At 37.3% G+C, this 144179-nt stretch overlaps 1 long non-coding RNA gene across 7 annotated transcripts; it reads left to right on the top strand.

The window, feature by feature from the left end:
- The first annotated feature begins 55142 nt into the window (after positions 1 to 55142).
- LOC131856115 (uncharacterized) lies at positions 55143 to 112404 on the top strand. 7 transcript variants are annotated; one of them, XR_009358261.1, is made up of 8 exons: positions 55144 to 55802; positions 56043 to 57046; positions 57186 to 57286; positions 110344 to 110873; positions 111196 to 111265; positions 111349 to 111449; positions 111576 to 111667; positions 111779 to 112404. It is a non-coding gene; the product is annotated as an uncharacterized LOC131856115 (long non-coding RNA). The 7 variants fall into 7 exon arrangements; XR_009358250.1 differs by lacking the exon at positions 111349 to 111449 and having other exon boundaries at positions 55146 to 55802; positions 111196 to 111295; positions 111779 to 111828; positions 111967 to 112404; XR_009358258.1 differs by lacking the exon at positions 111349 to 111449 and having other exon boundaries at positions 55147 to 55802; positions 111196 to 111295; positions 111779 to 111814; positions 111967 to 112404.
- The last annotated feature ends 31775 nt before the right edge of the window (positions 112405 to 144179 follow it).

The following is a 144179-nucleotide window of genomic DNA, read 5'->3' on the forward strand; positions in this document are numbered from 1 at the left end:
ACTCTATTTCCCTCTTTTCCCATATTGAGGAGGTATAAGTAAACCAAACCATTCTTTCTTGATTTTACTATCCCATATAGAGAATATACAATCCTTTAAGTTCCCATTTCTAAGTTTGTTATTGGCCATTTCTACTATGACTGCTTTAGTTTTATCGATTAGGTTTTTTACATCCATTTTCTTTCCTTGGAAGATTATCCTATTCCTTTCTTTACAAACCTCCCATACCAAAATTGAGGGAGCTACTCTCCATAATACTTTATAAAGACTATTTTTATAGATGTCTGGCCAACTCTTTAGATTATCCATAAGGTTATTAGATAATGTTGTCTTCCAATCTAACTTTTTGCATAACCATTCCCAACATTCCGAGGTAACGAAACAACTCGTTAATACATGATTTACTGTTTCTTCATTTGCTTCACATAATGTGCATCTAGGTGGTCTTTCAAACCCAAGTTTCCTAAACCAATCTGTTGTCAATATTCTATTTTGCATAGTTGCCCATAAAAATATTCCTACTTTAGGTAAACAATCTTTGTCCCAACAAAAATGTAAGGGAATTTATGTCCTTTCCCATTGTTGTAACTTAATTAATTTCAAGTAGCCATCTTTAACTTTAATATCACAGTTTTTAGATCCTGTCCAAATTAGTCTATCCTCTCCTTTTTTAATAGAGATATGTCTAGAGGCCAAGATGTCATCGAGTTCTTTTTTTCTGCCTCTGTTAAAGGTGTATTAACCAAGACCTTCCACCTCTAGCCGAGTGCAAGATCTCCATAAGGACATTCTATATAATCCTTTAGACAACTACCCCAAAGATCTTTTAAGACCTCTTTTATTCTCAAAGTAATAGAGATATTATCTAAAGTTGTATACCCACCCCAAGAGTTGCTCCAGAAGAGGGCCCTATTACCCTCCGCTATATCCCAAGTTAAGTTATCTATAATCAGCTTCCTACAATAGAAAATGAAGTTCCACACCCTAGATCCTTTCAGGGGGTTTTCCATTTTGAAGATATTACTGGGATCTAATCCATTTAAATACTTTTTTTGCAGTATCTTAACCCAATTTCTATTAGGTTCTCTATATATCTTCCATACTAATTTTTCCCCTAATGCCTTGCTCCGCTAGCTCAAATTTTTAAGTCTTATACCTCCTACGTCAATATGTTTGCATATTTTATCCTAGCTGATGAGTGCTAATTTCATGTCTTTCGATACCCCTTTCCAGTAGAAAGCCCTCATTTTCTTTTCCAATTTTGCTCTAGCACCTTGTGTTAATGGTAGATAGGACATTTGATATATGATAAAAATATAATTTTATTAACTAAGATAATATTATAAAATAAAATAATATGATATAAACATGCTACATTTTAAAAAATAAATCTTGTTATATTATAAAGTTAAATGTTATATATTTAATTTTTATATAAAATTATTATTCAACTATATTTATTTCATTTTTAAATGTATAATATAATTTATACTTACTATTATATACATTATTTTAATATTATAAATTATTATATATTATACTATATTATATACCATTTCCTATATATTTATCCCTTCTCTTTATATACATGTTTCTTCCTCTTCCTGTAATGTCCCTACTAGGTTTAGGACTGTTTTAACCATAATTAATCTATTTCAACAGACTTATGACTTAAACTGAATTTATTAGGAGACAATTCTATCTTAACATGACTAAAATCACGGATAACGTAATCTTCTTTCTTATGTTGAATTGATGATAATCCAATCTGATTTATTTTCTCAGTCTTACTTGTTCATTCAGATTATTGTTTCTATATATGTATGTATATGTATATGTATATGTATACGTATACGTATACATATATGCATATGCATATAATCTTATTGATAATACAATATTATTATATATATAAATATATTATCCATATTCTGATTTGAAAATATAAATAAACAAATAAATGAATTATATTATATTATAAATCATTTATATATTTATTAGTTACTTGTTTATTAACTACCTATTAGATGATATATTATATATTACTACAGAATAGTTTCCAGAAATTATTATATTATTATTAGTATTAATATAATTACTAGAATTCTGCATAAGAATATTATCAGTTGCATAAATTAAGCATACATATCAAGCACATCTCATGCATACCACTATGGACAAGGATGTTACTGCCTGTAACTGAATAAGAGTTCTGATCTGATCTGATCAATGGCTGCTAGATAATATATATACCCTTTTTCCTTCCCTTCCTGCCTAATGGTGTTCCACGTAATTTAGTCTTCCCACAATCCTCGGTGGGTGGCAGCACCAGCTTCGATAAATTTGAAGTCAGAATCCCAATTTACACGCAATATAGTTTTCTTTCTCTTATTTTTTGTATATATGTCCAATATCTATTCTTCATTGCTACTTTGACGATTAATTGTAATCTGTATTGCCCATTAACAAACCGTTGTTATGTGATTGCTGCATATCGTACCATATTGGATATCTTCTTAGACTAATCGAGATTTAGTCTTATCGATTGTGTATGGAGGGTAGTCTGTTAATATTGATGGATATAACTAACCGATTGTTTGATGCTTAAGTCTTTGTCTCATTATTTAGTCAGTGCTTCAAACCCCTTATGTAAGATGTGTCTTATAACCGCTCGTTCTTCTTTGTTGATATCAATTTGGCATATCGTTCATGTATCCTAGTTATCTTTATTCGTATACACTCACTGGGCATTATTATTATTTAATATTAAGCAATATAAATTTTATATTAAATTTTATTTGTTATTAATAAATAATGATCATATATAACATAAATAATAATCATAACAAATAATAAACATTAATAATTATATATTAGAGGAAAATCGTGAAGTCTCATAAATGAGACGATTTTCCAATATTATTAAATATTAATTAATAAATGTTTTAATTCGTATTTATTTAATCACAATAATCCAAATGTCCAAAAGGGGTTATGACACTTCCCCTCTCTCCCTATCACAAACATAACATGTTTGTTTTGGCAATGGATCCTTATGTACTCTCTATCACTCAATATCACCATGTAGATCTATCTTTCCTTCTCCATCTTGCCATCTATTTTTCTTTATATCTCCCTCTCTATCTTCCCACCTCTTTATATCTGTTTCTCTCCCTTTTTGTCTTGCTAGATATCTTCCTCCTATCTCTAGACATGTGTCCCTCTATTCATTTATGCCTCTCCCTTTCTACCTTCTCTTCCTCTACATGTTGCCATCTCTTCTTCTTTATGTCTCCCTCTCTAACTTCCTACCTCTCTCTATTTATTTGTCTCCCTTTTTGTCTCACTCTATCTTCCTCTACTCCCTCTATCTCTAGACATGTGCCCCTCTATTTATTTATGTCTCTCCCTCTTTGTGCCTCTCACTATTCTTAGGCCTCTATATCTATATCTCATTGTCTCTTTATCTCTATCTCTCCATACTTCTTGTCCTGAATCTCCCTTCATCTCAAACTCTCTCTCTCTCTCTCTCTCTCTCTCTCTCTCTCTCTCTCTCTCTCTCTTCTCTCTCTCTCTCTCTCTCTCTCTCTCTCTCTCTCTCTCTCTCTCTCTCTCTCTCTCTCTCTCTCTCTCTCTCTCTCTCTCTCTCTCTCTCTCTCTCTCTCTCTCTCTCTCTCTCTCTCTCTCTCTCTCTCTCTCTCTCTCTCTCTCTCTCTCTCTCTCTCTCTCTCTCTCTCTCCCTATTATGAACATAACATGAGCTCAATTATCTTCTCAATACATACATTTTATTTCACTCCTAATTGGATCTTTCTAAGTGGATGCATAGTTGATTTGAAGATATCATTTCTTCATTAAGACCTTTGTTTCATAAACAACATCACTTGCTAAATGACCTATCAATTGACCTCATTTTTTACACAAGAGTATGCAAGTAATAGACCAAAAAATTCTCTAATTGACCTTCCACACCTCTTCGACATACTTGTTGCACACTAAAGTGTAGTTGTTAGTTTTAGGCTAATTTTAGATTACTCCATCAATTGTCTTATTTCACTTTCACTACTAAAATATATGTATGTTTACATTTTCAACATCAAAACAAAAATGGTAGCAAACAAAAAGATAATTGGCTTGAGGTACTAGACAAGCCAAAAACCACATAACATCAATCACCAAGGGCATGTCCCCATGTTGTTGCTTATCTTATTTTGGCTAGCAGCAACTAGTCAACTTTTTGAGGAGCAATTTCTGGAGCAAGTGGCCCCATGGAAGGTAAAATTGTTGCTTATTTTAATGCAATCCTCTTAAATTATTTTTGTAAATGAAATTATTAGTAATTTTCTTGCAAATAAATTTTGTAAGAAAAATTGTAGGCAAATAAAAAGGAGAGACAAAAAATATGGTATAGCCACATGTTAGTTTTTTTAATAAGTAGACGCTACTTATTTCTAGTCCCCCCTTTTTTCAAAGCTTATTTTCAATTTTTATGTAGCTACTGCTCCACTAAAATAGGGGAAGATTCCAATTTATCCCTTTCTCCTAATTAATTTTTTACATGGGAACACTTTGGTTGCTTAAAATCAAGCAGAAAATCACATCAATCACATAACATAAATCACTAAGCTCCTTATGAAATCTAAACAACAAGCAATCCTTTTATTATTTTCACACAAAAACAATAACTCATCAATTTTTAGCAAATAGGCAAGGACTCCAATTGTATGACAACTCTTGTTCAAATTAGACACAAGAATAATAAAAGATGGATAAAAATAAATTTATAATATCATATTATTTATTTAATAGTTAAACATTACCAATTCAAGTTTAAGTTTGAAAGCATCCTTTTGGAAAGTGGGTGGGAGAGAGGTTTCATTTTGAATAAGGTACGATTATTTAATACCTATAAAATAAGTACACAATTTATTTGGTCATGAAGATTGCTCTTTATATAAATAATAATGTCATGCTAATTGAAATATATTTATATAATTTATGTTAAATATATATTTGTATAATATATAAAACATAATTATAGATTGATCGATAATAATAATATTATAACTTAATCTATAATAAAATAGCAAATTTATAATGATTCGTGGGGTTTGATTATTGTGTAGTAATAATCCCAATGACAATTAGTTGATATTTGATTATATATTTTTACATGAACATATGCAAATATTTGAGTAACATCTTATCACCAATATCCTTACTATGAGGATTTAAAATATTCTTTACACATATAATTAAAATATCTCATTTAATTAGTCCTAAAGGTAATTAAGAAATCTCTCCATTATCACAATTATTTAAATGCTTTATTTCTTTGTTCTTGATGCTGTAAGAATCTACCAATAGCAACCAAGATCAAGAGGCCATTGAATAGCACAAACATAAGAGAGATGAAGATAGATAAGAACAAACTATATTCTCATCAAGATGCAAAAAATTATCAACTATGCAATATACATGAGCTTGGTTATAAAGACAAGGTCATAGGGAAAATGAGAGCACACTACCATGATATGTGCCCAATGAGATACAACGGTAGGTAGGAGAAATAACAGATAATTCCACTAAAGGTGGATCACCTACCAAAGGTAGAATTATCATTCCACTATAAGTGGTATAAAAATGTGATTAACAAGATAGCACCACCAAAGGTGGGATTTCTCCTTATTTTGATAATAATGTATCAAGAGTATAAATTATATTTGTAGCACAAAAAATAATTTATATTGCTAATCATAACAAAATATAGGGAATTCTCCAACCCTATAGTAATCTCACCTAGAAGAGATGAGAATTACTTAGGATACATGTGACATAATAAAAAATTCTTACCCTAAACAAGTATATATATTTTAGAAATGGATCATGATCATGTGGTTTGCTATACTAGCTATTAGTAAAGAAATGTTGTTTAAAACCATTAAGAAAAGATAAAGTAATAATAAACTTGCAATTAAAAAATAAAAGTTGTCTGCATTTGCTTAGTCAAAATATAGGCATTACAATGGCCATCTCAATCAAAATGCTAATGTCAATTAAACTTAAAATTATGTTATTTACGAAACTTCCAATTCTAATAAATTTTAAAAATTATCTTGGCGATTTCTAACTGATTATGTGCTTGACACAATGGCAATACTAGTGGCATGAATTGAATGGGATACAAATTAGTTTCAATGTATATATTTGTAGAAATAAAATATTTTTTAAATAAATTATTTTAAATCTGAAGAAGATCCAAATAAATAAAATAGTCTTTAGAATAAATATTAATTATAAATTTTTATATATAATTATTTATTTTTAATCACATTTTATCAAAATAAACCTAGGTGCAATCAAAGAAAACACAACCTTATAATAATATTGCTTCTTTGAATTTAAAAATATAATTAGTTTGATTAATGTATATTATAATGATATAATGTTGATTTGCATTGTCTTAGGTCATCTTCATATGTTATGGTGGATCTTTGTTGTTGTTAGGCTAGGGTTTTGTGGTTGAATTCATTTTGGCACACTCGGTGGGACATGAATTTTTGCTAGATCTATGTTTTTTGTAGGTTTTTCTAACCATATATTGTTGTTTTGTAAAACAATTTGGAGAATAACCTTGTGCAGCTAGGGTTTTGGATACAAGATTAAGATCTTGGAGAGATTTGATCTGATCTCGCAAAAGACTTATAAATTTTGCACAAAATTATTTTTACAGGTCAAGGAAATTATCAAGAGATCTCAATCCAAAATTCAAATTTTTTGGAGCATATTTGAATTTATTATGAATTTTTTTATGATTTTTCATAAAAAATAAATTTTGAGAGCAAATGAGTGGATTTTTCGGATTTTTTACAGTTTTGGAAAGTTATCAAAATTCTACAGAGGGTCTATTTTTTGTGATTTAAATTTTGATGCAAAATATTTCATAACAAATTGGATTTTTAAAATTAGGGTTTTTTCATTATTTTGATCAAATCTCATAAACAACTTGGAATTTTTGCATAAATTTTGTTTTCCAAGTCAAGAATGGTATCGGAAGTGCTCAACAAAAAAAAAGATTTTTTGGAGAATATTTGAATTTTCTATGAATTTTTCAATCAACCTGTCTTGGTCACACAGTCAATCATTTTCCTTCACTTGCATTTCCCTCATACATAATTTCCAAATTTGAGTCAAAAGGTTACTTTGCTTGTCCTCATCAAACTTTGCAAACATACGACAACACAACACTAGGCGAGTCTCGCATCAAGATCCATCATCTTAGGGTCTCATTTAGTCTTCTTGAGTCAAGGTCAACTTACCTCATCAAGAGATCCATCATCTCTTTGGAAGCCACACCTTACTCTCATACTTTGGTCTTACACTCTTGGACATTGCAAGTTTACCCTAGATTCATCTACATTTCATACATCTCTTGGTCTTCCATAGTCTTTGTATTTTCATACTACCTTTCATTTTGGTCAAGACTTTAGTCCATGGTTGAAACCCATTCACAAAGTTATAGAAGGGAAGCCAAAGAATTTTTAAGGTCTTCAAATGTGAGTACTTATGAGTTTGATGGAGACAAATTCTACAATCCATTTAAAAACTGCAGTAATATACCAGACAATGACAACAACGACAATAACAATGGAAATGATAATGCATCTGTGGTTTCTACAGAAGTTGAGGAAACTATCATGGATCCCCACTTTAATAGATTGGTTCAAGAAATCATGAAAAGGGATAGACAATATTTCCTACAAGTCATGACACAAAGTGGGACAAAAATACCTCATGAATATGATATGTCACAGGTTTTGGAGGATGATCCAAATCAAATAAATCAAGTTAATACAAGACAAAGGAGGCCCAATAGTGGTGGTAAGATCGAGCATCTCGTGCTTGAGTCACCTTCATTCCAGTTTCAAAGACCTGAGATTCCAAACACATACACTCATTCTCATGCTAGTTATGATAGAACCTCTCATGAACAACCCCGCAACCATCCTTTCCCATGGAGAAGAACTACCACCATGCATTACCATGATGATACCCAAGATAATACCAATGCATACAATTACACACAATTGAACATTCAAAATCATGACACGAGGAGACCTCATGTCAGATTTGGGGGCAATATCCAAGGTCATTCTTATGACACGTCCTATCCCCATGATCATGATATGTATCTACCTATACCTAGTGCTCCTCACTATAATACCATACCAAGTGGTCCATATCCAAGCTATAATTATATCCCTCCTCTATATGAACACATCTATGATCAATACCATCCATATATGCATTATATCCCTCTTCCTTCATCTGGTTGCTCAGGCATGGGACTAGCTCAAAGAGAAAAGACACCACCCAAGAATGACTTGCAACAGCAGATAAAGGACTTACAAAAACAAATGGTAGACATGAATACACCAAAGAAACAGTACACAATGAAGGACATATGTCCTTACCCATTTGATAGAAGCATTCCAATGCCTCCATTCCCTCCACATTTTGTAACACCAAAGTTTGATAAATACAAAGGCAAAGGGGGATCTTAAGGCACACATAAGATATTTTTTCATAGCTTGCATTGAGGTAGTGGTAGAAGAAACATACTTGATTAGATTGTTCCCACAAAGCTTAGGTGAACAAGCTATGGAATGGTTCTTGCAATTTCCACCTGGAATTAAGTCATGGGGTGATCTAGCAGAGGGTTTCATACAACACTTCTCATACAACATTGAAATAGATGTGTCAGTAGCCACCTTATGCAATACTAAGAAAAAACATGGAGAATCTTTATCTTCATTTTTACAGCGATGGAGAGGTCTTTCTAGTTGATGCTCTTGTGATATACCACAAAAATAAATGGTAGAAATGTTCACTCAAAACGTCAACAAGGATATCGGATATGAGCTAAGAAAAGCATGTTTGTCTACCTTAAAAGAGGTCATTGAGAAAGGAATGGCAATAGAAAAATTCCTTATTGAACAAGGTATCATCAATATTTTCTTTGAAAACAAAGAGGAATCAAATGGGAAAGACAAACCCCTCTTTTGGAACAAGAATAAGAATACAATCAATGACAGGGTAGTAGATGCAAATGTTGTGAAACCTAAGATAACTTTCCCTGGTGAAAGTTCTTCTAACTCAAACAATCAAGTGAACAATCAAAGGCCATCAAAACCTTAAAAAATACACCCCATTGGGAGAACCAATTGAAACAACATTCAAGAAGTTAGTGGAAAACAAGCTCATAACACTACCAGACAATCCACCATATGAGCCAAAAGTGAAACCAAATTGGTGGAATGATGATGAATATTGTGAATATCACAAGAGCAAAGGATATCTTACTAGCGACAACCATAGATTGAAGAATATCATACATGATCCCATTGACATAGGTGACATAGAAGTTGATGGACATACCTCCAATGAAGAGCATGCGATGTTCAAGGAGCCATTTCCTAAACATGACAAGGGAAAATCCAAAACTGTCGATAATCAAGCCAATTATACCAAGATTCCCTATGAATATGATTCTACCATTAATCTTATTTTAATAGACAACCATGTTTCAACCATCATCATCAAGGATAAAACTCCTGAAGGTTCTACCCAAAGGAGTAAGGTTGTCTTAAAAGGCATTTGACCATCTTCCTCATCTTCTAAAAATGAAACCTTCAAATGTAATGTCACAACCCATCAAGGTAAAGTCACCTTGCAAGGCATTCCATCCAAGCCCATAGCCTCTTCATCCATAAAGAATGAGTATGATCTTGTAGATAAGCTACGAAAGACATCTGCCCTCATCTCCTTCCTTGAGATTTTACGCATATCCCCCACACATAAGGCCATCCTTGATAATACTTCAAGAAAAACTTATGTACCCACTGATCTAAATGCGAACCAGTTTCAAGCCATGGTGGGATACATTTCTGTTCCACATACCCTTATATTTATAGAAGTTGATGACACATCTATCACCTAGCTTCATAATGCACCTCTACATATTGAAGCCTTTATCTATAAAAACCGCATCAAATGAGTCTTGATAGATGGAGGAGCGGGTTTGAATATTTTTACATTAAGCACCATTAAACAATTGGGATATTTTGAAAAAGTTGTGAATTCTACACATGCTATCACCATCAAGGCATATGATGACGAAGAGTGCTCATCCAAGGGCATAGTCACCTTACCTTTGAGAGTTGGGCCAGTTACTAAGGATGTGATTTGTCAAGTCCTAGACCTAGATCTCACATGCAACATATTGCTAGGACGTCCATGGATTCATGAGATGAAAGCAATCACATATACATACCATCAATGTATTAAATTTCCTTACAATAGAGTTGAAGTGACCATCAAAGACGATTTGAATCCATTCATATATTGCAATAACCTGTGAGAAAGATCAAAAATAACAATCCTAATCAATCGAGAAGCTATTCCTTCACCAACATATGTGGATCCAGAATCCTTGAAAGCTTCTACATCAAAGCAAACAGAGATAAAAGAAAAGTTCAAGGTTAAAGACATGGGATGTGGTGAGTATATATTTCATGTTGATCAACTCCCACTATCTCCTAACACATTTAGTTTACAAGAACAACCTACAAACAATTTGCAATGCCAAGGAATTGGGTACGAAGCACCAAGTGTTGTGGCTACTAAGTTTGAATGCAAATCTCCTCTAGTGGTGCAAGCAACTCTTGATATCAATAGTCCTAAGAGTGGTTCTAGTGAATAATCTATTGATATCGCCAATCCTCTTGAGAACTCATATAGCCTTACCATTTCATCCACTCATTCCTTTTCCACTCCTCTCCCAGACTTGGATCAACAAGAATTACAAAAGACCTTCCTCATTGGGGATCACAAATCAAGATTTGAAAAGAAAAATCTAAAATTCAAAAATAAAGAGAAGTCCTTCAGTCCAAATCAAAATCAAAAGCTATTGGACTCTTCATAAATCAAAGTCAAGGATAAAAATCCTATGAAAGAAAAAGAGCAAGTGACGATCTTCCCTAATACCAAAATAACTCGGGGCAAAAGTTCTAAAATTTCAAGTCAAAAAGCATACTTGTTGATCCTTAGTCTCCATCATGTCATGATACTTTCACTTCTTTTTGCAATCATAAGCCTTCATCACTCATCCACTTGTTCCACACATCCTTTCCCTTCTAGTGATACATCATGGACCTTTAATGGAACTTCCTTGAAGGACTTTTTTATTAGGGATGCCCAAACTTCTTTAGGTGACACGCATATGGGCCTACGTAGTTCACACATTAGTAATTCTACCTTAGTTCCTTCATCAAGGAAGACAATTAAGGGAGAAACACATCATTCAATCAAGGAACAAAAAAAAAAAACATAAGGTAAAGCATCATACATTTGAGGTGGGTGACTTAGTTCTCAAGGAAAATCCTAAAAATCAGCAAGACGGAGAAAAGAAGGGCGAGTTCGAATCAAGTTGGCTTGGTCCTTATGTCATCACAATAGTCTATGGGTCAGGTGCATATCAGCGCTCAACACTAGATGGAGAAGCTTTAGAAGATTCGATCAACAACATGCACCTTCGTAGGTTTTACACAACTCTTCAGAATATCCTAATTCAAAAATACAAAAAATATCATAAAATATAAAAAATATAAAAAAAATCATAAAATATAAAAAAATCGTTACTTGGTGAAAACTTGGAAAATAGGTGCCTTGTGACACAAAAAATTTGAAAAAATTGAAAAACAGTAAATAGAAATAAATTCGTCCAACAGTGAAAACCACTTTGGTGGCACCCTGGGCAAGTACCATGGTGAAAATTGGGTTACCGATGCCATGTGTAGAGACATTGCTCCTCCCTCCTTTAAGATTCAATCTCATCCTTTCACCTTGCACACACTCATAGCCTATCCATCCATAATAAACTTACCCATTCCCATCATGGCTTGTTATTGATCTAAATAAGATTAGTTAGCCATTCATAATAACCCTTCCCTTTTCACCCTTTCTTTCCATAATAAGTCAAGTCCAATCTGTAATTGGGGAAAAATCTTAAATCTAGTGATGGAAGTGGTACCCTGAGCATCGCATGTTTTGAGGAGTATCATCTTTTCATTCCTCCTTCTTTTCACACATAGTCCGTAATAAAAAGATCATTTGCATTGCCAATCTGCAATAAGGTTTCGTTCTTCTTCACAATAAAGTATCAGTTTCATGGATTCAATCAGTTTCAGATGAGACACAAGCAATAGTGGGCTTTCAACAAATAATATCTTTCAACAGACTTTGGCAGCAACATGGTTTTTTAGCATGATCTGTCCTTTATTAGGATAACAACATGGTGACCAAATCAAACATGTTAACATATGTGGCAAGAAACACAAAATACTTGAACATTTCATTGTGTGTTGGTGTCAAGTCTTGGTTTTCTTTTGATTTTATCTTTTGGTGACATGTCTTTTAGCTTTTCCGGGATGTCTTTGACTAGAGATTCTATCTCCAGGATGTCTTTGACTAGAAAGGCGAGGATGGGATATGTTCACCTATTGTTTTGATATATGTGGATTGTCTCTTAGTAATGCTATGACTTGTCCAGGGATATGAGGACACAGTGAGTCTAGTATGAACTGGGGCATTCCTTGTTTGTGACTGTCCGATCTCCATGCAAACAGGTACAATGACTTTTTGGGTCGAACCTATACCTCGATTGTCATAGCCTATTTGCCATAATAAAGCTCAATGATGATAAAGCACAAGAAGCTCTTTCACTTCCATATCTTCTATCTTCCATCCCCCTTTCTTGATTGGCCTCCATTGTTCTTCCTTGAGTCCATGTAGCCCACTATCACATGACTGAGTATAATGACATGCCAAAAATATATGCATTTCATGTAGTTTCCACCTGCATCATCACATGATAGCATATCTCATTTCATACATACATATATATATCGCAATCGCATCACATCTTACATATATCATTGGTTAGTATCAACATCTACATATAAACCCAAAAAAAGAAGAAAAAAATATTGTGTTTCATCATGTACATATTTGCATCCATATCATACGCATAATAAACTACATCGTCATTAGCAAATAGAAGCATCAAATAGGAAAACATGCATATAGCTGCCACAAGGATAAATCATCTCATATATATATATATATATATATATATATATATATATATATAAAATAAAGTGTCATGATACAATGATGTCAAAAACTCATATGGCTGCAAAATTACCCAAAGGTGTCTACATCATCATACAAAAATTGATACAACTTGGATTATCTCATTTGTCCCCTCCTGTAGACCCGTCGAGACCACCTTTTCACCAAAGCAGTTAACAGTCTTGTGTTTGCCCAAATCTCAAGCATATACATAATGTATCTCAATCCCATCGCCTTGATCGTGGCATGGTCCTCGATAGTCAAATCTATTCGTAACTGTTGCATCACAGGGAATCACTCTCTAGACTTAATCTGGGGTAAGTATGGTGAATAAAGATGAACAACAGATACCCCAACTGGTACTAAGAGGGGGGGGGGGTGTGAATCAGTATAGATAAAAACTTTCTCAACAACTTGTCTAGTTAAAATAATACCAACTAGTTATCACCATTACTGAACTTAACCATGGCAATACCAATTAAACATAGGAAGACACCATACACCATAAACTGATAAGTCTGAACACTTCACATACAATCAATACTTGACATCAACTTCACCCATAAACATATGCATGTGGTATACTAGAAATACCATAACCTATTAACTCTGCATGCATAATCTTTCAACCAAATACTTCATAAACATCACATGAAAAATGCATAACACATAACACACAAATTTTTCACGTGGAAAATCAAATGGGAAAAACCACGGTGGGGATGAATACCCTCAAGCTTGTTTTGAACTCTTTTGAAGCTCGCCCTGTTAGGAGCCTAGTCCAGTTAAAGACTTTACAATAAGGTTCTGTTAGGAAACGATCCTGTTAGAGATCACCCGATTAAGGGATGGCTATATACCCTGTTAAAGGTTGAAACCTTGTTAAAGGTTACCTCGCTAGAGGATTTGAAAAACTCAATGATCTTGAGTCACCTGGTTACAAGTTTTACAATAAGCCTGTTAAAGCTACCTGATAAAGGGGTTCCTCAACTATTGAAATGATTAGAAGACAATAGGTAAAACTCTGATCTGATAACAACACTACATGTCAAGGCAGATCCTTTTCATTTCCTCTACTCTACAATCACACTTTGCAGTTTCCCTCTTATTGGTCTTGCAAGTATCAAGTATCTCATCACTTGGATACACACACACACAACATTTGCCAACAAATTTACATTAACAAACATCATCAACCTTATAGGCAACTGTTAGGTCGGTAGCATAAACCCTAAACCCTAAGCATCTTAGGTTTACAACACAGGCGGTCCAATCCTGACCGTCCAAATACTTTGCATAAAGTATTACAATTTGAAACAGATAACAAGACAATTTGCATCATTCATTCTTCACCGCACATGGGAATTAGTAACCCATCACGCTCTCTTCTCATTCCACTAAGAAGAATGATCATTCCTGAGGTAGACTTCAAATGCAGTCGATCTTCTCATGCAAGATCCTCAAGAAAATCCTTTATGTGCACAAGGCTGACGTGGCACCTCGATCTCATTCACATCTCTTAGCTAACTCATCACAGAGTATCGTCGGTTGCATCGCACAAGCTGGATCACCAAACCGATAACCCTAGAGCTGAGACTATCAATCAATAGTCACACTTAGTGAAACCCTGACATTGGTTTACCACATCTCCTCATATCTCTTCATACCGGTTCACTTGAACTTATTGACATCAATGACAACATACATTATCATCATATCAACATGCCGGTTCATCATATGCTAATGATATCCAACAATCTCCCCCTTTGGCATTGATGGCAATACCCAGTGTAGCATTGCAACTGAAAACCTCATAGACCAGTGTATCTGCATTATGAGATATCTTCTCCTCCATACATTAGATATCTTCTCCCCCATACATTAGATATCTTCTCCCTCTTTGACAACAATGCCAAAGTGGAGGCACAAGCTTCCAAAATCTACTATGCTGCTCCTCCTAAGGAGTAGAATCCTTCAACACATCAATCCTAAAAGATTTGTCACTGTAGTACTTGACTGATGCGGAGCACACAACTTTAGTTGACTTCATGAAGGGGTAGAACCCCTAATTCACCTCTCAAATAGGTAAATGTAGCCTTTGGTAAGGGCTTAGTGAATATATCTACTAGCTGCTCCTTACTGGAAACATGTTGTAGTACAACCTCCTTATTTTGGACTTTCTCTCTTAAAAAGTGATATTTAAGCTCAATGTGCTTATTTATAGCATGCAATATCGGATTCTTGGAAATATTTATTGCACTTGTGTTATCATAAAATATGTTCACCTGTTCAGATACAGGTACCTTGAAACCTTCCAATACATGCTTCATCCAAATTGCTTGAGTGCAGTTCATAAATGCTGCCACATATTCTGCTTCAACTGTAGATTGGGAAATACAGCTCTGCTTCTTACTAGTCCATGATACTAATCTTCCACCAAGAAAGAATGCTCCACTAGTTGTGCTCTTTCGGTCGTCCACATTACCTGCCCAATCGACATCAATATATACTTTGAGATTATAGTCACCATTATATGGATACCACAATCCATAATCAACTATTCCTTTCAGATATATAAGAATCCATTTCACAGCTACCAAGTGGGATTCTCTTGGACATTTATGAAAATGAGCTACTATGCCCATTGCATGAGCAATATCTGGTCTGTTATGCACCACATAGTGCAGTTTACCGATCATTGACCAGTACTCCTTTTCATTCACTAGTGCTAAATCATCTTCCTTAGTCATCTTACAACCAGTCACCATCGATGTGCCAATTGGTTTTCTTTCCTCCATGCCAAAAGTCTTTAATACCTCTTTGACATACTTGGACTGGGTAATAAAGATACCCTCTTTCATTTCCTGAATCTGTAAACTAATGAAGAATTTTATCTCTCCTATTAAAGACATCTCAAATTCTTTCTTCATTTCATCTGCAAACGCATGACTCATTTTGTCATCTCCTCCAAAGATTATGTCATCCACAAACACTTCACAGATTAAAATCTAATCACCTTCTGATTTCAAGTAGATGTTGCTATCTTCACTTGTTCTCTGAAATCCAATCTTCATAAGATGAGAGTGTAGTCTTTCATACCATGCCCTAGGTGCCTATTTTAGTCCATACAGGGCTTTGTGTAATCTACACACCATGTCACTATCTTCTGATAAGGTAAACCCTTTTGGTTGCTCTATATACACTTCGTCTTCTAGGATTTCATTTAGAAAAGTAGACTTCACATCCATCTGATAAACCTTAAATCCCTTAAATGCTGCAAATGCAAGTAGCATTCAAACACCTTCTAGTCTAGCCACAAGAGCAAAAGTTTCTCCATAGTCTTCTCCCTCCTCATGAGCGTATCCCTTGCATACAAGCCTACCCTTGTTTCTTACAACTGTGCCTTCTTCATTTAGCTTATTCCTGAAGACCCATTTGGTACCTATGACATTTTTATATTCCGGTCTGGGCACCAAAGACCATGTTGCATTCTTTTCTATCTGATCTGGCTCCTCTTTCATTGCTTTAATCCAGTCTTCATCTGTAAGAGCTTCTCTTGAAGTCTTGGGTTCAAATCTAGAAATCATGCAAGAGTTTTCTTTCACTTTTCTTCTAGTGAGTATCCTTGCATCTTTATCTCCTAAGATTTGCTTTGGATCATGATGCATCTTCACATATCTAGGAATGATTCTAGCCTGATCTGCTAGCTTTTCTTCTTCTTCATCACTAACTTCTTCTTCTTCTCTCACTGCAGCTTCTACCGATATAGGAACACTAAGATCTTTACAAGTTTCTTTCTTAACCGGTTCCCAGAAGGCTATACCCGGTTCATCTTCCACTTCTTCGCTGCATGTTTCCTCAGGTTCCTCAGGGGATTCATCAACCCTGACATTGATACTTTCAACAATTTTTTGAGTTCTATTGTTGTAGCACTTGAGAGCTTTGCTCTTAGTGGAATATCCCAGAAATATTCCTTCATCACATTTAGCATCAAATTTGCTCAAATACTCACCTCTCTTGATATAGCACTTACTACCAAACACTTTAAAGTAACTCACATTGGGAGTTTTCCCGGTCCAATACACATAAGGGGTTTTATCTTTGCCTTTCTTGATGAGTACCCGGTTCATAGTGTAGACTGTAGTGCTCACCACTTCTCTCCAAAAAGTGTGAGCAACCTTTCCTTGGATCAACATTGTTCTAGCCGCTTCAACTACAGTCCTGTTATTTCTTTCTGCTATGCCATTCTGTTGTGGTGTCCTTGGGGAAAACAATTGCCTCTTGAGACCATTATATTCATAATACTTATTAAATTTTGTAGCATCCTAAAATTGTGACACTTGCAATTTCGACTGCATTTCGGTCTTCACGATGGCGACGCAACACGAAACCTGAATGGAGACCCCGAAACTTGTCCACGACACCAAAAACTGCATTTTTCCAGCACCCTGGCCTGATCCTCCTTGCACCCTGCTGTCTCGGGAGGTGGGACCAGAGCGCCCAGCGCCCTGGTCCCCCAGGACCATGGCGCCCAGCGCCCTGGTCCCTGGCCCTATTTTGGGCCCGGTCTCCTATGGGACTTCGGGTCTTTTTGTTTGCAAAATGGAAAATATCATTTCCTGGTCGGCCTAAGGTCGAGAAAATCAGTCTATCAGCCCTAATTGACAAGTATATAAACTACATTTTCCTCTCCCATTTGGGTAAGAAGGACATATGTGTACAAGCGTGGAAACGATACTCAAGCATTCAAGCATTCAAGCATTCAAACATTCCTTCAAGCAATTGATCATTCTAAGTCTCCATTCGAGGCTAAGTGTTGCATTCAAGACAAAGATTCAACCATTGAAGAGGAGATCACATACTACAACATACAACAATACAACAAACAACAACATCTATACCTTCGCACATAAGGATACAAACATCCTTACAACAAGGTATTAGTACTTGTTTTACATTACAATCATTTACATTTACAACACTTCTCATTTCTTGGTTAATTCCAAAACCGGGGTTTGACCTAAGGGCAAACCCCTAATCCCTAACCCCCCAATCGTCTTCGCTTTTCTGTGTGTAGGTTGCAGGTACGCGACTGAAATTGAAGATCTAGAATCCTTGTGCAGAGACGAACAGATCCCCCTTCGTTTCGCGGATTTTTCGGAGGACCATGTGCACGCCGGGCGCCATCGTCCCGTCAACTTTTGCTCAAATTTGTAGGACAGCGCCGTATCGACATTTTATTGCTAATTCTAGGTTCGTAGCTTCATCCTATATCCCTATCTCAGTTTATAAGCGAATCTTTCTCACTTTCTATGCATTCCTAGCTTAATCATTCTATCTACATTCTTTACAAAAGAGGGTAGCCTTGCTGTCTTAACCCTTGAAACTCATTTAGAATCCAATCTTGCATTGTGTGGGATTGGATCTTGTGGGTTTCAACCCCTCTTTTGAATGTAAAGTCTCCCTAAGTGAAAACCATCAACCCTAGCAACCTCCCTTCTCTCTCCTTCGAGTTAGAAGAGGGGAGAGCAACTAGGGTTCGATTATTTTCTGCTTTACATTTTGGTGAACCCGACGTGAACATCCTTTCTGATTATTCATGGTTAGATTTGAAAATTTGATTCCTTGATTACATTTCCATGTTTGATCTTTTGCAAATTTTAGAGGTTGATTGCATAAAAACCCTAAATTTTCTTTTTAGTAATTAAGCTTGCGAAATGTTTAATTGTTAATGCTTGTTTCAGATCTACCTTTCTATTACAAATTATCAATTCATATCTGTGCTTTAATTTTGAAAATTAAGTGGTTAAATGTCAAAACCCTAATTTTTGAAACCCTCTTGATTCAACCTTTGTCCGACAATTTCACTGATCAAAACATCTCCAAATCGACTGTAACTTTGGATTCTGCAACAAAATCATAAAATCTTTCATCCCTGAAAATTTGGAAAAAAGTTGCGAGGACCGTGTGCACTCCGAGCGCCATCGTCCCCAACATTTTTTTCAAAATTTCGGGAGCTAGATCTTACTGTATTTTTCTGCTAAAATCCAGAATTTTGGCTGATTTTATCAAATCTAACACTTTCAAAATTACAGTCAAAGTTGGTCTTGTGATTGCTTGGTTTAGGGCTCCTAATCATTCAAAAATTGGTGAAATCGAAATTTTGTGTCAAAATTGTGTTCTTACTGTCCTAAATCTGAAAAGTGTGTTTGTATTCATTCAAAATTTTAGTGCTTTATTCAAAATTCTTGCAATTTGTGACTTTTGAAATTAAGTGCTTAATTACAACAACTTTGATTTCCGCTTTCAAAACTGAATTTCGCGTGAAATTGAGTCAACTTTTAAAATTCAAAACTTGCATTGCTTTTGGTATTCCCTCTAAAATCATAAAATTCAAAATTTCAGTTTCCCTCTCTTTTTCAAAATTCAAATTTTGCATTTTTCGACAATCTTGGTAGGGTTCAATTTTGAGATTGCAACTTTAATTTGGCCTATCTACAGATCGTAAAATCCCTCAATTTTTTCAGATTAGCTCTAAAATCATCATACCTTTCATCCCTGCAAATTTTGAAAAAAGTTGCGAGGACCGTGTGCACTCCGAGTGCCACGATCCCTGACATTTTTTTTCTGAAATTTCGGGAGATTGTCGTGATTGCATTTAACAGCTTAAATCTAGAAGATTGGCTAATTTTACTGAAATTTGCTACCTCTAAAATTCAAAATCTTCTCTCCCTTTCTAGTGCATGAGTTTTACAACAATAAGCCCTACTTACACCATTCCCATTAGACGAAGCCGTAGAATTAAGTCATTCCAAGGTTTAGTTACTGAGGAGATGGAACCTAATTTGAATAGCCCCTTTAACGAGGACATGGGTAATTCCTCTAATCCTCCTAATGATGAAGAAGCTCTCCATGAGGTTTCTGTAGAACAACTTGCGAAATTGGATAACCAATTTGACGATTTTCGACAATGGATGTCTCAAGAATACCCCGATAGTCAAGCTCTTCCTTTAATTGAGGGTCTAAAACATATGCTTCAAAGTGATAAGAATGGAATTGATATTTTGCGTGGTATTGCACACATTGTGGATTCGAATGTGATGCCTATAAAGAGTTGTGCCAAAACTTTAGGTTATACACAACCTCCCACTCAAGTCAATCATTCTATTTCTTTGACAACTTCTATTGCTAGCATACCTACTTTTACATCAAACATAATGGCTACTTCAATACAAGACATTCCGCCTATGATTACCAGTCATGGGGGCAATCCTTCCTCTTCAATTAACCCTCTTCCTTCATTCAATCCGACTTCTTCATTCATTCCTTCAATGAGTGTTCCTATTACATCTCCACAAATGAACATGACGCAAGGGGGCAATTCATTCAACCATTCCATTCCTCCTTGTAGTGTTCCTCCTTTCCAATCCTCTCCTATGATTAACTATCATAGTGTCCCGCCACCTTACTCTTTACCTTCTTTCAATAACATAACACCTCCATCCCAATCTAACACATCTAATATGAATTCTTCGACTGAAGTGACCATTAACAATCTTGCACAAACTGTCTCTTCTTTACAGCAACAAATTGCCTCTATGAATCAATCTAAGTTTAGTGTGCCCACATTTGATGTTGCGAGCCCACTTTCTCTTGACATTGTTCGAGCTATCCCTCCTAAACATGTTGAAATCCCGCATTTGGAGCTTTATAATGGTAAAGGAGATCCTCTAACACATGTTAAGACTTTTCAAACAATATGTACCGATTTTGCTTATGACCAAAGGTTGCTTGCAAAACTGTTTACTAGAACATTAAGAGACAAAGCCCTACAATGGTATTGCTTGTTGCCTTCTTATTCTATTACTTCTTTCGAACAACTTGCAAATGCTTTCATTCAACAATTTCAAAACAATATAAGTCCTAAAGTTACTTTGATTGATTTAATGCATTGTAAACAAGGTGTTAAAGAAAAAGTGACTGATTTCATTGGTAGATATAAGCATTTGTATGCTCAAATTTCTTTTCCAGTGCCTGTCAATGATATTCAAAGAATCTTTATTTCTAATTTACAAAAAGATATTCGAGACAAACTTCTATTTTCTGAGTTTACTTCTTTCCAACAATTGTGCGCAACTCTTCACAATTATCAACTGAGTGTGAGTCAAATGGAACAATCACATCCTATGGCTCCGAGTGATAAGGGTGATAGCAGTCAACAACCATTTGGAAAGTTTAAACCGAACAGAGATTCCATCAAATTCAATGAAAACATCATCAACAACAATGTGAATGCAGCATCAGGTGTGCCTCCTATTTCTAAATTTTTCAAGAAAGAAAGAAAGTATACTCCTTTGAATGAATCATTGCATAGTATTATGAATAAGTTATTGGAACAAAATGTGCTTACTCTTCCTCCTATAAGGCAAATTGATCCTGCAAAGATTAATTCACCTTATTTTGATAACAAATCTTTTTGTCAATTTCATCGTCAACCTGGGCATGATACTGAAAAATGTTTTGCTTTAAAGGGTAAAATTCAAGACTTGATTGATAATAATACTATCTCTGTTTCTGGAGTGAATGATAAAGGCAACACATCTGTAGCTCCTCCTAACCAAAATCTTCAGATTTTTATTGATCCATTACCTTCTCATACCTCTAATGCGATTGAGACTAATGATTCCTCTCTCTCATCTAATGGTCTTGTGTCTATGACTCCGAATGTGATTAACTTTGTAGAGCAGCAAGAAAACCCTAAAGAACCTTCCATCACATTTGATTCTAGTGAAACTATCAGGGCACCTGATGGTCCTTTATACATAGTTGCAAAAGTTAAGAATACACCTTGCCGTGGAGTGCTTATTGATCCTTCGTGCATGGTTAATGTAATTACTGAAGAATTTCTTTTTACTTTGCAATTGAATCAAGTGATCTATGACAAAACAGATGTGATTGTGAAATTACTTGATACATTTTCTTCTCCTGCAATCGGTTCTATTACATTACCTATTGAGGTCCATAATAAATCTCTTGATGTAAACTTTGCTATTATTCCTTCATCTGAACAATTTCGTGTGAAGCTTGGCTATCCTTGGCTATCTTCCATGAAAGCTATTGCTTCTCCTATTCATAAATGTTTGAAATTTCCCCATAATGGTGAAGTTGTTACTGTCAATCATAGTCTCTTTAAACCAGCTGAAAGAACTTCTAGCGTTCCTATTGATTATTTTTGGCCTAAACAATTCCAATCTCTTCCTCCGCGAAGTGATCATCTTTTCAAATCTTATCAAAAGTGGAAAACAGATATGATCCTATCTTTAAGTGAACCTAGAACACCTAAACTTGATATTCTTATCGTTCTTGAGAAGGAAGTTCTTCCTTTGAAAGATAAAACTAATGTCTTTCCTCAAGAAGATTCCCAACCCATTCCTATGGATGTGACTATGTCTATGCCGAATAAACCTCCTAAAAGTAGACCTATACCTCCTCGTCATGATGGACTTGGTCTTCTTCCTAAGCCAAAAATTCCTCCTTTATATGGAGCGGTTCCTCCTCCTTCCTTTTATAGAGAGAAGAGACCTTCCTCTTCTCCTATTATCCAGCCTAAGAGACCACAACCTAAACACCCAAGTGATAAGGATGAGAACATTCCTCCTCCTCAATCTTCTCCACTTCCTACTAAGACTAGACGAAATCATTCTGCACGTGAATGCCGATGAAAACGTCGTCTTAGAGCTCAAGCAGCTGCTTCTCAAACTTTACAAACTCCAAAAACACCTTCAACAAGCATTATTCCATTTTCTCCAAAAGCTCCTAAACATAAAATGCATGATGATCTTGATCCTGTGCGAGTTAAAGATCCTATTTTTATAAATCTTGATGATGATATAGATGAAAATGGTATTCATGATGAACATGTTACTCCTCTTGCTTCTGATAGTGAATATGAACTTGTTGATATTGTAAAGCGGAAAAATCGCGATCGAACCCTAGTTGTTCTCCCCTCTTCCGACTCCGAGGAGAGAGAAGGGAGGTTCGCTAGGATTCGATGGTTTTTCACTTAGGGGAGAGACTTTACATTCAAAAGAGGGGTTGAAACTCATAAGATCCAATCCCACGCAATGCAAGATTGGATGCTAAATGAATTTCAAGGGTTAGGAAAGCAAGGCTACCCTCTTTTGTAAAGAATGTTGTTAAGGAAATTAAGCTAAGCATGCATAGAAAGTCATAAAGATTCGCTTATAAACTGAGTTCGGGTTATAGGATGAAGCTGTGGACCTGGAATTAGCAGTAAAATGTTGATACGGCGTTGTCCTGCAAATTTGAGCAAAAGTTGTCGGGACGATGGCGCCCGACGCCACGGTCCTCCGAAAAATCCGCGAAACGAAGGGGGATCTGTTCGTCTCTGCACAAGGATTCCAGATCTTCAATTTCAGCCGCGTACCTGCAACCTACACACAGAAAAGCGAAGACGATTGGGGGGTTAGGGATTGGGGGTTTGCCTTTAGGTCAAACCCCGGTTTTGGAATTAACCAAGAAATGAGCAAGAGCTGTAAATGTAAATGACTGTAAAACAAGTACTAATACCTTGTTCTAAGGATGTTTGTATCCTTATGTGCGAAGGTTTAGATGTTGTATGTTGTATGTTGTATGTTGTAGCATGTAGTATGTGATCTCCTCTTCAATGGTTGAATCCTTGTCTTGAATGCAACACTTTGCCTTGAATGGAGACTTGAAATGATCAATTGCTTGAAGGAATGCTTGAATGCTTGAATGCTTGAGTATAGTTTCCACGCCTTTTCCATCATATCGAATGAAAGAGGAAAATGTCATTTATATACTTGTCAATTAGGGCTGATAGACTGATTTTCCCGACCTTAGGCCGACCAGGGAAAGTTAATTTCCAAATTGCAAACAAAAAGACCCGAGCCCCTTAGGAGACCGGGCCCAAAATAGGACCCAGGGACCAGGGCGCTGGGCGCCATGGTCCTGGGGACCAGGGTGCTGGGCGCCCTGGTCCTGAGGGGCCATGGCGCTGGGCGCCCTGGTCCTGAGGGACCATGGCGCTGGGCGCTCTGGTCCCACCTCCCGGGACAGCAGGGTGCAAGGAGGTTCAGGCCAGGGTGCTTGAAAAATGCAGTTTTCAGTGTCGTGAGCAAGTTTTAGGGTCTCCATTCAGGTTGCGTGTTGCGTCGCCATCGTGAAGACCGAAATGCAGTCGAAATTGCAAGTGTCACAATTTTAGGACGCTACAGATATTGATAACCATTTATCTAACGAATTTTCTAAAGCACTTATCCTAGCTCCTAGACAAGAACAATGTGGCTTGGAACATGAACATAGCCCTTGTTTGGATCTTGTGATAGCTCCATCTGTTGTGTTGGATGTTCCTCCTCTAGCGTGTTCCCTGCCTTCCCGAAACATTGATCAGCAAGATCGGGGGGTAGATGACGTGCTAGACTAGTTACATTAGCATAGCAGATTCTCTCCTCCTTTCTTTTGTTACTTCTTCTATGTGTTATTCTCATTCTTCTATTTGTTGTCCTTAGTGTGGTCTACTTGAGGACGATGCAAAGCATTGAGATCTCTTTTGGTCTCTCTCATGTTGACTCAAAAGACACATGTGTTCCCTTCTTCTAGGTGACCTTCCTTGATTGGGGAATGAAGAACAATTATGCATACATACATATGATATATATACATGAATTATCATACAACATACTGACCTCGAGGAAAGCGAAGTCACCTTGTGCTTTGTGTTTTGTGTCTATTATCCTTGGGTTTATCTCACACTTGGGGGCTAAATCTTTGTGATAACGTGCTCCTTTCCCTTCTCATTTCTTATGTGTATCACTACATTAAAGCAATCACCCCCATTGAGGCGTGTGCGATCGCTTTAACGTAGGGGGGCATACACCTCGTCTATCCCTTCAGGATACTTGAAAATTTCTTGGCAAACTTAGCTCTGCCTTGAAAATTTTTGGTATTTTTCTTGCATGAATCATAGTGAGGGAACCTTACTACTGACAGTCATGGTTCTCCCTCGTGATCTTCCCTTTTACTTTGTCAATCGAAGTCGTAAGATCCTTAGTCCACTGGGGGCTTGGTGTGTCTTGCCTCCTTGACGTGGTGAAAGTCTTTCAATGTTGTTTCCTTGTACTTTACCGGAAGTATGAGCGTACGCCTATACTCCCGCTAAAGTGGGGGCTAAATGTAGCGTCCTAAAATTGCGACACTTGCAATTTCGACTGCATTTCGGTCTTCACGATGGCGACGCAACACGGAACCTGAATGGAGACCCCGAAACTTGTCCACGACACCAAAAACTGCATTTTTCCAGCACCCTGGCCTGATCCTCCTTGCACCCTGCTATCTCGGGAGGTGGGACCACAGCACCCAGCGCCCTGGTTCCCCAGGACCATGGCGCCCAGCTCCCTGGTTCCCCAGGACCATGGTGCCCAGCGCACTGGTCCCTGGCCCTATTTTAGGCCCGCTCTCCTATGGGACTTCAGGTCTTTTTGTTTGCAAAATGGAAAATATCATTTCCTGGTCGGGCTAAGGTCGGGAAAATCAGTCTATCAGCCCTAATTGACAAGTATATAAACTACATTTTCCTCTCCCATTTGGGTAAGAAGGACATATGTGTACAAGCGTGGAAACGATACTCAAGCATTCAAGCATTCAAGCATTCAAACATTCCTTCAAGCAATTGATCATTCTAAGTCTCCATTCAAGGCTAAGTGTTGCATTCAAGACAAGGATTCAACCATTGAAGAGGAGATCACATACTACAACATACAACAATACAACAAACAACAACATCTATACCTTCGCACATAAGGGTACAAACATCCTTACAACAAGGTATTAGTACTTGTTTTACATTACAATCATTTACATTTACAGCACTTCTCATTTCTTGGTTAATTCCAAAACTGGGGTTTGACCTAAGGGCAAACCCCTAATCCCTAACCCCCCAATCGTCTTCGCTTTTCTGTGTGTAGGTTGCAGGTACGCGACTGAAATTGAAGATCTGGAATCCTTGTGCAGAGACGAACAGATCCCCCTTCGTTTCGCGGATTTTTCGGAGGACCGTGTGCACGCCGGGCGCCATCGTCCCATCAACTTTTGCTCAAATTTGCAGGACAGTGTCGTATCGACATTTTACTGCTAATTCTAGGTCCGCAGCTTCATCCTATATCCCTATCTCAGTTTATAAGCGAATCTTTCTCACTTTCTATGCATTCCTAGCTTAATCATTCTATCTACATTCTTTACAAAAGAGGGTAGCCTTGCTGTCTTAACCCTTGAAACTCATTTAGAATCCAATCTTGCATTGTGTGGGATTGGATCTTGTGGGTTTCAACCCCTCTTTTGAATGTAAAGTCTCCCTAAGTGAAAACCATCAACCCTAGCAACCTCCCTTCTCTCTCCTTCGAGTTAGAAGAGGGGAGAGCAACTAGGGTTTGATTATTTTCCGCTTTACAAATTCATCAGAAGTGAATTCTCCTCCTTGATCAGTTCTCAGACATTTTATCTTTTTACCACTTTCTTTCTCTACTAATGCTTTGAAAGCTTTGAACTTTCCAAATGCTTCAGACTTATCTTTCAAGAATGTGACCCACATCATTCTTGAGAAGTCATCAATAAGAATCATAAAATGCCTATCTCCCTGAATACTTATAGTTTTCATAGGACCACACAAATCAGTATGCACAGGATCAAGTAAATTTTCTGCTAAGAAAGACTTACCTTTAAAAGTTGAGGAATGCATCTTCCCAAGTTGACATTCTTTGTACAAAGAATTCTCAAGTTTGTTCAGCAAAGGTAATCCTCTTACCGACTTTAACAAAGTTGTCAAAGTTCATATGACAAAGTCTCCTATGCCATATCCAACTATCATCAAAATTATCCATTAGACACCGACTTATCTTGGCATTCAACTGAAATAGGTTACCTCTGGTCTGCTTATCGGTCGCAATAACTTCACCACTCTTCCCAACTATACTGCAAATTCCACCTTTGAATTCCAGAATTAATCCTTTGTCATTCAGCTGAGCAAGACTCAACAGGTTATTCTTAAGACCTTCTACCCAGTAGACATCATCTGCACTGCTCTTTCCATTCAGTGAGATGGATCTTTTACCTTTCACCAAGCATGGTGCATCGTTTCCAAATATGACAACACCTCCATCATATTCTTCCAAAGACAAAAAATTTCTTCGGTCACCAGTCATGTGGTGAGAACAACCACTATCAATTATCCACTCATTAGAGTTGTCAATGCGAGAGAAAAGTGCTTTCTTGTCATACACTTCTTCCTTTACTGCTACAAACATTATGTCCTCATTTTCTTCATCCTTTGATTCTTCATCAGTGACACCTTCATCCACAACAACTAGACAATTTCTTCTGTTTCCTCCTTTATATTTTCTAAACCTCTCTGGTTTATCCTTATTGTCATTGTTCGGATAATTAATAGCTATATGTCATATCTTGTTGCAGGAAAAACATTTCAAAGGAAGTTTACCTCTATATTTTCTAGTTCCCTTCGGAAGTCTTTTAGCAAGAAGAGCTTTGAACTCCATTACAATCTCTTCATCATCCATATCTCTGCATTGTTTGGACTCATAACTGGTACTTGTTTCTTTTCCTTTTCTGAATGGTACAATAGATGCTTTAAAGGCTAACTCAATCTTTTGAACACTACCATCATAGTTATTCAACTCATATGTAGTTAACTTTGCAATGATAGAATCTAAGGATACCTTGGTTTTATCAATAGACCTTAGTTCCTAGATAGCAGCAACTCTGATTTCATATATTGGTAACAATGATCTAAGAACTTTACTAACAATAGTGGTATCATCAATAGTTCCACCAATGCTTTTGATATCTCCAACCACAGTCTTAATCCTAATGCCATGTTGTTGAATGGTCTCACCTTCAACCATCCTCATATCCTCAAATTTACCTCTAAGGCTTTCTTCCTTAGCTTTCTTTACACGCTATCACCACCATAGATGTTTTCCAGGGCATCCCATACATCCTTAGGTGTGTCCTTGTCTTGTAAATCAATAAACTCAATATTTGACAGGCTGCTGATAAGGGCTTCCATGACGTGCCCATTTTCCTGAATCTCTCTCTTCTGATCATCAGTCAGAGTGCCAATGAGAGTCACATAGGCATTCTCAACATAGCTCCAGTGTTGAGCACCCATACTCTTGATGTAAATCTTCATTATGTCCTTCCATATCTTAAAGTTATCTCTGTTGAACTTAGGACCTTCCCTCTTCATCATTACAATATGACCTTTTACCTCAAGCAATTAAGCTTATATCACCGAGGACCTAGAGGTGCTCTGATACCAATTGATGAATAATGAGGAACAACAGATACCCCAACTGATACTGAGAGGGGGGGGGGGGGGGGGGTGAATCAGTACATATAAAAACTTTCTCAACAACTTATCTAGTTAAAACAATACCAACTGGTTATCACCATTACTGAACTTAACCATGGCAATACCGGTTAAACACAATAAGACATCGGACACCATGAATTGATAATTATGAACACTTCCCATACAATCAATACTTGACATCAACTTCACCCATAAACATATGCATGTGGTATACTAGAAATACCATAACCTATTAACTCTGCATGCATAATCTTTCAACCAAATACTTCATAAACATCACATGAAAAATGCATAGCACATAACACACAAATTTTTCACGTGGAAACCCAAATGGGAAAAACCATGGTGGGGATGAATACCCTCAAGCTTGTTTTGAACTCTTTTGAAGCTCACCCTGTTAGGAGCCTAGTCTGGTTAAAGACTTTATAATAAGGTTCTGTTAGGAACCGATCCTGTTAGAGATCACCCGGTTAAGGGATGGCTATATACCCTGTTAAAGGTTGAAACCTTGTTAAAGGTTACCTCGCTAGAGGATTTGAAGAACTCAATGATCTTGAGCCACCTGGTTATAGGTTTTACAATAATCCTGTTAAAGCTACTTGATAAAGGGGTTTTCCAACTGTTGAAATGATTAGAAGACAATAGGTAAAACTCTAATCTGATAACAACACTACATGCCAAGGCAGATCCTTTTCATTTCCTCTACTCTGCAATCACACTCTGCAGTTTCCCTCTTATTGGTCTTGCAAGTATCAAGTATCTCATCACTCAGATACACACACACACAACATTTTTCAACAACTTTACAATAACAAACATCATCGACCTTATAGGCAACAATTAGGTCGGTAGCATAAACCCTAAACCCTAAGCATCTTAGGTTTACAACACAGGCGGTCCAATCCTGACCGTCCAAACACTTTGCATAGAGTATTACAATTTCAAATAGATCACAAGACAATTTGCATCATACATTCTTCACTGCACATGGGAATCAGTAACCCATCACACTCTCTTCTCATTCCACTAAGAAGAATGATCATTCTCGAGGTAGACTTCAAACGCGGTCGATCTTCTCATGCAAGATCCTCAAGAAAATCCTTCATGTGCACAAGGCTGACGTGGCACCTCGATCTCATTCACATCTCTTAGCTAACTCATCACAGAGTATCATCGGTTATATCGCACAAGATGGATTGCCAAACCGATAACCCTAGAGCTAAGACTATCAATCGGTAGTCACACTTAGTGAAACCTCGACACCAATTCACTGCATCTCCTTGTATCTCTTCATACCGGTTCACTTGAACTTATTGACATCAATGACAACATACATTATCATCATATCAACATGTCAGTTCATCATATGCCAATGATATCCAATAAAGTACTCCTGCATTCAATCAAATCAATTGTGTCAATCCTAGTGGTACTCATGTTCATCACATAGTGCTGCTTATCTTATCCTATCCTAGCCTAGTGGTTTGTATGTCCATCACATGGTGTTTCTCATCAAGCTCTATCCTAGTGCTTATGTCTATCACATGGCGTTGCATCCTAGTGTATATGTTTATCACATTGCACTATATCCTATCTTGCTAGAGAAATTGCCCGATTTTATCAATTTGACGACTTATTCTATACTCAGCTTAGCAAACCTACCTATTTTAGGGCACCTGTTGAGTGAATACTCTTAGTAGCTTATCCAATTGGCAACGTATGTTTATCATAGAATTGTCAATTCTAGCCTTGTTTTCAGATTGTCTTCTCTAGGGCACTTGTTTGAGTGAATCCTCTAAGTAACTTATCTAATTGATAGCGTATGTTCATCCAAAAACTATCAATTTTGGCCTTTTAAGACATAGACACGATTTTGTTAATTTCTCTTGAGTTAGTCTTTTTCCTGTGTGACCTTGTCATCCTATCTTGTCAGTCCTTTCTAGCCTTCCTTTCTTATTGAGAGATTGTCTCCAATCTTTTTTCAAACATTTTCATCCAATCTCTCAAGGGGGCATACCATTCCCATCTTGGGGCAACTTTGTATCAGTTTATCTTATCTTCTTTGAAACAACGCGACAAGTTGCATTGTCTCAAAGAGGGGCAAAATGTAGACACCTAAAATTGTCATGTCTAATTAAATAAATATTTTTATTTATTTAATTATTTTATCCTAATTCTTCTATTAATTAAATAAATCTTTATTTATTTAATTAATTCATTAATCCTCTTCTAAGCCTTTCCTCATTTAAATAAATACTTTTATTTATTTAAATTGTTCTTCCCCTAAATTAAATAAATATTTTATTTATTTAATTGATCCCACTTCCTCTATTAATTAAATGAATATTTATTTATTTAATTAATTCATTACTCTTTTCTAGCCATGACACATGTCATTCATCTCTTAATTCCTCCACTACCTACCCTCTCATTATGTTCTTATTTCCTCTACCTACCCTTTAATCCTAGCCAACCATCTATCTTTTACACCTCTTAATCTTATCCCTCCATTTCCTACAATGTCTTCTATATTATAGGATACTCTCCTTCATTATCAATCATAATCATTCTAATTCAGCTAATCAACATTCTAATCAGTCTTATTCAATCAAGCATTTTTGTGATCAAGCTATCAACCACATTTCTGTTCTTTGTTGAGCTCTTGTGCACACATAAAATCTGAGAGCAAATATATCAAGCAAGATCAATGGAGATAGTAAGGATGAAGATTAAAACCCTAGTGGACATGTGATGGTATAATATTTTTGATTTTGTTGATTTGCATTGTCTTAGGTAATCTTCATATGTTATGGTGGATCTTTGTTGTTGTTAGGCTAGGGTTTTGTGGTTCAATTCATTTAGTCTTTCAATATTGTTGTTTCCATTATCCACTTTTCACCATACACATTTACTATTGATGATAATTTAATTTATTTATTTTAATCATAAATTCTTATTTCACTCCTCATTTAACAAACAAATAATATCTACTTCAAAATTAAAATAATTTTTTGAAATTAATTTAACATTAATTACAAAAGTTAATTAAACTGTTTATTATTCTAACATTAAATTTTAAAATAAATTGTTATGCCAAAACTTAATTAATATCATTACATTGCTCTTTAAATACTATATGTATATATATAATAAAACAAATGTGTCTTCGGATGTGTAGTGTCACAATTAAAACTCTTTGTTGGTGAAGTGGCCACTAAGGTTCAAATCCCTATTGGGCCACTGTGCTTGCATGTCTTGTGCTTTCGCTAGGTCATTGAGTTCGCGGGTTTGATCAACTGAAGTGTGGGGATGAGGTCCCCTATTTGTGGCTTCACTAGTTCATAGCTCCAGGTCAAAAGTGTTTCACGTGGAGCCAGAGGGCGTGTCATGCCAACATCACTGGTCACATTAAAAAGTTTACCAGGCATAGTTATAAGAAAGAAAGAAAATAAATGTAATAATTTTGATCTAGGGGTGTAGGCCGGTTGGTTGAGGCATTGAAAGACACAGACAATCAATGTAGGCTCAAACCTTTGAGATAAAAGTAATTTAAAATTTAAAATTTCTTATACATACATTGCTTATGGCCATGCTCGATGATGAATGAATTGCTTGACCAAAAGATGGATCTTTGCAGTTGGATTGAGTGGCAGCCTATCGAGTTGGGGGACAATATAAAAAGGAAAAAAAAACTTATGATTGAGGTGTTTAAGGAATGATTTTTTACCATGCTAAACCACTGAGTGACACCTTCATTATGACCCAAGCTATGAATTTTCTAGTTAGAGGTGTGTAAGAGCTTTTATATATTGAACTCCACTTTATGCGATGCATATGTTTTTCTTTTTCTTTCTTTGCCCGATAAATATGGAAGTGTGGTGTGATAGTGAGATGGATATGCTTGTCCATTTGGTGTCCAATAAAAGAAAAATGTATCATTTACCTTGCAATTGTTGGAAAAACTAGGGTTTCACCAATTAAGGTAATAGAACCATTGATTTCACCTTAGGGACCACTACATTGAAAGAGGGGTGAATCCAATAGACCTAGCCACAATCCAAATATCGAAAGGGTTGAAATTCTAATTAGATTCATAGGTTATTCATTTTTTACCCTCCTTGTTAGTCGAAATTGAAATATATTTGTGAAATTAGGGTAAAACAATGAATAATTGAAGTAGATTGACAAAAATAGACTGTTGCAGATATCTCATGGAGACACAAACTAAGATTTAGGAAAAATAATATATTTAGAACTTGTTCCTAGAAGTTCAGCCCAATATTTCAAGACCAGTAGTATAGATTCACCCTGGTCCTCTGAATTTTGCTTCGTCGAAAGTTAAACTTGGTTGTCATCGTCAACTTTATTGAATTTTTTTAGTATAACTCCTAAGCCCATTCCTGCACACATAAAGAAATAAGAGAGTGTTGTGGATAGGGGTTTGCTTAGGTCAAATCCCGGTTTAGTCTATTAACCTTGAATTGAATAATGTAAATATTGAAGTAAATGCTAGGAGATATACCTCAGATCTGCAATTGTTGATGGAAGGATTGATGATGCAATTCTCTTTGAATGTAATCACAAATGTTTAATGTAATGGCATGGAAAACACATGGACATGAGAAACCCTAATAAAACATGCATACTTGCATGAAGATTGATGTAATTTTTCTCCATAAAGCTTAGAAGATGAAATGTTGCCTTGAATGTCTAAAAATACTTGAATGATGCACAACTATTATGGATAGATTGTGGATGTCAAAATGAATTGATAGGATGTCTTTATATAGGGTTCCCTAGGTAAATTACTGAATAGCTTGACCTCTAATGGTCAAGTGTATCCATGGGGACTAGAATCCATCAGAGAGAGAAAGGGCCTACCCCATTTCAAATTGAGGCATGTTTAAGGGGGACTAGGGCATTTTGGGGCACCCTAGTCTAGGACTAAGGTGCTTTCATGCCCAGGTCCTCCCAAAAATAGGACCAACCAATTAGGAAATAAGAGAGGATAGCCTCTAGGATGGGGCCCACCCAGTGGTTTCAATAGGTGACATCAAAAGTTGGAAAAGAAGGCCAAAATAGACATAGGGGATGGGAATGGGACACAATTTACGTAAATACAAGCTAAAGAGATAGGACTCTTAGAAGAAAGGAAAAGATAATTGTAAAAGAGATATCTTGCAACAAGTGTAAAGGAATCCTTCGGGGAGAAGGAAGAAGAGATATTTGCTCAAAGACACCTACCTCCAAGCGAAGATTTTAAACAAAAATAACATCATTGACCAAAGGAAGGAGAACAAGAATTTATACATCCCTCCCATTGCAAGGAAAAAGTGATTCTTGATGAAAGATAACACATTTTGACCCAAAGTGAGGGGTTTGTTTATAACAAACATAGATAGCCAAGTGAAAAAAAGGTTGTACACAAGGATACACACCTCTTGCATAAGAGACAATCCTTAAGCAAACAAGAATTTCTTGCAAGAAATAATATCGTATCATAAGAAAACATCACTTAACAAAGGAAAAGTGGATCCTTAAAAAGGATAGGAGATAGAATATAGAATCAATTCACCCCAAGCATAGGTACAAGGATATTGAAGTAGATTAACTAAAACAGACTGTTATAAATATCTCATGGAGCCACAAACTAAGATTTAGGTAAAAAAATATATTTAGAACTTGTTCCCAGATGTTCAACCCAATTTTTCAAGACCAAGTAGTATAGATTCACCCTGGTCCTCCGAATTTCGCTCTATCAAAAGTTAAACCTGATCGTCATTGTCAAATTTATTGAAATTTTTGTGTACGACTCTTAAGCATGTTCCCTGCACACAAAAAGAAATAAGAAAGTGTTGTGGATAGGGGTTTTCTTAGGTCAAACCCCAGTTTAGCCCAATTAACTTTTAATTAAATAATGTAAATATTGAAGTAAATGATAAGAGATATACCTCAGATTTGCAATTGTTGATGGAAGGATTGATGATGCAATTCTCTTTGAATGTAATCATAAATGTTGAATGTAATGGCATGGCAAACACATGGACACAAGAAAGCCTAATAAAACACACACACTTGCATGAAGATTGATGTAACTTTGCTCCATAATGCTTAAAGGATGAAATGTTGCCTTGAATGTCTAAAAATGCTTGATAACGAATGATTTAATGATTCACAACTGTTATGGATAGATTGTGGATGTCAAAATGAATTGATAGGATATCTTTATATAGGGTTCCCTAGGTAAATTACTGATTAGGTTGACCTCTAATGGTAAAGTGTAGCCATGGGGACTAGAATCCATCAGAGAGAGAAAGGGCCTTCCCCATTTCAAATTGAGGCTTTTTTAAGGGGGACTAGGGCATTTTAGGGCACCCTAGTCTAGGACCAAGGTGCTCCATGCCCTAGTCCTCCCAAAAATAGGACCAACCAATCAGGAAATAAGAGAGGATAACCTCTAGGGTGGGGCCCACCCAATGGTGTCAATAGGTGACATCAAAAGTTGAAAAAGAAGGCCAAAATAGACCTAGGGGGTGGAAATGGAACACAATGTACTTAAATCCAAGCTAAAGAGATAGGATTCTTAGAAGCAAGGAAAAGATAGTTGTAAAAGAGATATCTTGCAACAAGTGTAAAGGAAACCTTTGGAGGATAAGGAAGAAGAGATCTTTGCTCAAAGACACCTACCTCCAAGAGGAGATTTTGAACAAAAATAACATCATTGACCAAAGGAAGGAGAACAAGAATTTATACCTTCCTCCTATTGCTAGGAAAAAGTTATTCTTGATGAAGAAAAACACACTTTGACCCAAAGTGAGGGGTTTGTTTATGATAGACATAGACAACGAAGTGAAAAAAAGGTTGTACACAAGGATACACATCTTTTGCATAAGAGATAATCCTTAAGCAAATGAGAACTTCTCGCAAGAAATAATATCATATCATAAGCAAACATCACTTGACAAAGGAAAAGTGGATCCTTAAAAAGGATAGGAGATAGAATATAGAATCAATTCACCCCAAGCATAGGGACAAGGAGAAGGATTTCACAACCTCTAAAAAGAGAATATACATAAAATATGTACCACTTCAAGTAAATAATAGTTCCTAACCAAGGAACATGCATGTAATCACTTGAAGAACTATTCAATGTGAGAAAAAATATCAAGATATTCAAAATACAACTCAAAATAAGAGGCAATATTTGAAAGGAGAGAGGATTGAATATACCATCCTTTCCCCCCAGGAAAGGAGACAAGGATGAATTACATTGCTGCCCAATTATGATTTAAAAATGAAGATTAATCACCACTCATGGTAAAGATCCCTTAATAAAATTAAACTACTATTGTCATAGGGTGAGGAGTAACATAATAAGGTGAATAGAGTGCTAAGGTACTACCTCTTCACCAAAAAAATTCGCAAGATCAGTTGTAAGAGCTATGCGAGCTTGATCATATTGGTCTTGAACAAATTCTTTAAAAGCTTTATAATATCCAAGAGAATGAGAATAAAAATAACAAAAAAGACAATACTCATCACCTTATCTATTCTTATTGTCATATCTTATGAAAGAAAAAACAACATTCTTATCATATACTTCAATCTCCAAAAAATTCTTGTAACTAATTTTTCTTGATTGTCAATAGGAGTAGGTCTTGTCTCTTGAGATATAGGACAAGGTGTGCTAGAAGGAGAAGGATTGTTTTCTATTATTTTGATATTTTCATTATCAATAAGTCATTTTATTCTATTTTGAAAATCAAGACATTCATTTGCATGGTGATCATTAGTTTGATGATATGAGCAAAAAGGATTATTTGAGGAAGAAGCATGTTTAGATGGATGATAGAGTTTGGGTTTTGAAAAATAATCCTTAAGCCTTTGAACTTCAAGGAGATCATCCATAGGTGAATGATGAGGATGGCCTAAACATTTTTTACTAGCTTGTGAAGGAGGGTTTGTAGGGACTTTAATTCCTTGTTCATATTTTCCAAGTCGTTGTCCACTGTAGCCTTGTTTTGAGATTATATTATAGCCACTCCTATAAGAATTTCTAAATTGTGGGGAAGAAGGACTATCATCGTGAATTTATTTAAAATTTGTAGTGTAAGGACACATAGAAGGGTCAAAGGGATAAATAGATGAGGAAGAGATATCCTTTGTAGGGAGATTCTCCTTTTTATCGTCATTCATGTCCTCTTTGCTAGGTTTGGAAGGAGGGTCCTTATCATCTAGAGCTTCATCTTTTTTTAATGTCATGTGAGGAGATAGGTCATGAATAAAATGCATAAAATTATCTTCCCTACAAATATTTTGATGACTAAGATAAGCTCTAGGAGAATAAGGAGGATCCAAATAGATTGGTATACCAACATGTTGATCTTATCCCCCTTGCACTAGAGTATGCACGTGAGAAGAAGATGGTGTCATGTTTCTCTTCAGTGCTTTCTCTCCATTAGAGAGATCATTGGTAAGACTATTGACTATTTCCTCTTTCACGTACAAGTGTTAGCTTTTTCAATGTCATCTCTAGGATTATCATTATCTACGAAAGCTTTTATGTGATCTACATATGTAATGCATTTTCTTAAAAATATCATCATAAAATGACATAAAATATGAATAAAAGCTTTGAGAGATGATTTTCAAGTAGGCAATACCTTTGAAATTCTAAAGATACAATATGCTAGAGTAGTATGAATGAAAAGGAGTAATGTAGAGTGAAAGAAACGATTATCGAACACATGATTTTGATACATATAACTAAAAATAAATAAAAATTATTAAATATAAATTATAGAACCAATCGGATTTAGTTTATTCCATTATAAGACACCCAAAAAAAATCTGAAGATACAAGTGAAGAATTATGCAAACCCACAAGTCAATTTTTAGAATAATAAATTAGGGTTTTTATGAATTTAACCACTAAATTTATGTATTTTGATTGCAAATATGATATATGAGTGCAAAATTTATTGTTTAAATTCCTAACAATTAGATCTAAGACTATAAATAAAAACTAAGCATGCAGGAAGTAGGGTTCAACAAAATTTAATGGTTGAAAAAACTAGGGTTTCACCAATTAAGATAATAGAACCACTAATTTTACCTTAGGGACCACTACATTAAAAGAGAGGTGAATCCTATCCAAGGGTTGAGCTTAACTGGTTAAAACACTAGGTTCTCACTATGGAGACCCAAGTTCAATTCCCAATAGGGACATTTGAAGTGGAATTCTAAGTTGTGGCTCTTGGCCTTCCATAGGATGGGGAAGGTCTTGGGGTCAATCTAATCAAACATAATAATAATAATAATAATAATAATAATAATAATAATTCAAAGATATGTAATGGGGATGGGGCCCCCTACTGTGTCCCCACTGGTTCATAGCTCCGGTCAAAAGCTATTCAGGCTTCGGCCAATTACTGATAACAAAAAGAGAGAGGTGAATCCAATAGATAAAGCCACAATCCAAATATGGAAAGGGCTTAAATTCTGATTAGATTCATCGGTTATTCATTTGTTACCCTTTTTCTTAGTCGTAATTGAAATGTATTTGTCAAATTAGGGTAAAATAATGAATAATTGAAGTAGATTGACGAAAATAGACTGTTACAGATATCTTATGGAGATATAAACTAAGATCTAGGAAAAAGAACATGTTTAGAACCTATTCCCAAAAGTTCAACTTGATTTATTAGGACTAGGTAGTACAAATTTGCCTTGGTCCTCTGAATTTTGCTCCATCGAAAGCTGAACTTGTTTATCACCGTCAACTTTGTCAAAATTCCTAAGTGTAGCTCCCGAGCCTATTCCTTGCACACAGAAAGAAAGAAGAAAGTGTTGTGGATAGGGATTTGTCTTAGGTCAAACCCTAGTTTAATAATTAACCTTGAATTGAATAATAAAAATATTGAAGTAAATGCTACGAGATATGCCTCAAATCTACAATTGTTGATGGAAGGGTTGATGATGCAATGCTCTTTGAATTTAATCACAAATGTTGAATGTAATGGCATGAAAAACACATGGACATTAAAAACCCTAATCAAACACACATGCTTACATGAAGATTGATGTAACTTTTCTCCATAATTCTTGAAGGATGAAATGTTGCCTTGAATGTCTAAAAATGCTTGATAATGAATGCTTGACCGATGCATAACTATCATGGATAGATTGTGGATGTCAAAATGAATTGAGAGGATGTCTTTATATAGGGTTCCCTAGGTAACTTACTGATTAGGTTGACCTTGAATGATCAAGTATAGCCACGAGGACCAAAATCCATTGAGGAGAGAAATGGATTGCCCCATTTCAAATTGGGGCATGTTTAAGGGAGACTAGGGCATTCTGGGGCACCCTAGTCCAAGACCATGGTGCTCCACTTCCTAGTCCTTTGAAAAATAGGACCAACCAATCAAGAAATAGGAGAGGGCAACCTCTAGGATGGGGCCCACCTATTCGTGTCAACAGGTGACATCAAAAGTTGGAAAAGATGGCTAACATGGACCTACAGGAATGAAAATGGGACACGCTAAAGTAGGAGCCCAGATATGAGGTGTGAATTATATAAGTTACAATTTAAGATGCTACATACCTATACAAAATCAAAGATCCATTCCTACTTGTAGTTTGATATATAGTTTGCTATAGAATAACTGGAATCTTTTCCTAAAAAATAGTAGCCCCTACTTTTGGAGCTACAAATTTCAGCAGGTGAAATCTGGGTGGGGCTAGAAATTGCCCTACTAGCTTAGGAATTTGTTCTACCAATTTAGATTACCACCCAAAAGATATGGAGGAAAAAGAAGAAAGCATGGAAGGAGTTTATTAAGTTTTTATTTACAATATTTTTCATTTCATTGACAATGCACATAACAACTTACAAGAGGAGCAACAACACTGCATAGATGAAAAAGAGTAGCAATAGAAGGTACCATAATTTATTTTCTACACATTTTAATTAAAAATATGTTTCCTTGAGTGATATATTTTTGAACTCTTATCTATATAAAAAAGAAATGTTAGTTTATCATTTTTGGTATATCCCTAATCAGAAATGATGGGTTTGGTTGGATAGTATTTTGTAAAATAAATAGAGAAAAAAATAGAGTTTTAAGACCATTGGCATACTTATTCAATCAGTTGGAGTGAAATAAATGCAAATATGGTGCGAGTGGAATTGGGGGAAAATAAACATCTGTGTCACAACCCTCCTTTATCACTTTTGGATTTAAAGTACAATTCTATTATATCTTTTGGATAAGCTATTTAAATGATTGAATAAACGTTATAAAAAGAATGAAAATAATAATACATACACACACACATGGAAAATATACATTATTTTTATTTACCTATTTTCCACATCCAATTATGGCACATGTTGTAGGAAGAATAAGAAGCTTCTAGAGGATTCTCCACCACCTTGCATGTAACTCCCCCACCAAGTCTAATCAATTTGCATGAAGTCCAAAATTGGGAAAGAATCTCCTTTTTAATTAAATTTTCTAGATAGTGGAATAGAGGGATTTTTCTTATAAAATTACATGCAAGTTTCAAAAAGGGAGTTGATTATGTTTTGAAGGAAATTTCCCAAGTTTTAGAAATAGATCTTTTGGTAGTCTCATTTTCGTTGTAGAAATTTTGAAGTTGTTGTTTGAAGGATTTCTCTCAAGTTGCAAGGAAGGATCATAAGGGTAGCTAGTGGATTCAACATCAAGCTTGATAAACTAGGTGCTCTCCTTGTTGTTTATCTTTACATTTACTTATGAGGAATTCACATTATCAATAGTTATAGATCTTCCTTTATATAAAAAAATTCTTTTATTTTAAATCTTTTATTGAGGATAAATAATAATGATGATGCTTTCATATAGTGCATGTAAAAAATAGTTATTTAAATTATTTTATTTCGCTCAAGAAAATATGCACATGATCTTGCTTTTGTTTTTCTTCCAAAAATTTTAGCAAAAGAAAATCATATTCCTTTATTTGTTTAAAATCTCTTTTTCTGAAATCAAAATTCTTCCTGTGTGATTTGAATCTTTATTCCTCCCTCTGATTCATTTCTCTGGTCCTTCGAATGGAAATCTGAATCTCATTCTTTAATCTTTATGTGATTATTTTTAAAATCTCTCAGTGATTATTTAAATCCCTTTGTGATTATTTTTAAAATCTCTCTGTGATTATTTTTAAAAATCTCTCTGTGATTATTTTTAAAATCTCTCTGTGATTATTTTAAATCTCTCTGTGATTTTTAGTTAAATAAATTTCTCTGTGAATATTAGTTAAATGAGTTGAATAAAATTTCTCTGTGAATATTAGCTGAATCTCTGTCAATATCAGTTGAACGAACTCTCTCCCTGTGAAATCTGAAAATAAATAATCTTCCTGTAAATAACTCTCTATCCCCCTCTCTGGACATTGGTTGAGAAATAGAATATAATCCCTCTATGTTAACTTGTATTTCTTAGTTTAAACACCTACCTACTTCTGGATAATCTGTGCATCACTGGAGCAAATTACTTCTCTGGTTATTTTTATTTCGTCCTTGGGATTAATATGATATTCTCTCTTACATCAATATCTTCTTATGTATTCATACCTGTTTATGTATTCTCTTTTTATTCAATTTAATATCCTGGAATGAACTATAATATATATATATATATATATATATATATATATATATATATATATTATGTATTAATAAAATTTATGCGAAGTGATTAATGTTTATATTGCACGATATAGTGCCTGTGCATACCGGCTCGCGGGTGGAGGACGGAGTTAATACTCCATAGGGAGTGGTACCGTAATGTACCCCCCACTAGCCTGCGGTCATTGCTGCGGTAGTGGCCGCAGGGTAGTGGAGGGGACCCGTGGGGGTCCCACTCCCATTAACCCTTATTAATGCCAATCAAACATAGTTCAAAGGCAATGTTAGCTTTTAAAAAGAAATTCTTTTTTTTTCATATATGTTTAAAATTTTAGTTTATGTTCATTCCTTCTTTTTTTGTATATATATAAATCTTAATTAATAAAAATTTTAAACTTAGGTAATTATTAGATTTATAACTAGTTTTAAAAAATTTACATTAAATGATACTTAGATAACCTCTTATGATCCACTTAATGATTAATCCATATTAAATGACTCGAAGCTAAATTCTATGTTGGGATTTATGGTTTATAAGCGATATTCTCGCATGTAACTTACCCTACCTTCGCTTCATGCAAATGTCTTTACATTGATTTGAATTATTGGTGTTCCCATCTTCATGCAAATTACACGTTTAATTGTTATTATGCAAGTTACATAACTGTCATTATTATGAAAGTTATATTCAAGTTTTGAAAAAAAAATAAAAAATCTAGTTATGGTTTTTATTCCATGTCATTCATCAAGTAGTTATTTCAAGTAATTGAGCTTTGCAATATCTAAATATACGCGTTCAATTCATAATTATTTTTCAAGCTTGATGTTTATTATAAGTTAGAAAATTAAATAAAGGAAGTTGGAAAACCAAAACCTAGTAGCGTTCGGTATATACAGTGCCTCTGGGTCATGCTTATGGGTAATGCCATCGTGTTGAACTACTGCACTTAATGCCTAATAAAGCTACATCAACGACATCTGTGGCATCGTCCCTATAAATCGTCGGGGAGTAATAAGGGACATTTGGAAGTTAAAATCCCAGGGGCGGATAATCCCCCTTGGATCGATAATTTAATAAGATAACTCTAAAACGATCTTTCATCCCCTGAGTTAAACTATAGTAAACCCCTATAGGGATGATGAGTGAAATACTTTTATGAAATTGATTTAATCTCGAAGAATTGTTGTCGATTGGCAATTTGGTCATGGGAGATGCTTATGATAAGAATTTAGGATCTAGTGTTTTAGGCCACAAGCAATAGGCCATCTTGATCCTTTGCTTAAGTGCTACCACCGTGGGTAGCAACCACAGAGAAACTGTCTGGGACATTGACCCTAGAAAGGGTTGCGTACCCACTAATCAGTTTACATCAAACCATAGAGTAGAAAATAGAACTACATACTTTACGCCTGGATCCCGCGTCGAAGCAGGTATGTAGGCAGTCTTGGGACGGAGTTGTCCCTCGTACTCAGGCATTCGTGGGTGGGGTCTAGGCTTGGTAAAATAAAGATTGAGTAAGAATCCTATTTTGAAAGATAAGATAATTAAATTGGAAAAAGTAATTCAATGCATACTTGGAAGGAATCCCGTATGGATTCGCTTGACTTCCCGAGGCTTTAAGCCAAATTCCGAGGCGGAATTCAAGCTTGTATTATGTTATTTAATTACTCCTAAGGACGGCGACCTTGGTGCACTCCCGTTAGAAGAGTGTAGTACTTAGTGAGTGGCTCAGGACCTGAATGGTCCCGATGAGTCTAAGTCTCTGGCCAGAGCACCTCCTATCCCGATTGGATAGATGCCTACCCCATATGGGTAGATGCCTATCCCATATTGGATAGATGAAATCTTATGTCCCGTATGGACAAATGCCTAACCCGTATGGTTAGATGCTCATCCCGGATGGATGAATGCCTAATCCAAATGGATGGATGCCCAGAGTATGCAATTGAATCGAACATAATGATTAAATTAATCACAAAAAAAAAGAATGGTCAATTTTGTTGAGTTAATTATGGTGGGTTATTACAATCTGAAGGGAACTGACAAGAATTGAAGGGATGGTGTTAGGGTTTTATGAGCAATTACAAGAAACAACTTGCTTAGTCCAAGAAATATAAAGGCAATCGTAGTTGGTCTTCCAGTATAAATCCAATTAGCTCTCGAGCTTTCTCCATGAGAATTTTCTCCTCCCCCCTCCTCATTTTCTTGCCATGCCACTCTTTCTTTATCTTTGTTCCTAAAATGTGATGAATCAAACATCCAAAAAGCCCATAATAGGAATAACCAACAAGTCATTAAAAAGAAAGGGTCATCCTCAAAATAATTTTCATTATGATTTCTTATCATAAAAAATAATTGGCATAAGGACCACTCTAACCTTAGGATAAAGAACATCCTCCAATTTGCCAACCCATTCTTGATCACAAGAGTGGCATCTTTCTTAGCTATAAAGCATGCTACCTTGTTAGCTTCATGAGGGGGTAAATTTAATGTTACACTCCCAAATGTTTCAAGAAGACATCTAGGATATCAATGATCACCTCTTTTACCTTCCATATTCTTTGATTCTTTCTAGAGAGATGGGAAGTGGCTAAGATTTGAAACTCCAATTTAAATTACCTTTCAGAGATTTTGAAACATGACTAAAGATACCCCTCACAAAATGGCTAGTGCCTTTCAACCACATTGTTAGTATTTTCAACAAGACCCCATAAAAAATAATTAATAAGATTGTCGTTTGTGTCCCAACACACAACTCTGGCCCATGCAATATTAGGTTTGCACTAAAGGCTTGATTAGTATTAATTTTAATTTTAACCTAAGGATTATCATAGGGGCACCATCTAATTTAACTCACATTCTTCTTAGAAACTTCTCTATTGAGGATTTAAAGAAGCTAAATTGTAATTATAAACTATTTTTTATTATTTTTAACAAATTTGATAGACAACCTTCTTATATCTTGCAACAAAACATTAGAATGAGAAATTATTTTTGTCTGGTTATCACCTGATGACACAATATACTTGGACAATAATAGAAGTTCAACTATAAGTTGTTGACCCTTCTTCCTTCTCAAATCTTGTAATAAATATTTGTGAGAGTAACTATTTTCTACATATTGAAAAATTCTATGAGCTTAATTTTTTTAAATATCTAGTAATGGTTGTTATGGGGCAACCCCAACACTTTTTCTCTCTTTCATACTTCTTTTATCATTCTAATTTTTTCCCTTGTCTTGTTTTCTCCTACTTATTTCCACACTATTAGCTTATAATAACTTGTTAGTTCCAATCTATATCCTTTTTAGTAAGGTGAATCTTACTGCCTTGTAATATTTAGTTGCTCCACCACAATCTGTTTTCCTTAATTCTAGATTTGTTGCCTGATTTTTTTCAATGATGATTTATTTTAAGGGAAGGATGTATTTAAAGAAATTCTATTTTTCCTTGAAGGTTAATCTAACACGATTCTCATTAGTTTCCTCAATTTTTCCTAGAGAAATATATGGTTACATTAGTTCCCTCCTCCAAGACTTCCATTTTTTAGGGCAAGATTTATGACCATCTCTATTGGTTGGGACTTTAAAGGCATCTAATATGATATTTCAAGTTGTCAATAAAATACACCCTTGATGAGTAATTGTCATGTTTGAGATTTGATTTATTCCACTTATTTGGTCTTGCTTCCATTTCACATTAGCCTACTAATTTAACTTATTTTCCCAAACATTTGACTTCAATCTCAAGCATATTATTGCCCATTCTTCTTATATATGTTATCTCCTAAATATACCCATAAGAAATTATTGCTACATGAGGTCCCAAATTTAAAAGTAATCAATATTTAGTCATGTTATAACTTTGTAATTTGATTCTTAATAAAAAAACATTTGCTAACTTCCTTTTCTTATGTAAAGGTTATCCACATGCTATCATGGGATAGTTGTAAATTCTTATACTCATATCTTGTATTTGTCAATTTGACTTTGACTAAGACTTTAACACCTTGATTAGTACCATAAATTAACCTTTATGCCTATTATATGTCCTTAATCCTAAGTCATAACCAAGACCGCAAACAAGGGAATTTGATTAAGAAGCATTGAATGGACCTAAATCCTTATTTTTCCAACTCTTGAACTTATATACAATTAAAGCATTAGAGCTAACAAGAGCCCTTTAATTAACAACTCTCATGCAATGAGACAATCTAATGTGCGTGATTTATAATTATGTGTGGTGTAAATGGACTAGTTTTCCATGACACTAAATAATTAATAGAATATATAAGTAATAGAATATAGTATTGGCAATATAAAGACAACCTAGAGTTAATGCACATCTAATATATATCCCATATTTATTTTTCAATGTTAATTCTATGGAGGTGAGCCACTTTTGTTATTGATAATAAGTAATTTACACTAATATATTTCTTTCTTTCACATGTATACCCTTCTCACTTTCTTATAGATCCATTCATTGGACTAAAAGACTAGTTTGAATTTAAAGTTGTACACACAAAAGAAAACATGGTTAAGCAAGATATATCCAAGCAATGTCATATGATTGAACATGCAGTCAAATGTATTTATCTCTAGAACACTTACTACACTTACACCCATAATGTTCAAGATTGGATTTGCTCCCAGAATTAGAATAAAAGCCTTCAGAATGTTGAGAGCTCCACTAGTTACCAATGTTGAGGAAACTGATGGGAGAATTATCTTTTCAATACTTGATTCAATTACAAGATGCATGTGCATGATATGTTAAATAGAAATTATAATGACCATCAGTTTGTATATGTCTTAAATGCTATTATGTCATTTAATCATTGATTTATAATATGATGCATTCTTTTCAATTTTTTAAAATGGATTCTCATTGTAGTCTCACCACAAAGGATTATGGCATATGCTAGTGGAATGTGTTGTATGATGTATTCATTTTTCTAATCGCTAATAGGTCATCATAGTAATGTGTTAGTAATTTGGACTTGTGGTTTATGTATGAGATTTACAAACCATTCCTCTACAAGTAGCAAACATTTTACTATGATTTTCCTAATCTTAAACACACGAAGCATCACAATAATATGTCTATTATCTTGATTAATAGTTTACATGCAAGAGTTATAAACCATTTTTCTATAGTTGGTGAATATTTCAGTAGGATTTTACCTAAAATATGTAGATATGGTTCATGTGTATAAAATCATTAATTTGAAGAGGAAAAATTAATCAATTATCATATTTTTTTTTATTGTTTTTTTCTTATATCTTATAAATGAAGGGCATAAAATATATTGAGATGGGGGGATAAGACAATATATACCAATTTCAACTTGATTAAACAATAATTATCATAAAGAACTTCTCCATACATATTGAATATGGATTTATCATTAAACTCAACTACTAGTTGCAGTACAATTAAAGAGCATAAACACACATTCACACATATGAACACTTGGTTTACGTAGAAACCTAAAAAGAAAAAAACCATAGTGATAAAAGCTACTTGGATCTATTGGCCAAATCTAGTCTCACAAAATAATGAATCACTTACAATATGACGTAGGCGCCAACCTACCAGAGACACCATTCCCTAATTATGTTGCAAGCACCAACCTACTAGAGACACTAATCCCATTCTGATAATTACATTGAAGACCTAATTACATATCACTCCTCCAACTACCCTAGACAAATCCTAGATCACTATATATATGCATTACAATTACAATTACATTCATATGTCGACCTAAAATATATTATAATATCCATAAGTTGTCCACAACAAAATCCTAACTCAAATGTGTAATAGGCTAGGTCCAATAGCCCACTCGCTACTCTAGAAGAAAGAACATACTATGTGTTTCCCAACATAACCCTATCTAATTCCAATGGTCATTCACACACTATTTGTGGTGAGCACACACTACAATCCTCTATTGGATGAAACTGAAACAACAATCCACCTGATTAATTAACACAATGACCCTTCAGCCACTTCAAACTTTTTGTTTGCTAAACACCAACTTCAAAATCTCTAGAATATGGTGAAACGTTTGTAAAACACTCTCCTTTCAAACTGTATAACATAACACTCAACTATGAATAAATGTGGAACATATCAAGTTGTCAGAACAAGTTCACTAGATCTAGGTAACTTATCTTAGGCACTCTGGATCACACTTATATATCACCTCCACTGATAGGAACAAATGCAAGATGATATATATAGTATATATCTCAACTAGTTCCACCGTCTTAGCTATTTATTGTAAATCTCTAAAAAACAATAAAGAATGCATAATATTGGCATCCAAAAAATTAAAGAATGTATAATATTGGCATGTCATATCACAACATTTTGATCTTTCACAATGTATCATCTCATGTTGTGGGGCCGATCTACACCTTTCATCGTTCCTTGGGTTTTGAGACCCTTGAGGCTGACACAATATTTGCTAGAGTTGAAGAAACATATGTAAGATCATTTTGTAATCAATCTATAGGCAATGAGACAAAAATCAACAACATAGTAATATTACATAACACAAGATTTATGTGGAGAAACCCTTGTGAGAAACAAACTCCACAAAGAAGCCAGGGTAAGTATGCATTATCAATTATAAATATGCTTACAATACAATAATTTATATTTTCCCCTTTGCCTCCAACATAGTGCAACATCTATGTACCTCTGAACAACCTCCTTATGTCTCCCATGTATCCTTGTTCCTATAGAGAAACTCTAGATTCAACTATTTCACAATAATTCTACATCCAAAATAAATTTATATAATGGCAGGAGCTCCAAAACCACCAATAAAGATGTTGAAAGAAGGTGCTTCATTCCTCATGACAAGCATCCACTTGACTTAAGCCCTTGGTCACAAGGGATTTTTAGTCTCTCTTTTTCTCCCTCTAAATTTGTAAAAGAAAAAAAAAAATAAAAATTTTTGCTAGACATTTAACTTTTTTAATGCATTTTATTGTAACTCGAGAAAACTCAAAAATTTCATAGCTTTCATTTGAAAACTCCAATTTGAATGTCATTGTTTTGAAAGTGGTTTTTTTTTTAGCTCGATCCAATGGGGATGATTCCACACTCTCGTTATAAAGTACTTTTTCTCACTCCAATTTATGTTGTCTATGCACTACACTCATAAAGTGCCAATTGTAAAGGGGGTCTCTAAAAATGAATTAGGAGGGGCGCAATGTATGTTGTATATTGTATGCTTATACACTCTATCTTAAATTTCTTTAGTTTGAGACAAACTGAGACATTATGGGGATTATGTATTTAATCATGAACTGAGATAAAGCTCTTCTTTTTGGGGGTTCCATCATCTGAACTAAACAACAATTTCATCAATCTATTGTCACACTTAATTCAAAAAACAATATTTATTAGAAACAAGGGATTCTGAATCACTACCATGAGTGTGGTCTTCTATCCTATCTCCTTGGACTCATTCTTGAGCCACATGACAAATATAAAAAATCAAGTGGTTTAACAAAAATTACAAGGTTTATGGACTAACAAGCATTACAATTTATGAGGGATAAATGTAGAAGTTGATGATACAACCACATGAGCCAAGAATCATTTGCATGCAAAACACTTGTCACACAAAAGAGATCAAGCAAAGATAATATGCTCAATAATAACCTAATGATTTTGTATTGATTGCACACAATAATATGATTACAATGGATGAAAGCTTTCTTTATAGAAAGAAAGAGATGCCCTAATCCTAAAATTAGGATAACTAGAGAAAATCAAAGAGGAGCTAAATAAATCTCAACTACAACTAAACTAAAGTTCCACTAAGTGAACTTAAGCTAGAAACACATAACTCTAGATAAAAAGGTATCTAAGTTTAGCTTAAGTGATAAAGTAATTAAAGGACTTAATTAATCAAATAACTAGATAAATGTCCTTATTATTCCAACATCCCCCCTTCGATTAACTTAGGGAGTAGCTAGAAAGCTAATAATGAATGCAAAAATGCATGCATGAATGAGTCTTGACAACAAAAGGCCTGATCACGTACTCATGTACAAACCAATACAAAGTAATGCAACTCTCACAAATGGAGAAAAGGGGAAAATCCAGTGGGAGAAAAATCCTCTCCAAAAGAGAAAAAAATAAAATAATTATACTAGTGAAAGAAAGAAAGAAAGAAAGAGGACTCAATGTGAACCCCTAAGGGCTGATTTTGTCATAATATTACAATGAATATTCCCCATAAGAGAGAGAAAATGAGGATAAGAATCTCCCCAATGAAGAAATATCTCTTATGTTAATGATGAATGTCGAAAGACAAAACATAAGCCACTACTTGCAAACAACATTTTTTGCCTTAGGAAGAAACAAACCCATTAGAGATATGAGAAGCCACTCCCATAAAAAGGAAGATGTAGGAATCCAAATCCAAATTGTGCGTGCCTTTGATAAACTACTCAAATGTTGTGTCCATGAAAGATGATGATGCCAAAAACAATCAACTACATGCCCAATCAATGCAGGAGGTGAAAAATCAAGACTTTGTACAGATTGATGAAGAATAAGCTCCATGGGTGATGAAGATGGGCTGACAACACTGATGTGGCTATCCACAAAGAGGAGATGAATGTTCTCAAAATAATCCTCTAGAGATCTACAATATGAGACTCCATAAACAATGATGATATGTATGCAAGCTACAAATCCCAAGTAGCCGTGTCTGGAAGAACAATTTTCTATTGTACTAAATCAATAGGGGCATGCATGAGCCAATGCCAATTTGATCAAGAACAATATAAGATGATTAAGATTGAGATGAGATCTCAATGCGAGGATTAGAAAAATGAAGATAGGCCTTTGATCGATTAGAACATGCAGGACCTATGATATATTCAAGATCCTTTAAAGTATCATTATCAAAGGGTATGCAATTTGCATGTGCAAGGGGAAGAAGACAATTTGCTGCAAGATCCTCTAGGAACAGAGAGATATGAGGATATTCATACATCTCCCAAAGTCTAGTCCAAAGTGCACGAGGACACTCAAGGTCCAATATAACAAACATAGTATCATGATCAACACTAGACAAAATCAATCCTACAACATGCCCTATGGTATTAAACCAAGCTAATCTACCTCTTGATGTGGCTAGTTAGGGTATGAGTCCATACAAATAAGGAAAAAGATCTAACCACTTGATATGTGTTAGGATGTCATGTCACCAAGACTCATAATTTCCCTTTGCCAGGTTGATAATAGAAGGGATCTCAAAATAACCCATGTTACCTCCTCAAATGAAATAATCAAATGCAAAAATCTCAACATTTATAAAGCACATCATTTATACAACCCTCTCCAACAAACAAATCCATTCTAGGTGCCAAAAACATCCAATTAATTTACCAAATAGTGAAAAAATATATATATCTAAATAAAATGTAATCGGGTCAAAATCTAGAAAAAATAAAAGTAGATTTGGATAGAGGACTCCACTAGCTTCCTAACGATGTTTGGTTTTCAAAAAATGGAGTTTGGATGTGCAAGATATGGCCCCAAAAGCACGAAACTGAAGATCTAACTTTGTAGGCCTAGTACGAAAAATTAGAGCAAACTATGATAAAACAACTAATACCACTAGATTGGCATAGGAACCAAATTTTTTACGATATCTTGTTTTCACGATTTTGACTTCATGTGACCAAGTTATGGCCAAAAAACCAACTACGTATCAATTAGGGCTTGGAAGGCTTGAAGGGTTATCTAGAAATGGGAATTTTTTTAAAACAAAAAATTTCCAAATATGGAATTTTTTTGAAAATGGAGATTTTTTTAAAGCATTTTTTTAAAAATGGAAACTTTTTGAAAATGAAAAGTAACCTCCCTTTGAGCCCAATATGCACAGAAAAATCACTCAAGGTTGGATGCTTGAAGAATATAGACAAGAACTTGGTAGATATGCTCTGATACCATGTACAAGTTGACTCAATACAACCATAAGAGATAAGAATCATCTGCAAGCAAATCACTTGTCACACAAAAAAGATCTAGAAAATATAATATGCTCAATAACAACTTGAGAATTTTGTATTGATTGCACACAAAAATATGATTACAATGAACGAAGGCTTGCTTTATAGAAAGCAAGAGACACCCTAATCCTAAAATTAGAAAACCTAACTAAAAAAAAGAGCTAAATAAAGATCAACTACAACTAAATAAATTTTAAGGAAGCTATAAAAGCATAACTCTAGATAAAAAAACAACACCTAAGTTTAGCTTAAGTGAAAAAGTAATTAAATGACCTAATTAATTAAGTAATTAGATAAATATCTTAATTAATTCAATAATATATTCATTAAATAGAGCACACTGAGTACCCTTTCATTGCTTGAGCCATCACCCAACATATTTTGAAGATCTTGAATCTTCATCTAATCATGATGTTTCCTTCACTAAGACACCTACTACCTCAAGTTGTGTAGACACATCCTCAAAGAGTGATTAGTTGCTATATAGTGTCCCTTCACATATCATTGTTTCCATAGTTGAGGATACTTCATCTCCTCCACTTGAGGACATTTTATCTTCCCCAATTGAGGATGCTTCATTGATCTATTGTTGCTATTAACAAGTTCAATGATAATTACTCAATAGCTTCCAGTGGTTCGATGCAACAAGATTTTCATAATCTTCAAGAGATAGCTCATTGGGACACATTTCTACGAGACATTGTATCCTTGTTTGTAGAGTAATGTACATTTTCAGCTTAGAGGATACCCATTGAGGACATTCATATCCTCTTTCCTGACATATCCTATCATCTTTTTCTAATGTTATGGGCACATCTTTAGACCCTCTTTCCATCTCCACATCATCCTTTGTCACCATTTGACATTGGTGTTGATACATTTGAGCAACACTTGAAGGGGTCATCATTGTCTTTGGGCTATGATTTACATTCGTCTTCATCAAATTCTAGATTGCCATCTTCATCACTGCGACCTAGAACACTTAATCTTACTATGGTATCTTTTGAAATTGACATGGAGACACTTGGACAAAGTTCTGAGGATTCATTCATCTTGACTCTTCTTTCTTCATATTCTTCTCAAGAATGGGAAGATAACTTGCATTCTTCTATAGTTCTATTTCTTCCTAAGGGGAGGAATTTTGTTTGTTGGTCTTGGATCATCTTCAACATTCATTGTCGAGCATTTGCCATTACTGCAGGAGATTATACACTGGGGGAGGGGGCTACATTGTATCACTCCTCTCATATGAGAAGGATGTTTACCTCACGTGGGCTTTTGTACAAGTCTTGTCTTTTTCCCTTGTTTATGAGTGTTTTTTCCCATAGGATTTTCTCCTCTTTATGAGGTGAATTGTACTTAGGCATTGTAATTGGGTACCTTATTAGGCTTTGCTATTAGGATATGATTTTCTTGCCTCACCTAAGCTATGATTAAGGGGGGTGTTGATGTGTAATTATGCTTAGGTGCTTAGGTGACTCGCCCACATGGCAAGTTAGGTAGAGTGTGATGCAAGACAAAATTTCCTTCCTTCAAACTTATAATTATATGCTCATCACATTAACAACATAGGGTGTTATGACAATCGGGTCAGGGAAAAATCATCAATTTCCTATTAGAACCCTAGTTATCAACCAGTCTCATGAAGAAATCTACAAGGTCTTCACTATTTAGAAATTTAACCATTGATAAATGGAAGATACTCACAACTCTATACCCTCACGTGCTTACATACACAGTTTGAATCCATACAACAATGTTAAAAAACAGGAAACAAAATAAATTGCAGAGACGAAGCGAGTTGTAGAAAGTAAACTTCCAATTTTGGTGCCAATGATTTCAAAGTTTGATAGTCAGTTGTACATTACAGAATCCTCTCATTGCCATACAATTTATACCAAATTTATGCATTCCCACGGTCACAACAGACCCTTGAGTTCCCTGATTGTTCGAATTCTACAATTGACAAAAAAAAAATCAAACAAGACATCTGCATTAGAATAACAATTCCGAAATGACAAACCTCTGCTAGACGCCAATGTCGGGATAGCAGTCCCGAACCAAAACTTGAAACACCCATTGGAATAACTAGAATTGGCAAAGTAACCATTTAGTGTAATCCCAATGGAGTAACTTATTCTGATATTTGATTTTGGTATAGCTTATATTGAACAAGAGACTTGAGGGTCTATTGGAATAGCCATGTAAGGTCGATCGAACATATTTGTGCAATCCCAATAGTATAATCTATCGCGATGACACTAGATCGAGATAACTATCCCAATGATTGACTTGACACCTCTTTCTCAACAACGACACCTCATCAGAATAATTATCCCGATGACAACACTGACAATTTTTTACAACAATGACACGTTATCGGTATAACTTATCCCAATAACAATAGAAATGACAACTTTGAACAACTTTACAGACTTGCGAATTGTGACTCCAGATTTGACATATCCATCAAAAAAGATGAAATTACATTACGAATGGTCTCAATAAACCTTATTGAATCACAAAGGACCTAACCCTAATTCCTAAGACTCAAAACCTATTTACAAGATTCTAGGTGCTCCCGCACCAGAGTGGTATGTAGGACATTTGTTCTTTATGGACCTCCTCTCCTCTCGTATATACTCACTCACTCATCTAATACAATCAATCTTAATTTTGCTTGCAATACATTCTCATTTGTTGTTTCTATTTGCCTACTATTCCCAGCTAAATCTCACATGTGGAAATTCTAACCTTGAATGATTATTTAGAATAATTTGTATGATTATTTAGAGGGGAAAAGTAGACTTTTTGGGAAAGACATTCTAGAGATGACAAGTCTGACCTAGCGATGTCAAGATCTGAAAATTCAACAAAGCACTCGGACTAAATTTTAATAAGGACTTAAATAGGGTGTTGAGATTAAAAGGGAAGGTATGGACAACACTAAATGTTAGAAAGGTCAACAAAAACACTTAACAACAAGGAAAACACAAGAAAAAAACCCAAACTTAGACTTTTATGAATTTTTGTCCATTTTGTCACTCAGGGTACATATGTAGATAGCACTTGGAAGAAAGAACGATAAATAAAGTCACACATTTTCCTAATAAGAATATAAAGTGTACTACTACACTTATTTGTAAGAAAATAAATTAGTCCTTAGCTCATAATCAAAGACAATTCTTCTAAAGGATATGGTCTCCCTTAGACAATAATTGCACTCACTTCCCAATTGCCAAAAAAGAAAGCCTTTGTCCTCCATCATCAAATCATAAATAATTCCTATAGTAATTATTCACTTTATTATAAGCTTTTGTCATTATAGGGTAGCTATTAAAATAGGAGCTAGACCTATCTAATGATGCATAACCTCATGTTCCCATCCAGCTACTTAAGTCTATTTTCTTCTTATTCCCATGCAAATTTTAATTAGAGGGAAAGAAAAATTTGGAATCTTTTCCTAGTTTTGCTTAATAATAAAAAATAAGCTAGGGGTTGGAAATAAGAAGCACCTGCTTATTAAAAATGACACATGACTTCATCAATTTTTTTTCCTTTCCATTTTATTTGCCTTAAATTTTGCTTTTAAATTTTATACGTAAAAAATATTATTAAAATTTTTATTTAAAAGTATCATTTAAAAATAAGCACAATTTTTTTATACATGCATCAACAATTCCACAAATTATTAAAAAGAAATAGAACAGCAGCGAGCCAAAATAAGCACAGCCGCATGAGGACCTGCCCAAGTGAGTAAAAAGTTTAAAAACATTGTTGCTGACCTCACAGAAACTCGAGAAAAAATAAAATGCTTTCAACGAGCACATTGCTATAAAAAATATCAGATTAACTTGCTGCATTTACAGAAGGAAGCTCTTCCTCGTGCAATATTCCTTCTCCTGGTCTTTCCTCATACAATATTCCTTCTCATCCACTGGCTCTGGTCTAAAATCTCCATGTCTGCTTTGTATCCCTTTTTTTTCCTGGCTTGGTTTAGTGTGCTGATACTCTTCGGAGTCGTAGATAGGAGAATGGGATTGCTCCACTTGCCTGCAATCCTTTTCAATTACGGTCTCTGTATAGAACTCGCTATCTGATTTCATGTCTTAAGGTTTAGGGAAAAGTTTTCCTGCGAACTCGGTGGAGATTATATGCAAGAGTAGAGTGAAAGTAGAGACAGAGCAATTGAGGAGGTGAGCGAGCCGTTTGACACAAAACTTCATAGCACATGGATTCATTTTTGGCAGAAGAGAGAAATCTTCAAATCTTTCATCTATAATCTATTTGCGGGTACACATACGGTTCTCGATGCTTCACGACTAAGTGATTTCAGCGCATGCACAAAAGACTTGGGAAGACTAAGATACATGCATGTCAGTTTTGTTGTCTTGACAATATGAAACTGGAAGTTGCTATTGACGATTGAAATTGCAGTTACTGTGATGAAGAAGAATAAAAAGTTTGTAAAAATGGCATCTTTTCAGATTTGGAAACATGGGTTATAACTCTTTAAACATAGATTATAAGAGTTGTGAGCACTTCTTAAACCGTTTTCAAACACTGGTCTTGCTTTTAGAGTGTACTCCACATCTTATACACCATATTCTCATTAAAAAAATTGTATGTTGAAGTACATGTACATGGAACATTTTTGTTGCCTTCGCTAATAAAATCTGATGTCTTGATTGTTGGTGTGCAGTCATTGTGATGAAGGAGAACAGTCATGGATCTCGTCATGGACAGTGATTAAGGAGGGTTGTAGGAGCCATCGCATTCTCCTATATACGGCTCTGAAGAATATCATCACACTAATGCAAAATCCAAAAAAATTAGGGTTATAAACAAGAGCAGACTTGGAGATTTTAGATTGGAGCCAGGGGATGAGAATGAATATTGCAATGAGAAATCTCATTCTCCTTCTTTTATTCGAGAGAAGGTAATGATACTAAGGTTAGGAAAATAAAATTAGGTTCATAAAGAAGGTTGGACATGAAAGCTAAAGCCAGTGGCGAAGCCAGGAAAAGAAAGAAAGAGATGGGTAATGAGGGTGGGAGAGAAAAAGAAATCAGTTGGACATAAAAGCACTGATGAGGTAGAGCAGTCGCTGAAGAGGAAGAGTGAAGATAGAATCAGTGTCGAAGCTAAGAAAAGAAAGAAAGACATGGATAATGAGGGTGGGAGAGAAAAGAAATCAGTTGGACATGAAAGCTCTAATGAGGCAGAGCAGTCACTGAAGAGAAAGAGTGAAGTTAGAGCCAGTGGTGAAGCCAGGAAAAGAAAGAAAGAGATGGGTAATGAGGGTGGGAGAGAAAAAGAAATCAGTTGGACATAAAAGCACTGATGAGGTAGAGCAGTCACTGAAGAGGAAGAGTGAAGATAGAATCAGTGTCGAAGCTAAGAAAAGAAAGAAAGACATGGATAATGAGGGTGGGAGAGAAAAGAAATCAGTTGGACATGAAAGCTCTAATGAGGCAGAGCAGTCACTGAAGAGAAAGAGTGAAGTTAGAGCCAGTGGCGAAGCTAGGAAAAGAAAGAAAGCGATGGATAATGAGGGTGGAAAGAAAAGAAATCAGAATCCAATTTTGAACCTGTAAATAAGATCAAGAGAATTGTTCATTTTGGAGACAATTTTGAAAATTCTAGGAGCAACATAAATGACACAAAAATGAAAGAAATGTGGGACAAAATTTCTGGAGACTCGAAGTTAATATCTCTGTTGTTTATTGTTAGCATTTAGAATAACGTTTGAAAGTTGATATTTATTTAGTTTAGCCAGTTTTTGAACTATTAGTTTCTCTATGTTCATTTCCAGTGATGGTTGCATTTCACTATGAACTAGCAGGTCAAAGAATCATTGAAGATGATGCATTTATTGATGATGCTAGGGTTGATCCCCATGGCCGTATTATCACTGCTGATGATTTTATCCATAATGCTCCACAGGTAGGATTCTGAAAAATGCAATATAAGATCTTCAAAATTTTATATATAAGATTTTCCCTCTCTATCTTGTTTCCTTAAAAAAGAAGAAGAGGATATTATATCAAGAAAAGAGACTGTTATATGACTTGTAGAATGTGCTATGCCAAAATACTTTACGATAAATGTGTAGGATTTGTTTTTTTTACAATCATCATAACTTTCCTTCTCATTTCATTCCTTCTGAATCTGCAAACATAATGAAAACCAAAATCTTTTTGTTTTTTTCAACTGATGCTCAGAAATAACTTGAAACTGATATCAAATGCCATCATCAGAAACAAGAAAAAAATCATATACACATGGTTGAGAATCTACTTTTGTATTGGGCCATGTTATAACTTTCTTATTTGGCAGGCTCAGCAGAAATCAGTCTGATAATTTAATTCTAATTCTCTTCCTGCATTCTAGTTTTATAAAAAAAATTAATTATATTTTGTAACTTTTGGTCTATTGATGAAGTTGTATGGTGTACAAAGAATTCAAATCAGATAAATGAGAAAGCAAACATCATATTTTAAATAGGTATTTAAAGATGTAATCTTGATTATGAAACATTCGTTTATTATACATAATTATACATAAAAACACTGCATGTAAATCCTGCACCTAAACAGGTATACATCATAAAATTCATGAAACTACTTGCTGAGCTGTTACTACCAATACATGATATTCAATTAATAAATATTGAAATTATAGGCTAAAAGAATTTAGGAGGAATGAATAGTTACATCATATTATTTCTTGTTCAGGCCTGCTAGTTTAGCATTCACTTAATCTTGTCTGATTACAACATAGAAATCCCAGTATTAAATATCCTTTAATTAATAAGTAATAGGTGGCTGAAGTTTCCACTATTAAACATCCTTTACTTAGTAAGTAATGGGTGGCTAAAGTTTTCACCATTGAATATCATCAATCTACTTCCAACTAATCTCATATATACATCAATTTGACAGTAAAGTGTTTGTTTTCATCTGTAATGCCCTCTTTTGGAATATACCTGATGTTTGCCCAAAATAACAATTCAATCAATACAATATATTTATAAGGAATATTCTATAAATAAATTACACGATTGTTATAAAACTTAGAGAAAATTGTAATTAATTAACATCAAATATTATGATCATAGATAATCCCTATAGAATACAAAATATCCTAAATGCATTTGGGTCCATTTCATGGTTATTCCCAACAGCCAACCATATTATGAAATTCGATGGGAAAGCATGATAGGGTGCCGGGAGCCTGTCCTCAATCAAGCCCAAGGGCATAGAATGAGTCTCCGAGTCATTCGGCTCCTTGTCCCTAGGTATTGGTACATCCATCTTGGGGTTGGCGTACTTGATGAGAGAACCAGTACTGCTGCATCTCCCTATCATACGTTTCACATTGATTCCATATGTGATTGCTTGTTGGAAATCAAATAGACAAATAACTAATATATATCTCAAAGAATTGGCAATTTAATTCAATAAATAAATGAAAGCTTTAACAGTTTTATAAATAAATAAACAATACATACATTCATGCTGCATACCAATCACTAAATAAATATTATACTCTGCTGTATCAGATTGTCTTGTTCAATTGATTATTTATTCTTATTTCTGCTTTATTGCTTTCCTTGATGTTTGGATTTCTTACTCTCTATTTTCCACTTGATCATTCCATTCCTTGACTTCTCACGTCAAATGAACTCTTCTTCCTTTTAGAAGAAGAAGAAGAAGAAGAATAAATTTTAACGTCCACGAGACTAACAAAAGCCAATGGGACAAACCACCAGATCAAATTGGCTTCCGCAATTCCAATCTCTTCCTATGTAAGGTGATGATGAGCGCCCCCAACTTCTCCACTAACCCCTCATTAAATAAATTATACCAAGAGCTAGCAGTCAAGATATTCGCATAACTGTCCCTGCTGTCCTTATATGCATCACATTCCAAAATGAAATGTTTTTCAGTTTCCACCTCTCCGGAGGTGCAAAAAATACACTCTTTCTTCCCACACTTCTTTTGGCCTTTTGCAACGCCCAGTTTCTGAACGGAGTTGATGAGAGTTAGTTCTAAGTTGAGCAATAAGAATTTTAGCTTTCCACGGAATATTAGCACCAATGTACACTTTTTGATGAAGGTCAAAAGTGGGATTGAACTCATTGATATAATACTGCTTCTTTCTCCCTAGTCCTTTACCCCAAATGCACTTACAAAACTTATCCATCACAAAAGTCTTAATCTCCTTGCTGGTCGTGGGACAAGCATTCAAGTATATATTCCATTTACTCATCCAAGTTTTGTTTTGCCGCATCCAAGTCTTCTTTCTTTTGCACAAAACATCGCTAAAAACAATATTAGGCCATCTGCTTTCTTTCATTCGTTGAATTCTTTTTAAGTACCTTACCAGACGAATCATAGCCATTGCTTCAATTGGAACAGCCCCAATTTCAGCTAGCATGATATCATAAGGAACCGTGCTTTTGATTTTGAACTTGTTTGTAATCAAATGTTTCTGAATTTGCTCAATTTGCCTCCATTGTAAATCTGAAGTACTATTGGCCCACAATTCACAACCATAAAGAACCATTGGAAGCACAGGAAGCCCAAAAAGAGTTTGGGTAGTGTTCCAATCCCACAACTCTGCTTCTCTACATCTATTTTGAAGAGCATAGAATGCTTTCCAACCGCCCAAAGTCCTCTTCTTTCTACAACAATCTCAACTCAAGTTTTTGCTAAAGTCAATTCCAAGATATTTGTAATCAGTGACTTCTTCAAGGATTTTGTCTTCAAAGTAAAACTTATGCTGGTTTTGTTTTCTTCTGTTAGAGAAAATCATGACTTTAGTTTTGCTGATATTGACTTGCATCCCAACCACTTTGCAGAATCTTTCAAGAACATAAAGGTGCTCTTGAAGGCCAACAACAGATTTAGCAATCAAAATGAGATCATCCGCATAGAGGAGAAGCCTAATCACATGCTCTCCCAAGTGAATACCATCGCCATCTTGTGAATTCAGCCACTCTTCAAGCTTGTCAATGTATAAACCAAAGAGGGTAGGGGATAGGGGGCAACCTTGTTTGACCCCAATATCACTCCTAAAGCTCTTAGAGATGCCAGCTGAGGTTCTGATTTTAACTTTGACCTCTTCATAAAGCCTATGGACAGCCGCTCTAAGGTGCAAAGGAATCCCAAGTTCCTCCATCCTGTGCCAAAGCTTATTTCTAGAGACCATGTCAAAAGCCTTTTTGAAATCAACAAAGCAACAAAATGCTTCTTCCTTTTTCTCCCAAACCTTCTCAATGATATGCCTCAAAGTAATGCAGTGATTTACTGTGGAATGTTTAGGCCTAAAACCAGCTTGTCCTTTTGCACGTTTATCTTCTACTTTTGCCCATTTGCTAATTCTGTTTTCTATCATGCTGCCAAAAAGTTTTGCAAATAGAGGATTAATCATAATGGTCCTGTAGTTGGATGGGTTGTTGACATCACCACTCAGGAAAAGAGGAATAGCAAGGCCAGTTGTCCAATTTTTAGGGAAACTGCGCTGAATGATGCCATTGAATATTTTCATAATGTGCGGAGCGAGAGTTTTCACACCCCATTTTAGAAACTTAGCTTGAAGCTCAAACAAGTCTTTTGCTTTTCCAATACCCAATTTTTTAATTCCTATCTCTATCTCTTGTATGGTGAACAAATTTGCCGTAGTATTGACCAAGGGGGGGGATCAATCTCAGAAACCTGCTCATAAAGCTGCCTTTCGTAGTCAAACCATTGAGTAGATGATATATTATTTACCGTTTGTTTCTTTTGTGGTTGAAGCCCTTTCCAAAATAACTTGGGGTTATTTTTACCAAGGAAAATAAGCTCCTCTCTCCTTGTGATCATGTAATCAGCTTTTTTTATTTTTAAAATTTGCTCGTAACTTTTAATGCTTAATTCTGATTTTTTTTCTTTTAGAGATTTCCTTGCCATTTTACATTCTTCGTCAAACCAAGCATTGACCGGAAAACAATTTGTATCTGAACGAAATTTTCTCCTTCTTAAAAAGCCTCTCGAGAGTTATCTTGAAGATATCACAGTTTTTTTGGGTCAAAAGAATTCTGCCCTCTGACTGAGATTGAGGTAGAAATTGAGAATTCATCCCCTGTTGCTGTTTTTCAGCCCAAGAACAACTTAAGTAAATTGGTTTGTGGTCTGACTTTAAATCCCAGTGCTGCTCACCGATCAAAACTTCCTCCATTTTCTCACATAAACTGTGAGAGCCAATTGCATAGTCCACAATGCTTGCCCATTGTAAGTGTTACACGTGAAATTTCCAAACTTTTCCCATTTGCTGATACCATTGCAAATGATTACATCGAAAGCGCTACACAAATTAAACAATTCCTCTCCAAAGTGGTTGAAACCTTTGTTGTCTTCTGAAACTCTAGTCCATTGATGCTTTCTTAATTCAGTGAGCCAAATAGGATTGCAATCTTCTGAACAACAAAGAATGCTAGCTTGTTCACTTGCAGTCCTAGCATTAAAATCACCTACCAAAAGGACTTGCCCTTGCTGGATAAAAACTGCAATGTCTTTCTTTAGGGCTGCAAAGGGGTCTTTGTGGTCTATTCCATTTTTTTTGTAACTTTTTGAGACTTCCGATGCAAAATAACATGCAGCAATTCTAATGATGTTATCATTTTCACAAATTTTATATCCTCCAATATGAGGGAGAAGTCACGCCTCTTCAATATTTCTACTCCTTAAAAGAGTCACAACTCTTCCTCTTAATTGCTGGCTTAAAACTTAATTATATTTTAATTATCTCTTATTTTAGGAAATTGCTGCCTTGAATGTAATGTCCCCTTTTGTAAAGTGCCCTAGTTTGCCCTAGATTACAATTCTCAGTTGATAAGGGAGGGTTAGAGGGGGAGTACCTGTTGATGTGTATTTTGTACACGACCAAACACAGAATAAAATACCCAGAGGTATCTTATCCTCTCTTGAATAAAGTCTCTGAATGCTGAAGATGTCGCAAAAGGATCAATTGGGATGACTTTAAGGGAGGATAAGATACCTCTGGGTATTTTATTTTGTGTTTGGTCGTGTACAAAATACACATCAACAGAATTGGCACTAGAAGGAGGGCACTTTCTTATACAAAAGTTTGATTATCAAGAGGAACAGTACTATCCAGAAAATTTAAATTCAATTTTTTTTTTTTTTCAACATGAGCATGTACCACGATGGTGTTGCCACATGAAGGATTGAATGAGGTAGTGCAACCCAATTTGGAAATAGGCAACATTCAAGAGGACATTATTTCAGGATTGAATGACCTAGCGTGGAACTTAAGGAGAAGTGAAGCTGAGTATAATAGGGTCAGAATCATTTTGGAACAAGAAGTAGACAGAGCTGAAGAACGCCAAAGCGCTGCCGCCCGAGAACTTCGCAACCAAAGGAACCTACAGTAATCTCCGTAAAACAGATCTTCATGCTGGATCGTATTGGTTCTTTCTCACCTGAAAAACACCAAAGAATATTGAGGTCTACACCAGGCACCAAAAATCTGATTGAGCTTCAGTTCACTTCAAGGTCGAAGCGGGCCAAAAGAGAAGATAATCCAAGAGAGTTTGAACCGAGATTAGAAGGCACTCCTGAGTCATTACAAGCTCCATCTCTTCAAAAACAAGTACAAGCAGCAATTCACACAAGTATCCAGGCAATTTCTCAACCAGCAAGCCAGGTTGGATCATCAAGTTCTCAATCAAGTTTCCGACCTCCAGTAAACACGATGGCTCACAATGCTCCTCCTCCTCCTCCTCCTCCTGCTCATGCACTCAACGACGCTACATGGATGATTGATAATCCATTGCCATTAGAATTTGCAATTTATCATGATATGCCTAAGAATCCTGAGAATTTTTGTCCTAAATTCAATGCCAGTGATTTCAATCGCACCGTGGAGGATCATATCAAGATGTTTGAAGATCTTCTTCGTAACAGGCGAGTTGAATATGGAGATGTAGCATGTAGGCTCTTTCCCTACTCATTAGGAGAAGAAGCATACTTCTGGTTCATTCACCTGCCAACGGGGTCAATCAGGACTTGGGATGCAATGAAGGATACATTTATTGCAAAGTTTGGTATCCCAACCACACCAGCTGAGCTGTATAGACAGTTTGCTGAGATTCGAAGGAGAGAACATGAGCCGATCACTTCTTTCAATAACAGGTTCCACAGGGCTTACACGATGTTGCGACATCCATATCTCATTGCTGACCCAAGGGAGATTTATTATGGAGCCTTAGATCATCTCACTGCCATGTTTGTAAGAACTTATCCTATCCCGAATGGTCTAAATGCAGCATATGCAAAAATTATTGAGGTCAGTAAGCACATGGGGCAGAATATTACTGGGCCACTACTTCATATGAGACCTATTGCAGCACTGAACCAAATTCAAGCAGTTAGTCTAGCCTTGGCCAATCAGACCCAGTCATGAATCCTATTCCACAAGCAACATATCCTAATATGCAGCCCATTTGAGGAATCAAAATAATCAACTGCAAAGCATGCAAAGAATTAATCAAGGACAACAAGCAAACAATCAAAATTTTCAAGGAAATAATAATCAAGGTTTTAGAAACAACTATCAAGGAAACAACAATCAAGGCTTTCAAAGGAGAACATGGAATACAACTCCTAATAATGGAAACGTGGTGACGCCACTAGACAACCCATCAAGTTCACAGAATCAAGAAAATCATCCTACCAGTAAAGTGTTTCTAGCAGAGGCGGCCTTATCCAGCTGGTGTAGACTCCACAGTACAAACCAACATTCTGAATTGCAGTGTTCTGAATTCAAAATTGCAGCTGACATATTCCAGTAGGAGATGCGTAGCAATGATCCACCTGAAAATCCTCCTACAACAGGATATGAAATGGTCCCGACTACCCGCTATGATCAAGCCATGGTTGTGGAAAGCTACAAACATTTACCAAAAGGAGAAAATAACCAAGCTCAAAATGGAAGATTTCTGCCAGAATCAGCTAATGGACCGATGGTACCTCTTGGTTCCCAGTTTCCACCTGCATCAGCAAATGAACCTGTTGAAGACTCAGAGTATTATTTCCCGCCTTTAAATAATAGCGTCTTAGTTGAAGGGATAAAAGAAGTATTCCACCAATCCTCAGGAGGCGTAGGCCCAGAGTATACCAAAGAAATCAGAGAAATCAGGAACCTCTGACAACATCCATCCCTCCAAACAATTTCTCTACTCCTCCAGATCCAAAGGCTAGCAATAATCCAGATTATCCACAAGATGTGCGAGAGTATAGGCAAAGGAATGTTCCTCCTCCCCCGAGAGATGAAATGAAAAGACTGGCTATGGTCGTATTGGAAGAACTCAAGAAGGTTAAGATTAGCCTGCCGCTTTATGAGTTATTGAAGGTGTCAGAGATTAAAGATGCTGTGATTAATAGCCTGAATGATTCAAACACAGTAAGGCCAAACAGTCAGAATACGCCCAAAGAAGTGGCCAATAATATTCAAGCCACCGTCAATGTAATTCAAGATGAAACTGATAGCAAGCAGCAGTCCGAAGAAGACGAGTGTATGGTCCAAACCGTAGCCTTCCCAGCCAAAAAGGAGGATATGTTAGAAGGAAAAATGTTACTTAAAAGAGGTGACGTTAAGAAAGTTCAACCCACCGTCAAAGAGAGTCTCACTGCAAGCCAGGCCCTTCCCGAGAAGTGGGTAGCTGCTAAGAAGGATGTAATAAAGAAAGGGAAACCATCAAAAAGAACGGAGAATTCAAAAGAAGAAACTTTAGAAAAGAATGACAATCCAAAGATCAATGAAGTAAAGAATCAAGAACATGATGAGGATTCCTCAATCCTTTGCCAAGGAAAAGATGAGCCGGCCCCGTTCCTGCTGTCAGTTAGAATCTTTGTAAAATTATTGCACAACTGTCTATATGATTCAGGAGCTTCTAGTAATGTGATGCCCTTGGCCGTCTGTCAGAAGCTAGGTATAACTCCTGCACCCACCAGAAGGAAAGTTACTCAATTAGACAAGACAGAAGTTCTAGTCATGGGAGAATTGAACAATATCCACATGCAGTTAGCTGCAGACCCGAGGGTCCAAAATTTCATAGACATATCAGTCGTGGATATACCTGACACATATGGTATGCTTTTGAGTAGAGATCCTACAAAGCAGAACCTTGAAGTCATCCCGATTGATCCTTTTGTGACATCTTCAGCATTTGGAGACTTTATTCAAGAGAGGATAAGATACCTCTGGGTATTTTATTCTGTGTTTGGTCGTGTACAAAATACACATCAACAGTACCTTTATCTCCTTAAAAGGGAAAACTTGAAAACAAGTTAGAAAATAACCTACAAATTATATTATATAAGTGAATAACAATTACAAACAATTGTATATGTAGAGATATAGATCATAATTTATTAATTGAATACAAGGTTACTTAACTAATGAACCCCAATCATAGCAAGCTAGGATGGATAACTTGATAGGGTGTCTTAATAAATGTTCTCCCTTAATCAAGCCCCACTTGTGAGGGTGTCTAAACCGTTCTCCTTCTATCAAACCATACCTGTGAGGGTGTCTTTATCAACCGTTCTCCGTCATATACCAGAGAGGGTGTGTGAACCGTTCTCCCTCTATCAAACCATACCTGTGAGGGTGTCTTTATCAACTTTTCTCCCTCATATACCAGAGAGGGTGTGTGAACCGTTCTCCCTCATATGCCAGAGAGGGTGTCTGAACCGTTCTCCCTCTACTGTCAATCTCTTCTTAGAATATTCAGAATTATGCCAAAAGCCAGACTTATATAAACAAATATATATTCAGAATATTAATATACAGATTGTTGATTGTTATCTATCTCAAAGATTCACAAATGCTGTTATGTAAACCCAGTCATGTATATATATACTGTAAAGGTGTTGCACAGAAAGTCCATACCAGAAAGATGCTTTTTCCCCAAATATTATTGCGTGGATATGAGCAGGCTCCAAAGCTTCGATTCTGATTTCTCCAGATCCGTAAACTCTATATAAATATTACTATTAAAGTCTACATAAGAACATTATCAGGTTTCATATGTTAAGCATACATATTAAGCACATCCCCATGCATACCACCAAGAACAAGGATGTTACTGTCTGTAACTTAGTAACAGTTCTGATCTGATCTGATCTGATCTGATCTGATCGATGGTGATATCATTGGAGGCTTTTGATTCCTTTCCCTTATATCACTCAATGTGAGGGAGAGAAGAGGTCACACCTATTCATCATGTATGCCCTTTGGCAAGAGACACACCCTTTCACCCCTAGCACCCTTTTAAAGAGTGCAACTCTTCATTATTTCTGCCATTTGAAAGGGACACAACCTTTCACAATCAGGTCTGGACTTAGTTGTAACGTATTCACACATCGCTCCATTGCAAATGGGGACCCCAGTTTTTCGCTTTCTAGGATGGTTGTCTTAGCTTAGTTGTTGGTTGTTGTCAAGTCTTTGCTATTAACCTTTTGCATGTAGTTGCTCAAAAGCTGGTCAAATCTCTCTCTTTGAGATGAAGTGAGGTTCAACATTTCCTCGGCCCTCCAAAGCCTTCGACTTGCTTCTCCCAGCACTGTCAGTGGGTGCCCAAACCCGATCACACTCATTTCCATCCCTCACCATTGCCATCCCCATTTCACCTTTCCATTTCCTTCCATTTCCACCTACCTCTACTTTCACCCACATTTTCTAGACCTCCCTTCATTTGCCTACCCACTGCCCCCTCCCTTCCTTTCACCCATCCATTATCTTACTCCCCTACCTTTCCATTTTTCCTATCATATCCTAAAACTTCATTCACTACCCCCATATACCCCATCCTAACCTCCTTACCCATCTACCTATCCTCATCTACTACCTTTATTCCCCTAAACTCACCTATCTTAACCCACATCTCATAGCCTTTACCTCCCTTATTTCCCTAAGCTTGCCTCTACCTCATACCCATTAACCACCCATTCACTACCCACACTACCCTACCCCTATCCCTATCCTATCCTAACCAATCTTCCTTCACCTAGCCTAAACCCCATCCCATTGTAGCCTACGCACCTTTACCCTTCCATTACCCCTTTTACCTCCCACTCCACTTTATCTCCCAACATCTCCTAACTCCTCCCACATCCTAAACCTCCTCACCACATGTATCTCCTACCTTCATCGTCCATACCCCTTTTGTCTCCCTTTCCCAAACATCCTCTCCTTCCCTTCCTCACGTGGCATTTCCTCTACCACTCATCCCTTCCCCACAACACTTCACATTTCTTTATCCATCCTTGCCACATCATCTTTTGGGCCCCACACAAACTCAAAATAGAGAATTAAATAAGTTTTTTTAAGGACTCTTTGCTAGGACCCACTAACTTTTGGATTGGGAATTTATAATTTTTTTGTATTGCATGGGCCCCACCAAAAAATTTGAAATGAAAGAAAAGGTTTTGTAAGGAATTTTAAATAAAAAGGGAGAGCATCACCTCACTCTACCCCTTCATCTCTTCCACCTCATCCCCTCCGTGGCACTTCTTTACCACATCACCCCATCTTCTTTGCCACAATATCCTCTTTTCTATTGCACCTTTCCACTCCCTTTTCACACCCCTTGCATATTTGGGCTCCACTAAAACTTTAGGATGAAGAAATATAAAGCAACTCACTTCAAATTTGACTCAAAACTTCTAGGTTCGTACCTGTTCAAACAGATTCACCTTGAAGGAGCACTTAGAATTTTATCGGATCTTTGGGGAAGTGATTAGACCTCATTCACCCTTGGTTTAAATGCAATTTCCAGTAGATTAATTTCTCTGAGTTTAGACCACAATCAGACCTAAGTATTATTTCATACTCAGAAATATGATTGATGTTTGATTTAAGTTGTGTGTCTTTGCAGGTATGGTTGTAACTTGTAAACAAATGAAGAATGGAGCACAAGGAATATAAGATGATGACAAACCAAGAATGGGGACTTGTTGTGACCATTTCACACATCGCCCCATCAGGCTGGGGACCCCCTTTTTTTTTCTTAGGGTTTTGCTTTCCCTTAGTTTTTCTCTTTGCTTGCTGGGTTTTGAGTGAGTGAGTGGTTGTCTGGGCTGGCTAGATTAGGGCTAATCTTTGAAAGATCGTTTTAGGGTTTCTTCCAAGCTGAGTCTGGCCTAGTTTTTGGAGGTCGTTAGTTGTCTACCTGGGACCTTAAGTTTGCCTTAATGGAGTATTTCCTTTCAAGAGAATCAGGATGGTGAGACTGAAGAGCAGGGTGAATAGGTCTAAGGTCAGGATAGGTCTAATTTGATGGTTTTCTTGTTAGAGTCATGTTTTCTTCCAGGTCTGAGTCAATTGAGCAGAGTTAGTGATCAGAAGGAGATCAAAGTGGTGATTTCAGAAATTGATGAGCAAATGCACTTGATGATGATTGAAGAAGTTTTGGAAGAATATGACCGAGATTGTTGACTTTTGAGGCATAATTGAGAAAGTTGGTACATTTTTGCCTTGAAGGAGAGTTTTTAAGCTTTGAAATGATGAAAGCCAGTCTAGGAGGAGAAATTCGCTCCTGACCCTTCCAAAGGTTCCAGAGCGAAATCTCCCTTTCCTGCCTCCTTTGGCCCTAAAAACCCAGTTCGACCTTACCTAGACCAAATTGGATGGAGATTTGTGTTGATTGTGAAGCAGGGGAGTTGATTTGATCAAATTTGATGGAGAATGAAGTGAAGCAAGGTAAAGAACTAGCCAGGAATATAAGTTTCGCTCCTGACCCTTCCAAAGGGTCCAGAGCGAAATTCTTGAAAGCTCTCATTTTTACTTGGCTAAAGGAAGGATCTTGATGGGGATGCGTGAAGAAAGGTTTGTGTTCGCCTCTCAAGGAGGATTAGAGTTCAAAAGGTCAAGAATCAAGCTAAAATCTTGATTTTCACTCCTGACCCTTCCAAAGGGTCTAGAGTGAAAATCCTTCTAGACCACCTTTTCTTCTCAATTTTGGCTAAGTGTTGCTTTCTAGGGTATGTTTGAGGGTGAATTGATTTGATCTTGCCTTGAGATGGAGTTGGTGGATTTTTGAAGGACAAGATTTTGACCTAAAGAAGTGATTTTCGCTCCTGACCCTTCTAAAGGGTCCAGAGTGAAATTCATCATAAACCTTGTTTCTTGCCTTGAATGGGTTAGAAACCTTGTTCCTAATGTGGAGAATGATCTAATTTTGCCCTATGAGGTGGTTTGAGGCTTGAAAAATGAGCAATCTGGCCTGGAATGAGATTTTCGCTCCTGACCCTTCCAAAGGGTCCAGAGCAAAAATCTTCCTAAAGCTCATTTCATCCTAAGTTTGGCTAATTTTTGATTGGCAGGGTATCTTGGAAGGAAGGTTGGACATTCTTATTGCCTTTGAAAGGTTTGAAAGCGTTGAAAATGAAGGATTTTGGACCAAAAGGGGAATTTTCTCTCTTGACCCTTCCAAAGGGTCCAGAGCGAAATTCCTAAAAGCTCTTACTTTTGCAATAAAGGAAGTCAAGCTTTTGATTTGTTATGGCATGGATGGAAGAAAAATAACTTGCTTTTGCCTCTTGAGGTCGTTTTGAAAGGGAGAAATGAAGGATTTAGCCCAAGAAGTGATTTTCGCTCCTGACCCTTCCAAAGGGTCCAGAGCGAAAATCCCTCCAAGAGACATTTCTTGCCTTATTTGGCCTAGTTTTGGTATCCAAGACATGATGAAAAGAAGAATGAACATGTTGGAATCCTTGGGGATGTTTTGAAAATGAAGGATTCTAGCCAGGAAAGGAAATTTCGCTCCTGACCCTTCCAAAGGGTCCAAGGCGAAATTCCTTATAAACCTACCTTTTGACCTTTCTTGGACATGAAACCTTATTCCTAGGGTAATGAAGGATGAAATCCTACCTTGCAAAGAAGTTTCAAGTTTAGAAAATGATGATTTTGGGTAAAAAATGGAAATTTCGCTCCTGACCCTTCCAAAGGGTCCAGAGTGAATTTTCTCAAAACTTCTTTTTGCTATCAAGTTTTTGCTAGGTCAAGTGTGGGATAAGGCAAAATCAAGAGGAAGTTGCCCTTAAGAGTGACTTTAAGTTGCTAGAGACCATGAAAGATGAAGGAATTGAGCCTAGAGGTGATTTTCGCTCCTCACCCTTCCAAAGGGTCCAGATCGAAAATCCTTAAAAACATCTTTTTTTCCAAATTTTGAGCAAATCCAAGCTTGGACAAGGGTGTGAAAAGGCATTTGGATTGCCTTAGAGTGGATTTTGGTTGCCAAGAATGCAAATTTTGAAGCCTAATGAAAATTTCGCTCCTGATCCTTCCAAAGGGTCTAGAGCAAAATTTCTAAGATGCCCCTTTTTCCTTGCAAATCAAGACAAGTTTTGGTTTTTATACCCTGGAGAGGAGTGAGACAAGATTTTCTATGCCTTGAAGGTGATTTGAAGTTGAAAGAATGGCAAAATAGCCCTAAAACAAGATTTTCGCTCCTGACCCTTCCAAAGGGTCCAGAGCGAAAATCCTAAAACCTACTTATTCCTTTCAAATTTATGCTAAGACAAGACTAGACTAAGGTAAGAAATTCCTTTGAGACTACCTTTGAGTTGATGTTTGTTTCCAAAAATGATGATTTTAGGCCAAAGGAGGAAATTCGCTCCTGACCCTTCCAAAGGGTCCAGGGCGAAAATCCTAAAATCTCCTATTTTGCCTTGCAAAAACAAATCAAATTTGGATTGGGTGAAAGAAGAAAACTATTTCCTAGCCTTGTGAGGAGGATTGAAGTTGGAATGATGAAAAATGAGCTACAAGCAAAGAAATTCGCTCCTAACCCTTCCGAAGGGTCCAGAGTGAAAACACTAAAGTCACCTTTTCCTTCAAGGTTTGAGTAAAACTAGGCCTGGATTACAGTGAAAGAAGCTATTTAGAATGCCTTGGAGAGATTTGAACCTTCAAAAAATGTGAATTTTGAGCTCAAGAGAGAATTTCACTCCTGACCCTTCCAAAGGGTCCAGAGCGAAATCCTGGATAAGTCTTGTCCCTGGCTAGGTTGTTGAGCAAAACGAACCTTTTTCACCTTGTGAAGATCAAACCAATGCTAGTAAGTTGAGAAGTGGGTTCAAATTGAGCGAATTTTGATGAATTGAAGTGAAGGAGATTGGAAAATTGGCTCAAGAGGTGAATTTTGCTCCTGACCCTTCCAAAGGGTCCAGAGCGAAATTCCCAAAAATGCAGTGTTTCCTTCAAAATATTGTTGAGCCAAGTTAGTGGTTGAGATGAATAGACCCTAGAGATTGCCTTGAAAAGGGTCAATGATCAAGCAAAAGTGAATTTTGACCTAAAAAGAGAAAATCGCTCCTGACCCGTCCAAAGGGTCTAGAGCGAAATACCTATTTTCACCCAATTTACTCATGTGAAGAGCTAAAAAATTGGAATCCAAGGCTTTGTTAGGCCAAAACAAGCGTAAGCTCGCTTTTCGGAGGATTTAGAAGTGAAGAAAATATGGTATTCATGGCCTAGTTAGGGAAATCGCTCCTGACCCTTCCAAAGGGTCCATGGCGAAATCCTCAAAAACACCTATTTTTCATCTTTGTTAGATTGAGTCAAGGGCAAGTTGCAAAATTGTGAAGACAAGGACATGGGAGATTGCAAATCTAGGTTGTAAAGATTTTGATTCACAAAGTGAACTAGCCTAGAAAAGGGGTCCAAATAAGCCTTGAAAGGATTTAGACCTACATCACTCTGGATATTCTTAATGCCTAAGGAAAATAAAAATTCATCAAGCCTTAATCAAGCTTTGACATTCCTAAGCTAGCCCATAATTTTTCACTAAATTAGCCTATTACGAGACATTTGGGAGGCTGAAACAAGTTTGCATGAATTAAGGCATTTATAATTTAATTAATTAATTTCTAAGCCTTGAAATAAATGAAAATCCACCCTTGAAGCTTTGGAATTAATTTTAAAAATAAAAAATTATGATTGAGCGCTCAATACTTATTATTTTCCCTTTATTTGCCAAGTTGGCCATCCTTTAAAAGGGGTTTTATTTCATTTTATTTCCTATTTGTCAAGTCGGCCTCAAGGAGAATCAAGTTGAGCGCCCTATATAAGGGAGGTGTATTGTGATAAATTCAAATCATTCATTCATTGTTCTCATGCGAACTTGAAGAGCAGATCTAGAGGAGCGAATTTCTTGCTAGTTGGAGGTTAATTTCCAGAATTTGCCAAGTATTTGAAGGCTAGTAGAAGGCAAAATTCTTTTGAAGGCTGATTGGAGCATAATTCATCCAAAGGAAGACCAGAAATTCAGATCAAACATCCTTGCCCAGCAAATTCATCATCTTCCTTCTTTCATTTTTCAAGGTTGATAGCTAAAATTCAAGAAAGAGGTATGAAGAATCAGATTTTTGAAGTTTTTATTCAAGATTTAGTTTGATTTTCCATAGTAATCCTTTGAAAAATCTAAGTCTTGTACAATCTGATCTTAATTTAATTTGAAAATCCATAATTCTTAGATTCATCATTATTTTCAAATTAATATTTAGTTATTTCCTTGAAAGGTCTCAAATCTCCTATAATGAAGATATTATGCTCAAATCCTAACTTTAAGCTTTTTTGTAGGTGTCACATGACGACCCCCAAGGCCGGAGGATCCACTACTCGACAGGCTCTCATCAAGGAGGATCAGAGGAATGACAAATTGGAGACCAGGATCGTGTCCAAGTGGAGCAATATCGGAGACACCAACCTAGGAAACTTCAATGTGAAGAAGTTTCGGGAAGCACCCTACATTGGCAAGTCGTCACCTGTTGCAAAGAAGATAATTGAGAGTGGCATCATCAAAGCTGCAGGTTTCCCTCCCGCAGTCAAGTGTCATGAGTTGATGATTGAATGTGCCCGACACTATGATTCACACTCAAGGACGATCGTGGCCGAGGATGGAACTATCTTAGCCTATCTTTCGGAGGAAGCTATAAGTGAGATTTTTCATCTCCCGGAACATAGAGACATGGTCTACAAAAGTCTAGAAGGAGCTAGGTCTATCTATGAGGATGATCCTGATTCCTGCTTGAACTTCATTAACAAGAATTGGCTACTCAAGAGCAGACCTCGCCTGAACAAGATTCCCAATACACCGCACAGAATCGACTTCCAAGAAGAATTCAAGGATTTGATAACCTTCCTCAATCGGGTCATGGGTGCCTCTCAAGCTTTCTTCTTTGACAAATGGATGTTCTTCTTCATACAACTAATTGTCCAAGGAAAGGGAATGCTCAATTGGGCTAGAATCATTAGCAACAGCCTGGATGTGCAGTTGAGGAGACTAAGGCCTACCAAGTCATTTCACATGAGTTCATATGTTGTATATGCCTTGATCAGAGGTTTTGAGTATGCAGGACTACCTCACAGAGGAGTTGTTGGAAGAGGACCCAGAGAAATAAGAGTTTGTGATTCTTATGTTCAACTACATCATCCGCCAAGAAGTGACTACAAGCTAGTCAATGACACCTTCACGATGAATATTACCAAGATATTGCAAGGTGGGATTCACAATCGACTGTCTCTGGACGCACAAGAGCTCGTGAAGAAGCATGGAGCATGGTTCATTCAGTTTCCAAAATTCACATACATCAGAGTTCATGGGTGTCCTTCACCTCCCTACATGTTGCCAAGATATCCTACAGACAGGATAGTACTACTTGAGGTGACTAGACAGTTGGCAGCTTATGCGAAAGCATTCAGACACAAGCATGGAAATGGAATTCCCGTGCCCATCATACTAGGGAACTCAGTTGAAGTGTGTCCTAATACTCAAGCCACGGAAGATGCAGAGAAGGAATTATCTCTATATTCATTCACATCCTTTGCCTCGAGAGAGAATTTTGATCCTCATGGTCATATAGAAGAAACAGTCGGGAAGAAGTACAGGCATGAGTCTCAGGTGGAGGACTTTTGGATGAATGTCCAAGATGATGTCGAGGTCAAAAGAAAGATGCATTCCAGGTTACCCTTGGATCTCATCAGGAAATGCAAGATTTATAGAGTAGCCGATCAAGCCCAGGATAATGGTAGATACCTCCAGTCATCCTATGAGAAGGAAGATAAAGAAGTGAAGATAGATTGGAATGAGCCCGAGGTTTTAGACCTAAGAGCTTTGATGGCTCCCGTTTTATCTTGCACTCGCAGATGGGTGGATGTACAACATCAAAAGTTGAAGGAGCAGAATGTATCTATGACATTCACCTTGGAAGCAAGACCAGAAGAAGGAGAAACAAGTGTGAGTGAGAATACTTCTCATTCCAAAGGCTCAAAGAGGAAAGAAGGACTTGAGAAGAGAGAACCTTCCAAGAAGAAGCAGAAAATAAATCCTGATCACCCACCAAGCACATCTTCTAGACATGAAAAAGAAGCAAGTCAAGGAGAAGATCAGAGGCAGATAGTATATGAAATTGATGAGTCTATGGAATCCATGGTACAGAATGATAAACAAGGAAAATGACAGACACCTCAGCATTCATCAAGTCAATCTCCCCAAGTTGGTGCTAATGAGCAACAAGAAGAAAAGAATGATGATGAAGCAACATCTCCTTTCCGGGAAGATAGACCTCTACCTAAAGAAATACAAGTGAGGGAAACAAGATTTGCCATTCCGGATTGGTTGAAAGAGAGGCTGACAAGGGTAGTTGTGGTTGAAGAGGAAGAACATGTATTTGACTTGGAAAGCCTTATAGGAAATTCTCATGAAGTAATAGAGAAGAAGAAGGCCACAAAGATGTCAAAGGTAATTAGAGATGAGACAGGATCCAGAAAAGTGCAGATAGCTACACCAGTGGTGGACAAATATGAGGATGAGATTCTAGCAGAAGAATATGATCTAGAAACATTTGATCTTGGTCCACTTACCATCGAGTAGGCTATGGAAGAAGCAACTGATTCACTGAAAACACTCAAAGACAAACTCAAAGAGGAAGTGGAAAAGAATAAGAAGCTTGAAAAGGAGGTCAGCGCTTGGAGGAATTATTTTTGCCATCTTAACCAGCCTTTGAGACGACAGGATCCAGCAATATCTCCTTTACACGCACTTCCTCTTGATTCAATAAATGAGGCAGAAAGGGTGAAGAGCCTAGTTCAACTCATGAGTTCTTGGATTGATGAATCTCACAAGGTAGCCGTTGAATTTGCAACAAGAATGATGAAGACAGTTCATTGAGCTATCCAGGTCCTTGAGATTATCCATAATCTAATGATAACTGTGGCTGCATTCACTCACACTAGAGATGTTATCATCCCAGTTTTACAAGTGATAAGAGAAACACCAAGACGGATTCTGACGCAAGAAAATATAATGGATGGGGAACCCATAGCCTCCTGCAGTGGTCAGCTCTGCTCCAGATGAAGGAAGTCCTTTTTGAAGAAGTCAACACCAGATGCAGCCGAGTTGAAGGCATCATCCATCCAATTCAAGACAAGGTGTTTGAGGTGTTGTGTACCATCCTTGACAGGCGGATTGAGATCGAGACAGATGTGGACATCCAAGAGTTGGAGGACAGAATCAAGGTCATCTTTTGCAAGGGAGAGAACATCGTCACAGAAAGGCAACGAGATCAAATGTATGCTACTATGTTCTTGATTGAGAAGACCAAAGAACTTGAGCCTGGATGGGAGACGACTCTTCTCACTGCTTTTGATCAAGTCCTTCACTTGGAAGAGCGAATGAAGAATCTTCCTGAGATTCCCATTGCTGAGATTGAGGGAATTGTGTCCAGATTCATTGAATATGCTAGAAAAGAGCATAGGAAAGGGAACACAGTTCTAGATGAAAAGTTGTTATAGGATGATGTGGTAACTTAATTCCTATTGGTCTATGTCTCCTCGGTATTTGTGCCAATTTTTTAATTGGCTATGGATTAATAATGTTTATCTAAATGGGGACTTTTTTTGTAACAAACCCTAATTAGGGTTTAGGTGTCAAAATCTCAGCCATCGATCTTCTTTTGATTCGGGCCGTTCATTGTATTTGAGGATGCTATATAAGCCCTCACTCATTTCATTTTAAAGAGTTAGAGACAGAGAGAAAGAAAAGTTAGAAAGTTGGAGAGAAATAAGTTTAATTTTGTTAGTAGCAAATTCGAGTAGTGAAGAGAGAAAGTTGAACAATTGTTGTTTATTTGGCTATGAGATCAATGAAATATTGAAGTTATGGTGTTTTGTTGCAATCCTTGTGGCTATCTTCATGGTTGTTTATCTTCTGGAATCACTCTTCGTAGAAATATCATTTAGATTTTAAGTTTGAAGGATGAATGTTGTGCCTGATCTTTGATAAGACTCACATTCCAAACCACTAGCTTCTTACTGATTGTAAGAACACCTTGTGTGGTCAACTGGAAACATTGAAATTGATTAAGAGTTCAATTATCATTGGAAGTATTGGTATGTATCTCCCTGATAGTATCTATCTCCTTGGTGATTTGAAAATCGTTGAATACCCTTAGAAGATCGCACCAATTCCAGTAGAGTTGTAATCCTTTGGCGATACTGAAATTGGTAGAATCTTATCAAGACCAGTCTTCATCAAGTCATTCTTAGGATTAGTTTAAGTATCTCTTCCTTGAAACCCTTATCTTTTGATCTTTTTTTGAAAATCTGTTAGTATTAGGAAAATCCTGTTTCCTCATTTGGAAAGATAGTAACACGGACAAGCTTTCTTTGAAAGTACGTAAGGCCCCTTGAAGAAACAACAAACACAACGACCACTGGTGCTTATCCACGAGTAGAGATCCTACAGAGCAGAACCTTGAAGTCCTTCCGATTGATCCTTTTGCGATATCTTCAGCATTCAAAGACTTTACTCAAGAGAGGATAAGATACCTCTGGGTATTTTATTCTGTGTTTGGTTGTGTACAAAATACACATCAACAGGACTCCCCAACATAAGGGAAAAGATCTATGCATTACCACATGAAGAATGCATTCAGATAGAATTAATCCTGCAAACACAGATAGACAGAGGTGAAAAATCCTAAAATCAGACCAAAGGTTGTGAAAATCAGGCCTGATTCAATTGTGCAAGTAAGAGCAGAAAGCACCACTTGACAATGTGAGAGAATTAGCACTTAGAAAAATGTGTTTTGTACAAATCAGACCCTTAAGACTTGATCTGTTTGATGAATGAAGGCAAGTAAAATTGATTGATCAATCATCTGCTACAAATGAAGCTCCAATGACCGATTTAGGAGTAAGGATTTTTGTTCATGCAAAGATGAGAAATGCTTTCACCAAACAGGTTTAGTGCAAAGGAACCTAATTTGGCCGATCAAGTGTCAAGTTGCAGAGGTGGCTTAGAAACCCGATCAAGAAATGACATGGTAAAGCTCCCTCAAAAATTCAACAAGTGTTTGAAGGACAAGTTAGTGGGTAACTTCATGTTTGAGCATGGGGGAGCGAACTTCATGATTTGAAGGAGGAGAGCGAACTTCATGATTTGAAGGAGGAGAAAGAAATTCATGTTTAAAAGTAGTAGAGTGAATTTTTCTTCATGAATCCCCAAGTGAGAGCGAATTTCCTTTATATGCCTAAAGAAAATGTGAAAGTATTTGCCTTGAGCTGATCCAAGTTTGAGTTGAGAGTGAACTTCACAAATTAAGGTAGAGGAGTGAACTTCACAAATTGAAGGAGGAGAGCGAACTTCAAGGATCAAAGCATAGGAGCGAACTTCACTTATAAACCTATAGGAGCGAACTTCACAAATTAAGGTAGAGGAGTGAACTTCAAGAATCAGAAGAGGAGAGCGAACTTCATGATTTAAGATGCAAGAGCGACCTTCATAAATTGAGAGAGGGGAGCGAATTTCACAAATTGAGAGAGAGGAGCGAACTTCATGAACTGAACAAGGAGAGTGAATTTATTCCCAGACTGCACATTGAGTATAATTTGAAGCACTTGAATGGATGAAATGAAAAAGAGTGAACAAGGAAGTGTTAAGTGTCAATTTTTGTATCAACTTCATGTTCAAGCCTATGGGAGCGTACTTCATGTTCAAGCCTACATGAGCGTACTTCATGTTCTGGGCAAATGGAGCGAATTTGCAAGATTGCTTATAAGACCACTACCTTTAGCCGATTTAATGCTTGGAAAGAGTGATTTTGGAGTCAAAGTGATGATGAAAGGTGAAATTTAAGACTAACTTCACGTGCCTTGGTCTAAGAGCGAACTTCACAAATTGAGAGAGGAAAGCGAATTTCCTTGATATTTCAATGCACTTTAAAGATTAATCAAACACTACTTTGGCACCAAAAACGAAATTCAAATTTGAATCAAAATGTGTTTAATTGTATCAAGTCGGCCAGCAAGGGTAAAGCAAACTTAATTTTATTAAGTCATGTTGGCTTTCACAGGAAAAGACACAACCTTTCCTTAGTTGTCTATAAGAGGGTATTCAAGCATTCGTTTCAAACATCATCTCAAAGCAATTCATTCCTCTTGCCAGCGAATCTGATCAGCAGAGCAGCTATTTCAATCAAGCATTGGCAGCGAAATTCATCAAATTCAATTAAGAGGGCAACAAAATTCATCAAGAAGGCGGCGAATTAACTCAACAAGGAGTCATCTCCCCTAGATACACCTATCAGACTTGCAATACATGAAAATCAGAGATCATATTAATGTGTGTAAGAGCTATATGTCATGAGTATTTGATACCATACTTGTTTTGTTTTGCAGATATGAAAGGAAGATGATGCAAATTGCAAAGCAACACCTTGAAGAAATGAGAAAGGGAAGATGGCAAGATCTACACCATCATGCAACTTCAAGAAGAAAACTTCATCAACAAGCACAAGAGTATCAAGGGAGGAAGAATATCAAGTACTTTCACCGCATCAAGATGACATGAAAAGGTCAAGGCCTTGAAGTATAAGGGATGGATTATACAAACATCTCAAGGCAGGATAAGCAAATGAGGATGAATGAATGATGCTTCCCATCACCACACCACACATCGAGCAAGCTTGTAATGTTGGGTATCAAATCTCCCAAGTCTACAAGCGAATTGAGGTGGCATCCTAGTCACTATCTCCACCAATTGAAGGAGTTCCACATCAGCACGTCTTGATTCAATGTACCTGACTTGCCCATGATGGCACAAACTTTGGGGCACCTACCCTTATTATCTATTGGTTATGCTAAAGTGTTGTAATTATTTCATTGGCCAAATTGAGTTTGTTGCAATAAACCCTAATTAGGGTTTTCATTGTAAAATCTTGGTTGTTGGTGGAGATTTGATCCTGACCATTCCTTGTTCTCAATATATAGCTCAAGCTCCTCATTTTGTAAAGGTTAATAGTGAGTAGTGAATAGTTAGTAGCAAAGAAATAGAGAAGAATAGAATAGCAATTAGAATAGAAGCTAGATTAGAGGAAGACAAATTGTTGTCAAACCTTGTTGTAAAGAACAATTGATTTCATTGAAGTTATGGTGAATTTGATTTGTTACTTCAACAACTTGCATAATCTTTACTTCTCAATTTACTTTCATGTTGATTAGATTGGATGGAGGAATTTGTTGAATGCATTTGTGTGGAATCCGTTTAGTCCATACCACTAGCCTCTTGCTGATTGTAAGTGTGCCTTGTGTGGTCAACTGGAATGATATGCGCTTAACTTTAAATCGCTATACATCCATTGTTTATGCATTGACTTGGATGGTGATCAATGTTTGATGATAATGATGTGAACAACATTGAATTATCCCTTAGAAGATTGCACTGAGCTTGTGTCAAATTGTTCAATTTGATGGTGAGACCTCGCCCGGTAGGATTCCATCTAATCATTCATCCATCTTCTTACATTCTAGGCCTTAGAATAGACTTTCTCAACCCTTCATCTTTTACCCCCTTTTTTTCAACTCAAGATAGTTTAGGACAGAAAAGCATCACAAGATTGTAACATTAGATGATCGAGCTCCAGCGATTCAAGCATTCAACAATTCAACGTAAGTCCCCTTGTGATACCAGCAATCACATCAACCAATTGTGCTTATCCACATGTCAAGACTTGACATTTATGAACCTTGGAGTTGTCTCAAGTGATCCTTAAGCCAATCTTCAACATTTGAGAAGCCTTGTTCAAGAGAGGATAAGATACTTTTGGGTATTTTATTTTGTGTTCGCATGTGCATGAAAAACACATCAACAAACTTCTTATTTAAATCAGATCTGCACTTTTGACTCCCAAATTATCCCCCCCTCAAATGAGGTTCTCTTCTCCCTTTTATATCTCATGTTTGAGGGAGTCACAACTTTTCTTTCCATGTCTTTTGACCCTTCATTAAATTAATTAATTTTTAATTATATTTAGTTATATTCTTTTATATTTTAATTTTATTCTTTTGTTTTTTAATTTTATCGTTATCATTCAATATTAATTCTATTCCAGAGTGGGGACATTATAGTCCTCCCCATTCAAAATTGCTTGTCCTCAAGCAATGATCATATGGTGTTCAAAATGATTCCCAATATGAAATGGCTTTGGAAACATATATGGAATAAACATGCTTGAAACTTATCATACATGAAGCATACATATGAAAATACGAGGCATACACTTGGATATATGCAAACACGGAGCATACACATGAATACACACATTGTTAGATTCCTTCTTATTGACTAGATTGATTTATTGATTCATCTTTACCCTGCAGGACGGCAGGATCAATGCTCTGATACCACTTGTAATGTCCCATTTTGTAAAGTCCCCTAGTTTGCCCTCGATTACAATTCTTAGCCATTAAGGGAGGGTTAGAGGGGGAGTACCTTTATCTCCTTAAAAGGGAAAACCTGAAAACAAGTTAGAAAATAACCTACAAATTGTATTATATAAGTGAATAATAATTACAAACAACTGTATATGTAGAGATATAGATCATAACTTACTAATTGAATGCAAGGTTACTTAACTAATGAACCCCAATCATAGCAAGCTAGGATGGGTAACTTGATAGGGTGTCTTAATAACCATTCTCCCTTAATCAAGCCCCACTTGTGAGGGTGTCTAAACCCGTTCTCCCTCTATCAAACCATACTTTTGAGGTTGTCTTTATCAATCGTTCTCCCTCATATGCCAAAGAGGGTGTCTAAACCGTTCTCCATCATATGCAAGAGAGGGTGTCTGAACCGTTCTCCCTCATATGCCAGAGAGGGTGTCCGAACCGTTCTCCCTCTACTATCAATCTCTTCTTAGAATATTCAAAATTATGCCAAAAGACAAACTTATATAAACAAATATATATTTAGAATATTAATATACAAAATGTTGATTATTATTTATCTCAGAGATAAAACCTAATGGCTAAAACCTTGCATGCTTCCCCAAGGCCTAAAACCTCGAACCCTGGAGGCCTCTTGCCTTAGTCATTTTTTCGGCCTAGCTTCTAATTTTGCGTTGATTGGCTTGATTGGTCATTTTCACTTAAGTGCCATTGGTTGGAGTGTCCCTTATTCATCTCGGAACTGACCCTGCCCTATCTTACCCGCTATCGTGTTAGGTGGGATTGATGAATAAGGTTAATTGTTATCTAGATTGCCAGATCGCAATTTCGCAACAGTCAAGGTGAACTGCCAGTTATCTTTGTGATGTCGCGATGGACCGTTGGAGGTTATGAAGGATGTTAGGTCGCATCATCGTCGGTTAGGACATGTGCTATTTCAAGTTGTGATCCTGCGATTGGTAGTTGATGGTTAAATAAATGTTATGTTGCACCTTCGTGGGTTCTATATAACCGTTTTGGGCTAACCTGTGATCCTGCGAGATCCTTACACGTGTCCAGTTAGTGAGAAGGTGGTGGGGCCGATTGAGCTTCACATGCAAGGGACAACCGTCAATTTCGATCAAGGGCGAGATCGACAACTGTGTTTTATTTGATCATTGAGGATCTTTCTGAGGGTTTCTAGGCGCACCTCAGCCGTTCATCCACGTGCGAATGGGGAAGATCGATGACCCATTTTCAAATTTGCGGATGATTGTTGGAATTCAAACAGGTGCTCGGGTGGGGTTGTCGACTTGATGGTCAAATTTTATTTCTGACCTCGTTGGTGGCCCAAATCGAATTTGATTTCACTCTAACCACTTCTAGATGTCACGAGGTGATTGCCATTACTCCTTTCAGACTCTGCAAACTTTTCTCAAGGCCCCCCATGCCCATTTATGACACACAAAAGACTTTTTGGTTTGACAAAGGACATCAAACACCATTTCATGGACCCTGCAACCGGATTTTCAGGGGATTGTTGATCTTTCTCAGGTTGCAAGTGCAAGTGATTGTCGATGATTTGCATTAAATGTAAAAAAGTATTTCATGGAGGCATAAACCGCCTCAAATACCACCTTGCAGGCATCAAGAAGCATGATGCTAGGGTATGTCTTGGGGCCACCGAGGAAATAAATAGAGACATTAATGCCATACTTTCAGTTGGGGAAGTGTTGACGTGTATTTTGTACACAGCCAAACATAGAATAAAATACCTAAAGGTACCTTATCCTCTCTTGAATAAAGTCTCTAAATGCTGAAGATATCACGAAAAGGATCAATCAGGATGACTTCAAGGTTCTTCGTTGTAGGATCTCTACGTGTGGATAAGCTCTTTGTGGTATGATGTGATTTGCTGGAATCACAAGGGGACTTACACTTGATGACCTGAACGTCTGATTTGCTGGAATCACAGGATTTTACTAGCTTTGATTTGAAAAAAGGAAAAAGATGAGGGTGAGGAAAGGATCTAATTCTGATACTAAGAATGTAAGAGCAATGAATGATCTTTGATGAAATTCTAACTAAGTCTTGTTTTGACATCCTAGGACCATCTCCACAAGGTTAGTGCGATCTTCGAAGGAAAGCTTTATGATGTTCAAATCATCACTGCAGGCATAGACACCATCAGGCTGATGCATATCAATGAAGAAGCGACAATTGAAGTTAAGATTAAGCTGAATGATTCCAGTTGACTACACAAGGCAAGTCTGCAATCAACAAACTGCTAGTAGTATGGATATACGAATTTCACCATCAATCAAGCACATTTCTTCCACTCATCTAATAACATGAAATCAAATATGAGAAGTATAGAGACCATGCAAATTGTCGAATCGACCCATAAATTTCACCATTTCTTCAATGAAGTTTTACAAGTCTTTTACAACATCTTGGCAACAATCTTTGCCTTCTCTCTCTACTCTACTCTAATTGCTATTCTATCAACTGATTATTCACCTTCTAACTATTCCCCTCTAACTGCTTTCTAACTGCCTTTACAAAATGAAGAGTCGGGGCTTATATAGTGCCCACAATACAATTCGATGGCTCAGATCAATTTGAGATCAATGGCCAAGATTCAATAATGAAAACCCTAATTAGGGTTTGTTACAACCATTACATAACATTTAATGCTTGACCAATGATAAAATTACATCTTTAGGACACATGTCCTCTCTGGAAAAATCGACCAATGGATAGCTGGGGTAGGTACATCGGAGTTCGTGCCACCTTCCATGAGTTAGGTACATTGAATCTGGACATGCTGAGGTGGACCACACCGTCTGGAGAAGTGATGACTGGGATGCCACCTCGTCTGACACTTGGGTGATGCCAATTTGATGTTGCTGAGAAGCTAGCTTTAATTAACTCTTCTGAAAACTATCTGCTTCTTCAATGAACCCTTGCTCTGACTTCTCTTGTCTTTGATGTACAGGATGATTGATGTACCTCGCCTTGGAATGCTGGATTGGAAGAAGTCATTCCTGATGATGTTAGTCCGAAGAAGGCCGTCTTTGTCAATGCTAGACTGGAGGAGGTCGCCCTTGTCCTTGCTTGATCTTCTTTGATGATACTGAGCTGGAGGAGATCATCTTTGTCCTGGACTGGATCTTCTTTGATGAGAGCCTGCCGACTTGTAGATATTCCAGCCTTAGGAGTCGCCATCTTGATACCTACACAACATTTCAAAATTAGTTCTCAAGCATTATATCTTGAAGTGTAGAAATCTAGACTTAAAAGGAAGATTTAAGATTTTAATTAGGAAACTTCATGATAAATCTAGAGTTATCATTTCCTAATTAACCATGCAATACTTAGACTTTTCTAAAAAAAGGTCTAAAAATCAAACCTTAAACAAGGGTGTCAAGATGATTTTGCCATACCTCCTCTTGAGTATTAAACTCTAAGAAATGATGCAAAAATAGATGAATTTCGCTAAGCAAAATGTAGATCAAAGCTCTCCCTTGGATAAAATGAGCCTCTTTTAGCCTTCACAAGAATCAACTCCACTTCCTTCTAGTCTCCAACACTTGAAATAAATTCGCTCCAAGCAAACCAGATTTCACACCTTCAATTCCAAATTCGCACTTGAAGCAATGATTGAATGATTTGAATTGTGAAAAAACACCTCCAATATATAGAGCGCTCACCCCTTTGCTCCCTCTAGGCCGACTTGGCAAAAAGAGGTTAAAAAATAAATAAAATTCCAAAAAAGGGGGGCCGACTTGGCAAAATAAATGAAAATAAGGCCTTAAGCGCTTTATATTTAATTTTAATTTAATAAAAATTAATTTTAAATGCCTCCAAGATAGAAGTTCGATTTTTAAGGCTTAAAATTAATTTATTTAATGCCAAAATGTCTTTTATTTAATGCCAATTTAATTTTAATTTTTTCAAATGCCTCAAAATTAGCAATTTTGGCGATCTAATGCAATTTGGAGAATATTAATTTTTAAAACAAGGCTTAATGAAACTTCCTGAAGATTTCGCCCTGGACCCTCTCTGAGGGTTAGGAGCGATTTTTCATTTCTTGCTCAAATTTAGCACTTTTCTACCTCCAAAATTTCTTCAAGACATTTCAACTAGGTCCTTTCACTGAATTGCAAACTTAGCTCAATCCAATTTTGGAGAAAAGGTGTGATTTTGAAGTTTCTCGCTGTGGGCCCTCTCTGAGGGTCCGTAGCGATTTTTGCAATTTAGGCTTGATTCTTCATCATTTTTCATTAAAACTTCATTCATCATTTGGCAATGACTTCCCTTAATCCACTCCAACCAAATTCGCTTTGTTGTTGCAAGGTAAAACGAGGATTTTCAACAATATCGCTATGGGCCCTCTCTGAGGGTCCGTAGCGATTTTTTGCTGTGGGCCTTCACTGAGGGTCAGGAGCGATTTTTCATTTTCTGACCAAAATCATCAAGTTTTAAATGCAAAATAATATTCATCCTGCTCTTGAAGGTCTTTTCTCCTTGTCCAAATCTTGCCTTAGCACCATTTTGAAGAAAACATACATTTTTTGAAAATCTCGCTGTGGGCCCTCTCTGAGGGTCCGGAGCGATTTCTTGGTTCTAGGCAAATTCCTTCATCTTTTAATCTTCAAATCACCTCCAAGGCATAACACATCACGTTCTCCTCCTGTCCAAGCAAGATTTTATCTCAATTCTTCAAACCAAGGAGAGAAAATTGGAAAATCGCTATGGGCCCTCTCTGAGGGTCCGTAGCGATTTTTGTAATTGCCTTCAAAATATTGATTCTCAACGATTTCTTTTCACTTCAAGGCTTTTCAAACATCGTTTCTAACCCATGCCTAACCTTAGCTTTCCTCAAACTTGGATGAAAACTTCCTATTTTAGGTTTCTTGCTGTGGGCCCTCTCTGAGGGTCCAGAGCGATTTCTCGCTGTGGGCCTTCAGTGAGGGTCAGGAGCGATTTTTTCATTTTGGGTTGATTTCCCCTTGTGTTGATCCTCCAAATCATATTCAACGGATAGAACATGCTTTCCTTCATCCCTTCCAATCATAAAATCACTTTGATCCTGCAAGAATAATGCATATTTGAAAATCTCGCTATGGGCCCTCTCTGAGGGTTCGTAGCGATTTTTGCTACCTGGACCAAAATGCTTCACTTTTCATCTAAAAATCACTTTGCAAAGGGAGATATCATCTTGTTCTTTGCTATGAATAAAAATTCATGTCCAAGAAAGGTCCAAAAATGTGCACAGAAAGAAAATTGCTGTGGGCCCTCTCTGAGGGTCAGGAGCGATTTTACCTTTCCTGGGCAAAACTCCTTCAATTCATCATCTTTGATCAAGTCTGGATACTTCATTATGTTCATTCTATCCTTCATCATGCTCTTGACCTCTCAAATCGACCAAATAAAGCTTGCAATGACCCCTATAAGATTTCTCGCTGTGGGCCCTCTCTGAGGGTCAAGAGCAATTTTTCTGTTTTCAACAAGGTCCTTCATTATTTCAAGTCAAAACTTCCTCAGGTGGGTGGAGAAAGTCATTTATTTTCCATTTAGGATCACAACTTGGTCTCTTTTCATTGCAAAATGAAGGAAATCAAAATCTTGCTGTGGGCCCTCTCTGAGGGTCAGGAGCGATTTTTCGCTGTGGACCTTCTCTAAGGGTCAGGAGCGAAATTTGACTTTTTGAACTCTCTGTCAGGATAATTTTATGGAATATAACATTTAAGTATAAGTGACATTCACTTATACTTTAAGTTATATTCCATATATACTTTCAGGATGTTTGAGAGTGGTTTCAGACCTCCAGGAGTTATATTGCAAAATCTAGTTTTTGGAGGTTTTTCAGTTTCCAGACTTAGTCAAATTTCAGGATCAGGATATTCCAGACTTAGTCAAATTCAGGATCAGGACATTCCAGCCTCAGTCAAATTTCAGGATCAGGACTTTCCAGACTTAGCCAAATTTCAGGATCAGGACATTACCCCAGCAGGACCTGCTATCTAGGTGATCCCCTTGGTGACACTCAAAATGCAAAGGCTAACCGACAAAACCCTAAAAGACCTAGAAAACAAACCCTAGAAAGCAAAAAAGCAGGGGTCCTCATTTGCAATGGGGCGATGTGTGAAAACGTCACAACAGGAAGATAAGAAATTGCAAAGGGAGAGGGCAAAACCAGCTATGAGAGTAGCCATAGCTGAATCTCAAGGCGCTTCAGTTGACATTGAAGAAGAAGAAGCAACACTTCAGGGCATAGTGAGCTCTTGTCGTGGCCCATGTATCCGCAAACTCAACACCACCTGGGCCCCCACTTCCGCTTCCTCTAGTAGAGTACCTGCTACATCACCACCAGGGACACAGTCTATAGGTAGTTATTTTGTGCCTAGGAACACACCGTGAGCACAACCATCATTAGAGGCCATTGATGGAATAGGGAGGCACATGACAAAACAAACATTGTAGCTGCTGATTTTTGGTACTTCAACAACATCACCGTTCAATGTGGTAGACAATCCTTATTGGCTAAATTTGGTGACCGCAATGACAGTTTCGGGAAAATGGTACAAAGCCCCTTCTTGAAAGGATTTGAGTGGGAGGTTAGTAAATAGTCCATTTGATTTCATTTTTAATTGTTTTTTTTGTTATTAAATCAAAATTGTGTACTAAGACCTAATTTCACTTTGTTCTTGTAGGTTGCTCACAAATGCAGTTGACAGGGCAAAAGAAGTGGTGGAAGCCGAAAGAAATGAATGGAGAAAATATGGCTGCACCATTCTTTCTGATGGGTAGACAGATGGCAAAAACCACACCATTATTAGTTTTTTGGTTGCTTGAAGGACAATGTGGTGTTCTTGAAATCGGTTGATGCCTCCAATAAGTTGAAAATTGCAGAAACATTGGCTAGAATGTTGGAGCACATTGTCATGGAGGTGGGAGTAGAGAATGTGGTGCAAATCATCACAGATGATGCAGCAGCAGGTAGAATCCTTTTGAATTATCACCTTTAGCAATATTTTCATTTGTTGTGGCTTTGTTTTTCTTAGTTGTATCTTTCTTAAGAATAACTTCTTCTTTTGCAGGTAGAATCCTCCAAGATAGGCACCTCACTCTTTTTTGGACACCTTGTGCAACACGTCCTTGACCTTCTTTTGGAGGACATAGAAAAACTTGATTGGGTGACTAGTTGAGGAAGATGCAAGGAGGATCACAAAATATATTTACAATCACCCTTGGGTTCTACATTTGATGAGAGAGCACACCCAAGGGAGAGATTTGGTGAGAGCCGGTGTCACAAGGTTTGCAATGATTTTCTTGACGTTGCAAAGCATTCTTGCTGCATTGACTTCTTTGAAACAAATGTTTGAGTCAAGCATGGCTAGACTCACCTTATTCAAAGAAGGCTGAAGGAGAGGGTGTTGCATGCATAATAGTCTTTGACAACCATTTTGCACAAAAGGCTGCAGAGATTGTGAAGGTAACTGTTATCACAAAAGCTCACACCCTCGCTGAGCTATCAACTCAGCAACCTTGTGAAACATGGAGACAACCCCGAAGTGTGGGACCTTGCGCAAGGGGGTTGAATCTCCGAAGAAGGCCGACTTCCTTCTCAATCCAGGTGCAAGTGTTGAACCAACTCAACAATTCAAAACTAACTCCTAAGCCTATCCTAACAAATTGTAGAGGTAAAGGGAAGAGAGAATGCTTGAAATAAAAGGAGGTGATGCACCAAGAAGAGATTGTTCCTCTCCCTACCGAAATGACACAAAGAATTAACTGAAACACCCAGGAGATGTACAAACTTAAGTTGTATGAGTGATCCCAATGCATGTATGAAGGTTAGAATCCACTAAATGCCAAGAGGGGAGAAGGTTTCCCACAAGTCACACTCAGAAAAACAAGTTAACACAACATATATGGAGAGAAGAGCCACAAAACATACACTTATGATGAAGGTAAGGAAACATACACAACATGCATAAGTTGAAGGAAGGCAAGAATGTAATTTCAATTATTTATAAGGCCAATGGCCAAACTTACAGTTGCATAAATGCAAGATAAATACAAGAGAAGTGGGAGAGCATAGAATAGCTCAAGCCAGTAGGGAGAGAACCCTTTACAATGAGGCTTAACAACCTTTATATAGAAAAATGGTTACAAGAGTGATCATGACCCCTGCATATCAGTCTGGGAGTGCAGGGAAGTGCATGCACCTGAATTCTGTACATGCAAGCAACCTAGCCATACCCACAAAGGCAACCCTGAGAAGGGTGGATTGACTGACCTTCCAAAGTCAGAGTATGCAGACATGACATAAGTCACTGCAACAAGCATGGCCTCGTACCTCCCTTGATGAAAATCCTGCCAAAAACATTAAATGCACTACTGTGGCTCCACAAAAGAAGGTGCACAAGTCACAAAATTCGTCGGAGCATTTAAAGATTTGAGTGTTGATCACGCCATCCAGAAGTGTTGCAAGCCGGAAGTAGTTTGGAAGACTTTGGAGACCTGGGTCACCGAAGTTGGGAAGATTTAGGAACTTGGGAACCTGGGGGTTCTGGAGTTCTGGGGTTGAGGAATAAGGAACTTGGGAACCTGGGGGTTCCGGGGTTGAGGAATAAGGAACTTGGGAACCTGGGGGTTTTGGAGTTTCGGGGTAGAAGAACTTAGAAACTTGGGAACCTGGGGGTTTCGGGGTTGAGGAAGAGAAGACTTAGGAACTTCGGAGACCTGGGTCACCGAAGTTGGGGGAACTTCGGAGACCTGGGTCACCGAAGTTGGGAAGACTTGGGAACCTGGGGGTTTCGGAGTTCCGGGGTTGAGGAAGAGAAGACTTAGGAACTTCGGTGACCTGGGTCCCCGAAGTTGGGGGAACTTCGGTGACCTGGGTCCCCGAAGTTGGGGGAACTTCGGAGACCTGGGTCACTGAAGTTGGGAAGACTTGGGAACCTGGGGGTTCCGGAGTTCCGGGGCAAGAGAACAAGAGACCAAGGAAGGGAACTTTGGAACCTCAGGGTTCCAGAGTTCTGGGAAAGAGAGAGGAAGAGAAGGCTTAGGAACTTCGGAGACCTAGGTCATCGAAGTTGGGGGAACTTCGGAGACCTGGGTCATCGAAGTTGGGAAGACTTGGGAACCTGGGGGTTCCGGAGTTCCGGGGCAAGAGAACAAGAGACCAAGGAAGGGAACTTCGGAACCTCAGGGTTTCGGAGTTCCAGGAAAGAGAGAGGAAGATAAGGCTTGGGAAAGGAACTTTCGACAAGGCAACACTTCATACTTCATGATTCCATCGTCTTCTCTTGATCAACTGAGGCAACGCTGGTCCATAGAACATATCTCTGATTAGTTTTCATTGATGGACCAAGGGTGTCATAAAATGACAACAGTAACTTCAAAATTTGAATTTTTAGTTATTCGTGATTCAAGTCTCATTATTAATTTGTAACTTCATTAATTAATCTTTTTGTAATTTATATTTTTCAATTGTAGGTGTCAGAGCCCTTGGTTAGAGTTCTCCACTTGGTAGATGGGGATAAAACCCCAATGGGGTATATTTATGAGGCCATGGATAGTCTATAAAAAATTACTACAATGGGGATAGACTCAAATTTGATCACATTTGGGAAATTATTGATAAGAGGTGGAACAATCAGCTCCACCAATCCATTCATGCAGCAGGGTACTTCCTCAACCCTCGTTTTAAGTTTGAGGGTTCTTACTTAGATCCTAATGGAGCGGTCATGGAGGGCCTCACTACATGTATTCAGAGGATGATACCCGAGGTTGATGTGAGAGACCTCATTGTGGCCGAACTCCAAAATTATGAGGAAGCAAGGGGTAAGCTATTCTCTTCAGAGCTGGCCATAAGAGGAAGAACCACTCAAATCCCAAGTATAACATTTGCCATTTGAATTGATAAATTATGTTTTTTCTTTTTTCTTTGCTTTCTAACTTTTCAATATTTTATTTTGCAGATGCTTGGTGGCAAAGTTGGGGTGGAAATTCCCCAAATCTCAAAAAATTTACCCTCAGAATCTTATGTTAGCCTTGTAGTTCATCCAGTTGTGAGTGCAATTGGAGCTTGTTTCAAGCCATCCACACAAAGAAGAGGAGCAAGTTAGTGCAAAAACGCCTCAATGACTTTGTCTTTGTGTAATTTAATCTTCGGTTGCGCGTAAGGAAGGTAGAGGAAGCACTAGCTGGTCCACTTGACTTGGATGATATAGATCCTTACAATGATTGGACATCACAGGAGCAACCTCCATTGTTTATAGAGGATGACATTACTGATTTGGAGAGGTAGGCTATGGAGGAGGAGGGGGGTGGATTTGGTTTCACGTTGGATGACATTGAGGAGGATGAGGAGGATGAGGAGTCATTGCCAGTGCCAGGAGCAGGTAGAGACATTGCTTCGTCCAGGATGGAGGACGAACCATAGCCCGAGCTAGACATACCGAGCGAAAAATAGTGAAAAATTCAACAAACCTTGTCAAAAATAGTTTTAAATCTTGTTCCAATCACTCAAAATCAGTTTTGACTACTCAGGAATGATTTTTAATTCATCTAGATACAACAAAAAAAAAAAATGTTTAAAAAAAACAGAGAAAAAAAATCATAAAACCTACATGGGAATCTGATTTTTCTTCAAAAACCATCTCAAATCCGCTTCAAATCCGCTTCAAATCCATCTCAAATCCGCCTCAAATCTGCTCCAAATTGATGGAAATCAGTTTGTAAGCGTTTGGAAGAATATTTTTCCCCCTCTCAGCAAAATACAAGTTTAAAAATGATGAAATGAATGTGTTTTTTGATGTTTTTAGCCTTTATTCCCAAGTAGCCGAGTTTTTAACATGGACTCGGTGAGTTTTTGCCAAAAACTCGGCGAGTAATTTCTGCGAGTAAAAGTGGCAAAAACTTGCCTGAGATAATTACTCGCAAGTTTTTCGGCGAGTAGTCCATCAATGCCAACAATACAATTTATTTACAAGGAATATTCTATAAATAAATTACAGAATTGCTATAAAACTTAGAGAAAATTGTAATTAATTAACATCAAATATTATGATCATAGATAATCCCTATAGAATACAAAATATCCTAAATGCATGTGGACCCATTTCATGGTTATTCCCAACAGCCAACCATATTATGAAATTTGATGGGAAAGCATGATAGAACGCTGGGAGCCTGTTCTCCTCAATGAAGCCCAAGGGCATGAAATGGGCCTCCAGGTTTTGGCACATCCATCTTGGAGTTGTTGTACTTGATGAGGGAACTAGTACTGCTGCATCTCCCTATCATACATTGATTGCACATTGATTCCAAATGTGATTGCTTGTTGGATATCAAATAGATAAATTACTAATATATATCTTGAAGATCTGGGAATTTAATAAATTAAAGCTTCAACAGTTTCATAAATAAATAAACAATAAATATATTCATTCTGCATACCAATCACTTAATAAATATTACACTCTGCTGTATCTCACTGTATTATAATCAGAATCAGATTGTCTTGTTCGATTGATTTCCTTTTAATCGATATTTATTCTTATTTCTGTTCTATTCATTTCCTTGATGTTCAGATTTCTTATTCTCTATTTTCCACTTGATCATTCCATTCCTCGATTGCCCACTTCAAATGAATTCTTCTTCCTTTTATATCCTCTTCAATATTTTTACTCTTTGAAAGAATCACAACTCTTCCTCTTAATTGCTGGCTTAAAATTTAAGTATATTGTATATTTTAATTATCGTTTATTCTAGAAAATTGCTGCCTTGAAGTATTTTGTATTTATTTTAATGATATTTCTATTTGATATCACTGCCCATCATTTCCCTTAAATTAATATGAAATGACTCTTATTTAAACTGCTGTTATCTTTAAGCCAGCCGTCTGGAATATAGTTTAAGGGCTGTGATTTGATTTAATCAATAAATCTACGACTTCTTATTTGGGGGGCTTGACATCATCTCCAACCATGAAAGCTAAAGCTATGCATTTATGTCAGTTTTGCACACTTTCTTTTGATACTGCAAGGAAAAGAGAGGGAATTAAATTTCATCAGTAACTATGGCTGATGCAACAAAGACAAGCAATGATAAGATCAAATTGAGTGCTTTTCATACCACGATTATATTCACTTACACTCACAGATTTTTACTTCTTTGATCTCTGAGAGAACAGTGGTGAATGTAGCAAACACAACACAATTTATTACCCAAGAATCAACCTTTGATTACTGTACTTGCATGCACTTGTTAACCGAATCACATATAAATAGTCCTGACTCCTGACTCATCAATCTTACAACTCAATGCAGCGGGAATCAAATCTTAAGTAGAATATGCATAGGCTTCGAAAAATTCACAAAGCAGTCCCCCACATATGATGGTCCCTGGTACTTGTTGATGTGTCTTTTGTACACGACCAAACACAGAATAAAATACCTAGAGGTATCTTATCCTCTCTTGAGTAAAGTTCCCGAATGCTGAAGATATCGCAGAAGGATCAATCGGAGGAACTTCAAGGTTCTGTATGTAGGTTCTCTACGTGTGGATAAGCTCTTTGCGGTAGGATGTGATTTTGCTGGAATCACAAGGGGACTTACATTCGATGACCTGAATGTCTGATTTGCTGGAATCACAAGTCCTATTTACTAACTGGAAGATAAAGAAATAGCAAAAGATACAAGGTTCAGGAAGTCTACTCTAAGACCTAGAATGCGAGAAGATGGATGAATGACTAGGTGGAGTCCTACTGGGCTGTGTCTCACCATTAGGTTGAACAATTCAACACCAACTTAGTGCGATCTTCTAAGGGATGTTTCAAATATGTCCAAATCGTACACCATCAAATACTGATCACCATTCAAGATAATGCGTGAACAACAGAGGTGTTATGACTCGGGATTAAGCTCGTTCTATGCCAGTTGACCACGCAAGGCGCTCTTACAGTCAGCAAAAGGCTAGTGGTTTGGACTAGGGGGATTCCATGCGAGTGCATTCAATAACTTCTTTCATTCAATCTAATCATTTATCATCTACAATGAAGAGTCAACAAGAAACCATGCGTATTGCAAATAAACAACACATTTTACCATATCTTCAATGAAAAGGGGGTTCAGTTACAATCAAGGCAACAATTTCTTGCCTTCTCTTCCTAATCTACTTTAATTGCTATTCTATTTGCTATTCTACTATCTATTCTATATTAATCAATCTCTGACTATTATCTAACCAACTATTAACCTTTACAAATGAGGAGCCAGGGCTTTATATAGAGAACCCTAATTAGGGTTTGTTACAACAAACTTCCTTAGCCAAAATTACATTTCAGGAGTGAGGACCAATAAGAACAGGGGTAGGTACATCGAAGTTTGTGCTACCTTTGGTAAATTAGGTACATTGAATCTGGTCATGCTGAGGTGGACCAATCCGACTAGAAGAATGATGACTGGGATGCCACCTTGTCTAACGCTTGTGGCTTGGTTGATCCTCTTCTCTCTCTCAATTTGATGAATGGTGTACCTCTTTTACTCCCAAGTGCTTGATGAGGCTTTCTTATCGTCAAGTCTTCCTTCTCCGGTAGCATACCTTGCCTTGAAGTGCTGGCGAAGCCTTTCTTTGTCATCTTGTGGTAGAATGAGGTCTTGAGGCTAACTTGAACTCCTTGAACACCCCTGGTCTTCCAACGCTTCAAAGCACCTTGAATCCTCCCTTTTTTGCATGTGGAACATCCTTGATGATGATGGACTGGAAGAGGTCCTTGGTCTTCTTTCATCTGCAAAACAAACCATAAGATGATTAAAGACACATAATATATTCATTCTAACATAACATTTCCTACCTTAAATCATCAACAAGAAGACATTAAAATGAAGCTTGCTCAAAATCCTTCCTAGGGACAAGCCCCATAAAATTTCGCCTTGGACCCTGGCCAAGGAAAGGACCTATTTGGGATTTTTGCCCTGGACCCTCTAGAAGGGTCAGGAGTGAAATTCTTGTTTAAGCTCAAATTTCATCATTTTATTGGTTCAAAATGCCTCCAAGACAAGCATATGCTATCTTTCTCTTGTCCAGGGCCTAGGAATCGATGTCTTGACCTTCATCATGAGTAAGTTAGGTAAAATTGAGAATTTCGCTCTAGACCCTTTGGAAGGGTCAGGAGCGAAATTCATTCTTTAGCTCAAAATCCTTACCTAAGAGGACTCATAACCTATTCAAACACATGCCTATGGCCATCTTTAAGTCCAATTCACCTTGATCACTGTCCTGGCCTAGCACAAACTTGAAGGAAAAATGACATTTTGAGAATTTCGCTCTGGACCCTTTGGAAGGGTCAGGAGCAAAATTCAAGTTTTTCACTTGATATTTCATTTCCTTCACTCCAATCTATCTTGCAAGGTGAGAATACATCACTTTTCTTCCAATCATGCCATAGGGATCAAAGTTCTGGCTTCAATCAAGGGAAAAATAGGTGGCTTGAAGAATTTCGCCCTGGACCCTTTGGAAGGGTCAGGAGCGAAATTCATTTCTTGCTTGTTTTCCCTCATTCAACTCCATTCCTCTCACTTTGTTCTTACTTGATTCTCACCTTTGGATCTATCTCTCAACATAACAACACTTGCTTTACCTCAAAATGGCTAAAAAGGAGAATTTCGCTAAAAACCATGACTAGGGACAGGACCTATTTAGGATTTTGCCCTAGACCCTTTGGAAGGGTTAGGAGCGAAATCCTTGTCCTAGCTCAAAATCTTGGCCATTGGTGGCCACAATCCATTCCAAGGCATGCCTAGGGGTCCTTCCAAGCTCAACCTACCTTGATCCACACTTTTAGCTTGACACAAAAATGAAAGGAAAAGGTGGATTTTAGGAATTTCGCTCCTGACCCTTCCAAAGGGTTAGGAGCGAAATTCACCTTCTTGAGCTTATTTCATCATTTTTCCACTTCAATTCACCTCAAAAGGGCAAGGACATATCAATCTATTCCTATCCAGGCCATAAAAACCAAAAACTTGACTTGTTTTGAAAGGGAAATAGGTGCTCTTAAGAATTTCGCTCTGGACCCTTGGAAGGGTCAGGAGCGAAATTCTTGGTTTTGCTCAATTCCTTCAAATTCGTTGATTGCTTAGCAAATCAAAGTCACTCCTAAGGGCATCTCCAATCTAAATTCATCTTAGTCTGCACCTGCCTTGGCATAAAATTGGGAAAAAAAGTGGTTTAGTGAAATTTCACCCTGGACCCTTTGGAAGGGTCAGGAGCGAATTTCCTTTTCTAGGACAAAATCTCCACCTTTTATTGCTTTCAATCATTCCCCAAGGCAAGAACATGTCCATCTTTCTTCCAACATGCCTTGGATACTAAGAACTTGGTCAAACAAGGAAGAAAATGAGGTCCATGGAGATTTTCGTTCTGGACCCTATGGAAGGGTCAGGAGCGAAAATCATGTTCTAGGCTTGATTCTTCACTTTTCCAACTCCAATCTTCTCTGGGAGGCAAACATACATCACTCTCCTTGCATCCACACCAAGGTCTTGACCTTATCCAAGGAGAAAATGAGTGTTTTCAAGAATTTCGCTCTGGGCCCTTTGGAAGGGTCAGGAGCGAAATTCAAGTTTTAAGCTAAAACTCTTCATCTCTTCCAACTTTAATCACTCCCTAAGGCTAGAACATGTCAAACACCTCCAAACATGCCTTAAAAACTAAGAACCTGGTTTGGACAAAGAAGAAATTGAGGTCTATAAGGATTTTCGCTTTGTTGGAAGGGTTAGGAGCGAAATCCTCATTCTTGGCTTGATCTTCTACTTCATCCCTCCAATTCTTACTCAAACTTGATAAATTCAACTTCCTTCCATCACAATCAAGGCAATCCACCATCAAACTAGCTCCAGGTAGGGCTAACCTAGGTCTTAAGGCCAAAAAGAAGGTTAAATTGAGGATTTCGCTTTGGACCCTTTGGAAGGGTCAGGAGCGAAATTCTCCTTCCAGGTTGATTTCCACCATTTCATAGCCTTAAACCTCCTCTCCAAGGCAAGAACACCTCAAGGTCACTCCCGCCATGCTTTAGAAGTCCAAAACTTGGCCATATCAAGGAAGATAATGAAGGTTATGTGAATTTCGCTCTGGACCCTTTGGAAGGGTCAGGAGCGAAATTCCTACTTGGGCTCATTTCTCACCTTTTTCCTCCCTTTCTTGGCTTGAATATGACTTCTTAGGCCTCCTCCTACCATCATCAAGTAAAATTGCTCTCAAAGTGGCATTTATTTCAAGGTCTAAGTGAGAAAATAAGGTCATTCAAGAATTTCTCTGTGGACCCTTTGGAAGGGTCCGGAGTGAAATTCATATTTAGGCTCAAATCTTGACTTCATTTCTCACATTTCTTCATCGAAACAAGTGTTTTGCCCTCAATAATGCCTGGGAATGAGTTAGTTCTAAGTTTGGGTCAAAGTAGAATGTCTTATGGAGAATTTCGCTCTGGACCCTTTGGAAGGGTCAGGAGCGAAATTGAAATTCACTTTAGACCCTTTCGGAGGGTCAGGAGCGACGAAATTGAAATTCGCTTTAGACACTTTCGAAGGGTCAGGAGCGAAATTTGACATTTTGATCTCTCCGTCAGGATTCATATATGGAATATAACATTTAAGTATAAGTTTCTTATACTTTAAGTTATATTCCATATATATTGTCAGGATGTTTGAGAGTGGTTTCGGACCTCCAGGAGTTATAATGCAAAATCTAGTTTTTGGAGGATTCTTCAATTTTCCAGACTTAGTCAAATTTCAGGATCAGGAAGACATTCCAGACTTAGCCAAATTTCAGGGCATTTGAAGATCAAGATGACATTCTGTTGTGACCATTTCACACATCGCCCCATTAGAATGGGGACCCCCTCTTTTTCGCTTTTGTTTTACCTGTTCTTCTCTTTGCTTTTAGGGTTTTGGGTGAGTGAGTTGTCTATCTGGGCTAGGGCTAAACCCTACGGGTTTCTTTTGGATGTTATTCAAGCTGAGTCCAGTCAAATTTTGAAAGTTGTTAAGCGTCCTCCCGAGGATTGAGATTGTTGAAATGAGGTAAGCCTGTCAGGAGAGTCAGATAGGTCTTAGGCCAAGTCTAGATTGAGGGTTTTCAGGGTAAAATCCAGTTTTGACTAAGTGTTAGCATTTTGAAGGAGAAATTGTGTGTTTTTGCATAGGTGAGTTTTGATCAATTTTTTGAAGTAAGATGATGCCTGAAACACAAAAATCACTCCTGACCCTTGCTAAGGGTCCAGGGCGAAATTCATCCTGAGTGCAAATTCTTGTTTTGAGAAGGCTTGCTAACTGGTTCCTGGCCTTGAGAATGACCTAACTCTGCCTTGTGAAGTGATTGGAGACTTAAATTTTGAATAATTTAGCCAGAAAGGGTGAAATCGCTCCTGACCCTCTCTCAGGGTCCAGGGCGAAAATGTTATCTAAGGCATATTTGTCACTGACTTTTCTAAATTGTTTGTGCAAGGTCTCCAGGAGGGATGATTGGACGTGGTTTGATGCTTCTGAAGATTTGAAGGCATGAAAAATGGTGAATTTTGAAGGCTAAGGGAAAAATCGCTCCTGTCCCTTGTTGAGGGCTCAAGGCAAAATTTTGATTTCCCTCATCTGGCAGTGAAAGAGGACAATGTGTTGAACATGAATGGAAAACAAATGACTTTCTCCACCCGCCTGAAGGAGTTTTAACTTGAGATGATGAAGGATCTTATTGGAATCATCAAATTCGCTCCTGTCCCTTGCTAAGGGTCCAGGGCGAAAAAACCTATTAGAGTCATTCCTGACCTTGTTTGGTCAAATTGAGATATCAAAGGCGTGGTGGAAGACAAAATGAGCATGATGAAGCATCCAGACTTGATTGAAGATAATGAAATGATGGAGTTTTGCCCAAGAAGGGTAATTTCACTCTTGACCCTCTTTGAAGGTCCAAAGCGAAATTCTTTATATGCACATTTTTAGACCTTTCTTGGACATGAACTTTTATTCATAGCGTGAAACAAGATGAAATCTTCCCTAGCAATATCGGAGATACCAACTTGGGAAACTTCAGTGTGAAGAAGTTTCGAGAGGTCCCTTACATTGGCAAGCCATCACCTGTCGCAAAGAAGATAATTGAAAGTGGCATCATCAAGGCGGTCGGTTTCCCTCCAGCAGTCCAGTGTCATGAGCTGATGATCGAGTGTGCCCGCCATTATGACTCACAATCAAGATCGATTGTATCCAAGGAAGGAAACACTTTGGCTTACTTGTCAGAAGAGGCTATAAGTGAGGCTCTCCATCTTCCATAACATAAAGATATGATTTACAAAAGCCTAGAAGGAGCCAGGTCAATGTATGAGGATGATCCCGACACTTGCCTGAATCTCATCAATAAGAATTGGTTGCTCAAAAGTCGTCCTCGTCTGAGCAAGATTCCCAACACACCACATAGGATCGACTTCCAGGAGGAGTACAGAGATTTGATAACTTTGCTCAATCGATTTACAGGGGCTCCACAAGCCTTCTACTTCGAAAAGTGGATGTTCTACTTCATCCAAGTGATAGTCCAAGGAAAAGGAACGATTCATTGGGCTAGAATTATTAGCCATTGTTTGGAATTGCAGTTGAGAAGACTAAAGCCTACCAAATCATTCCACATGAGCTCATATGTCATATATGCCTTGATCAGGAGTTTCGAGTATGCAGGGCTACCTCATAGAGGAGTGATCGGAAGAGGACCTGGAGAAGTGAGAGTTTGTGACTCTTATGTTCATTTGCATCATCCTCCTAGAAGTGACTACAAGTTAGTCAACGACACCTTCACGATGAACATCACTAGGATATTGCAAGGTGGGATTCATAATCGACTATCTCTGGATGCACAAGAACTTGTGAAGAAGTATGGTGCATGGTTCATCCAGTTTCAAAAGTTTATGTATATCAGAATTCATGGGTGTCCTTTACCTCCTTACATGTTGCTGAGGTATCCGACAGACAGGATAGTGCTACTTGAGGTGACTAGACAGTTGGCAGCTTATGCAAAGGCATTCAGACACAAGCATGGAAATGGAATTCCCGTGCCCATCATATTGGGGAATTCAGTTGAGGTATGTCCTAATACTCAAGCCTTGGATGATGCAGAGAAGGAATTGGCTTTATATTCATTCACATTCTTTGCCTCGAGGGAGAATTTTGATCCTCACAGTTATATGGAGGAGACAGTTGGTAAGAGGTACAAACACGAATTTCAGGTAGAGGACTTTTGGATGAATCTCTCAAGTGATTTGGAGGTTAAAAGAAAGATGCATTCTAGGCTACCCTTAGATCTTATCAGAAAATGCAAAGTTTATAGGGTAGCAGATCAAGCACAGGATAGCGGCAAACATCTCCAATCATCTTATGACAGAGAAGACAAAGCTGTGAAGATAGATTGGAATGAACCTGAGGTTTTGGACTTGAGGGCTTTGATGGCTCCAGTTTTGTCATGTACTCGCAGATGGGTGGATGTACAACATCAGAAGCTAAGAGAGCAGAACATACCAATGACTTTTACTTTGGAGGAAAGACCAGAAGAAGGAGGAGCGAGCATAAGTGAAGACAATTCTCATCCTAGAGGCACAAAGAGGAAAGAAAGACCTGAGAAAAGAGAACCTTCCAAGAAGAAGCAAGAGGCCAATCGAGATCGCTCATCAGGCACATCTTCTCGACATGGAAAGAAGGCAAGTCAAGCTGAAGGACAAGAGAAGACGGTGCCTAAGGTTGATGAATCTATGGAGTCCATGGTATAAAATGATAAACCTGGAAAGGGGCAGACACCTCAGCATTCATCAAGTCAATCTCCCCAAGTTGATGAGCTACATGAGGAGAAGAATGATGATGGAGCGACATCTCCTCTCCGAGAAGATGAACCATTGCCTAAAGAAATACAAGTAAGAGAGACAAGATCTGCCATTCCGGATTGGTTGAAGGAGAGACTGACAAGGGTGATTGTGATTGAAGATGAAGATGATGTAATTGACTTAGAGAGCCTTATAGGAAATTCTCAAGAAGTAACGGAAAGGAAGAAGGCCACCAAGATGTCCAAGGTGATCAGAGATGAGACAGGATCCAGGAAATTGCAGATAGCTACGCCAGTAGTGGACAAATGTGAAGGTGAAATCCTTGCAGATGAGTATGATGTAGAAACATTTGAGCTTGGTCCCCTCACTACTGAACAGGCACTGGATGAGGCAACCGATTCATTTGAAGCACTTAAGGACAAGCTTAAAGAAGAAATGGAAAAGAATAGAAAGCTTGAGAGAGAAGTCGGTGCTTGGAGAGGCTACTTTACCCACCTCAATCAGCCCTTGGAACGTCAGGATCCGACAGTATCTCCTGTGCAGGCACTTCCTCTCGAATCAGTTAGCGAGGTAGAAAGAGTCAAGAGCTTGGTTCAGCTTATGAGCTCTTGGATTGACAAATCCCACACGGTAGCTGTTGAATTTACAACAAGAATGATGAAAACAATCCACTGAGCTATCCAGGTCCTTGAGATCGTCCACAATCTAATGATAACTGTAGCCGCTTTCGCTCACACTAGAGATGTTATCATTCCTGTTTTGCAAGTAATCAGGCGAACACCAAGGAAGATCCTAGCACAGGAAAAGATAATGGATGGAGGAGCTCATAACCTACTTCAGTGGTCAACTCTACTCCAGATGAAAGAAGTTCTTTTCAAAGATATCAGCACCAAATGCAATCAAGTTGAAGGTGTCATCCATCCAATTCAGGACAAGGTGTTTGAAGTGTTGTGTACCCTTCTTGGCAAGAAGATCGAAGTTGAGACGGATGTGGACCTTCAAGAGTTGGAAGAAAGAGTCAAGGTCATCTTTTGCAAAGATGAGAATGTCATCACAGATGAGCAACGGGATCTAATGTTCACTACTATGCTCCTGATTGAGAAGATCAAGGGACTCGAACCTGGATGGGAAGTTGCTCTTCTCACTGCCTTTGATCAGGTTATCCACTTGGAGGAACGCATGAGGAATCTTCCTGAGATTCCCATTGCTGAGGTTGAAGGAATTGTGTCCAGATTCATTGCATATGCTAAGAAAGAACATTGGAAAGGGAATAAGATTCTAGAAGAAAGGTTGTTATAGAATGATGTGGCATCTTAATTATCATTGGTCTATGTTTCCTCGACTTTTGTGCCAATTAAATATTTGGCTATGCATTTAATAATGTTCATCTAAAAGGGGAACTTTTTGTAACCCTAATTAGGGTTTAGGTGTCAGAATCTCAGCCGTTGATCTTCTTTTGATCTGGGCCGTTCATTGTAATTGAGGATGCTATATATACCCTCACTCATTTTCATTTTGTCATTAGAAATTAGATGATTAGAGATTAGATATTAAGGAGATAGATAGTTAGAGCTTTGGAGAGAAGAAAGTTATTTTGTAGCAAGATTGAGTATTGAAGAAAGAATTTCAAACAATTGTTGTCTATTTTGGCTTTGAGATCAATAAAATATTAAGTTATGGTGTTTTATTGAAATTCTTGTGGCTATCTTCATGGTTGTTTACTCTCTTGAATCATTCTCGGTCGAAGTAGTATTTAAGTTTGAAGGACTAAGTGTTGGGCTTGATCTTTGGTGAGATTCACGTTCCAAACCACTAGCTTCTTACTGATTGTAAGGACGCCTTGTGTGGTCAACTGGAGATATTTAGATTGCTTGAACCTTCAATCATTATTGAACTATTGATATGTATCTTTATGGTAGTATCTATAATTCTTGATGATTTGAAAATCATTAATCACCTTAGAAGATCGCATCAATTCCAGTATAGTTGTAATTCCTTGGCAATACTGAAATTGGTAGAATCTTACCAAGTCTAGCCTACATCGAGTCACTCTTAGGATTAGATTAGAATCCATCTCTCGCAAACCCTATCTTTTGATCTTTTTTGAGAACCTGTTAGCTTTAGGAAAATCCTGTTCCTGCAGATTGAAAACGTAAGGCCCCTTGAAGAAACAACATTCACAACGACCACTGGTGCTTATCCACACGTAGAGATCCAACAACGAAGAACCTTGAAGTCACCCCGATTGATCCTTTTTCGCGATATCTTCAGCATTCAGAGGCTTTACTCAAGAGAGGATAAAGTACCCTTGGGTATTTTATTCTGTGTTTGATAGTGTACAAAATACACGTCAACACATTCCAGACTTCATCACTCACCAACTTGACCTAACTCAGACCTTCAAAGAGGATATTCACTCACCAAGCAAGACACAATTAGCAACAAGAGCAAAACCAGGCCCTAAGGAAGACTTTCAAAGAAACCCTAACCCAGAGTATCCATTGACTCACCTTTAGCTAAAATAGAGCCTGCTATCTTAGTGATCCCTCTGGCAACACTCAGAATGCAAAGGCTAACAGACAAAACCTTAAAAGACCTAAAAAAAACAAACCCCAGAAAGCAAAAAGTAGGGGTCCCCATTTGCAATGGGGTGATGTATGAATACGTCACAATAGTACTATAGGCCTACATCTCATAAAGAACAATCTTAACTTTCTGCTGGACCACAAAATGATTCAATAAAGAGTTACTCATCCAAAAGATAACAAGTTAATAATTATGCACTCAAATCTATCAGGTATAATTGACAGAATAAAGGGGCATTAGTAAAACTGATCAATCCAAATGCAAGTTGTACTATAAGCACTATGGATTCTAGACCAGTGCCTGACATAATGCAATTCTTCCTTTAACTAGCTATGGATCAGTGTTAGTTTTACTTTCAGATTAACAATAAACTCAGAAAATAGATGTTTGTTGTTAGGGTTTTCAACTTAGTGAATGATAGAAAGCAAACAAACAAACAGATGAAAATGAGACAAGACAATATTACCTTGGGAAAATCTCCTAGGAGGAAAAACCCAGCAAGAAGAGATCCTCATATCTGATTATGAATTATACAATATTCTGATTACAACACTTATCTCTTAAGGAGGTCTGAAATGGCCACACTTTAGAGCTGATGTAGATGACTAAACAGTATCAGGTCTGCACCTCAGATTTGCACTTTAGATGCCTTACTCTTGACAACAGTTTGCACCTTTCACTGTAGATATTCACACCTAAGGGCAGCAGATGTAGTTCGCATTCATGCACAATAGACACCTGACTATTTTCGCTTCAACTTGAGAGCTAATTCGCATGATGAGAGGAAAGATATAATTGTGTTAATGAGGTCAAGTGGTTGTTCATTTATATGAGTCATCAGGACCTATTTGAGGTCGGCTTGGAGCTGATCCCTTTTATTTATTTTATGACTTTTGGTTTATAGGGTCGGCCCTATTAGAGGGAACATGTTTCCCTTAGAGTGGCATGTGTCTTTTAGTTATAGGGTCGGCCCTATTAGGGGGAACACGTTTCCCTTTAGTGTGGCGTGTGAGAGGGGAGAGAAGGGCCCAACCCTTGGTGGATTCCAATGTTGCCTTAAGGCAATTGGAATCCGCATCCTACCTAGTTACGATCAACACTCCCTCTTAACTAGGGAGGAAATAATTACATAATCAGAATATCATAATCTTCCATCTTGCACACAAGCAAAGAATGGATTACATAATCAAAATGTTGTAGTCTTCCATCTTGCACACAAGCATAGATTGGAATTACATAATATAGTCTTTCATCTTGCACACAAGCATAGAATGGATCCACCTTACATTGCCCGCAGAGGGTGGAGAGGATCTTTTCTACCATCTTACATTACCCGCAGAGGATGGTTACATTTGCCCCTCCCTGAGAAGAATACCACCTTGCATTGCCCGCAAAGGGTGGTTGATACAACACAATGTAGCACTGAGGTTGAGACTCCTTTTCAACCAATGTTTCATTTTCCACAACACCAAGTCTGTCTCTGAAGTACACAAACTTCACTCTCGACAGGGGCTTGGTAAGAATATCTGCTATTTGATCATCAGTACTGACATACTTCAGCTGAATGGCGCCTCTTTGCACCATATCTCGAATGAAGTGATAATGAGCCTCCACATGTTTTGACTTGTCATGAAACACCGGATTGACAAACATCTTTATACAACTCTGATTATCACAATGAATTACTGTAGATTCCCAAGGTTGTCCAAACAACCCAGCAAGGAGCTTACGAAGCCACACCGTTTCTCTAGAAGCAACACTTGCTGTAATGTACTCAGCTTTAGCTATACTTAGTGCTATTGAGGATTGTTTTCTGCAAGCCCAAGAGATCACTGCGGATCCTAAGCTGAAACAAATGCTAGAAGTGCTTTTCCTGTCCTTGACACTTCCTGCCCAATCTGCATCTGAGTAACCTTCCAAGGTTATTGAAGTGTTAAGTGGATACTTCATCCCATAACCAATTGTGCCTCGCAAGTATCTTAGGATGTGCTTTGCTGCAACAAGATGAACATGTTTAGGCATGCTCATGAACTGGCTGAGAGCATTCACTACATAGCATATATTTGGTCTAGTGTTAACTAGATTCATTAGGGATCCAATCAATTGTCTATACTCAGATGGATCTGCAAAATCAGAGTTAATTGCATAAACACTCAACTTCTTTAAGTTACATTCCATAGGAGTAGACATGGGTTTACAGTCTATCATTCTAAATCTTTTCAAGATATCAATAGAATACTTTCCTTGACTTAAGAAAATTTCGTTAAATCTTTGCCATACTTCTAGTCCTAGAAAATGATGCATTAGACCTAAATCTTTCATTTCAAATTTTGAAGCTAATTCTTTCTTACATTTAATGATAAGCTCATCTTTACAAGTAAGAAATAAATCATCCACATATAGAACCAGAATTAGCATTTCATCATTGGATGTTTTGAAGTAAATGTTAGAATCAACATCATTTTTACAAAATCCTAAACTTAATATGTATTTATCAATTCTTTCATACCAAGCACTAGGGGCCTGTTTGAGGCCATATAGAGCTTTCTTCAATCTGCACACATGAGTATCTCTTTCATGAATCTCATAACCCTCAGGTTGTTCAATATAGACTTCTTCTTCAATGACACCATTAAGGAAGGCAGTCTTAACATCCATTTGATGTAGCTTCCAACCTCTAGTTGCAACAATAGCTATTATAGTTCTAATAGAAGTATATCTAGCAACAGGAGTAAATGTTTCTTCATAATCTCTGCCTTCCTTCTGAGAAAAACCACGAGCTACAAATCTAGCTTTATATTTTTTCAATACTACCATCAGCATTATGTTTAATTTTAAATAACCATTTAGAGGAAACAATAGATTTACCTTTGGGTCTAGGCACTATGTCCCAAACATCATTCTTGATGATTGACTGATATTCTTCATCCATAGCAAGCTTCCAGGCATGATGGTTCAAGGCTTCTTCAACATTGCATGGCTCAGACTCAATGAGATTGCTCATCAATGCAACATAGTTGGAGAATACTTGAGGTCTCTTGCTTTCTTTGAAGGTGCCACTAGGAGCTGCAAATCTTTCAGCTTCTTGAATGGTGTTTCTCACCCAAAGTGGCCTCTTTTTACTAACAACAATGTCACTAGGTATATCAGTGGGATTCATGGGCTCAGGTAAGTCATCGTGCTCTTCTTGAGGTGGAGGCTCAACAGACTCCCTCTGAATCTCAAGGTTAGTATCAATATTCATATCTTGATTATTATTAACCTCATCAACAACAAGTGAACCTTTTGATTTCTTAAAAGCAATATCTTCTTCAAACGTAACATCCCTACTTACGTCAACATACCTTTGACCTGGAATGTAAATCCTGAAGGCTTTGGAAGATTCACTATATCCAACTAGCATCCCCTTCTTTCCGGAAGGTTCCAACTTAGTTCGCTTTTCTTTAGGCACATGAACATATATAGGACTTCCAAAAATTTTCAAGTGGGTGATGTCAGGTTTGGATCTTGAGAAAGCTTCTTCAGGAGTCATATTCTTTAGAACACGGTGGGGACATCTATTCTGAATATAGACTGCTGTTCTAGAAGCCTCAGCCCAAAGAAAAGTTTGCAAGTCTTGATCATGGATCATAGCCTTTGCAGTCTCAACAGTAGTCCTATTCTTTCTTTCAGCAACTCCATGTTGCTGAGGGTTGTAGGGAACACATAACTCTCTCTTAATTCCTGACTCAACACAAAAGTCATAAAAACTGCCAGAGGTATACTCACCTCCATTGTCAGACCTTAAATATTTAATTCTTTTACCAGAAATGTTTTCAGCCGATGCCTTAAATTCTTTAAATCTATTTAAGACTTCATCAGATTTTTTAGTTTTTAAGAAATAAATCCAAGTTTTCCTAGAGAAATCATCTATGAAGATTACATAGTAGAGACATCCACTAGGAGAAGCTACGGACATAGGTCCACATAAATCAGAATGAACAAGTTCTAATTTTTCTTTAGCTCTACTTTCACTTCTATGAAAAGAACTTTTAACATTTTTACCCATAGCACAACCTTTACAAGTATCATCATGAAATTGATTGAGTTTAGGCATACCTTTAACTATCCTTCCGAGGGAAGAAAGAGCTTGAAAGTGTAAGTGTCCAAGCCTTCGATGCCATAGCTCACAGGATTCAGGGGCCTCATTAATGAGGGCTTGAATAGGGTTAGTGGAGAGCTTATACAAACTATCATATCTATTTCCAATAACACGAGCAGATTTAAAACTAGATTTCTTAGGCCAAGCAAGTACTTTACCCTCAAAAAATGCTACTTGATAACTTTTATCTTCTAGAGCGGAAATAGAAATTAATTTTTTTTAAATCCAGGAACAAATAAGATATCACTAAGGTGAAGTGAAATACCAGAATTTAAATTTAAAGAGGTAGTGCCAGAACCTCTTACCGAATATCGAGCATCATCACCAATTACCACATGTAGACTGGTATCCTTTTCTACTAAGTCTGAAAGATGCTCACGATAGCCTGTGATGTGTCTGGAAGCACCACTGTCAATCAGCCATGTGTTACTTACTATCTGCAGGTATGTTGCTTGACAAGGCAGAAATGAATAAGAAGTCTTCATTTTGTTCTGAGACCTCATTTAGGTTGGCTTCCCTTTGCGAGGGTTCATTCTGACATTCTTTAGCATAGTGACCATATTTGTCACATCTAAAATATTGAACACAAGAGAGATCTCTTGGCTTCTTCCAAGAATTCTGAGAGCTGGGAGGTCTGAATTCTCTATTCCTCTTAGGATTCTTCTTCTTCCAATTATCACCTTTCTTGCATTGAGTTGCAAGCATATGTTGATCATCCACTTGAGGACTCTTGAGGACTCTTGAGTTTTCCTCTTGTGGCAAGGCGAGATTCCTCATGAAGACAATCGTTCCGAAGACGATCAAAGGTTGGGAATTCAGATCTCCCACTTATGGATTGAATGAAGCAATCCCATGAATATGAGAGACCATTCAATGAGATCATGACAATGTCCTTGTCCTTGTCCTCTATGTTATGACCAATTGAGCCTAGTTGATCCTTTAGTTCAGAGATCTTCATGTAGTAAGACATAATTGAATCTTCTTTTGCCATTTTAATGTGAAGTAATTGTTACTTTAATGCAATTGCTCTACTGAGGTTATTGATTTCATAAATACCTTCTAGATGTTTGAATATCTCTTTGGCTGTAGTGAATTTGGAGATAGAGGTGACAAGGTGATCTCTGACTGAGTCAATGATGAGCTTTCTAGCTTTGAGGGCATTCCTTTTAAACTGCTTTAGTTCTTCTTGATCTGTGGGCGCAGTCAGCTCTTTGTCTTGTACAAACTGAAGGAGATCATCTTCCTCAAGAGCAAGTAGGATGTGAACCTTCCAGGCAGCAAAGTGAAGTGCCCCTTCGAGCCTATCTTCAACTTTCAGCCCTGTCATTGTCCTGACTGAAAATGAAACAACAAATTGGAAATAAAAGACTACTGAAATCTGAAAGTTAATATATATATATGTAACCTAGAGCTCTGATACCATGTTAGTTTTACTTTCAGATTAACAATAAACTCAGAAAATAGATGTTTGTTGTTAGGGTTTTCAACTTTGTGAATAACAGAAAGCAAACAAACAAACATATGAAAATGAGACAAGACAATATTACCCTGGGAAAACCTCCTGGGAGGAAAAACCCAGCAAGAAGAGATTCTTAGATCTGATTATGAATTATACAATATTCTGATTACAACACTTATCTCTTTAGGAGGTCTGAAATGGCCACACTTTAGAGCTGATGTAGATGACTAAATAGTATCAGGTCTGCACCTCAGATCTGCACTTTTGTCTTCATTAACCAGTAACCTGATCTGCACTTTAGACGCCTTACTCTTGACAGCAGTTTGCACCTTTCACTGTAGATATTCACACCTAAGGGCAGCAGATGTAGTTCGCATTCATGCACAACAGACACCTGACTATTTTCGCTTCAACTTGAGAGCTAATTCGCATGATGAGAGGAAAGATATAATTGTGTTAATGAGGTCAAGTGGTTGTTCATTTATATGAGTCAAGAGGACCTATTTGAGGTCGGCTTGGAGCTGATCCCTTTTATTTATTTTATGACTTTTGGTTTATAGGGTCGGCCCTATTAGAGGGAACACGTTTCCCTTAGAGTGGCATGTGTCTTTTAGTTATAGGGTCGGCCCTATTAGGGGGAACACGTTTCCCTTTAGTGTGGCGTGTGAGAGGGGAGAGAAGGGCCCAGCCCTTGGCAGATTCCAATGTTGCCTTAAGGCAATTGGAATCCACATCCTACCTAGTTACAATCAACAATCAGGTTAGGGCATAGACCATGGTAGAAAACTTTAACATCAGGTAAGAGAACACCTTATAATGCTAACATGATTTACAAAGAAGGTAACGGTTATCACTTATCCTACTCAGATTTCAAAACCAGTTGACTAATTCTTTTGCACAATAATTGCACAATCCATGTAGATCTCACTGCCACTATTCTCACAGTAGTAATACAGTATCAGGTAAAACTCAGCATTACCATTTTTCACAATAGCAGTATTCAAGATACTGCAATGAAATCAAGTATGTTGCATTTTTTTGTAGAAAACAGAATAAAAAACGCATTGCAAAATTGTAAAGCTTTGTACTTCCAGCAGTTATCTACATAAGTTTCATGTTAAATTATTCTGCAAAGATTTAAAAACCTTATATGTGCCTGATATGACTTGCAGGTAGAGGAAGGAGAGGAAGATGATGAAATCGACAACCTTATTAAATCTAAGAAGATGAAAAAGAAAGGATTTGTATGCTCACCACAGGAAACTGCAATGCTTATTGAGCAATTTCTGGCTAAGTTTGAAGTTGCAGCCGAGGAAGATATCGAGTTCAACTGGCAATCCAGACAGCAATTAATAAGCTTAAAATGTTACCTCTGCTAACTGAGGCCCTGTCCAAGTGAGATGTTCTATGGTTATGATGTGCCTTGTCCAAAGGGAATGTGCTCTGTGTTTAGCTTTCCAACCTATCAGTATTGTTGTAAAACAATTGGCTGTTCCAGGCAACAGTTGCAGCAAGAATTCTTAGACTTAGGGATACTTCTCGTTTTAAAGAATTGTGTTGAGCTGCTGCCAGATGGATGTTTGCCTAATATAAATCTTCAGACTACAATATTGAAGATCTTAACAGATGTGAGGCGATATCTTTTATATCTGACTTCTTTACCTGTTTTATTACAATTGCAGTCTCAGAAATTCTCTCATGGGTGAGCTGATGCTTCCCTTTGCTAATTCATAAATTATGCCTTTCATTCCTAATTGACTATTTAAGTTGCAATATGTGTGACAAACGCTTTCTTCTTTCCTTGTAATGTTTGAGTTCATCTCATAATATACAAGAATTTTGCATTTATGCATATGATAGATTTTCCACAGCTAAATATAATTAGATATATTCTTCATGAATAGTCATTTACAAGAACCCATCTTTCATAAATTTTAATGACCTACATAAATCATCCGTCTTGTTCTTTATTTGCCACTGCTCTGTAAATCAGGACTGACTTCTCAAGCATTTCATTACTGCAGTTACCAACTTACCAGTAAACATTGAACAGTTTGTTAGGAGGAACTACTTAAGAAAAGTAGAATTGGAAAGGTATAACTTCGTCTCTTCTCGATTGCCCAGGTATGTTGTTATGCTTTCCAAAGCTTGTTTAACAAATAACTTTTCAAATTCAGATTACCATGTTACTGTCAAATTCAGATGAGCAGATACCATCTAATAGAAAGCTTGCAAAAGATCTCGTTGACAAATGGGTAATTGAAAAAATAATAAAAATGTGAGGTTTTATTTTTCTTCAAGTCTTAGGGACCCTGATTGTTTGATTTTAATTGTTGTATTTTTTAAACTGTCTTGTTTGTGGAATGAGGGGATGAATAGGCTAAATTGATCCCATGAGATACAGATCCAACCAATAATCTAAAAGAGTACTAGATATGAAGACATGAGAGCCTTTGGTGAAGAAAGAGTTCCTTATAGAAGGCCACCACCAAGCAAGTACTGGATTTGTAACTATTATCTATAATAACTGTTAGATTTATTTTCTTACAAATTTTTTGTTGCCTGCTATAAAGACTATGAATCTTAGTTATATTGTTGTGTGATCAGATGAAGCAATAACTGAAGAAAGGCTATGGCGTTGAGGTTTGAAGATGATGGTGATGGTTTTGATTTTTCAGAACTTTCACAATAAGTCTCACATTTTAACTTTTATCCTTAAGTAAGGTGTTTTAATTTATACAGTTCTTGCATTGACCTATTTCATAATTTTAACTGTAATTTTGAATGTTTTATAGGGAACCTAACAGACTTACTAAAGTATGTGGTGTGTCCTCAATCAAAGATTGATCCAGGAGAAATCTGAGCTCGTAACAATATGAACGGTGGAGAAAGTTAGATTTCCATGAATCTGTTATGATTTAAACCTAGGATCTCACATTTTCTATCAGGATGTTCTCTAACCACTTGTAAAGTGGCTGGAGAACATCCTGCCAATTTACAGTCTAGATTGTAAATTGTTAACTGCACCACAACCCTCTCCTCTCCTTGCTCTGCCCTTTGCTCCCAATCTACCAATACCCTCTATATCAGATATCAGATTCAAAAACTTCAATTCGTTTTTCCATCAATAGACAATTCACTTTTCTCTTTCTAGATTAGCTTGTAGGCTTTACAGATTATAGTTACAAAATTACACATTTTCACAACATTCCCAGTTTTAAATTTTTTTTTTTTCGAAAATCATAATACTTATCTCATGTGGCTGTTTATATGCAATTTGTGTTTAAATTTAAGCAGATTAAGTGTTTTAATAATTTTTTTTAATCAGGTTAAAGAATCAATTGGAATCTATTTTAGTGGGAGCTGTTATTGCATAAAAATTCTAAATAAGCTTTGACATGTGGTTCCACAATTTTTTTATGGCATTTTTAATTGGGGGAAAAGAATGACAAAAGAATGACATATGACTCCGCAATTTTTTTCTGACATTTTATTCGTGTATCTGAGTTTTAATTAAATAATTTATTTAAGAATACAATTTAAGATGTACTAAAAAAATTGAGCAGTGGCTGTGAGCCAAAATAAGCTAAACAGCCGCATAGGGACCTGCCCTAAGGAAATCTATTTTACTATTCAGGGTATCAGTAGTCAATGTCTGCATGGGGACCAACCCTTAGGAAATATATTTTACTATTCAGGGTATCAGCAAGAAATATGTTTTACTATTGTAATCTTGAAGTTTGTCCTTTTCATAGATGCATAGGTTTTTTTTTATAGGTGTGTAGTTTATTCTATTTGATTAGCTACATAAAACTTAATCCCCTAAAATCCACCTAGTCAACTTAAATATTGTTTTATTCATAAAACTACATAAAATTGGTTTAGCTCACTCACTAATAACATGTATATTTTTTCATGGTCATCTTTATGTAGTGTCCACCTATGTGTTGACGTGTATTTTATACACCATCATACACAGAATAAAATACCAATAGGCATCTTATCCTCTCTTGAGAAAATAGTCTCTAACTGCTGAAGATTCGCGTAAAGGATCAGTTAGGAAGACTCCAAGGTTCTGTTAGTAGGGTCTCTACGTGTGGACAAGCTTCCAGCGGTATGATGTGATTTGCTATTTCCTTCAAGGGGTCTTACGCATTCCGAAAGTTCAAAGATTTTACTAAAACTAAAGGAACTTTTCAAAAAATAACAAAAGAGTAGGGTTTTTTAAGAAGTCTAATCTAATCTAACCCTATGAATGACTTAGTATGGACAAGACTTGGCAAGATTCAACCAACTTCAATTTCGCCATAAGATAACAACTCTATTGAAATTGATGCGATCTTCTAAGGTAACAAAATGATATTCAATGCATCAAAGATCAAAGATACTACCACGAAGGTACATATCTAAGATACAATAATGATTGAAGATTAAGGGATTCAAGGTATTCTCCAGTTGACCACGCAAGGCGTTCCTACAATCAGCAAGAAGCTAGTGGTTTGGATTACGAATCCTACCAAAAATCAAGTCTCACACAATGTCCTTCAAATTAACACACTACTTTGATTGAGCATGATTCAAGTAGATTAAACAACCATGAAGATAACGAAGAAAGTTGCAACAAAACACTATAACTTCAATATTTTATTGATTTCCAAGTCATCATGTACAACAATTGCTTAAATTCCTCTCTTCAAAACTCAATCTTGCTACAAAATAAAATTGCTTCTAACTTCTAATCTCTTAGCTATCTCTCTTCTCTATTACATCAACTATTGACTATTACACTATTACCAAATGAAATGAAAAATGGGGTATAAATAGCATCCCCAATTACAATGAAAGGTCTAGATCGAAAGTAGATCAACGGTCAAGATCATGACACCCAAACCCTAATTAGGGTTTGTTACAAATGGCCTCCTTTTTACTGAACAATATTAAATGCATAGCCAAATATTAAATTTGGCACAAAAACCTAGGAGACATAAACCAATGACAAATAAGATGTCATGTCATTTGTAACAACCTTTCATCTAGAATCTTATTCCCTTTCCAATTCTCTTTCTTAGCATATGCAATGAATCTTGATACGATTCCTTCGATTTCTGCAATTGGAATCTCGGGAAGATTCTTCATACTCTCTTCCAAGTGGATGACCTGATCGAATGCATCTAGAAGAGCTGCGTCCCAAGTAGATTCAAGTTCCTTTGTTCTTTCAATCAGGAGCATGATGGCAAACATCTGATCATATTGCTCATCTGTAACATTTGCGTCCTTACAAAAGATGACCTTGATTCTATCCTCTAATTCCTGCATATCCACATCTGTCTCGACCTCGATCCTTCTACCAAGAATGGTACGAAGTACCTCAAATACTCTGTCCTGGATCGGATTGATCACCTCCTCAACTTGGCCACATCTAACACTGATGTCTTCGAAGAAAACATTCTTCATATGGAGTAAAGTTGACCACTGAAACAAACTGTGAGATTCCCCATCCAAGATCTTCTCTTGCGCTAAAACTTTCCTTGATGTGTGTCTAATAACTTTCAAGACAGGAATGATAACATCCTTGGTATGGGCGAATGCAGCTACTGTTATCATCAAATTGTGGATTATCTCAAGAACCTGGATAGCTTGATGAATAATCTTCATCATCCTTGTTACAAATTCTATGGCCACTGTATGAGATCTATCCATCCAATTACTTGTACGTTGAACCATGTTCCTGAATCTTTCTGCCTCACTGATTGATTGAAGTGGAAGTGCTTGCACTGGTGATCTAGCTGGATCCTGACGTCCCAAAGGTTCATTGATGTGACTGAAATATGTCCTCCATGCACCGACCTCTCTCTCAAGCTTTCTATTCTTCTCCATTTCTTCTCTAAGCTTGTCCTTCAATGCCTCAAATGAATCGGTGGCATCATCTAAAGTCTGCTCTGCTGTAGATGGTCCTAGCTCAAATGTCTGTATATCATATTCTTCTGCTAGGATCTCACCTTCATATTTATCTGCTGCCAGTGTAGCTATCTGCAGTTTTCTGGATCCAGTCTCATCTCGAATCATCTTGGACATCTTGGTAGCCTTTCTCTTCTCTGTCACTTCCTGGGAATGTCCAACAAGGCTCTCTAAATCAATTGCACTGTCCTCGTCCTCTACTACGATCACCTTAGTTAATCTTTCCTTCAACCAATCTGGGATATTTGATCTTGTCTCTTGAACTTGAATCTCTTTATGTACTATTTCCTCTTCGCTGGGAGGAGATGTCATTTCATTATCTTCTTCTAACTCATAGTCCTGGAGAGATCCATTTGGTGAACCCTGCTGTGCCTGTCCTTCTTCCTGCCTGACATTCTGTACCATAGACTCCATGGATTCTTCCACTTGAATTGTTCTCTTCTCAGGTCTAGAAGAAGTACCGGATGATCGATCTCTGTTAGCCTCTTGTTTCCTCTTGGAAGACTCTTTCTTTTCTGACCTTTCTTTTCTCTTCGAACCCCTTGGATGGAGATTGCCCTCACTGGCACATCGAAGGTTTCCTTCACCTGAATTTCTAGGATTAGGATTGCCTTCACTCACACTAGCTCCACCTTCGGCTGGTTTCTCTTCCAAAGTGAACGTCATAGCTATACCTTGTTCTCCCAACTTCTGATGTTGTCTGTCAACCCATCTGCGAGTACAAGACAAGACTGGTGCCATCAAAGTATCTAGATCCATGACCTCGGGCTCATTCCAATCTAAACTTATTGTTTTGCTTTCTCGATCATAGGAAGACTGGATATTCCTGCCACTGTCCTGAGCTTGGTCGGCCACTCTATAAATCCTGCATTTCCTGATGAAATCCAAAGGCAATCTCGAATGCATTTTCCGTTTCACTTCAAGATCATCTAAGAGATTTATCATAAAATCTTCTATTTGGTACTCATGCCTAAACTTTCTGCCGACTGTCTCCTCTAAATGTCCATGTGGATCAAAGCTTTCTCTCAAAGCAAAAGATGAAAAAGCATACAAGGCTAACTCCTTCTCTGCGTCATCCATAGCTAAAGCATTAGGACATACCTCAACTGAATTGCCCAAAATGATAGGTACTGGAACTCCATTCTGATGTCTGTGTCTGAATGCCTTCACATATGCTGCCAACTGTCTCGTTACTTCAAGTAACACAATTCTGTCTGTCGGATATCTCGGCAACATGTATGGAGGTAAAGGACATCCATGTACTCTAATATAAGTGAACTTGGGAAACTGAATGAACCAAGCACCGTACCTCTTTATGAATTCCTCTGCATCCTGAGATAATTTGTTGTGAATCCCACCTTGCAACGTCCTTGTGATGTTCATCGTGAAGGTATCATTAACTAACTTGTAGTTACTTCCTGGCGGATGATGCAAGTAGGCATAGGAATCACAAGCTCTGACCTCGCCGGGTCCTCTTCCAATCACTCCTCTGTGAGGTAGTCCTGCGTACTCAACACTCCTAATCAAGGCATAGATGACATATGAACTCATGTAGAAAGACTTAGTAGCCTTGAGTCTTCTCAACTGTACGTCCAAGCAATGGCTAATCATCCTAGCCCAATGTATGGTACCTTTCCCTTGAACAATCACCTGGATGAAGTAAAACATCCACTTCTCAAAATAGAAGGCGTGAGGGGCTCCTGTAACTCGGTTGAGCATGGTAATCAAATCTCTGTACTCCTCTTGGAAATCAATCCTGTGTGGTGTGTTCGGGACCTTGCTGAGACGGGGACGGCTCTTAAGTAGCCAGTTCTTATTGATTATGCTTAGACAATCATCTGGATCATCTTCGTACATTGATTTGGCTCTTTCTATGCTCTTGTATATCATGTCCCTGTGCTCTGGAAGATGGAAAGCTTCACTTATAGCTTCCTCTGAAAGGTATGCCAAAGTGTTTCCCTTATTGGACACGATCGTTCTGGACTGTGGATTATAGTGACGAGCACACTCGATCATCAACTCATGGCACTGAATAGCTGGAGGAAAGCCTGCCGCCTTAATGATGCCACTTTCAATTATCCTCCAGGCGACAGGTGATGGCTTGCCAATGTAAGGGACATCTCGAAACTTTTTCGTGCTGAAGTTCTCCAAGTTTGTATCTCCAATGTTGCTCCACTTCGACACGATCTTGGTCTCCACTTCTTCGGTCTTCTGATCTTCTTTCATGAGAGCTGAACGACTGGTGGATGCTCCCGCCTTCGGGGTTGCCATACCTACACAACATTTCATAATGAGAAGCTAGATTTTGCAATAAATAACATAGATTAGAGAATAAATTTTAGGAAACTTCATGATAAGTCTTTGAGTTATCATTTCCTAAAATAAAACGATTGAGCTAGGAATTCAAAAATTCAAAATTCAAAATCTAGGCTATGACGATCAACTAATAAAACAATAAAATCAAATCGCCATACCTCAAATCGAGAGCTAACTCTAGAATGCAAAATAAAAAGGATTCGCCTAGGCAAAATTGACGTATAAATAGCTTCGATGTGATCTCTCCTTTAAAATATCAATTTCACCACCTTTTGAGTTGTCTTTGACGTGATCTTCAAGCCTTGGCAAATTCGCCCAAATGAAAACTTTAAGTTCGCACCACCTTGCTTGGAATGAAATTCGCTCCACCTTGGATATCAATTCGCACTTCTTCCTTTGATCGCATATGAGATGAAAACGATAATGTGAAAATAATGATTTTCACCTCCCCTTTATAGCGTTCACCTCTTACCACCATATAGGCTGACTTTGGTAAAATAAAGCAATTTTTAAACGATTTTTTAATAAGTAATAAAGGCCGACCTCCATATCTTAGCGCTCTTTTGATTTTTTAATTAATAATTAATTAAATGCCTCTGTTTTTTAAATTATCAAATTCGATTTTTTAAAGGCAAAATAATTAATAAATGTTAAGCGCAACATTTAAATGCTAATTTATTGAATTTCAAAAATTATCGATTTAGCATTTAAAATAAATTCAAAAATATTTGCTTGAGCGCCAAAATTTGAAAATGAAATAAACATACCTCATCGCCCTGGTCCCTGACTCAGGGACAGGAGCGATCCATCAATTTGGTCTTGATCTTTGCATTTTTGACGTCCAAAGTCTTCATCTCTACGTTGGATTTGGCATGTTCGTTGAGTCCTTCGAGCTAGATCGACTTGCATGTGTGAATGAGTGCCTTAGGATGTATTATCGCCCTGGTCCCTTGGAGAGGGACAGGAGCGATCCAAATATTTTCACTTGAAATTCTCCATTTTTGATATCAACTCCTCCTTCATCACCTTTTAGAAGACGTTTCAAACCCTGTACAACTTTATTTTGCGGTGATCTTTAAAGGATAACATGTGTTTTGGCAAATATCGCCCTGGTCCCTTGGAGAGGGACAGGAGCGATCCTTATAATTTCTCCTTGACCTGGCATCTTTAATTTCTAATCTTCATTGTAGGGCGAATAATAACATTGTTTGTTCATTCCATGCTTGTTCCACTTGATTTTTGCAAGGCATTTAGACTTTAGAAAGATTATCGCCCTTGTCCCTTGGAGAGGGACAGGAGCGATCTTGAAGCTCTAGCCAAAATGCGTCATCTTCCAACCTTGGTTCCTCATTCATTGCCTTTTAAAGGACGTCCTTGATCTTGTGTAAACTTGCCTTGACATGCATTTGAAGGAGAATGAAGGATCCTATGCAAATCGCTCTGGTCCCTTCCTGAGGGACAGGAGCGATATAACCTCTTTGTTCAATTTGGTGATCGTTTAACGTTTGAAACCTTTGTAAATCATCTTCAAATGACACCTTATACCTTGTGTGATCTCGAAAAACCTTGACTTGGCATGAATTTGAAGGAAAATGAAGGATCCCATACAAATCGCCTTGGTCCCTTGGAGAGGGACAGGAGCGATATAGCTTCTGTGTTCAATTTAAGGATCTTTTAACGTTTGAAGTCTTTGTATATCACCTTCTAATCATGCCTTGGACCTCTTACAACCTTGCAAAACCTTGACCCCACGTGATTTTTGCATGAATTGGCCAATATAATAAACATCGCTCTGGTCCCTTGGAGAGGGACAGGAGCGAACTTCAACACTTCGAGCTTATGCTTGCGTTCTCCAACTTGTAATTGCTATCATCGTGTAAAACGTAGTCTTTTTGATCCCCTTGGTCGCTTGACACTTGCTTAACTTTTGAAATCTATGCCTTTATGGAAATATTGCTCTGGTCCCTTCCTGAGGGACAGGAGCGAATTAGGACATTTGGTGAGGTTCCTTCAATATTGGCAACTTTGGATACTTCGTGCTTGATTGAAATGTCTTGAAATGTCCTTGCCACCTTGTTCTCCGTCTTGGAATGTCTTGAACTTGAATAAGAAGTAATATACTCATTACATCGCCTTGGTCCCTTGGAGAGGGATAGGAGCGATCTTGCTCTTGTAGGCTTCACTTTACTTCATATCCTTCAAAAATTATATTCAACGGATTCGCAATGTTCCATTCCATTCATCCATGCCTTGAGACCCTTTCAAACTTGGCAAGAAAATCATCTAAGACAAAAATCGCTCAGGTCCCTTCCTGAGGGACAGGAGCGAACTAGGACATTTGGGATCCTTGTTGGTGTTTCAAAATCTTCAATTTGTCTTCAACGGGTTCAACTCATCGTCTTTCTTGCCTTCAAACTTATAACTTGCTTGATCTTCGCTTAGTACATGTCCTATGAAGAATATTGCTCTGGTCCCTGGGAGAGGGATAGGAGCTACAATGTACTTCGCCTTGGTCCCTGACTGAGGGACAGGAGCGATTTTGGCATTCTGGACCATTTTTCTTCATGTTTGCACTTCAAGTTATATTCATTTGATAAAACATATCTCCTTGGACCTTTTCGAATCATCAAGTCATCAAAATCCTGCAAGGACAAAGCAATATTCGATTTGTAGCTCCGGTCCTTCACTGAAGGACAGGAGCGATTTTGCTCCTATAGGCCAAAATAACATGATTTTACACATTTTATCACTTCACAAGGCGAAAACAAATCATTTACAATGCTCGGGATCAAAAATCAAAAAACTCAGAATTTGGTCAAAATTGGTCAATTGGTCAAAATTCACATTCCATCATCAACACTTAGACAAATTTAAGCTCTGCATTCAACATTCCAATTGAAAATAGACCATTTTGGCGAAATCATTGCATTCGAAATTGCATCCTACGAAAGGAAGCTCAAAAAGCTCTCAAAACCGACTGGATTCTGGTCTGAAAAGACGACAATTAAAACCCTAAGGCTTGACCCTAAATCCAGACAACTGACAATCTAACAAAACCCTAAAAAGCAAAGCGAAAGGCGAGCGAAAAACGAGCAAAAAGAAGGGGTCCCCATTTGCATGGGGCGATGTGTGAAATGGTCACAACATCTGGCGACACCACTGAGAAATGTTGCAAAACATTTGGGAATCAATCTTTCTAAAAGAAAACCCAGAAAATCTCCCTCAACAAAACCAGGAGTTAAGAAACACTTACAAGAAGAGACCATCATATCAAGACAAAGTATCAAGTCCATAGTTACCCATGTGTGTGCAAATGCGTTAATTCCCCTCAACAAGACAATCATGATCTTCAGATTCCCCTGTGATAAGCTACGTAGTTCGTCTAAACTCCAAAAGCATCCTGGATAGAGCCTCGGTGCCAGTCAGACGTCCATATTCCCGGCGAGGTTATCGACGCAAGCTCACAAATATTGCTCCATTGCCAGCCAGGCGTCTATAGCCCCGATGGAGTTATTCGTAAATTCCCTTTAGCCAATTTGATATTTCTTTTTAGCTCATCTTCTTTCTTTTGATTTTTTCTCATTTTTTCATCTTTTCTTTTGATATTGCTTTTCAGTTCCGTCAATTCTTTGGCTTGTGAGTAGTGAAACTCACTAGGGTTTGAGGATTGCGGTGGCGCTGAAGTTAGACTTTAGATTTTTCACTGATCACAGCTTCGCCTGGAAACCATAATGACTCGGAGATTATAATTGTGTAAAAATATAATAACTGGAGGACAAAAATACGTGAGTTCAATAAGCTAATCTACTTCAATGCAAATACGTCCTGACTCAAAGCTTTATTAAAAGAAACTCCCTTTGTATTTCCAAAAGACCTCATGATTTTCCAAATGCATCCAACAACCTAGCAGGAAGTCAGAGCGTTACATAACAAAATCACCCAATGTCAAATGGATACCCCTCAGGACAAAACAACTAACCTAAAACAAAACACCTAAACTAAGAAAACGAAAACAAAACAAAAGGCAAACCAAAGCGAAAAACAAAACAAACAAACGAAAAACAACGAAAGCAAACTAAACTAACTATGTACAGGGGAAGGCCTGAGCATCTTAGGACTGGAAATAATGTTTGAGATACCTCCCATTGACAGGCAACGGGATGTCTTCTCCAGTTAAAGTCTGCAACCTAAATGCATTTTCTCCCAATATCTCTGAAATTTGATAAGGGCCTTTCCAAAGCTTATCAAACTTATCATGTTCCCCTCTTTTCTCATGTGCTTTGTCCCAATACAGGACGAGATCTGAAATTCGGAATGCCTTGACTCTTGCTTGTCGATCAAACCATCTCTTCACCACTCCTTGGTGTTTCGCAAAGTTCTCTAATGCTTGATCTCTCTTTTCTTCCAGGTTCATTAACTGCGTCAATCGGGCTTGCACTGCATCAGTATCTTCCATGTACTCTTGAATAAATCTTAAAGTCGGGATCCTGAGTTGCATGGGGAAGACTGGGTCTTGGCCATAAACCAAAAAATAAGGCGAAATGCCTAATGCGTTCTTTGTTCTGATTCTGTCCGCCCATAAGGCGAATCTTAACTGGGTGTGCCATTCTCTCGGACTCCTCTCTAGCAATTTCTTAATAACGCTGAGCAAATTTTTGTTGGTGGATTCTGCTAACCCATTACCTTGAGGATAACAATTCGATGAGAACTTGAGGGTTATTCCATATTCAAAAGCCCAATTTGAGAATCTCAATGATGTGAATGCCGATCCATTGTCGCAAACCAACACATAGGGACATCCAAACCTTGTGATTATATTTTCTTCCAGAAATTTGATTACAACTTCAGTAGAGCAAACTTTAAGTGCTTGTGCCTCTGACCATCTGGTACAATAATCTGTAGCTATGATGATGTACTTGTGTTGTGCTGAGGATGCGGGGTTGATGACACCAATAAAATCCATTCCCCATTTGGCAAATGGTCTAGCTTCAATCACTGGATTCAGTGGCATGGCAGGATTCCTTTCTCTAAAAGCTGCTACTTGACATGTGTGGCAAGTCCTGATATGATTGAATGTATCTTTGAAAAGCGTAGGCCAGTAATATCCTGCTCTTAGGATCTGGTGAGCTGTAGCGAGGTTGGCTCCATGTCCGGTTCCAAACTTGGAATGAAAATGTTCGATTATCTGTTTTGCTTCATCTTTGCCAACACACCTCAGGTATACTCCTTCAAAATTTCTGCGATATAAAACAGATCCTTGAAGCATGTAGTGTTGACACTTTAATCTTAATGCTCTCTTCTGTGTGGGTGTCATGGGAGCAGGACATCTGTGATTAAGCAGGTATGTCACAATATCTTTGTACCATTCATCATGTGTGACGTCTTCTAATTCATAAACTTGCTGGACTAATCCTGGTCCATCAATTGCCAATGTCTGCGCCAAAGCTTGTCCTCGAACAAGTTTCATGCGCTGAATTTCAATATCAAATTCTTGGATAATGGCGACCCACTTTCCTCTTCTCTCTCCTAATTCATTTTGCATGAGAAGAGTCTTGACTGCTGCATCAGGCACAATTGCATAAATCTTGGCTCTCAGGAGGTAATGTCTAAATTTCTTAACGGCCTTTACTAGGGCGTATGCTTGTTTCTCAATGTTGGGGTATCTGAGTTCTGCATCTTTCAGCGGGGTGCTCATAAATGCAATTGGATTTTCATCCCTTTCTTCACTTCTCTGGGTCAGAATAGCGGCACAAGTGTAGTCAGAAGCGAAGGAATATAAATAAAAGGGCTTGAGATAATCAGGACTGATCAAAACTGGTGCTTCTGTGATTGCGGTCTTTATTTCTTCAAACGCCCTTTTGGCTTGTGGAGTCCATTCAATCTTTGCGTCCTTCTTCAGCATCTCATTCAAAGGTCTGACGATCTCGGCAAATCCAGTAATGAATTTTCGGACAAAATTAATCTTGCCGAAAAATGACTTGAGTTCTTTCTTGCTTGCTGGCAAATTGATATTTGATATAGCCTTCACTCTTTCAGGATCAATGGATATTCCTTTTTCTGAAATGACATGTCCTAAAAGCTTTCCTTCCGCGACTCCAAATATGCATTTCTTTGGATTGAGGGAGACACCGTATCTTCTGCATCTTTGGAAGACTCTTCTTAAGTCGTCCACATGATCTTCTCTTTGCCTAGAGAAAACTGTGATGTCATCCATATATATAATAATGCATTTACCGATTAAATCTCTGAAAGCGATATCCATAGCTCTCTGGAATGTGGCCCCGGCATTAATAAGCCCAAAAGGCATTCTCTTATAAGCGAACGTTCCCCATTTGGTGGTGAAAGCGGTCTTCAGTCGATCTTCAGGTTCGACTAGGACTTGATTGTACCCTGAATATCCATCTAAGAAGGACATCATCTGCGATCCATTAACGATCTGCAATACTTCATCTAATGATGGTAGCGGATAATTATCTTTCTCTGATGCTCGGTTGAGATTTCTGAAATCAACACACAATCTGATCTCTCCATTTTTCTTTCTAACAGGTACCAGGTTGGCGACCCACGTCGAGTGTCTTACTGGGAAGATGATCTTGGCCGTGAGCAACTTTTTCACTTCTTGGTATATCAGAGGTTCCAATAAAGGATTAACCGGTCTTTGTCTCTGTCTGAATGGCTTGCTTCCTGGCTTCAACGGGATTGTGTGAGTGATAATTGCAGTGTCATAGGTCTTGAGATCTTCATAGCTCCATGCGATGACATCTGGGAAGTCCCTCATGTTTTTCAGGATTCCATCTCTTTCAGTTGCTGTGCAGGACTTTCCAATGAAGACATTCTTAGCTTGTGCCTCATCACCTAGATTGATCGTGTCACACATGTTTCCTTCTGAACTGTGGTTTTTCTTTTCTTTCAACTTGTCAGGATCAAAAATCCTTTCTAATTCAACCATTCCTTTTGGAATAGTGTTTGTCTTTAAATTCAAGACACCTTCAGCATCGAATTCGGCTTCACCTACTTCTTCTTCATCTATGATTTGTGTTAAGAAGACGTCCGTATTGGTTAGGAAGTCTAAAATATGCTTGTCATCCTCGAAAACTTGAAAATTGGTAATGTTGTCTGGGACTGATATTAACTCGACTGTGAACTTCTTCAACCCTTCCATTGCTAATGGTATCAATGAACTGGCCGCCTGTGCAAGTGAATTGGCCACTTGATTCTGATGTCTATAAATAGAATTGATATTGAAAGCTTCAAAACTCTCAATAAGATCCCAGACTCGATTTCTGTACTTGGTCAATCTTTTGTCATGGCAAACATACTGCTTCCTAATTTGCCTTATTGCTATTTCTGAGTCTCCATATACTTGTAATATTTTCGCTCCTTTTTGGATGGCTAATAATAGTCCATGAATCAAAGATTCATATTCAGCTACGTTGTTGGTACAAGGGAACTGCAATCTGTGAGTGGCGAGGTAGGTTTCTCCTGTTGGACTAATTAATTCGTAACTAGCTCCAGATCCTTGTTTAGATTTAGATCCGTCGAACCTTAATGTCCATATTTGATTTTCTTGTTTTTTTGTTTCTGGACTTTCGTGACTTTCAGATGATGCATCGGATAAGGCTTCATCTTCCATAGAACTCTCGGTCTCTGTAGAGCTTTCATTCTCTGAATCTTGAATTTCTTCCATAATCAGTATCTGTGGGGCTCTTTTATATACTTGCTCCAATGCGGTCTGGCATAAAGCACAAGATAATTCTGAGTGGACGGCATTGTGAATTCTACACCAATTCGGGAGAAGCAAATCTCGAACGGATGCCAAAGTGCCAAGTTGTACACTTTGCTGGATGTTTCTTTGTACGAACCTTTTGAAATTTTCAAACATCCCTTCATCCTCTTGATCGGATCCTTGATCACTTTCAATGACCATCTCTGTAGATTCCATTACTTCTTGTTGACTATCTTCATTTTGTACGCCTTGTATCATCAAGACTTCCTCCACTTTGGGTTTGTATGTTCCCAGGTCGGATTCCAAAAATAAAACTTCATTGTCTTCATATTCAGTTATCATCAACCTCAACCTTGGAGTGCTATCAATTTTAATCTGGTTCGGGACCCCTCTCCATGGTAGCCACATGTGTGCGAAATCAGTCGATACATATCCATTCAAATTTCGCGACCAATCTCGACTTAGGAGCATTCCATATGAATCTGGAATATCTACTACTGAAATATCTATGAAGTTTGGACTCTTGGATCTGCGGCCAACTGCATATGTATGTTGTTCAACTTGCCCATGACTGGAACTTCTGTCTTGTCAAGCTGAGTGACTTTTCTCTTGGTAGGAGCGGGGGTTATACCTAGTCTTTGACAAACAGCCAGGGGCATCACGTTGCTTGAAGCTCCGGAATCATAAAGGCAATTGTGTAGTAATTTTCCAAAGATTCTAACTGATAACAGGAACGGGGCCGGTTCGTCTTTTCCTTGAGAAGGGACTGAGGTCTCCTCACTTGGTTCCTGATGTTTGACTTCATTAATCTTTGAATGATCGTCCTTTGCAGGGTTCTCCTCTTTTGAGTGATTGGCTTTGTTTGTAGATTTTCCCTTCTTGATTATATCTTTCTTGATCGTGACTTCCTTTTCTGGAAGAGTCTGATTAGTAGCGAGGCCTTCCTTGATGGTGGGCTGAGTCTTCTTAGTTTCGCCCCTTTTGAGTAATACTTTTCCTTCCAACATGTCTTCCTTTTTAGCTGGGAAGGTTATGGTCTGGACCATGCATTCATTCTGTTCGGATTGTCCTTGGTCAGCGGCTTCCTCTTGGGTCACGTTGATAGTGGCTTGAACATTTGACCTAGTTGTACTAGACTCACTTAGGCTATTGATCACTGCATCTTTGATTTCTGAAACTTTGAGCAACTCGTAGAGTGGTAGGCTCACTTTAACTTTCTTGAGTTCATCCAACACCAAGGCGGCCAATCTTTTCATTTCATTATCTGCGGGAGGTGCAATATTTCTTTGTCTGTATTCTTGTGTGTTCTGCGGGTACTCCGGAATGTTGCTGGCTTGGGGATCCGGCGGAGTTGAGAAATTGTTTGGAGGGATGGACGTAGTTAGAGGTTCTTGATTCCTTTGATTTCTATGATAAACTCTTTGATTCACGCCTCCTGAAGATTGGTGAAATACCTCCTTTATGCCTTCTACCAGGACACTGTCGTTCAATGGTGGAAAATAATACTCTGAATCCGCTACAGGTCCATTTGCAGAAGCTGGCGGGAACTGGGATCCTGGTGGTACCATCGGTCCATTGGCTGACTCTGGTGGAAATCTTCCATTTTGTACTTGACTAATCTCTTCTTCTGAATACTTGCAGGTTTCCACAATCATGGCTTGACCATACTGCGTGGTTGGGACAATTTCGTATCCTGTCGTAGGAGGATTTTCAGGTGGATTAGTGGTGCGCATCTCTTGTTGGAAAATGTCGGCTGCAATCTTGAACTCAGGACACTGTAACTCAGAATGTTGATTCGTATTGTGGAGTCTGCACCAACTGGACAAGGCTGCTTCGGCTAAAAATACTTTGCTTGTAGAGGGATTCTCTTGATTCTGCGAATTTGGTGGATTGTCTAAGGGCGTCACCACATTTCCGTTGTTGGGAGCCGTATTCCAAGGTCTCCTCTGGAAGCCTTGGTTGTTATTTCCTTGGTAGTTATTTCTAAAACCTTGATTATTGTTTCCTTGGAAATTTTGGTTGTGGTTGATCCTTTGCATACTTTGGAGTTGATTATTCTGGTTCCTCAAGTGGGTCACCTCAGTTGATAGCTTCTTGACTTGTTCAATCAACTCTTTCATTTCGTCTTTCTCTTCTTGTGTCCTTGACGAACTTGTGGCGTTTTGCAGGTACACAGGTTGAGCGGGCGGAGCTTGAGAAATTGGAGCTCCAGGGTGAAGGACCAACTGATTTGCCGGCTGTATGCCTGGATATGTTGCTTGCGGGATTGGATTTATGACTGGAGTTTGGTTGGCCAAGGCCGTACCAACTGCCTGCATCTGGTTCGGTGCTGCGACAGGTCCCATATGTAGTAGTGGCCCGGTGATATTCTGTCCCATGTGCTTACTTACTTCAATAGCTTTTGCATAGGCCGCATTTAGATCATTCGGAGTCGGATGCGTCCTTACGAACATAGCTGTGAGATGATCTAAGGCTCCATAGTAAATTTCTCTCGGATCTGCAATGAGATAAGGAGGACGTAGCATTGTGTATGCGCGGTGAAATCTGTTGTTGAATGAAGTAATAGGTTCATGTTCTCTCCTTCGGACCTCCACAAATTGTCTATATAACTCAGCTGGTGTGGTTGGGATACCAAATTTGGCAATGAATGCGCCTTTCATCGCGTCCCAAGTCCTGATAGACCCTGTAGGCAAGTGAATGAACCAAAAGTATGCCTCTTCTCCCAATGAGTAGGGAAAAAGCCTACATGCCACATCTCCATATTCAATTTGTCTGTTACGAAGAAGGTCTTCGAACATCTTGATATGATCTTTTGCCGTGCGATGGAAATCACTGACATTGAACTTGGAACAAAAGTGCTCTGGATTCTTAGGCATCTCGTGATAAACTGCAAATTCCAACGGTGATGGATTGTTGACTAGCCAAGTCGCACCATTGAGTATATGAGGAGGAGGAGGTGGAGGCGGAGCACGTTGAGCCATTGTATTCTTTGAAGCTGAACTTGATGAACTGGCTTGGCCTTTTGTTTGAGAAATTGCCTGGATACTGGATTGGATCGCCGCTTGTACTTGTTCTTGAAGAATTTGTGATGACTCAGGAGATCCTTCCAATCTTAGTTCGAACTCTTTGGGAGTGTCCTCTCTTTTAGCTCGCTTTGCTTTGGAAGTAAATTGGAGTTCGCTTAGATTCTTGATGCCTGGTGTGGACCTCAATAGCCTTTGATGTTTCTCGGGCGAGAATGAACCAATGCGATCCAGCATGAAGTCTTGCAAAGATTATTGTGGGTTCCTTTGATTGTGAAGTTCTCTAGCTATGACCCTTCGATGTTCTTCGGCTCTATCTTCCTCTTGTTCCAAGATAATTCTGACTCTGTTGTACTCAACTTCACTTCTCCTTGCGTTCCACGCTACTTGATTCAATCCTGAAATGATATCCTCTTGAGTGTTACCTATCTGCAAATTTGGTTGTACTACTTGATTCAATCCTTCATGTGGCAACACCATCGTACTTCATGATCACTTTTACAATGTATTCCTCTTCAAAATTTTCGGACTTTCGGACTTTCGGAAACTGCCCTCCTTCTAGCGCCAATTCTGTTGACGTGTATTTTATACACCATCATACACAGAATAAAATACCAATAGGCATCTTATCCTCTCTTGAGAAAATAGTCTCTAACTGCTGAAGATTCGCGTAAAGGATCAGTTAGGAAGACTCCAAGGTTCTGTTAGTAGGGTCTCTACGTGTGGACAAACTTCCAGCGGTATGATGTGATTTGCTGTTTCCTTCAAGGGGTCTTACGCATTCCGAAAGTTCAAAGATTTTACTAAAACTAAAGGAACTTTTCAAAAAATAACAAAAGAGTAGGGTTTTTTAAGAAGTCTAATCTAATCTAACCCTATGAATGACTTAGTATGGACAAGACTTGGCAAGATTCAACCAACTTCAATTTCGCCATAAGATAACAACTCTATTGAAATTGATGTGATCTTCTAAGGTAACAAAATGATATTCAATGCATCAAAGATCAAAGATACTACCACGAAGGTACATATCTAAGATACAATAATGATTGAAGATTAAGGGATTCAAGGTATTCTCCAGTTGACCACGCAAGGCGTTCCTACAATCAGCAAGAAGCTAGTGGTTTGGATTACGAATCCTACCAAAAATCAAGTCTCACACAATGTCCTTCAAATTAACACACTACTTTGATTGAGCATGATTCAAGTAGATTAAACAACCATGAAGATAATGAAGAAAGTTGCAACAAAACACCATAACTTCAATATTTTATTGATTTCCAAGTCATCATGTACAACAATTGCTTAAATTCCTCTCTTCAAAACTCAATCTTGCTACAAAATAAAATTGCTTCTAACTTCTAATCTCTTAGCTATCTCTCTTCTCTATTACATCAACTATTGACTATTACACTATTACCGAATGAAATGAAAAATGGGGTATAAATGGCATCCCCAATTACAATGAAAGGTCTAGATCGAAAGTAGATCAACGGTCAAGATCATGACACCCAAACCCTAATTAGGGTTTGTTACAAATGGCTTCCTTTTTACTGAACAATATTAAATGCATAGCCAAATATTAAATTTGGCACAAAAACCTAGGAGACATAAACCAATGACAAATAAGATGTCATGTCATTTGTAACAACCTTTCATCTAGAATCTTATTCCCTTTCCAATTCTCTTTCTTAGCATATGCAATGAATCTTGATACGATTCCTTCGATTTCTGCAATTGGAATCTCGGGAAGATTCTTCATACTCTCTTCCAAGTGGATGACCTGATCGAATGCATCTAGAAGAGCTGCGTCCCAAGTAGATTCAAGTTCCTTTGTTCTTTCAATCAGGAGCATGATGGCAAACATCTGATCATATTGCTCATCTGTAACATTTGCGTCCTTACAAAAGATGACCTTGATTCTATCCTCTAATTCCTGCATATCCACATCTGTCTCGACCTCGATCCTTCTACCAAGAATGGTACGAAGTACCTCAAATACTCTGTCCTGGATCGGATTGATCACCTCCTCAACTTGGCCACATCTAACACTGATGTCTTCGAAGAAAACATTCTTCATATGGAGTAAAGTTGACCACTGAAACAAACTGTGAGATTCCCCATCCAAGATCTTCTCTTGCGCTAAAACTTTCCTTGATGTGTGTCTAATAACTTTCAAGACAGGAATGATAACATCCTTGGTATGGGCGAATGCAGCTACTGTTATCATCAAATTGTGGATTATCTCAAGAACCTGGATAGCTTGATGAATAATCTTCATCATCCTTGTTACAAATTCTATGGCCACTGTATGAGATCTATCCATCCAATTACTTGTACGTTGAACCATGTTCCTGAATCTTTCTGCCTCATTGATTGATTGAAGTGGAAGTGCTTGCACTGGTGATCTAGCTGGATCCTGACATCCCAAAGGTTCATTGATGTGACTGAAATATGTCCTCCATGCACCGACCTCTCTCTCAAGCTTTCTATTCTTCTCCATTTCTTCTCTAAGCTTGTCCTTCAATGCCTCAAATGAATCGGTGGCATCATCTAAAGTCTGCTCTGCTGTAGATGGTCCTAGCTCAAATGTCTGTATATCATATTCTTCTGCTAGGATCTCACCTTCATATTTGTCTGCTGCCGGTGTAGCTATCTGTAGTTTTCTGGATCCAGTCTCATCTCGAATCATCTTGGACATCTTGGTAGCCTTTCTCTTCTCTGTCACTTCCTGGGAATGTCCAACAAGGCTCTCTAAATCAATTGCACTGTTCTCGTCCTCTACTACGATCACCTTAGTTAATCTTTCCTTCAACCAATCTGGGATATTTGATCTTGTCTCTTGAACTTGAATCTCTTTATGTACTATTTCCTCTTTGCTGGGAGGAGATGTCATTTCATTATCTTCTTCTAACTCATAGTCCTGGAGAGATCCATTTGGTGAACCCTGCTGTGCCTGTCCTTCTTCCTGCCTGTCAGTCTGTACCATAGACTCCATGGATTCTTCCACTTGAATTGTTCTCTTCTCAGGTCTAGAAGAAGTACCGGATGATCGATCTCTGTTAGCCTCTTGTTTCCTCTTGGAAGACTCTTTCTTTTCTGACCTTTCTTTTCTCTTCGAACCCCTTGGATGGAGATTGCCCTCACTGGCACATCGAAGGTTTCCTTCACCTGAATTTCTAGGATTAGGATTGCCTTCACTCACACTAGCTCCACCTTCGGCTGGTTTCTCTTCCAAAGTGAAAGTCATAGCTATACCTTGTTCTCCCAACTTTTGATGTTGTATGTCAACCCATCTGCGAGTACAAGACAAGACTGGTGCCATCAAAGTATCTAGATCCATGACCTCGAGCTCATTCCAATCTAACCTTATTGTTTTGCTTTCTCGATCATAGGAAGACTGGATATTCCTGCCACTGTCCTGAGCTTGGTCGGCCACTCTATAAATCCTGCATTTCCTGATGAAATCCAAAGGCAATCTCGAATGCATTTTCCGTTTCACTTCAAGATCATCTAAGAGATTTATCATAAAATCTTCTATTTGGTACTCATGCCTAAACTTTCTGCCGACTGTCTCCTCTAAATGTCCATGTGGATCAAAGCTTTCTCTCAAAGCAAAAGATGAAAAAGCATACAAGGCTAACTCCTTCTCTGCATCATCCATAGCTAAAGCATTAGGACATACCTCAACTGAATTGCCCAAAATGATAGGTACTGGAACTCCATTCTGATGTCTGTGTCTGAATGCCTTCACATATGCTGCCAACTGTCTCGTTACTTCAAGTAACACAATTCTGTCTGTCGGATATCTCGGCAACATGTATGGAGGTAAAGGACATCCATGTACTCTAATATAAGTGAACTTGGGAAACTGAATGAACCAAGCACCGTACCTCTTTATGAATTCCTGTGCATCCTGAGATAATCTATTATGAATCCCACCTTGCAACGTCCTTGTGATGTTCATCGTGAAGGTATCATTAACTAACTTGTAGTTACTTCCTGGCGGATGATGCAAGTAGGCATAGGAATCACAAGCTCTGACCTCGCCGGGTCCTCTTCCAATCACTCCTCTGTGAGGTAGTCCTGCGTACTCAACACTCCTAATCAAGGCATAGATGACATATGAACTCATGTAGAAAGACTTAGTAGCCTTGAGTCTTCTCAACTGTACGTCCAAGCAATGGCTAATCATCCTAGCCCAATGTATGGTACCTTTCCCTTGAACAATCACCTGGATGAAGTAAAACATCCACTTCTCAAAATAGAAGGCGTGAGGGGCTCCTGTAACTCGGTTGAGCATGGTAATCAAATCTCTGTACTCCTCTTGGAAATCAATCCTGTGTGGTGTGTTCGGGACCTTGCTCAGACGGGGACGGCTCTTAAGTAGCCAGTTCTTATTGATTATGCTTAGACAAGCATCTGGATCATCTTCGTACATTGATCTGGCTCTTTCTATGCTCTTGTATATCATGTCCCTGTGCTCTGGAAGATGGAAAGCTTCACTTATAGCTTCCTCTGAAAGGTATGCCAAAGTGTTTCCCTCATTGGACACGATCGTTCTGGACTGTGGATTATAGTGACGAGCACACTCGATCATCAACTCATGGCACTGAATAGCTGGAGGAAAGCCTGCCGCCTTAATGATGCCACTTTCAATTATCCTCCAGGCGACAGGTGATGGCTTGCCAATGTAAGGGACATCTCGAAACTTTTTCGTGCTGAAGTTCCCCAAGTTTGTATCTCCAATGTTGCTCCACTTCGACACGATCTTGGTCTCCACTTCTTCGGTCTTTTGATCTTCTTTCATGAGAGCTGAACGACTGGTGGATGCTCCCGCCTTCGGGGTTGCCATACCTACACAACATTTCATAATGAGAAGCTAGATTTTGCAATAAATAACATAGATTAGAGAATAAATTTTAGGAAACTTCATGATAAGTCTTTGAGTTATCATTTCCTAAAATAAAACGATTGAGCTAGGAATTCAAAAATTCAAAATTCAAAATCTAGGCTATGACGATCAACTAATAAAACAATAAAATCAAATCGCCATACCTCAAATCGAGAGCTAACTCTAGAATGCAAAATAAAAAGGATTCGCCTAGGCAAAATTGACGTATAAATAGCTTCGATGTGATCTCTCCTTTAAAATATCAATTTCACCACCTTTTGAGTTGTCTTTGACGTGATCTTCAAGCCTTGGCAAATTCGCCCAAATGAAAACTTTAAGTTCGCACCACCTTGCTTGGAATGAAATTCGCTCCACCTTGGATATCAATTCGCACTTCTTCCTTTGATCGCATATGAGATGAAAACGATAATGTGAAAATAATGATTTTCACCTCCCCTTTATAGCGTTCACCTCTTACCACCATATAGGCTGACTTTGGTAAAATAAAGCAATTTTTAAACGATTTTTTAATAAGTAATAAAGGCCGACCTCCATATCTTAGCGCTCTTTTGATTTTTTAATTAATAATTAATTAAATGCCTCTGTTTTTTAAATTATCAAATTCGATTTTTTAAAGGCAAAATAATTAATAAATGTTAAGCGCAACATTTAAATGCTAATTTATTGAATTTCAAAAATTATCGATTTAGCATTTAAAATAAATTCAAAAATATTTGCTTGAGCGCCAAAATTTGAAAATGAAATAAACATACCTCATCGCCCTGGTCCCTGACTCAGGGACAGGAGCGATCCATCAATTTGGTCTTGATCTTTGCATTTTTGACGTCCAAAGTCTTCATCTCTACGTTGGATTTGGCATGTTCGTTGAGTCCTTCGAGCTAGATCGACTTGCATGTGTGAATGAGTGCCTTAGGATGTATTATCGCCCTGGTCCCTTGGAGAGGGACAGGAGCGATCCAAATATTTTCACTTGAAATTCTCCATTTTTGATATCAACTCCTCCTTCATCACCTTTTAGAAGACGTTTCAAACCCTGTACAACTTTATTTTGCGGTGATCTTTAAAGGATAACATGTGTTTTGGCAAATATCGCCCTGGTCCCTTGGAGAGGGACAGGAGCGATCCTTATAATTTCTCCTTGACCTGGCATCTTTAATTTCTAATCTTCATTGTAGGGCGAATAATAACATTGTTTGTTCATTCCATGCTTGTTCCACTTGATTTTTGCAAGGCATTTAGACTTTAGAAAGATTATCGCCCTTGTCCCTTGGAGAGGGACAGGAGCGATCTTGAAGCTCTAGCCAAAATGCGTCATCTTCCAACCTTGGTTCCTCATTCATTGCCTTTTAAAGGACGTCCTTGATCTTGTGTAAACTTGCCTTGACATGCATTTGAAGGAGAATGAAGGATCCTATGCAAATCGCTCTGGTCCCTTCCTGAGGGACAGGAGCGATATAACCTCTTTGTTCAATTTGGTGATCGTTTAACGTTTGAAACCTTTGTAAATCATCTTCAAATGACACCTTATACCTTGTGTGATCTCGAAAAACCTTGACTTGGCATGAATTTGAAGGAAAATGAAGGATCCCATACAAATCGCCCTGGTCCCTTGGAGAGGGACAGGAGCGATATAGCTTCTGTGTTCAATTTAAGGATCTTTTAACGTTTGAAGTCTTTGTATATCACCTTCTAATCATGCCTTGGACCTCTTACAACCTTGCAAAACCTTGACCCCACGTGATTTTTGCATGAATTGGCCAATATAATAAACATCGCTCTGGTCCCTTGGAGAGGGACAGGAGCGAACTTCAACACTTTGAGCTTATGCTTGCGTTCTCCAACTTGTAATTGCTATCATCGTGTAAAACGTAGTCTTTTTGATCCCCTTGGTCGCTTGACACTTGCTTAACTTTTGAAATCTATGCCTTTATGGAAATATTGCTCTGGTCCCTTCCTGAGGGACAGGAGCGAATTAGGACATTTGGTGAGGTTCCTTCAATATTGGCAACTTTGGATACTTCGTGCTTGATTGAAATGTCTTGAAATGTCCTTGCCACCTTGTTCTCCGTCTTGGAATGTCTTGAACTTGAATAAGAAGTAATATACTCATTACATCGCCCTGGTCCCTTGGAGAGGGACAGGAGCGATCTTGCTCTTGTAGGCTTCACTTTACTTCATATCCTTCAAAAATTATATTCAACGGATTCGCAATGTTCCATTCCATTCATCCATGCCTTGAGACCCTTTCAAACTTGGCAAGAAAATCATCTAAGACAAAAATCGCTCAGGTCCCTTCCTGAGGGACAGGAGCGAACTAGGACATTTGGGACCCTTGTTGATGTTTCAAAATCTTCAATTTGTCTTCAACGGGTTCAACTCATCGTCTTTCTTGCCTTCAAACTTATAACTTGCTTGATCTTCGCTTAGTACATGTCCTATGAAGAATATCGCTCTGGTCCCTGGGAGAGGGACAAGAGCTACAATGTACTTCGCCTTGGTCCCTGACTGAGGGACAGGAGCGATTTTGGCATTCTGGACCATTTTTCTTCATGTTTGCACTTCAAGTTATATTCATTTGATAAAACATATCTCCTTGGACCTTTTCGAATCATCAAGTCATCAAAATCCTGCAAGGACAAAGCAATATTCGATTTGTAGCTCCGGTCCTTCATTGAAGGACAGGAGCGATTTTGCTCCTATAGGCCAAAATAACATGATTTTACACATTTTATCACTTCACAAGGCGAAAACAAATCATTTACAATGCCCGGGATCAAAAATAAAAAAACTCAAAATTTGGTCAAAATTGGTCAATTGGTCAAAATTCACATTCCATCATCAACACTTAGACAAATTTAAGCTCTGCATTCAACATTCCAATTGAAAATAGACCATTTTGGCGAAATCATTGCATTCGAAATTGCATCCTACGAAAGGAAGCTCAAAAAGCTCTCAAAACCGACTGGATTCTGGTCTGAAAAGACGACAATTAAAACCCTAAGGCTTGACCCTAAATCCAGACAACTGACAATCTAACAAAACCCTAAAAAGCAAAGCGAAAGGCGAGCGAAAAACGAGCAAAAAGAGGGGGTCCCCCATTTGCATGGGGCGATGTGTGAAATGGTCACAACACTATGTTATCCACATAAGAGTGAAATGGGATGAAGAGACATGCCAAAAGAAATGATAGTATAGCTATAATCTTACACTATATTGTGATGTTTGTAATCAATAAAATGTAACCCATTTTGAAGAATTTTGACTTGTTTCAAATGTGTTCCTTGAACTATAATTGGGCCAATGAGAAATAATATTTGTTTGTAGTTTTATTAATTTAATCTTCTCTTTATGCAATGTAATACATAATAACCTATACCCTCCACACTTCCAACCTCTACTATGACTAAAAAAACATTCCTTGGCATCATAATATTTTAAACAAAAAATTAGTCCTTCCATATATTGTACATATATACACATGCATGTATTGATAAGACGAACTAAAAAAATCTAGGAACTATGAATTAAATTTTATCAACAAAACATAGTCTAATGCACCTCCATTTTTTAATTGACCCTAAAATTTGGTCATAATCAATTGAAATCAAAAAAATGTTTTCCAAAATTTCATCTTTGTTTTCACCATGTGTTATCAATAATTGGTGGCATCGGATTCTGATCATGGGCAAACTTCTTGTTTGATCTTTAAATTTTTATGATTTTGTAATATGTGTCGACAAAAAGGAAAACATAATCCTTAATGTATGAAATCCACATTAGGCTAGTTGCGCTCAATACAATGCAACGACGTTATATTGTCCACCCTCGTAGATCCATTAATTTTTTTTTCGACCTGAACCTGAAAATACATGTAATTCAATCGATCATTTAAGTGAGGTGTTTGGTCCCTCTCCCATATATTTGTATAAAAAAATCAAAGATTATATAGTATTTCATAAAAAGTGGGAGAGTGAACAAACCATAACTTGACCCAAAAGCTTTAAGAATATACATGACAACCTTTTATATAATATATTGATAAATATAACTACCAACCACAAAACAATCCTGAATTTTATAACATAAAGAATCTATATATAAAAAAAATATATTAGATTGTACTAACTAGAAGAAACAAAATGGCTACAACTTGTTGGCTCCTAAAACTATTCCACAATTCTAATATATAATTCTACCTTCAAAGCCAAGGGTTTTTATTCATGAAGGAGGATGTTCCTAAACCTAAAATTCAAGGTCAATTTAAACTAATGAGGGTGTCTAAGAGGCATCCTAAATATGATTATGAATTTTGAAATATTGTGCAAGGTATGAACTTTATAGTTGTATCCAATATAGGGTAAACCCCAAAGGTTATCACCACGTTAAAGGCAAATCAATTACACAAATGACTTCCTATATAGTTGATATTTACATAATTGTAGGAGATGAAAGAAGACACAAGGACATTTTTCATAAGGTGACTAATCTTAAGGCCCACAAATAATATTTCTTTATTTAATAATGAACTATGCAAATGCCAAACTAATTTTGAGCTACTATTGAATGATTTGTGCATTTTAAATAGTGATTGAATTACTTGTTTCTTAGATTAATGCCTGTTTGAGGAGCTATAGAGTCACAATTCACAAAAGAAAAACAATCAAAAGAATCATATAAGAAGTTATCTAAGAAAAAATAAATCAAAGCACATGTATCTAATGTAAAAAATACTTAATTATCTAGCATTATGCTACATAAATCTTCATGAGAAATGACCATTACAAGATTTACAATATTTAAAAAATGTTTTTACATTTATCAAATCTACATGACATTCATAATGACAATTTTGATAAGAGAGACCTTTAAAAGAGGTTATAAGCTCCCCTACAGATATATAAATAACCTTAGATATATCCAATACTTGACAACCATTATAATATTTTAGCCTTTAAATGCTCCAAAAATCCACAAAACTCTTGAAACCATAAAATCTAGTTGGTACTCACCAATGCATGTTAAGGTAACTTGGGGAAACTAAAAAAAATCATAACTTTCATTTGGGAAATCTAATTTTAGTGCAGTTTTTTTGAAAGTGGTTATTTTTGGAAACCTGATCTAGTGTAGACGATTCTACACTCTCGTCACAAAGTACCATTTTTAGTCCAATTTATGTTGTTTATACACTACACTCGTAAAGTGCCAATTGTAAGGGGGGGAGGGGGTGGTGTAACATGTGTTGTACCTCATATGCTTCCACACTGATAGATTCATGTGCAATTTATGAGGGATGTATTCATGTTATAGAGCACATCGAGTGTCATTTCACTACTTGGGCAATCATCTAATAGTTGTATGGAGATCTTGAATATTCATCTAATCATGATGTTTCCTTCACTAAGGTACCTACTACCTCAACTTGTGTGGACACAAGTAGAAAGAGCGATCAATTGCTATATAATGTTTCATCACATAATATTGTTTCCGCAGTTGAAGACATTTCATCTCCTCCAGTCAAGGGCATTTCATCTCCCCCAGTTGAGGATACTTCATCTACTGTTGCTATTTCCAATTTTAGTGATGCTTCTTTGACAACTTCTAGTGGTTCAGTGCAATAGGATTTTCATTGTCTTTTAGAGATAGCTCAATGGGTCACATTTGTAACATTACATCTTTGTTTATAGAGTCCCACATTGCTAACTCGAAGGACACCATTGAGTACATTTATATCCTCTTTCCTGATAGGTCTATAGAGTTGCATCATCTTCTTTCGATGTTATTGGCAGATTTTAGGCCCTCTTGTTCATTATGGCCTAGAACACACTTGATTCGACTATGGTCCCTTTGGCATCAACATGGAGACACTTGGGAAGAGTTCATAAGATTCCTTCATCTTGAGTTTTCTTCCCTTATATTCCTTTCGGGAATTGGAAGATAGCTTGCATACTTATGTGGTTCTATTTCTTCCTAAGGAGAGGAATGTTGTTCACAAGGCTTGGATCGGTTTCAACTTTCATTGTCAAATATCTACCATTACTACAATAATTTACATTGGGATGGAGGGGGGTGTTACATTTTATCACTTGTCTCATATGGGAAGGATTTTTTCCTTACATGGGGTTTTGTATTTCTCATATTTTTCCTTATTTAGGGGGGATTTTTCCCACATGGTTTTCTCTTCTTCTTTATGAGGTGCATTGTACTTATGGATTGCACTTGGGTACCTTATTAGGCTTTGATGCTGAGATCCACTCATCTTGCATCACTAAGCTATGCTTAAGCAGGTTGTTGATGTGTAATCATGCTTATGTGCTTAGGTGGCTTGTCCATATGACATCTTGCCCATGTGGTAAGTTAGGTAGGGTGGTAGGTAGAACATTTGTTCTTTATATATCTCCACTCCTCTCCTATGTACTTACTCATCTAATGCAATAAATATTCATTTTGTTTGCAGTTCCTTGTCAATTGCTATTTCTCTTTGCTTAGTGTTCCTGGCTAAATCTCATAGGTGGAAATTCTAACTTTGAATGATTATTTAGAATATATTGTATGACTATTTAGAGGTGAAAAGTAGACTTTTGAGGAAAGGCATGCCGGTGATGACAAGTCCAATAGTGATGTCAAGATTTGAAACTTGAACAAAACATTTAGATTAAATTTTAACAAGGACTTAAGTAAGGTGTCAAGATTAGAAGGAATGGTATGAAGGTATGGACAACCCTAAAAGTCAAAAAGATCAACAAAAACACTTCACACCAAGGAAAACACAAGAAACAACCCAAACTTAGACTTTTATGAGTTTTTTCCCATTCTAACACTTAGGGTACCCATTTAGGATGTCTTAGATTGATTAAAAATAGTGGGTCAAATAAAGAAAAATATGATGACATTTTGGTGACTCTGTGGGATTATTACTAACTAATCATGGATCTAGTAGCCCTATCAATCTATTAGGCATGGAGCCACCATAAACCTTACAAGCAACTTAAAAGAGAAAGATCTAAATTAGGGGTACAACATGTTTGATGTGAAGAAACACAATTTGACTAGCCAACAAAGAAAAAATGCCTTAAAACACAAGAAAAATAGAAGGTGACATGTAAAGGTAACACTTTTTTTGTATTGAAATTATGCAGATAACCAAGGAGTTGTACTTAAAAACAAGTGAAAAAGCTGACCAACATTTATGGAAACTGAAATATAGACATTGGAATTAGTATATGCTTGAATAAGCAATACAAAACAAATAAAAAATGATACAAAATGCTTGAATAAGGATTACTAAATAGACCAACAATGATTACCATTAGCATACAACCACATAATTGACATAAACATGAGACTAACAAAATAATATTACAACAAAAGAGGAGAAACTAGTAAGAACAACAATCAATTGCAAGAAAGATCTTAATCCCTACATCATGGCAACCCTCTTTTTGTTGAGCAGTTGCTTAACTTGTAATTTGATTAGTTGGATTTGAAATCCGTCTTTAAATTCCTCTCAACATCACCCTATAGTTGATAAAAATAGCTAAGCAAGATAGTAAAAAATGTTAGAGTAAATCCTTAAAAATACAACTTTGTAGTGATCATTATGCTTATTAAAGATATCTTTACAAGAAATATGAGTTAACAAGCCAACAAAAAACGTTAAAAATGCCTTAAAACATAAGAAAAATTGGTGATATGTGTAGGTAGCACTTGGAAGGAAACATGATAAATAAAGTCATACATTTTCCTAATAAGAATACAAAGTTAGAACTACACTTATTTGTAAGAAAATAAACTATTCCTTAGCTCATAATCCATGAGTGTCAAAGTACCACAAAAACTTGCCTCTATGAAAGACAAGTGTTCTAAATGAGATGATCTTCCTTACGCAATAATTGCACTCACTTCTCAATTGCAAAAAATGAAGCCTTTTTTTTGCATGCATCAAGTTATTAATATTTCTTATGTAGTGATAAATCACTTTACTGTCAACTTTGTCATTATAGGGTAGACATAAAGATAGGTGCTAGACCTATCTACTGAAGCATCAAGAGTGTACAGAGTAGCATGGGTAAAAAGTTTAAGAATTAGGTTAGCATCAAAAGAATTGCAACTTGTGGAGGGATAACAACCTTCCTCGCACAAAGGAAGATTGTAGCTGACCTCCTCACATGTATTGGAGAAAAAAATAAAATGCTTCCAACTTGAACATTGTTATAAACAATATGTTACACTAACTTGTTGATCTACACTAGGAAGCTCTTCCTCATGCAAATAAAACATAAAGTTTTGAAGCTTTGGCATACTATAAATTTAAGCAACAAGCTAATTATCTTCTTAACCTAAGTGTTTCTACTTGATTTCTTCAACACTTGTATGTTGGACCCAAATGAAACACTCAATATTAGGCACACCATCATCCCCATCGTAAGAGGTCACATCTTCACCATGAATGAAAACTTCATATCTCACCTTCCTAATATTAGTAAAATAGGAAACCAACATGCCTCACTATTATATATGTTCATACACAATTAATCAACACAAATATTAGAACCATGAGATAGTTTAGGTGAAGAACAAAATTCTTCAAATTGTCTCATATTTCCAATTTCTTCTTGGCAACTGATTGTGACACATTAACTACAAAAATTGGACTCGTTGCACAATTCTTCTTCAATGTTTGCTATTGCAACAATATTTTTTAAAGAATTTATCTTAATGCATAGATGTGCCTATGCTATACTCATACACACAAACATCATTAGAAGCTTTTAAATTATTTAAAAAAAAAGGACAAAGGAAGGTCATTACAAACTTGTGTATGCTCTATATAATCAACCTCATGAGTCGATCCATTTAAATATTCCATGGTAGATGCACCTTCTCCCATGTCCATACTACTTCAACAAACATTGATGCCATACTTCTCATCACCAAATTGGAAATAATCACTTCTTTCATAATTGTTATCATCCACATACGACTGATCCAGATGGAGGTAACTTAAATCACTTTCATGCAAAATCATGTGAATGGATTAACCTTGCACTTATCCTTGTCTTATTATCTCAACTACTACAACAAATTTTGTATAAATGCTAAGCATCACTTTTCTCTTTTGATTTTTGCCAACTTGCATAAACAATGATTTTTGGGTGTCATAAGATTCAATTTGGTAGTTGTCAAGCCAAATTGAGTGATTAATGACATCTCTAGGTTATTCTCTTAATTTTTTTTGGATTTGATTGTGTATGCAATTTTTTATCATCAACGTTTCGAATCACACTCTGTGTTTCATCATAAGGATGAAAAAGAATTCCAAGGAGATGAAAAATAGTGAGTTGCAAATCTGAGAGAGAAAATAAAAAGAGATGTGGGGTAGGAGAGGGCACGAGGATCAAGGGAGAAAAATAATAGAAAAAACAATAAATAAAGGAGAAAAAACCAATAAAGCAATGAGAACACCTAAAAGCTACAAGATAAAAAACCTAGAGACCAACAAGAAAAAGAAAAAATAAAGAAAAAACTAATAAAAAGATGGAAAAGGAAATAACAAAGAGAAAAAATAAACAACATAAATAAAGATAATAAAGAAAATAAAAAAGGAGAATAAAAGGAAACAACAAAGAATAAAAGATTAATAACATATGTATATCTGTGTGTGTTTGTGTGTGTGTATACCCCACATCTCTTTTTATTTTCTCTCTTAGATTTGCAACTCACTATTTTTCATCTGCTTGGAATTCTTTTTCATCCTGATGATGAATCAACGTCGATGATAAAAAATTGCATACACAATTGAATCCAGAAAAAATTAAGAGAATTACAACATGGATTGTGGAAATCTCATAGCATTAATCTCTAGGTTATCCAAATGGTAGGTAGAAGATGTGACAAAAATGGTACATCATCATATTTATTACACATGATCAACAATATGAAGTCACTTACACATTTATGAAGTACATTATCATAATATATTCTTTGAGCTTTCAAAACACAAATTCAATATTGTAATAGCAATAAGTTTCAAAAATCATTTTGGCTTTTCATATCACTCACATATCATGACCATAACATTAAAAAATATTATTTTCCTAATTTTAATATGGAAGTCCTACCACCACAAAGTATAAGATACATCTCATGTTGTGTTATATTCAACAAATATTTAGCATGTTGTTTATAATCATTTAGCCTAATATTGTGTTTGAGAACATTTCATATATTTAATGATGGATGAGTATATACTCATCCCAAAAATTCAAAGTTCAACTTCCTAACACCATCCTCATCTTGATAGACTAAGGAGCCTTGCACATAAATGTCCAATTTCTCTCTATATAATATGTCATCCACAACTTTTCTCTTTTTCACATGTTTCAAATATTTATGAGAAGTTGTCATCACTTCAAAAAATATATTTCTGCAACAAAACAAAAAAACTCAAACTCTTTACTAAATATTAATAACATACTTTGTAGGTGTTTTATGCCTCTTCTATGAAATGTGTTTTATGCCTCTTCTATGAAATGTTCACCAAATAATTCTAATGATTCCATTTCATTATAAGTAGATTTGCTAATAGTTTAACTTTACCAATTGTATCATGACATTTCATTATTAATTCATGCCTTGCATAGAACTATAGCAGAAGGATAGCCATTAACTTTTGATTAATTCTTAACTCCTACAACCAATAACAATTTAGATTTTTCCTTATTATTTTTAATTAAATTCACATATGTATATTAGTACTCTTAAGGTCTTAGAAGGGACCCAATCCATCTTTCATCATCATTGCTCTCACTATTTAGTAGTTTTATTTTTATTTATTTAATATTGTTTTCTCTTTGTATGTTTTCATCTTTTGTTTCCACTTGCTCTTGCTTAGACTTAAGGATGTGCCTTTTCACAATCTACTTTTTTTTTGTGAAGTGTATTATTATATTTTTAATTAATAAAAAAATGCTATATAGCATATTCTTTAAAAAGTCACATATAGCATAGTTCCCTCTTCAATATCGAATAAGAGGTTGTAACTCCTCTCTAACATGAATTTGAGGATGTGTC

Source organism: Cryptomeria japonica, chromosome 1, assembly GCF_030272615.1.
Source record: "Cryptomeria japonica chromosome 1, Sugi_1.0, whole genome shotgun sequence".
Taxonomy (NCBI): domain Eukaryota; kingdom Viridiplantae; phylum Streptophyta; class Pinopsida; order Cupressales; family Cupressaceae; genus Cryptomeria; species Cryptomeria japonica.